This window comes from Ambystoma mexicanum, chromosome 1p (assembly GCF_040938575.1).
Source record: "Ambystoma mexicanum isolate Mex_15411 chromosome 1p, UKY_AmexF1_1, whole genome shotgun sequence".
Taxonomy (NCBI): Eukaryota; Metazoa; Chordata; class Amphibia; order Caudata; family Ambystomatidae; genus Ambystoma; species Ambystoma mexicanum.
Window position 1 is genome coordinate 1,090,497,375 of NC_090921.1, and position 144,179 is coordinate 1,090,641,553.

Genomic DNA, 144,179 nt, shown 5'->3' on the forward strand with positions numbered 1-144,179 from the left:
TTTCCATTGTTTCTTGTCTTTATGTCCTGGACATAATCATCTTCATTTGGATCAGTTACTTCATTTGCCCATTTCAGAGAGGCAACACTACCCATGAACTGGCCTCTGGTCTTGCACATTGTTACATGTGACACACAGTGTGCTGTCTGGGCATCAATTTCTACAGCTACGAAGATATTAGACTTCTCCATGCTGTATGGTAGGAGTGCACAAACAAAGCATTCTCCTTCTGAACTTCGTCTTCCAACTTTTTTCATGTCCTGGTACCAAATGTTGTGCCCAGAATGGCTATATACGGTCTGGGTGCTGTCTAGGTAGTCATTTAGTGCATTGTCATCGCCATGCATACTTCTCTTGATTCTTAATGTATTCCTGTAGTTGACTATGACTACATCCCTGAATGCATCGGTATGACTTTTTCCTGCCGGAGGATTCTCAGGTATCCTGGTCCATGGTACAGGCCTTCTCATCTGCACCATTTGAGTGGCATTCTTCATGCATTTTTCTCTGTCGGGTTATAAATGTTTGTATCCAATCTGGCATCGGTCTAGTATATGGTTGTACTGTGGAACTAGTACTTTTCCTTTGCATTGGAATGTATATGCTTGGTAATACAGTCTCTGCGATTTTGTTCTTCAGTTCCTCTTGTAGTTCCCTAGCTCGGGCTATGTGCGGAACTAATGAGTGTACTCAGGGGTGGACTGGCCTATAGGGACCTCTGGAGATTTCCCGGTGGGCCTCTGCACCCTGGGCCTCTTTTGTGTGGTATTTTTAAATGTTCTCATAGGAAAAGCATTGGGTTTGCTAAAAATGTGTCATATGGGGCCACTTTTAACATTATTTCCAGGGCCTCTTTTGGTCCCCAGTAAATATTTCCAGGGCGTTTCTCAGTGTTGGCTCTTGTTTTCTTAAGAGTTTCTGATATAACTGCTCCTGTTGGTTTTTGCTTTAATTCTTGTTTTCACACAACATCTGCCGTGGAGTTTCTTGTGGCAGGCAGTCTCTACTTTTCTGCTGCTTTGGTTTGTGGTTCTGCAGTCATTGACACTAGGCCTGTTTCGTGTGAATTCAGTGTTTGCGTGCTTGTATTTGTCAGTGATGTTACTTCATTCATTCCTTGCCGATCCTGTCTCCGGCCTTTCTTTTCGTTCATTACCACAAGTGTGTGTGTATCATTGCTAATCACATCCATTTCAAGTTCATTCACTCCACCATCAGATCTTCTAGGGACTGGAATGGCTATATACGGTCTGGGTGCTTTTGTTGTTTTTTATGCATGCATCATTAGGTGGGTGCACTGAAATTGGGACGCTTTGTGCGCTAATAAATAATGACAGTAAAACAATAATGAATATGATGCATAGGTACATTATGCCCCTGTAGGTCAGGCAACAGCATTTTCTTCCAGAGAAGCTGCATTGCCTCTCTTCTTATGGGAGGACCAGATTGCTGTTCTGGACCCCCATTTCGATCATTCAACAAATGTCAGTGTTTATTGTTTCTGTGTTTTAAGAGTGTCCGGTACTCCACAAGTGTCCCCCCTCTCGCGAGTTACAAATTGTCTCTTTTGTCAGGATACAGTTCCTTTGCTAGATTATGGAAAAAAATCAGAAATAAGATAACATTTTAGTGAGTCCCTTTACTGTGCATGTTCAGAATAGGTGAGCTCCCAATGCACTCCTCGGATTTGCTTCAGTCCTGAGGAAATAGTGTACATTGATCAGTATGAAGGATTAGGGATGAAAATAACAACAAATATGACACGTGGAGTTCTTGGCACCGCTTCTTTGATCTGTCCCTCGGTGGAAGGCTCTTAGAATCTCCTTGGATATCTCCTCTGATGGTTAGAAAGTTCCACTTAGAGTATGATTCCGTGTAAGAGCATTCCCATCTGTGCAATATTAGCTGGGTCTCTGATGAAAGTGAGGACATCAACATTGATTGGTCTCCCCACTAGCTCTGGAAAGTCAGTGACTAGGCGAAAGAGAACATTATGGGCCAATCTGGTGTCTTCTGGCGACAGGGACATCCGTCCTGTCTTGCTGAGGTTCAGGATTATATATTTTCTCCTAGATGTGAACAATGTCTGCACTGTCCGGTCACATGGAGTGCAACTAGAAAGATGATTTTATTTAAAAGATGGCTTAAATGTTCTGTATTTGCGGGGTCTCTAAGGAATGTGAGCGTATCTGTTGTTCTCCCAATAAGAGTTGGACAGTCTTCGATTATGCGAAAGAACAGTGGCCCTCATTACGAGTCGGGCAGTACGGGGTTAACGGCACCAGTAAAGGTGCCGGTGCCGTCAACCCTGTACCGCCCGATTACGGGTTCCCCTCGCGGGACCCGTTCTGCACGTCTGGTTTTACCAGACGTGCAGAGCGGGTCCCGCGAGGGGAAGAGGGAGCAAACAACGGGCCATCTCGTAATGGCCCGTTGTTTGCTCCCTCTCCCATTGCCATTCAGCCCTATGGCGGCTGAAATGGGAATGGGGAAGGACCGTGTCCGGGTCCTTGGAGGGAGGAATTACCGGGTCTTCCGAACTCGGAATGGCCCGGTAAGTCCTCATTCCGAGGACCCAGACACGGACACGATTTCGGCGGCAGCCATGCCGCCAATAGCGGCATGGCTACCGCCAAACTCGTAATGAGGCCCAGTGTGTTTATGAGCTCATCTATTTCTGCCTGTGTTGGGAACATTTGATTCCTTTTCACTGTACTCAGGGAGTAGGATAAATTGTTCGGCAATGACAGTGAGGAGTTGTCTTATTGTCTTTTCGTTTTCAGGATCTTGTAGAAAGTCAGTGACACTGGTCAGCCTCCCTACCAATGATGGGTATGATCTTAGCAATAGATCAAAATAGGTTATTATGTCCTTTGTGATGTCTCTACTGTGGGACACCATAAGTGATTCCGAATAGTGTCTCAGTATTAAATGAATCGAGAGACTGTATTTGCTTCCAATGTAAGTGTCCTCAGTCAAAATTTGGCATGCTCTTTTCTCAAGGCTTAAGTGTGCTTCACTTCAAAGTCATTACACTGTGTTGTGGCTTGTGCGTGCAATTTTCTTCTTCACCCTGCAACTAGGATGCACAGAGTGTCTGTCTTTTATGTCCTTATCCCCTTTTTTGCTTACAGGAAGTGTCCAATTTAAGCCACAATTTTCAAAAAGTTCTTTGTCTTTGTCTGGCTGGTCATGCATCCTTCTTCCGCATCATGGATCTCGTCTGCACGTGCTGTGGTTCTTCCCTGTCGCTCGTCGATTCCTCTTGTTGGAGTGCAGGCAGGGGGCCTCCTCCGATGTAGGGTTTTATATCGCAGAGAAAAATCCAAGCTCTCCTGCCTTGTAGTTTCACTGCGGACGGAGTGCAGTCCTCCACTGTAAAAGGGCAGTTGAACCTTGGCTCGTCCCACTTTTTCCTTGTGTGATTCCTCACAAGGACGGCGTCTCCAGGGAAGACGGGTGGAACACGTAAACCTTGAACTTGGTCTGCTGTAGTATCTCCTTCTGTGTTCTGTGCTGCACTGCACCCTTTTCATCGGCGCTGCTACTGGTCTTAAATTACAGTAAGGCAAGATGTCATGCAGTTCAGATCGATTTGCATTTCAGACCCTAAAACCTCTCTTGTTGACTGGGCATCACATCTAGTTCTATCTCATGGTGTCAGAGGAGTTCTCATTCTTATTCCTGTGGCTATCTCGTGTGGCGTAAGATGATGGTCGGACCCGGGTCGGTTCTGAAGTGCACACAGTGCCAGTGGAAGGCAGTGTAACCATCCCATCTTTAGAGTAAGCTTCACTTGGCTATCCTTTCCTTCTCACAGATCCCATTACCTTGTGGATGATACGCCGACGAGAACTTGTGCTTTATACCAAGCAGCAAGCTAATCTGCTCGAACACTGCATTGACAAAATGAGGGCAATTATCTGGCCTCATGACTTTGCACACCCCCGACCTAGGGAACACTTCTCTCACTAAAAATTTGGCCACACAGGTAGTCTGGGTGTGTACATGGACCTGCCTCAATCCATCTAGAGAATGGACAAACCACAACAATTAAGAATCTGTACCCATTTCATACTTGAATCATGTCGACATAATCGACATGCAAGTGTTGAAAAGGCCCATTTGGCCTTGGGATGATTCCTCTCATTACTTTTAATGTGTACCCTGCAGTAAATTGCTGGGAGATTATACAGTTTACCATAAAGAATGCAACATGCTCTGCTAAATTCGGTATGAACCAGTCTTCTGCGAGCGTTGCTGCTAGGTTCTCCTTTGTCATGTGCGCCGGGTAATGTAACTGCGCCAGCGCTATTTTTAATAGGGCTACAGGCATTACTGGTTTACCAGTGCTGTCCTGTCACCACAAGCTGTCAGAGGAGTTTAAAGAATACCCATCAACGTTTCCACAGGTTCTTCCCTTCCTGTGATGCCTCCCCTTGGAGTTCCATTAGGTGTGTTTGCCCCAAATTACTGTAACTGTCAGGTGCATTTCACGACTGCTATGCCCACTGGTAGCTGTAGTGCCTTAATCAGCTTGTCCAATAAGGCTTCGTGCTGCACTGGCCTCTCCTTTTCCAGCGTGCTAAGCCTGTGTGCACTGTTGACATCACATAGGCGGAGTCACTGTACACTGTTACTTTCTGGTCTGCGTGATTCTCAATGGTGAGTATCAATGCCAATAATTCTGCAGCCTGTGCTGAATAATGAGATGGCATTCATGCACTAAGATGAAAAAAGAGGGGCAAGAGTGCACAGCTTCTTTTCCTGGTAATTTATTATTCTTTCTGGTGGTTTAAAGATCTCGAAGTTTATCAATTAGTAGGGTGCAGCCCACTATCATGTGCCACCGTGTAGGGCACAGAAAGTGAAAATGGAGAAAAAGAGACCTAGGCAATTGTGCCTTCGGTGTGGGCCGCACACCCAAAATTCCCACTAAGGGTTAATCAATTCCTTTTAATTTATTGTTCAATTAATAAATTCAACTTCAATAGTGAATCAAAAGTATAGTCTTTTTTAATTTTTCGATTAGTGCGTTTCTAAACATATATAGTGCTTTATTGGTTAAACTTCACCAACAAAGCTATTTATCTCTGTTGAGGCAAAACAGAAAACCCATCCGGCTAATGCATTTCGGATTATATCCTTCATCAGAGCCAGGTTAATCCTGCACACATAATTATACGTTATATGTTCAATGTGCATTCCACAGATTCGCAATGTTTAAATCGTGATTTGACAGTGCAATAACGAGATTATCAATGAAAGAATAATTGTTAAACAGGGCGCCCACAAGGACAAACAAATATTTACCAGAAATGTGAGAAACGGAAGAGAAAAAAAAAAACAAATAGACATACGTCATTATACATATTCCAAATGCAGTTTTCTCCAGGTAAGTGGTTATATTCTATAGTTCATACTGTTCATAATATTTATCATCTACATTTTCTTAACAAGTTTAGCACCGTGGTCCCTCGTGTTGTCTCAACTTACAAAAGATCTGACTAGCGGTGTGAACGTACTGTGCTCGGGAGTTAGATAAATGTTATTCTTAGTGCGGATAACTGTGGCTGTTTGACACTGTGTGCCTCTTATCACTAACCTGTGAGCCAATTTTGCATCAACACATGCTGTTCGTGTGTGATATACCTCTATGAAGCGCTACCTGGTGTGGAGAAAGCAAGAATGTAAACTACTGTTAACTTTTACTCTTGCAGCTATCAGTCTATTCTCAAGCGTAATCCGCATTTCTCTGTAAAGACTGCATCTCTTACCTGGAGTGTAACGAGCAGCGACCTGCTCGGTCTCCTCCAAACAGCGTATGATGTTTGCGGTTCGTATCGTTGCCATCGGCAACATTATATAAACAATATGGCCGCTTGTGTACTAACAGGACGGCCATATTGGTTGTGGCAAAAATAGGTAATAATGTTTCCAATTAGTGTGCGTGTAGCCCAGACTGTACAGCGTCCTGTTATGTGTATTATTTTCTTGAGATTATCTATGAGTACTGCGCATGTAAAGAAATTCAAAACCTCATAGCTTCAACGCGCATGTAAAGAAATTCAAAACCTCATAGCTTCAACGTGTTGTTGATGTGATAGTTAAGCGCAAATAGTATAATGGTATTTTAAGGGTCAAGTGTCTGACTCGTGAAACTAGGTTGCATAATTGGTCGTATGTGTGGAAGTATATATGTTGTATATAGATGTACCAAAAAACGATAAATAACACATGAAACACTAAATAAAAATAAATATAAAATATAAAAATAAAAATAAAAAATAAAAAATATCCAAAGAAAACAATGTTTATATAACAAAGTTGTATGTAGTCCTTGTACATATCTCAATTTAAGTTGTCCTTTTCAGGTCTGAAACAGACTGTCCTATTCCAACAACTGCGCCGAAATGTTATGTGGTACATATATGCTTAAATTGTGAGCATACAACCTTGTGACATGGCAATTATTGGCATTGCATGGATGACAAACGGTTGCGTTATTACAGGAAGCAGTTAAGATCGAATTCCTCATTCAGTCCTCGCGGTGCCAAAGCTTCAAGACGATCTATCCAATAGGCTTCTCTTTGTTGCCTTCTTTTTTTCGAATCTGCATATGTATTACGCACTTCCAGAGTTTCCAAAATTTGGAACTTGACTTGAGAGATATTATGTTGTTTTTCATTAAAATGTCTTGCTATTGCTGAGTTCATATTTTTGTTACGTATACATGATTTATGTTCATTCATCCGGATTCTCAGTTTGCGTCCTGTTTCACCTACATAGTAAAGTCCGCATGGACAACGTATGCAGTGGGTAAAATTTTCAGCGTTGCAAGTACCATAGCTTTTTATCATGATTTTCTCTCCCGTGTATGCGTGTTGGACAAGTCCCCCTTTGATGATTATGTTGCAATTACTGCAATTCAAACATGGAAATGTTCCTGTTTTTCTAGGTTTGGTCCTTTTAGTTCCAGTATCTCTTGTGTTAACAAGAAGGTCTCTTAGGTTGCTGGATCTTTGATAAGCGAACGTTGGAGTCTCCAAGAAGAGATTTTTAGTTCTTTTGTCACTTTTTAGTATTGTCCAATGTTTGTTTATGCATCTTTTGATCTGCATACTTTGGGATGAATATTTTGACACATATACCATATGTTGGGGATTCTTTTTTATCCTTTGGTGCTAAGGTACTTGCTCTTGTTATGGCTTGTACTTTCGATTTCGCTGTCTGTAGATCTTCATTCGGGTATCCTCTTTCTTTGAGTTTTTTGCTTAGTTTTTCAAGTTCTTGTTGGCATTCTCTTTCATCACTGATAATTATTTTTAGTCGCAACATTTGTCCGTATGGTAAGTTCTTCAGGGTGTTCTGTGGATGGAAACTCATGCGATGTAATAGATTGTTTCTATCTGTAGGTTTAGTGAACAAAGAGGTAGTGATCTGTTGGCTGTGTACATTAACTTGGATGTCCAGATAATGTATTCCAGGGTTGCCAATTTCCGAGGTAAACTGAATCCGCAGATCGATGCTGTTAATGTGAATCATAAAGTCATTAAGTGCTTCTCTTGTGCCTTGCCAGATTATATCGAAAATATCGTCTATATAGCGTACCCATATTTTCAATTTGTTCTGCCATTCGGGTTTTTGCAAGATATGGGTCATCTCGAATTGGTACATGAATGCATTCGCGTAAGCTGGTGCCATTGTTGCTCCCATGGCTGTTCCGGATGTTTGAATGTAGAATTCGTTCTTATATTCAAAATATGAGTTCATTGCAATAAAGGAGAGTAGTGATAGAATATATTCTTTTACTGCTCCTATCTCTTCTTCTTGTAGCAGGAGCCACTCTACGGCTTCCTGTCCCAAATCATGTGGGATGCTTGTGTAGAGATTTACCACGTCTATGGTGAAGAGGATATCATTCTCTGTAAATCGAACTTCTTCTATAATGTTCAAGAAGTGTGTGCTGTCTTTTACATACGTAGGTGTCTTCTGTATTAAAGGCTTTAGGAAAAAATCTATGTAGGTTCCTAAGGGTTGTAAAATCCCGCCTGTGGCAGCTACAATTGGTCTTCCAGGTGGATTGATGAGACTCTTATGAATTTTGGGCAGCAAGTAAAAGTGGGGTATGTTGGGTTTCAAGTTGAGTAGAAAAGTCTTTGTTTTGTGTGCTATCATGTCTCTTTCTTCTGCTTTCGTGAGGAGTTCTTCAAGATCTTTTAGTATCCCCATGGTCGGGTCATAATCTATTTTGGCGTAAACATTGTGGTTGTCCAGTTGTCTTTTGCATTCTTTTTCATAATCTGAGGTATTTAATAACACTAATGCACCCCCTTTATCTGCTGGTCTCACAGTGATTTTTTTCATCGGAGTATAAGTTTTGCACAATTGACATCTCTCCTCTACTGAGGTTTCTGTTCTTTGTTGTTCCGTATTTGATCTTTTTTAGGTCTGCTGTGACCATTTATTTGAAAATATCAATTACTGAAACATTGATCGGGGGAGAAAAGGTACTTCTTGGTTTAAATTCCACTAATTCTGGTGGTTCTGGTGTAGGGTCGGTGTTTTCCATTTCTGCAAAAAAGACTTTGAGTTTTCTAGTCAATTTGTGTAACTCTACTTTAGTATTAAATAAATTGGTGTTCTAAGTTTGTACGAATTTCAAACCTTTCTGCAAAACTTGTTCTTCTTGTTTGGTTAATATTCTGTTCGAAATGTTCACTACTAGGTTGCTCGTGCTTGGAATCTCGTTTGTACTCCGGTGCCCTTTCCTCTTGCCCCTCCTCGTTCGTTTCTTCCTTGTTGGTTGTCTAAAAAAGACATTTGTCGTGATGATGCACTGGTACTTGGGGTGGCCCCAATGAGGCCGCTGCCTCCTTCTGCTCTATGTTGGTGGGTTTGTGAAGTTTATTTGTCTCTGTTAGAGTCTGTGTCTGAGCTACTATTTTCAGAGTTAGGGTTGGGGTTGCGTGGTCTCTGAGGTTGGTTTTGAAATTTGTCTGCCCACGTGTAGACTTCGTCTCTCAGATAATCAAACGTATCTCATCTGAATTTTCTTATCTTCGTACTAAGCACTCGAAACTCTCCATTCCTTGTGTGCTTCATCACAGCAACACCTGTGTATCTTTGCCCATCATTTTGGTCGATCCTTGAGACCTGTCAATAAAGACGATCTCTCCCTCTGCAAAGGCATTTTCTTTCACCCTGGGGATTTCATCATAGAATTCTTCATGACTTGCACAGTCATGCATGGGCTCTCCTTCAGTGACTGGCTCTGCTACGAACATAACTGGGTTCACTATCTTACATAGGACTATTTGAATCGATGGATTTGATATGATCACTTCATAAGCAGAAGCTCTCTGAGATGTCAATGTGCCCTTTGGTTTCTCTAGAATGGCAAATAGCGAGTGCTCAACGTACAACGTCATTGAGCATCCCATTACAATGGTTGTAGCCTTCTCTATGGTGAATGCTGCAGCAGCTAAACTTTGTTCGCACAGGAAATGACCCCTCATAACTGGGTCTAAGTTCCCACTGTAGTACACCAGGGGCTTGTACTCCAACGTGGTTCTTTGTGTGAGTACTGCCGTCATAACGCTGCCATTTCTGTGTGAAAATAGGTAAAATTCCTCTGCATAATTGGGGATCCCTAAAACTGGTGCTGTGCAAATGGCTCTTGAGTTCAGCAAACCCTTTTTCCATGGTCTCAAACCATTCGATCTTTTCCTTTGTCACTCTGGCCTTTTTTATGGATTGAAGTAAAGGCTTGGTGTAAGAGCTGTAGTTAAAGACCCATGCCCTGACGTAGTTGCATAGGCCTAAAAAGCTCTGCATCTGCTTTATCGTGTGTGGCTTAGCCGTGTTAAGTATGACTTCAGCCCTTTCTGGGGTCACTTTCTTTCCCTCATGTGAGATCAGCTGGCCTATGTACAGCACTTCTTGTTGACAATATTGTAACTTTTCCTTGTCAACTTTATATCCCTTCTCAGCCAGTATAATTAATAGCTGAACAGAATCGTGCCTGCATTGCTCTTCTGCGGTACTGAAGATTAAGATGTCATCCATGTATTGCAGGACAACACTTTCTAGTGCAATATTGCTCAAGTCCATCTGCAAGACTCTGTTAAAAATAGAAGGAGACTCACAGTACCCCTGTGGCAGCCTCGTGCTTTTCAGACACATTTGTCTGAACGTGAATGACGTCAGATCTTGTCAGTCACAGTGCAACGGGATTGAGAAAAAAACATTTTTCAGGTAAATCACTGTGAAATATTTTGCCTCAACAGGTATACTACATAGAATTGTAGACAGGTTCAGGACTAGAGGGAACTCGGCCTCAACACTATTGTTTATTGGCCTTAGGTCTTGAATTAGCCTCCACAACCCCCCTTCAATTTTTTTCACAGGGTACACTGACGTATTAAATGACGACTCTGACATCACTAAGATGCTTTGCTCTATCTTAGCAGAAATTGTCTTAAAAATCCCCTCATCTGCTTCTCTGGACATGGGATATTTCCAGGCTCTTGGTAGGATTGCTCCTGGTTTCAGTTTAATCTTAACTTCACCAACCCCCTTCAAGAGGGCTACTTCATAGGGGCCTGTAGTCCACACTGAGACAGGCACCTTGGCTATGTCGTCGTCAAAATATTCAGGACGATTTAGTGCCAACATCATTCTCTGAGGTACTTCTCTTTTAAACATCTTTACCCAAAAGGTGAGACTCACTTACACCATTTTCTCTCCCATATCTGCTTGTTCCTCAAATGGATCGTCATCAGTGAGGTCAGTCAATCAATATCCTTCTTCAATGGCGATTACTGCACACAATTGTCAGCCCTCGTCGTCATAACCATCAATCAAGGCCACTCTCCCTTTCACTGCAGCCGTGTGTATCATCAAGGGAAATACTTGTCCCTTCTCCTCATGCATCGGTATTCTGGGTCTGAATAAGAACTCATCAGGGGTTCTCATGATTTTGTCTGCAAGGCCAGGCAATCCTGCCATAAGCACACGCATACCATATGCAAAGATTTCTGGCTCTAATAGTATGGCCCTCATAGCTATGTGTCCTGAGTATGCTCTAATCGTTTAGCATACATTTGAGTAGTGCATTCCTGGAGTGGAACATACTATGCCCTTCTCCGTGAATAAAATTGTCATGTTTAACTTTGTCATTAAATCTCGACCCAAAATATTTACTGGGGTCTGCCGAGAATATAATAAAGGTACATTCATTTCACATTCTCGTATGGAGACTGGAAGTGCATTTGTGAAGGGAACACGACTGGAAACTCCTGTAAAACTCTGAGTATCTATGGCCTTGCCGGAAAAGGAAAACTTGCCTTCACATATGCACGGGTGTGTTGCACCCGTGTCAACTAAGAAGGAATATTCTTTATCCCCTATAACAACATCCACCCTAGGTTCCCTGTGAAGGTCTGGTGTCACTGATAGGATAGAACACATCAGGGTTCCCAGTGAGCTGTCCTAGTTTATATACAAATTTGACCCACTGTGTGCCGATGAATTTCCCCCATTCCCATTGTTACTCCCCATTCCAGGGTTCGTGGTCTGCCCTGTGCTCATCGTCTGTGATAGTTGCATCGGTGCCTGTTGGGATTGTCCTTGTGGAAAATTTCCCATGCTTTGTGGCTGCACACCTTGTTGCACTCCTGGCGCTTGTTGTTGTACCGTGTGATTCTGTGCACCACCCTGCTGTAAAACTACAGGTGGATTTGCCATGCCTGCTCCTGTCCCTTGGCCGTTCTGCATCATGCCTTGATTTCTGCATGTGCGTGCCAAATGCCCTGTCATTCCACACAGCCATCATACTGGCGGTGGTCGGATCATTTGCCCATTTGACATGTCTTGGTGACCATTTTTCATATTTTGAAAACCTCCTTGATTTACTTTGGACCCCTCCCTGATTACTCTTCCATCCTCTTCCCCTAAATGTTATGTTATTTTGCATTTGTATAGCGCCTTATGTACCATTGGTATGATCTCAAGGTGCTGGTAGGTTGAACACCCTCGGGAACCGCAGTTCAAGTCAGTTGAGAGAGAGAGAGAGTCGTAAAGTGCGTGGGCACACCAGGTATGTGTGCAGCCGGTGTGGTTGTTGCATGATAGCTACTTCTTAGCGGTAGGTGTGGTGCAGTTGAATATGTTCAGTCTAGAGGGTTGACAACCAGACTGAGTTATGGCTGCATTAGGCCTGAAGAGATGCCTAAGCTAGCCGGTGTGTGCTAGCTAGCTTTGTTTTATTGGGATGATGGGTGGTTTGATGGGTCATGTTAGTATGAGAAAAGTTTTACCAAATGGGTCATAGTACTGCTGTGTTCTAGTTGAATGGGGGTGTATAGGAGAGAGTAGGCATTGTAGTGTGATATTGTGGTAATCAGTGAAGTGTATGCAATCAGGCACAATCTACCTACTAAATTTAACTTTTAACACAGTGATGCTATTAGGGCACATTCAATGCTGTTGGTAATACTATCTTAATTCAACTCTAATACAGTGACTCTAATGGGGGATGCTTCTTGCTTGAACTTTAACACAGTGATCCTATTGGGACACATACAGTGATGTTGACAATACCGCCTAGGTTCAGCTTTAACACAATGATGCTAATAGGGCACACTTTCTAAGTTCAGCTCTAACACTGTGATGCTTTTAGGGCACACTTTTTAGATTCAGCTTTCACATGGTGACACTTTCTTGATTCAACTTTAACACATTGATGTCATTGGGCACACTCAATGATGTTGGGAATACCGTCTAGCTTCCATATTAGCACAGTGACGCTATTAATTGAAGTTTCTCAACTCAACTATACCATAGGGTCAGATTATTCAGTTTCTAAATTCAATTATACCACAGGGTCAGATTATTGTCAGTTTGTAGGTTCAAGTATGTCACAGTTTCTATTTAGACTTTCAGAAAGCAACTAGACCACAAATATGCTAATAAATCGACATTCTAAATGCAACTATAGCCCAGATATGCTATTAGGCGGACTTTCTAAAAGCTATTTCACTACGGAAGGAAGAGTTTACAACAGTTTAGCTTCCCTTCTAAATCCTCTTCCCCTGAGATAAAACCCTGTATTGCCTTGATTATTTTGCTGTGGACTAGCCACATGCTGCATGCTTGATACGCCTGTGCTAGTTATTATGGCTCCCTTAAGAGCATATTTTGACAGTTTCTTTTGTACCAGTTTCGCTTCCTCAGCCTTTCGAGTTGCTTCCTTTTTGCGATTCTTTTCCTGCAGCAATCTACAATAATGTGTGATGGTCAACTGTATTTCAGCTCAAGGCTTGTCTTCAACTCCCACCAGTTTCTTGAGTTGTTTCTGTATCAGCTCTGGCCGCCCTTGGCACAATATATGGTAAAACACAGGTATAGATTTCATCCAAGATTCATGAGTCTCGAGCACCCATGCGTCTTGAAAATTATGTTTGTAAATTAACGGATCTTCAGACTCCTTCATCTTTCGGTCATTATAGCTCGCATATCAGAAGTGACTGGGTAAAGCACTTGCAGCCCTTTCCATACGGCGGCTCTACAATTGTTGAATGGAGCTCCATCGTGTGCGGTATTAATTGTGGTTATGCCAGGGTAGCATGCTCATGCCCACACGTCATCTGCTCTCTCATCAAGTATGGCGATTAGGAGACCTTTGATGTCCCCTATGGCTAACATGTTTCCTCCTGTCATTTTTTCTAACTCATGTATCCACTTTCCGGCTCCCGATGTCAGCATTGGAAGCTTGTTTTTCAAATGTTCTCGATCCATGTGTGGCCATGGTATATATTGCGGTCTTACTCCCCCCTTCTCGAGCAATGGAAATTGGAATCTGTAGCCCTCTCTCTCTTCTCTCATTGTTCTCCTGTCTATTGCAGGGGTAATATTCCTGCATCGCCGTCTACCTGGCAATGCCCTTAGTCTGTCCACATAGGGCGGCGAAGATACTTCTCCATATCGGTCAGGTTGTGTGGCCGACTCTGATGCTCTCGGTGCAGATTCACTATTGTCTGACCACCTTATTCCCTCAGGAGTTGTCTTTTGCTCCATCCCTCTTCCTTATTTTCCTCGCGCTCCTCCCTTTCGGAGTCGGACATTGTCTGTCCCCAACTAGTGTGACTTCTCGTATCCTCTTTGTTTCTACTTATTTCTAATCTTTCCAGGGATAGCTCTCTATTCCCACTACCTCGGGAGACATCCTCAGTGTCATACAGCTGAGTGCTCTCTAGGAGCTCGTCCTCCCCCTCCCTTTGTGGTATTTGTTCTTTCCCCATTTCATCATATATTCTATCGATCATTTCTCCGATGCTTCTGGTGTCAAAGTCATCATCAATATTTGCCCTAGACGTGCCTGGTACTGAATCGTACTCAGGAAATAATTCTTCGATGTCTTCCCAGTCTACAACTGGAGCAGGTTTTTTAACCTCTTTCCCCAGATATTCAAGATCGCATGCTCTCTGTCTTCGCTTACGTTCTACGTCGTCATCAAATTCTTTGCATTTCCTCGCCTCTTCTCTGACCCTATCTTCTGCCTTTCTCTTTTCATTTCTACATTCTTCTGCCCTTCGGATTTCCTCATCTCTTCGTCTTTTTATTCTTTTCTCACCTATCCTTTGCTATCCTCTAACCTTTGCTGTTTCTGTTTGTTTTGGTCATTGGCTGCTCTTGGGTTGCAATCGAGCTGTCTCTCTTGCTCCTCACGATATAGCTGTTCTCGCCTTTGTCTGTCTTTCTTTCTTATCCTTTCGTCTCTTAACTCCTTCTCTTTCCCCTTTCTCCGTGTTCCATCTAATTGGCCTTTGCCATCGAGTTTCAATAAAATGTGTCCTCCCATCCATTCATCTTTTGCGAATGCTATCTCATCAGTTCTATCTTCGCTTCCCTTCCATCGTTTCCCTTCTCTATCTTTGTCGAGAGATGCACTTGTCTGTGCCTGATCTCTTCTTTCGTCATCACGTCTCTCCTTGTCCCTTGGGACTGCAGAGGTAATATTCTTATCCTTATCTTTCCCTTGATTTTCATCACTACTATGTGTAGGTGACACATATGCTGGGTTGCTATACCCCGTGGTTGCTTTGAGTTCTCTCAGTGGACATAATCTCTTGTTCTTACTTTCTTCAACTTTCGTTTCAGGTGTGGCAGGTGGCGCACTAGGCGTCTCACCCTCCTCTCTGCATGCATTAAGTATCCAATCTGTTGGCGGCTCTTCCTCCCTTCCTTGTTCATACATTTTACACAACTCGAGAACAGCAAGGAGTTTTTCTAACTTCTTGCCTGTATGTGGCATGCAAATATGTTGTCGTATGTTGTAAGACGGTTTTAGATAAATACCCATTTTGCGGCCACGGCATAAACATCTTGTGGGCGGTACCTTTAAGCCACTCAGTACTATATTTCTTTAGCTTGGGTGCGTGTTTTGGCAACTGCTTCCATAAGTGTGCCAATGGAGTCATGTCCTCCATGCTTAAATCTGTTCGCTTTTCTCTTATATAACACTTGTTAACGCTTTTGTGTGGTTTAAACAACTTCTAACAATATGAGCGAGCACCAAACACTGCAAGCTCCAATCCAAATGTTCACAAAATTTTATACCTTCTAATTTATTTTAAAAAATCAATTCATATGCGATTTTATCTCAGCTATTAAATCGCATAAAATTTGAATCAGCTTTTCTAAGAATTCTTTTTACAAAAACATGTAAGACAGACGCTTGACAGACTAGACAGACACCAGCTGGACACAGATATCTCTGCCTCTAATCATTACCCCTTCATGGAGTGTAAATGTACCCCTTTCATGACGTCATTAAACATTGTGGTAGTCTATCTGTTCCCCATTATGTGGGACTCTGGGTACACGTTTCTTTTAGCTGCCCCGGTAACCTCTCTCTTCTCGGGTGTCTGCCCCGGTAACCTTTTGTTTCCTTTTATTACTCTTGAGTCATTATCCCCATATATATATATATATATATATATATATATATATATATAATACAGGGCCTCAATACGACCCAGGCGGTAAGTTACCGCCTGGGTCGTACCTTTACCACCATGGCGTAAACTACATTTACGCCATGGTGGTTGGCGGACTTACCGCCCCATTCCGAGTTTGGCGGGGCGGTAAGTCCCCAATCCCCATTTACCCTTCCCCATTCCCATTTTTGCCCCATAGGGCATAATGGGAGTGGGGAAGGCGTTAATTACGCCACCGTAAATTACGGTGGCGTAATTAACAACAAGGTCCCTTAGCGCCATGGATTTTAACACCTGCTAAAAGCAGGTGTTAAATCCTCCATGGCGCTAAGGGACCTCGGAATCAGGCGGCCGTAAACCCCTTACCGCCTGGGTCCTAATGAGGCCCACAGTCTTCTCTACTTCTAACTATATTTAGTTTTTTCTCCCACCTCCCTCCATTACCTTTTCCCGTTACTTGTTCTATAGAATGCACTTTTGCCAGAACATTAGTCTTTTTCACTCACCGTTCGCATGGTTCTCTGGACCCTCGGGATCACCGCCTTTGTTACTGCCTTCTTTGGCTTTTCCGCCCGTTCAGCTGCCCGTAGCAATGGGAAGAGATGCGTGGGGAAAATGGGTCCCTTGAGGCCCTGACTGCAGTCTCTTTATGCAGCCATTGTCTACGGGGAGCTTCACGGTCTACTCAGCCGAATGGCAAAGGACTCATGAAATTGCCGAAGACCTAGAGCTACTTTATGTCGACGGTCAATAGGTGTCTTATTCAAATCAATAATCGATAACCATCAATCTCTGCTACCAAGTGTACTCAGGAGACTCCTGGCTGGCCCATATAGCTGAGGTTTGCTCCAAGAGTACTTTAAGATGAGATAGCTGCACCTTGAGATGGATGGGGGTGCAGATTTATTACTCCAACACCAATCAATAAGGACAATTCAATGGTTTGGCAAAGGGAGTCAGTTTAATAACAAAAACGGGGAGTCATGGAAATCAGCAGTGATGCGATCGTCCTTCTCGCTTTAACTCCAATGAACTTCATAAAAAAACATCATTTATACTGAAAATTCATCATAAGTGACGTGTAACACTCAAAAGTTAATAAGCATTTCTATTGGTTCGGAAAAGGTAACTTTAATATAGGTGCTATATCTGTATATGGTAACGGAGTGAGGGGATTGGGTAAATACTGTCAGGTGGGTATCTAAGCCCTTCCTTCAAAATGACTACTGTAGACGTCACCAAAAGTACGACGTCCCATTGGTTCTACTAACTATAGGACCATAGATTGTGTGGTCCATTGCGATTGGGTTGGCACCAACCCCATGCATACATTTCCACTTTACTTAGCAGCATGCAGAATGGTCAGCCAGGTGCAGGGTGCCCCCTCAGCTACCCGGCCTTCCTCCAATTAAGGTTACAATCAATCATCACTTCAACAACAATGTGTCAATTATGTTACTGTGGCTGGCCTTGAAACTGCATCTTCTGCCTGAGAAAGTTCTGCTATCTTCTCCTCGGTGGATGCCACGCATAGGTCTGAACTCGTGCTTCTCCTCGCTCGGATGGTCACGAGATGCAGACACCGTGAATTTGCCTAGTTTCTCTCGATTTGTGCATTTAATTCTTATTCGGCTTGCCACCTGCCTACACCTCCTTATCTTGACCTTTCAGAGGCAGGATATTCTGTTCTTAAGTTTCAATTAGATGTAGCTACTGTTCGTTCCTTCTATTGGTATGCCCTTGGCTCCTTTGGCATGAGTTGCATCTGTTAAGTTTTGATTCAGCCGTCTCTTCTCATTTTGCTAGAATATGAATCTTGTCTTGTTTGGCCTCTAGTAACCTGAGTTGATTCTGCTTTTCATGTAAAGTGGAATCTCCATTATAATACTGTGCTTCGTTTTGAGGTAGATTATGTACAATGGCACTTGCCGTGCTATTCTCTTAGCATAACACGCCAGACTGTTTTCTTAGCTTTCTTGTGGTTTCAAGCATATGTACAGGTGTTAGCTGGTTGAGTATCTTCATCCTGCTTACAGCTTAACTCTCTTATGCTTTGTTAGCTTCCTATCACTTTAAGCTCGCAATCTCTTTTCTCATGGCGTTTCGTCTCCTTGTGTCATTCTGGGTTTATAATTTTTTCTCTCTGTGAGTCCTCCGGGCTCTCGTGACATCACCATTCGTCATCCATTAAGACCTTTCTGGTTTCTTCCGGGACGGTACTTAGACAATCTTCATTTCGTCTCATTTGTTGGTAGGGTTTTCTCAATGGATACCTTACTGCCCATGGTTGTCTGGTTATCAGTACTTCAATAGGTTTTGCTCTTCTGATGGGTACTGGGCAGAGCCCAACTGCAGCTCTCTGCTGGTTTACTTGCTCATCATACGTCACATATTTTGGTGTGAATGTTCCTAGTACTTCAAAATGGGCGATGGGAGTGCAGGCTTTATTTGGGACCTCCTCTACAGAGTAGACTTTATTTTTCTCCTTTTTTAGCATTTCACAATGTCAGGCATCCAATCCTTTGTGCTACTTTCCAGCCCCAGCCTGGAATGTGCCAGCCCCACCCTGGAATGTGCAGTGCACCTTTGAGAATGAGATGGCATGTGCATTTCTAAAAGCAATGTACATGAAAAAAGTGCATCCTCTGTGCTTCGTTCATTTGCATTTGTCTATGAGACTCTCCCTAGGTCTTTGTAATGATAACAGTTAATCCGTTTTGTTTCTCGTGTGTTTTGGGCCACCCCTTGCCTTGTGATGAATTGTGTCTGTCTCTCGTGGATCTTCTCTAACTCACCTGCTTTAGTCTGGTTGTGTCGCATAATTGCTCCCTTTCCTTTTTTTCCTGAGAGGTGCATGTGGTCTTCCTGCCCCTGAGTGCTGCTTATGATGGACCTTAGAGGGAGGAGGAACCGTGATGTATTCTCTTTGTCATTGTGACGCATGAAAACCTCCATCTTTCCAAATCCCAAAAGCCGGGGGCATTTGTCAGGATGTCAGCCAGGTCTCGGTTTTGATCAGTGTGCTATTGTGGAGAAAAGTCTTGTTTTAGAAGGATGAGTGCATGATGTTCGTTGTTTGCATCTGATTCTGAAAAAAATAAGAAATTTGAGTAAATGTGTTATCCAGTGCTCTCAAAGTTACTAATTTGGCACACCGACTCTGGGCATGATTCTGAGGTGCATGCAAAAAGAGAAAGGTTTTGTTCCATGGAGGAGAAAAAGTTTTCTTAAAAGCACCATATTTTGTTAAACTAAGAATGTGGCGGCCTGGCATGGAAGCCTCAGATTTTTCATGTGCTTGATTTGTGGCCTGACAACGGCCCTAGTGGCCAGCAATAATTCAGGGCAAACACTGCCAGGGCATTCTTCTTTGCAGAGTTCAAATACGGCTCCTGTGAAGTGTTGTTAATATTTCTACTCAAGGTTTTCCTTTAAAAGCTATGCTTTTCCATTATGGCAACACAACTTTTCTAATGTACTGAATGCTCAACAAGACTTTAGTAAATAAGAAAAGTGTCACATTTTTTAGAAATCCTGTTGCACACATTACTCCTACAATGAACGATTTTGCAGCTGGGAAGCATAACAGCTCCTCTCCAATCCTTCCACTCACCTCAGAATGGTGGTTCTTGAAACTGGAGGGGAGAATGTCGGCTTTCCACTACCGTTTTTGCCCGAGCTCAGAATAGGACTAGAATATGTCGTTCCAAGCAGGAACATCACATTTCTTATGTCGTGTTATATTGAGACCACTGTATGGGAGGAAATGTCTTTTAGGCCCCCTCCCCTCCATTCTGACCCGCTGGTATACTATGGTCCTCCATCGGCTACCCATGCACCTGGGGCCCGAGGTACCGGATAGACTTGGGACGACCCATATGGATGTAATGCGCAACTTAAAGGCCGATTCTCGACTCCATTTTGTACCAAACACTGACTCCATTTTATAAATAGTAAAACAGGTCTATTAGCAAAAACCAGCCTGCAGGGCTGCAGCCCTCCCATTCGAGATCGCACACAGTGAGCCAGCTATTTCCCTCACCCTCCTCCCCCCTGTGTCCCCGCTGCAGTCCTGTTCTCACGGGCGACTAAGTGCGAACAAGCTGCAAGATAAACACTGTATCGTTCGCCTTCCTCCATCCATCACTGACCTGTGAATGACCTGGCAAGAGCTTGGGTCTGAGAGAAACAATTAATCTCCACAAACATGTCCCATTGCCTGCAGACCCTACCTTTATGATATACATTGTAGATAACCCCCCCAACCTCTCTTCTTTTGAAGTAACAGAGACATACCCCACGCCTGTGTGCCACCCTGTTTCACCCACATTGCTAATACCCCTGTAAAGGTTATACATCCCCCTTCTGTGGTTGTGTACTAAGGGGCTGACTCTATGAAATGCAACAAAACAATCTTTACCAATTACACTACGCATAAGGTTATGATTCATATGTCTTGGTCCCATATTGATGGTTGCACATCGTTCCTTGTCAAAGACCTACACTAATGTATGATATGCCAAGTTGCTTGCTCGATATAATACAAAATATATGACCCTTATGCTCAATGGTTTTTTAATATTATGTATGTTCGCAACCATGGTCAAATAGTATAAGCTTCTCATGTGTACAAGATAAACAGCAAGGCCACAAGACTAATGTAAATAGAGTCATGTTGCAGCACGATGATCATGGTAAACGCAAAGGTATAATCCATAATGTAATCAGAGCTTGCTTATTATTTGTTGTACATGTAGTGACAATGACCTGGTTTTACCTCATCCTAATGATTCACATATAATCCCACAAAGTGAACGGGACCAAGCTCGACAGACTTCACAGCCTTCTGTCCCCTCTCTCGCAGCACCGCACACTCAGCCCACACCATCCTCCCCCTCTTGTTGGGCTGATGGCTGAAGGTCCTTTTTCTCACTGACACTCTGATGCTACAAATGTAACCTCTCACCCTTCCGATGAGCCTGCACCAAGTATCCACCCTCCCCTCACGCCCCTGAAACACAATGTCATCATGAACTCGCCTCGCACCCCCAGACTCTGGTTAAAGAAATATGGGCACCATGCCCTTCACCCCAAAGCCTTGTGATATAACAAGTGCATGGCCCTCATCAATGTACTAGCCCAGCTCACCCAAGACCCCTTGATCCTATGTGTGGCAATATATATTCCCCTCACGATAACAAACAATAAAACACTGGGCCTCATTACGAGTTTGAAGGTAGCCATGCCGTCATTACCGGCATGGCTACCTCCAAACTCATGTCCAGGTCCAAGTCCCGAAAAAAGGGAATTACTGGGCCATTCCGACTTTTGCGGGCCCAGTAATTCCCATTTTCTGGACCCAGTACATCCCCATTCCCATTTGAGCCCCCTTAGGGCTCAGTGGGAATGGGGAGGATGCTACCAACTGGCCCGTTAATGATGGGTCCGTTGTTAGCATCCTGGTCTGCTCGCAGGTGCCGCTATGCACGTCTGGCTAGACCAGACGTGCAAACCGCCACCCGCGAGCAAACTCGTAATGTGGAGGCCCGGTATGAACAGTGCCGGTAGCTTACCGGCACCGTTCATACCGTGGCCGCCAGGGTCGTAATGAGGCCCACTGTCTCATGGGATCTAAGGGAATGTTTAAGGAATGTGACAACATAATCTTGTTAATAGGCTAGGCACCTGGACCCATGTAGTCTCACTTTTATCGTCCAGGTCAGATGTCTAGCAATATCATTCTTTAAGTCAGAATGCATGTTCAAGATATGTGTGGGCAAAAGGTTAAGTAGGTTATATCTTCACAATTTGGACATCGCCTGACCTTGCACCACACCCAGATGAGCCCAGCTGACCCACATGCTCTGTGAAGTAACCAGTTCCATGCCAGCCAATCCAGGAACACCACCCCTACAGAATGGATACAGTCCTGTCCCCTTCATCTAATGATTTCAATTTTATGTATCGACTTGGTCCTGGTCTCATTCCCTCCTGGGGTGTGTCCATTATTGACTCGCATTGAGGAGTTATTACTGCATTTTGGGGGACATTAAAACACCACCATTAACCTGGGGAGTTCTCTACCCCCCCAACCGAGGAGCCGTGCAATACTCGCTTATGTTTTTTATTTATCTGTGGCCTTACTGAAGACTCATATACAGTCACACAAATCAACCCCCATGTGCCCACAGCAAGCCAAAAAACAGGCAGAAGTATAGGAAAAACCTTTGTTTTTGTTTGAATGGGAAACAATGGAGATCACACTAAAACGACACACGCCACCTTCTTCGTGGCTCACAATCAAACTTCTGGCTACACAAATAAATCACACAAGTTGGTTGTGAAAAACACAAATCACAATACTTTACTTTATCCCAATTTCACTTCCAGAAATAATCAACAATGGTCAATGAACAAAAGCAATTTACATCTACTCTGCTGTGCACTTTTGATTTTCCTGCACGCTTAAAAGGCTAGCAGTTTGGTTTATAGATTAGTACAAATGCAGATGGCAATTATGGTTTCAACCACACCGTTGCTTTAAAATAAACAAAGGGTGAACAAAGGGTGAATTAGCAGTTTGTTTTCAGACCTCCCTCATTTAAATGTCTGTGTTGGAGAAGTTGGGCAATAGAAATTAGGATGATTTAAGAATTTTGGATTTTCTGCCCCCCTCCACTTGAAGTCCTGTCTTAGAGGAAGTTGGACAGTAAAAATTGGGATGATTTAAGAAGTTAGGATTTTCAGCCCCCCTCCACATGTGTTGGAGAAGCTGGACCCATAGGATTACCCAATTAAATTATACCCCGTAGTTCTCAGCGCACCCTGGGAAGGAGCTTTGTAAATTTGGAATTTTAACAAAAATCACCCTGTGGTGTTCTGCCAGGGGGAATTAATTAAATTCATATTTTTAATTAAACAGGCTAAGGATGTACACCGGTTTGCCCCCCATGCACTATAAAGGGAAAGGATTTAAGGCAAGCAGATTCCCCAACCTATGCATTCAATTGCCTCAATTCTACTTACATTGAAAGCCTCTGTTTAGGGTGCAGGAATGCCAGCTGCCTTTCAGTACCCTCTGGGAGGACAGAGCAGTGGTCTGGCCACTCCACTCTCAAGGATGGTCCCCAGCTCTTCACTATGGGGCCCAGTCAGCTTGTTAGGCCTCCCCAGCAAGACCGCTCCACCCAGAAGCAATTTCAATTTCCCTTTGGTGTTTTCTTGTGGCTGTCAGCTGGTAATTCTAAGCAGCTCTCCCATTCTCTCACAGTGCATCCACATTATATACCAGTGAGGACATCATCAAGATCTCAATATTGGGTAGTCCCCTGCAAGAGTTGTTGTAATCAGGATTGGACATTTAACCTTCTCGCTCCTCCCAAGTCCAGCCTCTCTCTAAGGATTGGTTTAGGATTCTGGAGCAGACATATGGCAATTTCCATTTGCAATCCCCTTTTGTTTTCTTGTCAACCTTTGGCAATAATGTAGTTATGTGTCAAAATATTTTGTGATTAACTAGTAACTGCAGTAATATATATGTATATTCGGCTTCAGCTAATCATGGGGAATTTAATAAAACAGTCAGGTCTACACCATTATTTCACAGCCGTTTGGCAATTTTCCACTATTTTTACAATAAGCATAATAGTTAGAAACATGCAATTTACTCCCCGCATTCCTAAATGTACACTCCACCAGTTTGCCAAGTCTCAACTGTGGGACATGTTCAGTGTTGCCAGGAACACCTTTTAGCTGGCCATTACAATTCCCTAAGTCACAGGTGGATGATTTTTGTTTCAACCAAATCACCCCGGAATTATCTAAAAAGAAATGACATGAAAATAAAGGTAGTACGACGTATGTTTGCTGAGAAAAATGCCTAAATGATAATAGTCCTTTTAAATTAATATGAAATCCTCATGTTATGCAAATTGTAGCTCTCTGGTCTCCCAGCTGTTTGCCTCTCTGAGCCAAAAGTCTCTTTTGGTTGTTTGAAGTTTAGGCTGAAGATCGTAAATACCTCGGATGCACTGGCCGACACAGAGATCCCCCACTGCAGACATCTGGCAACCTGTCTTCTTATCTGAAGGGGACCACCATTTCAATCTGGAAAGCTTCTATTTTCCTGTATATTTATTTCAGAGTTCAGCCTTGATTGCAGCCCCTACTTTCATACCCCCCCTTACATTCTGGTAATGCACTGGCTAGGTCATCTGCACTGCACCGAAATGAGCTTTCAGAGACTCCCAGTCTGGGGTAAGTTTGTTTTCAACACCCTAAGCGGCCACACTTTATTGCAGTTGTAAACAGCTTGGATGCAAGCCAGGCTTTCAACGGGGGGAGTCCTTTGTGACATTTGCCTCACAACAAGCAAAAGGGTCTGCCTCAAGCCTACAGGAATTGTTAATGGAAACAAAGTGGGCTTTTCTTTTCAAATGCTTGCCGGTATTTTGCAGGTGAGGCATAATATACATTATATCTTGTCAACACACACTATGGGCCCGATTCATGGAATTCTTGTATGGTTCAGAGTGACTTTGGACTGCTAAAAATTGACATGGCATTACCGACACAAACCCTGATTCATGGAACTGTGCAAAGTGTGTTTTTGCAGTGCAACCTTAGTGCAAGTTGTCATTTTTGCAGTACAAAATAATTTAGCACTGTCTTTACCCTGCACAAATACACTTTGCACAGTTCCATAAATCAAGGTTTGTATTGGCTCTGCAAAGTCATTTTTCAGCATTGCAAAGTAACTTTGAACCGTGCAAAAATTTCAAGAATCGGGCCCTATATCTTTTCCCTGACAACTTTATGTTAGCTGGGGAACATTTTTCTCATGTCTTGCTTTAAACTGCAAACACACATGCAAATCTATTTTGGTGTCAATGTTTGAAAGTCCTGTTTTTTTATCTGAAAGAGATCTTTGAATTTATTCTGCCACTTGTGAATTAAATTGCTGCTTTTCCTTTTCTAATGACAGGCAGGCCTTTTTCACATGGCTCTTTCTTGTGTTACTTGCAGAAACCCCACAGTCTGCCTTAATAGGCCCAATTTCATTGTGAAAGTTTTGTAATCAATGTTGGCATGTCATTTCAGTGGGCCCTTCAGTTCCGTTCCTTTGGGACCTTTGATTACACCACACACTTAAAAGCACCATATTCTGAAAAATAAAGATGAAAGCCTCGTCTTTTGCATGTGCCTGATTTATGTCCTGACAGGAGCCATAGCAACCACCACTAGTGAAGAGTAGGCACTATGAGAGTATTTTCGTAGTAAAGCCCACATTTTGCATGTGACAATAAAGGTGTTAAAATACAGCACCTATGAGGTTGAACATCTACTGTTTAGTTTAGTTTAGTTTAGTTTATTTATTTGTAACACGCACCGAAACCTGGGGTAACTGGGTGCCAGAACTTATGCGAATGTTACAGGCATACAAAGGAATTACATCAAACAATAAGTGCAGGTCGACCGGTGGTTAAGGGCACGTCTAGGATGATAGAATATGGAAAGAATACAAGTAGGCCAAAAGACGAATCGCCGGAGGTTACAGTTTAGGTGACAGTACCAGACTGACAATGTTACATATAGACATGCAGAAGGATTGTGCAGGCGCAGAAGTTTTTGAAAAGCAAGTTAGCCGTCCGTTAGTGTTTCTTATCAAAGAGCCAGCTCTTTACTTTGGCTCTGAAGGTCCAGAGCAAGGGTTCTGTTCTGATGGTGAGGGGGAGGGCATTCCAATGTTTGGCGGCTAGTACAGGGAAGCTAGCTCCTCCAGGTCTTTTTAGTTTGAACCTCGGGATAGTAAGGCAATGTGAATACAAAGCTCTAGTGGGTCTGGCTGATTGGTGTTTGTTGAATTTGTCTGACAGATACTTGGGGGCAGAATTTGTCAGACATTTGTGGGTAATGACTAGTGTAAGGAAGGAAATTCTATCACGTACCGGGAGCCAGTGAGCATTCTGTCTGAGCTGTTGATGTGGTTGGATCTGGGGATGTTCAATGCAGATCTCAGGGTGTTATTTTGTAAGACCTGGAGTTTGCTAAAGTTCCGTTCAGAGGTGCCTAGAGAGAGGGTATTGCAATAGGCGATATTGGAAAGTACTAGTGCCTTGGCTAACTTAATGCAACTGCAACGTAATGCAACTGTTAGGTGACAGAAATGATTTGCAAGCGTTAATCAGCTTGTTGGTGTAGGCAGTAGTGGAGGCAGTGGCGTTCACTTGCTTCTTGAGTGAGAGGGTGGAGTCTATGTAGACCCCCAGAGTTTTGATTTCCTTGGCAACTTTAATCAAATTTCAATAGATGTTGAAGGATGTATGTCGTGGGTCTAATTTGCTTAAGCAAATTTGGGAACCGACGATCAGGAGCTCAGTCTTCTCATAATTGAGGCATAGGCTATGGTCTGCCATCCATGCCTGAATCTCCAAATATATCTCGTTAATCAGTTTGGAGCCATCTTCATAGCACCACATCAGCTTAATTAGAACTTTGGGTGTCATCAGCGTAATTCGTATATATATGTGACACCCAAGTTGTCAAGTCGAAGAGGAGCTTAGTGAAGATGTTGTAAAGCGTCGGCGAGACACAAGAGACTTGCGGCCCGCTGCAATAGATGGCAATTGGGTCATCTGAGGGTGCAAAGACCCTAGTGGTTCGATTCGACAGGAATGATTGTATCCAGGTAGAGAGGTTGCTAGAGAAGGCAGCTGCTGTGGACAGGTGATCAGTGATCAGTGATCAGTGAGGATCTTGTGATCGACAAGATCAAATGCTACTGATGGGTCTAACAGCAGGAGCATAGCGAGCTTACCATTGTCCTTGGCCTCATCCATTTGGATTCTGAGGTCCAAGAGGGCTGTTTCTGTGCCATGTCTTGGCCTAAAGCATGATTGTTTGAAGCCAAGCAAGTTGCTGTCCTCCAGATGTTTGTGGATTTGTAGATAGGCCACTCTATCTAGAATCTTAAAGAGGTAGGGGACATTGGTGATGGGCCTACAGATAGTAGGTATATTCGGGTCCAGGTTTTTTTAAGAGAGGCATAAACAAGGATTCCTTGAGGTTGTTCGGGACAGAGCTAGTCTCGAAAGAGGAGTTGATCAGGGTAGTAATGAAGGGGGCCACGTCCTTGGTGCCTTCCTGAATGATTGTGGCAGGACAGAGATCTCCTTGGCATCTTGAAGGTTTGAGGGCTTTGATAATGTTTTCGAATTCTTTGGGTGAGACAGGTGAGAAGGAGAAAGGTGGGCAAGGGGGGGTGATGAGGTTAGGTGGGGAGTAGTGTTGGCGTTCTTAACCAGACTGTTCTTTTGTAGCTCAATTTTAGATTGAAGCAGTGTAATTTTATCAGAGCGAGCTTTCTGTATTTTAGCACACCAGTCTGCGTCTTTCACACAGGCTTCAGAGGGTGGGGCTGGAGACTCAAGTTCCCTTAGGATTATGAAGAGCTGCTTGGTCCTAGATTTTGGTGTTTACGATTCTATTGTCATAGGTCTCTTTCTTAGTGTTATGGATAGCAGATTTGTAAGTGGAGGCAGCAGAGGTGAATAACGCCTTGTTGATAGTGGTAGTTGATTTCCTCCATGTAGATTCAGCTGCTCTTTTAGCATTCCGCAGGATCTTTAGTTCAGGGGTGAACCATTTGTTAAGATGGGCTATTGGTTTGGCTTTATTTAGTTTAATGGGGCAATGATATTTATGGCAGAGTCAAGTGTGTTATTGTAGAGGTCAACTAGCTTGTTTGAGTCTAGGTATTTGTAGTTAGATAGGTCTAGGATGTTATGGATCAGGGGGCGTAAGCTTTGGAGCGCTATGTTCCGTTTATTTCTAGAGAGGATTTGCGGGGCGATGATTGGATTTAGGTCAGGGCGTGCATTCCACTGGATGGCAAAGGAGATGCAGTGATGGTCAGACCAAGCAGTAGGCTCATTCTGGAGGATGGTGGTAGAGCAATTGATATCTGCCAAACAATCCAGAGTTCGAACTTTATTATGCGTGAGTGCCATGATGCGGTGGTTAAAGCCGAGCTGGGAAATGGAGTTTTCCATTGCTGTGGCATTAGGGTAATTGGGATCGTGGAGACCTAAATTGAAGTCTCCAAGCAAAATGATTTGGGACCCTAGTTTGGTGTTATTTGTTAGAAGGTCAGTGATGTCTTCCTCAAAGGAGGAGATGTGACCTGGAGGCCTGTAAATGAGATGCATGAGGATAATTTGGGTAGCTGAGAGGGGGAGTTTAACTGACAATAGTTCCACCGCGGGGAGGCTAGTATGGGAGGTGACTGTAAGGCTCAGGAGCGTTTTAGCTATGACTGCTACTCCGCCTCCTTTGCTGGTGTCTCTGTCTGTCCTTAGTATTGAGTAGCCCTTTGGGATGACTAAGGATAGTGCTGGGCCTGCTGCCTGGTGTAACCAAGTTTCAGTAATGGCAAGGAAGTCCAAGCCGTTGGAAATGATAAGGTCAACAATGTCGAGCGCATGGGCGACCATGGACCGAGCATTGATGAGTGCTCCTCTGATGGTCGGGCAAGACAGATGAGGATACAGCAGTGGCTGAGAGGAGGGTGATGATGGGCTAGGTATTTCAGGGGTTTCCGTGGTCTTAGCTAGGCAGGTAGTTGGGTGGGCAGGTGTGAGTTTAGGTGGCAGGCGTTGTAAGCCCGGTCTGGTGGGTGTCTTACGATGTGAGATTCGAGAAGCTAGTTTCAAGTTTCTGAAATTCACTGGACAAGGAATCCATGGTGTAGGAGGTGAGGCGAAGAGTTGGATCCATTCTGTGGGGCTGATTGGGTTGAATGGGGTGCCTATTGTGTGGTTGCTGAGGTCAGGGGACCCTGTGTGTGAGGACGGTGATTGCAGAGGAGGTAGAAAGTAAGTTGGGGCAATTGTGTTGAACAAATGGAGGATGGCTGCCATGTGGTTCTGCGGAGGGCGGCCATGAGTAGGCTAGTTCAAAATTCAAACAGTAGGCCCGTGTATAAAGTGCACAGGAGTAGACCCGATCAGCTTGTAAATGTTGGGACAAAACCCCCCTTTCTCTGCTGTGAGAAACTGAGCGGCGAAGGGGCCGTGAGCTGCGGAAGAGTGTTCCGGGCAAGTGCGGGATATAGATGGATTATGGCGAGATATGGGGTAAATGTGCTTACCCAGGCAGGGACAGGCCGTAGCTCGCCGTCGCAAATAAGGGCAAACAGTGCCTTTTTCTGTGCACTTTTTTTTAACTTAAAGGGTTTTCCCAGATAGCCTGGCACATGCAAAAGCCGAGGCTTTAATGCCAGGCAACCACATACTTACTTGAACACAATATGGTGCTTTTAAGAAAAGTGTTCTTTCTTCAAAAAAGAACACCTTTCTATTCTATTGCATGCACCTCAAAATCGTCTCCATTGGGTGTCTTTTTCAATTTGTATCTAAAAGCATCAATAGTTACCAGTTAGTTTTTCATATATTTGTCCACAAGGACACTTTAGATGTTGGGACGTGCATGTGGTATATGCATTACAAAAAATTGCACACACCACAACGTGCTAAGGAACTCTGCTTTTTTTTAAGCAATGCTAGCTTGTGGTAGAACAGCTATCACCAAGCAGACCCTCATTTGCATACTAACTCTTCCTCGTGTGTGTTTGTAAAAGTTGGATGTTGCGTCTTACAGGAAGAAGGCCCATGCACTGTACTGATACATTTTCACTGAACTGTCTTTATTTAATGAAAATGGAGGTGATGGAGGTGAACATACACATGTTCAGTAAACTGTATTTATTTACCGAAAATGTACGAGCTCGGGACTGCAAAGCACAAATCTCTATGACCAGAATCACACAAATGTGTCAGTTGCTACTTTGAACAACACAGATCACAAGCACTTTCCAGCAACATCAAAATTTGGTGCTACAAAATCAAGACATCTGACATAAAAAATGTTTTTGTTTCATTGGTTTCTTGACCTTGTGAACACCACTCCACTAAAGTCGGTGCGTCAGGATAAAATGAGTGTAAAAAGGCAACATTCTCCCCTCCAGTTTTCAGCACCACCATTCTGCAGTGAGTGGAAATATTGGAGGGAAGATGGTTTGCTTTTCAGTTGCAAAAACTGATATAATCTGACTTTATGGGGCCAACGTGTGCACCAGTTATATTGCCAGTATTTCTAAAAAGTCTGTCACTTTTCTTATCTGATCCTCCAGTAAATAAGAAAAGTGGTGCGGCAAACTGAGAAATGCCTTCATTATAAAGGAACAAGTGTGCAATATATGTTAACGACAAGTCAGCGGTGCCATTTGTTAACTTCCTTTTTTACAGGCGAAACCAGGTCTTTTGGAAGGAGAATCCCCTTGCAGGGATGTAGTCAAGCCGTAAATCAGGCACATGGAAAAAGTCAAACCTTTGATGCCAGGCTGCCACATACTCACTTTGACAGAATATGGTGCTTTCAAGAAAAGTGTTCTACCTTCATGGAAGAACACTTTTCTATTTGTGCTTTCACCTCAGAATAAGGCTCTCAGTCTCCAAATGGTATCTCCAGTTCTTGCTTCACAGTTCAGTACTAATGACACTGGGAGATGTCGGACAGATCATCTATGAAAGGGCATCTTCTCACATCTTCTTGATTTTATGGAGAAGGTTGATTACTCCATAAAATAGGTAGTCCAGTTGACTAGAGGAACTACCTGGGGGCAATTAGTGGACATAATCTCTTGTGTGTGAGTGAGGGGCTCCCATCAAGCTCTAATTCGTCTACGATGGCACTAAGGGCCCCTGAAGCTGTCTGCACAGAGAGCCTTCCCATCACCTGTAGAATTAACTATGCAGCGTTAAGATCCAGTTCCAAGGGCTGGAACGGGTGGTAATTGCTTGGCAGCCCGAGTTATAGACCTGAGGGAAATGAGGGCCTATAATGATGGCAACGGGACATTACCAACCATTCCAGCCCTTGGAACATGTGGTTGACGCCATTAGCAAACGTCCCAAGGCCTGGGACAGGGCTAACTAATTAAAAGTATTTTGTTCTGTGAACGAAACGCCTCGCGACGTCCTGTTCACGGAAGTAAAATACTACTCAAAGATGGCTGCCATGGAATGGGAAGGCGGGGCTCCAAACAGAGCCCCTCTTCCCTTTCCATGGCAGCCTTCGGGAGCCGAGAGGAAGGAGCGGTTGCCTGCTGCCGAAATAAGGTAAGGTGGGGTGTGGGAATGATTTTTTTAAAAAAGGGCACAGTGGATGAGGAGAAAATGGCGGCGGGGGGAACCAGCCATCAGGCAACTTGCAACGTGGGCTGAGATCGCCGGTTTCAGCCCGCGTTCCTAGCCAGCTGATTGGCTGGCTCCCTCCATCAGGATGCTGATGGCTGATAATACCATCTCACAGCTGAAATTGCACATTCTTGTCTAGAACTCTAGCCACTCAAAGTGATTACTACTCCCCACCTGTTTGATATGCTTTTCAGACCCTAGACTACACCAGTCTGACATAGTATAACTCAGAAAAGTGTGTCTCTTGCATTTGTGCCATGTCACGCACCTTAGTTTGACCCCATTGTCAAACATGTATTCGTCGGGATGCATGTCAGTCATTTTTTAAGGTTACCTGAGCTCTTCCTCTGGTGTCTCTCTGGGACTGTCAGGAACTGAGATCCACTTAGATTAGAGTACCTCCGTCCCGAAGCACCAGTCAGAGAGAGAGAACAACAAACTCGCTGACCGGTTATTGAGGCCACAGGTTGCAGGAACAGCAAGCTCCAGGTCCCGGGTGACTGTAAGGATAAAACAGGCAAATTAAGGTTAAACAAACAATAGCAGTCTGTTGCAAACCCCAAAAGTAGGAATCATAGAGGCACCTTCCAATAAATGTCAGTTGTTCCCTCATGGTGTCTAATAGATGTCGGGATGAAGACAAAACAAAAGTGTAAAGACTGGAGGGGGGTGTCTGTACTTCTGCTCTCTATATGGCAGAGTAGAGGCACAGAGGACCCGAGCCAAGATTCTCTATAGGGTAGCGCTGGTCGAGCAATCAAGACCTAGCTTCTCAGGAGGTGATGCAGGCTGGTTCTTAAGTACAGTGTAGTCCCCAAACCCCACAAAGGAATGTCCACACACTGTATTAGTTAAAACAATCTTTATATAATTAATTTTCCCAGGTTATGTACACTATCACAATAACTCACTTTGTAATCAGAAAATCAACAATGGTAAATATAAACAGTTCTAAGTGGTACCACGATTATTAATAGATCTCATTAAAGTGCATCAAATGAACTCTGGTTAAATGTCACACAGATCAAATTAATAAAGGAAACCAACAATAGAAAATAGGAGGAAAGTAGTTGGTTGGAACAATTGGCAGAATACTGGCCCCGATTCCTAGACACAGTTCTGTGTGGAGATCCCCCCCACCTGGGCAACCTGTAAAGCAAAGATGTATCACAAGCCCAGTCCATATATTGTTCTAATTGTCTTATTTCCCTTTACAATAGTTCTACAGCCCCAATGTACCTGGAATTGTAGGGTTCGTCAACGGGAAATCGACAGCCCTTCTTGAGTGCCCTCCCTTTATGGCAGGAGTCACAGGTCGTCGAACGTCCGATAGAGAACAGGGTGAACTACAGCAGTGAAGTGGCAGCTTCTTTCCTAGCAGTGCTCATCAACAACAGAGCGTTGGCGTCCTGCAAGGAGGGGGCGTGCGGGGCACCTTGGTGATGATAGTTCTGGACCGCAAAGAGATGACGAAGAACTGTGGACCCGCAAGGGCGTCGAGTTGTCGGCATCTCTGTGGTCTTTAGGTGATGGGAAACCCACCGGCGGATGCTCCTCGGCGCATCAACGGTCGTGCCTTTTCCAGTAGGATAAAGCGGGCGGTGATGCAGATGAGAGCGTCCTTGAATCAATGAAGTTCTTAGGCAAACGGGAGCACGGCGGCTCCAGTCGGCGACAGTGGTCATCGACAGAGGCGGCAGAGGCGGACAACAGTCCGGGCACTTCTCTTTGGGATTCCACGGCAGTCCCCGTCTTCGGTCGGCAGCCTGTCGTAGGTCTATCTACCAGGGAGCTTTGGCAAAGATCAGCTGGTGCACGATGGTCCCTCGTAGCTCGGGAAGAGGGCGCCTTACCAGGTCCTCTCTGGGTCAGTCCTAGGAGACACAGCAGCTTTCAGATTGTGAAGGAGAGCAACAGCAATTCTTCTCGTCCAGCAGGGCTTCAAGGTTAAGCTTCGGTTTTACTCCAGTTACTCTTCGGAGTGGACTTCAGCTTCTGAACACAAATTCTAGCAGTGAGAGGCCCCCAGATATACTAGTTGATCTCCCGTTCATTCTTCTGGTTCACACTCAGGCAACCAATCGGTCAGAAGGGCATTCATGCAGGCAGGCAGCCAATCAGGTGCATAGTGCATTCAGGCCATTCACTTCTCTCCAGACACTCACAACAAGTTATGTGTATTGGGACAAGTACCCAGCCATTCAACACTCCACACTGCATTCATACCAGTTTCAAGCAGGGCTGTCTCAGTCATTGTGTCAAACACCAGATACTAGACACCCACACCACAGAATGCATATTCGTCACACACTCCATTCACCCAGGTCCCACCCACAGGCGTACCCACAACATACGGTCGTTGAGAAGGCTCCAGCCAGTCTGGTCAACACTTCACAACAACACCATATAAGGAACTTCCACCCAACGGCCAGTCAGGAGGAAGGGACAGAGTCAGGGCTTCCCGGGACTTTGGGAAGAGCAAGATAACAGGTGATGGAAGGCAAGAGGCCATGGGGGCCATCTTGTCTCCATCAGGAGTCTACCGATTCCAATGACAGGGCCTGGGTATCCCAAAATGGAGGATGCTCAGGGCACCAGTCAATTCAGCACGTAGCTGCCACCAGCCCGTACCCTGCTCTGTGGGCCACCCACAGGTGCCCAAAAACATACACTAGGGGCACAGGGTTGTACCCCCACCCATGGGTGCCATAAGGGTATCCCATGGGTCTGTACACCAAACCAAAAGAAAGAGCTGCACCGCCAGGACTCCCACATGAACTCCTGCGCGGAAAACACAACAGAACACGCGATAAAAAGAAGTAAAGGACAAGGATACGGAGGCCCTGTCCCTCTGATGCATTTCCAGCATCACAAAAAGTAACAGGGTTGTTACTTAAACTAGACAGCCATGGGACGCCACCATAGGGTAGAGGGGAATGGAGGGTATCCTGAAGGGGAGTGGGTAGTTCAGAAGTAGGGCCAGAGCAGGGGTAAATGTCCAGGTACCAAAATCCAAGATGCAAGTATCAAAGCAATCCAATGGCCAAAATCCAGGGTCAAGGCAGTTCAGTGAATCAATCCAAATATAGACGCCAAATCCAAGGGACAAAATCACGTAACAAATCCAAGAGAACAAAGCCAAGTGTGAAATCCAGGAAACAAACCAGAAGCAAGAGCGAACGCCACACGCTACAGAAACAACAGCTGAGAAGCGTATAATGGCGTGCTTGTCGTCCTTTTGTACTTCCGGCTAAATGTCACATGAGCGTGTGATTAGCGCGTGAGGAGGATCATGTGACAGCCCTGTGTGGCAGAGATTGCGTGTAGAGGATTCACACGACATGGAAGGGGGAAGGCTCCGCCCTGTACATGTGACTGCCCTCTCCGTTCGACGTAAACCATGGGGACCTGCCGCCGAGACTCCCGCAACCACCATGGCAATTGCCAGAGCCAACGCGGCCAGCGCCACCAACCAGGACCTCCTGGGGTGCGCCCGCAGCGTGGCCGTACCCCAGCGCCGGAGCAGGATGGGAGGGCGTGCGGGCAGCCCAGGCAGCGAAAGAGATAAGTGCATGACAGGGACACTCATGGCTTCTGTATCTTTTACTTAAACAGGTGTGCTCATGAAGAAGATAGCCTGAATAACTTGACCATATAGCTAAATACTGAAATAACACTGATAAAACAATTTAAGAAACAGCAGGTTTGGTACCAAGACATCAACTCTCTCCACCAGAAGGGCAGGTAGCGAGACTGGACGAATTCTAATTAGTGAGACACCCGTATGAGACAAGACTAGATACTTGTGTTTGGTGTCTGCCTTCTTGATACAAACCTAAAATATGAAGAATGTGCAGTTGGAACAATAAGCTTTGCCAACCCTCTCATTGTCAGACTCCGGATGCCACCTGGAACCACCTCGAACAAGAACATGTACGTCCAGAAAGGGATAAGGAGGTCAAGCAGTCACCCCAGTTGGATTGGGTTTACTGATGATATATGTTAAAGTGGTGGGGGTCTACCATTAGATAGGTAGGCTTAGTGGCACCATCTTCCCACATGTTCATGGCTGTGTTTTGGTATCCTCTGTACAAACCTAGCATGATGAGAGTTTGACATTTTCCATAAGTGATGGGCCCCACCTGCAGTTCCCCCTGCTTTCTTAAGTGTCCCCAAGTAACGTTTGTGAAAGATGTCATAATCTTTAACTTTGGGTTATCATGTAGTCTGAACGTCTTTGGTGACCTCTTATGTCTGTATTTGGGCCTGTGAGTTGTGCTTGGGCTCTGTGAATATCTAGCTTGTTGATACTTAAGGGACCGGGTATTTACCCGCTGCTTCTCATGCATAAAGTGTACATTTTCTTTACTCCACTTTCAGGGTATGGCCGGATAAATCATTGAATTAAAAATGTGCTTTTTCTGTGAAGTCTTCTTCTTTAAAATGAATGCCCTTCTTGGCAATCTGCACCATTGTTTGGAAGTGCGGGTACATAAAGATCTAATCCCTGGGGTAGCTCAGGCTTGCTTTCTCAAACACTCCTCTCAGGGCCTTCTTTCTGCCACAGTGTTTCAGAAGGTTTGCAAATAAAGGCAATAGCAGTGCACAGAAAGCTGGCTATAGTGCAAAGGGTCTGGCTGCAGTCTTCACTGTGACGTGTACTGATAAGCACGGACTGCCTATGTAGTCTGTAGAAGTAGTCCCATGTAGGGGCACTGTACGTAGCTGAGCCACTTCTCATAAGAAGTGATAAGTCATAAGAAGTTCATATATAACTCCTGTGTGATCTCCCTATTCTCAGCAGCAGGGGCATAGACAGAGGGGACTTGAGTGGTAAGGCACACCCACAATCTGTAAATGCCCAATCAGCAGTAGTGAGAGGGCATTTACACAACTCACCGGCAACAGCTGAGCAGCAGGGGCAGCTCTCCGGCTCCACTGCCCATGTCCAGAACCAGGAATCTCTCCCTGCTTCCTGGTTCCTGTCTGCATGGAGCATGTGAGTATGGGGACCTTGAGCAGCTGAGAAGGTGGCATCATGTTGAGGCTGGAGAGAGTACGCATGTGTGTGAAGATTATGTGTAGGTATGTATGCATTTATGTATGTATGTATGTATGTGTCTATTCAAGGGGGTGTCTTTTAAGTGCAAACTTATGAATGATGGTGTGCATGGGTGTGAGGTTGTGAGTGTGTGTTGGAATGAGAGTGCAGTGCAGTGTGAATGTACTGCATGCTCATGCGAATGGCATAGAAGCCATGTGGGTGCATGACTGGTGGGTGAATGTGTGCGCAAATCTGGGCATGGATGATTTATTACGGGGCATGGCTTTTTTTAGTGCCATATTTGGGGAAAGAAAAGCCAACTTGATGACTGTTATTACATGGCGGAGGTGTTTGGGTAGGGGGATGGTACAGCAGTGAGGCTGGCAGCCTGGAGCTTTACTTACTGTGACATGACCTTTTCTTACTGGCCTTAAGGGCAAAGCCAACTTGATGAGTGTTTGTACATGGGGAGGGCAGGGCAGGGCAGGGCAAGGACATTGTTTTTTAAAGAGGAATTACATGTTTTATTGGCATTAAGGACAAAGCTAACATGAGGATTGTACTTACGTGTGAGGGCATTTGTGCAGCCTGCAAGAAAGTGTTTTATTAAGGTGGCATGGCATTTGCTACTGGTGTTGGAGGGTGAATACAACATGATGAGTTTACTTATATCGGGGGCATTTATGTAGCCACCAGGGTAGGCTTTCTCATTGTGGCACAGGTTTTTCTTTTCTTATTAGCACTAAGGGCAAAGCCAACAGGAGTGTGTTCTTAGGTGGGGATATAGCAGGTAGAGACAGAGCCAGCATGAACATGTTTTCTTATGGTATCATTTCTGACATTAAGGGCAAAGAAAATATTAGTCTGTTCTTATGTAGGAATATTAGCATATATAGATATACCAGCATGGGCACAATCAGTATGACATCGTTTTTGACACTCGCAGTTTTGCATACAGTGGGCAAAGACATCATGCAGATCTATTGGAAAATGCTTCCGTGCATTTTTGGTGACATGGCATATCATGGATTTTTCTTCATGACTTACCCTACAGAACCGACTGTAAACTGTGTGGCTTCTTACCTAATTTTTCATAGAAAGAGTGCAGTCAAATGCACCATTTTGATCCATTATTTAAACAATAATTCTAGGGGGAAGTTCCTCCCGAACCCCGCTAAATTGGTTTGTGCTACTCTTCTACGCTCGGTCACTTCTGCACATATGGCCAGGAGAAGAAACAAACCCCCCTCTCTCTCTGCTGGCCCCGCTTGTGGTGGGCCCAACTACAGTTGCTTTGTGTTCCTCTTGTGTGTAGATTTTTCTAGGTAATTATTTCCCTTATTTGAGATTTCTACTGTTTCCTGGTGCATTATTGTTCACCTTAGAGGGTTTAGAGCGCTCAGTGGTGGAATTTTCCTTAGTGTCCTGTCTGGCCTACTTCCAATTTGCCTTGCCTATTCTCTTTATATATTTTAGTAGTACGTTGCTCTGATACTCTTAGTTCCGGGGCGTGAGAAAAGAACGCTAAAAATGCTGGTAATTCCAGCACCAGCATTTTTTCCAGACCGGGGAAACACAAGTTTGCTGGTGAAGACACAGATGTACTGGTCGGCCTGACCTGCTGGCAGATCTGGCCCCTACTGGCAAATAAATACCAGAATTACCAGCACCAGTAGTATTGATGCCGGTAGTTCTGGGACTCACATCCCATGGAGTTGTATTGTACTCCTTGGAATGGGAACTTACCGGCGACTCTGCCGCCCGTAATATCCTGGTAATATCGGGATATCGGGTGCCACTGGCATCCCGCTGGAATTACCAGCAGAATACCGGCAAAACTATAATGAGGGGCATAGCGGTTCTTTATTTTTTTTAGTTTGCTTCATTATTTCCTTTTTTGATTGTATTTTTTTAATTGGTCTCATGAATGCATTTATCAACATACGAGGCTGCATATGTGGTGTGCCATGTCTAAAGAGATTACCTATCTTGTGAGCGTGAAAAGTTACTGAGTCTCGAGACCCATCCCCGTTGCTGTGATCTAGCCAAGATGCCACTTTTCCTGCATCCCCTCCAGTAATTTCAAACACTGTGAAGGCTGGGACTGCAGCCACTGGTGGCAGAGCTCCTACGGCTAGCAAATGTTCTATTTTGGGCCGTGCGAGCAGCCACCATGGGATCTGAGGCTCCCAGTTGGGATAGCATGCGCATTGCTTGTTATTAGCTCAGTTCCCTAGTTACCAAACCGGCATGCTAATTCCGGGGAACAGCAGCCCCTCATCTTACAGTGTCCTTTGTTGCTACGTCTTTCCGGCTGCATAGCATCCACATGCTCTGTCACTTGACCGTGCCCAACCTCAGTGATGTGTCCAGTCATTTGCTAGTTACCAAGCTAGTGATGTTAATTCAGGGAAACTGCAGCATTTCATCTTCCATACCGAGTGCTTGGGCTGCTTTGCTGGTTCGTGTCTTTAGTGACGTTTTGTCATAACATCAACATGCTCTGTGACATGACTGCTTAAAGCATTAGTGATGACTTCAGTCATATGGCTGCTGTTAGTCACTCCCTCTGTATGAGTCTCACCCTGCTTCCATGCTCCTCCACACAATCTACAGGCACCTCTTTTTGGTTTGGTCTATAAGCCGAAACAATTGTTTCAGAGCACAGATATAGAGAAATGTTGCATGATGAGGCCGCAGTGATCAACGTGCACGAAAATAAGTGTTTGTTTGTTTTGTTTGTTTGTTTCTTATTTATAGGGTGCCCGAAACCCTTAGGTAGCTGGGCGCACAGCATATCAAGAATTAAAGCATGGTTACAGTTTGCTTAGTTACGGTAGCTTAGTAGCATACATTATATACAGTATATACATTATGTACATTCGTTTACAGGTAGGTATGGACAGGTGCATAGGATCCCAGTGGACACAGTTACACAGTGACAAGAGTTGCTAGATAAGAGGGGGACAGGGCATAAGGGAGGCCTCCTGGGTCTAGAGGTCATTGAGTCGTAGCCAGGTGCGGGTATTATGTCTAAAGCTGTTGTGCGGCTGGTCTCTTCTTAGCTCAACTGGTAATGCATTCCAATGCTGGCCTGCTTGTACAGGAAAGCTATTGCCTCCTGTTTTTTTAGGCAGATTCTGGGTATTTGGAGACAAAAGGAGTTGGCTTTCCTGGTTGGCCGCACAGAGGATTTTCCTTAAGGTATGGAGGGGCAGCATTATTGAGGCATTTGAAAGTAAATGTAACGATTTTAAGGAGGATCCTATCGCTGATTTTTAGCCAGTTGTAGTTTCTCCTGACATTCGAGATGTGCTCTCTGGTTGGGAGGTTCAGGGCCGTTCTGAGCGCATTATTTTTCAGAGTTTGTAATTTATTGATGATGTATTTACACACATTGCATTGCAGTAGTCCAATTTTGATAGGATGAGGGCGTTGGCTAGAATAATGCAGCTTGCTAGTGAAAGGAGGGGTCTGCAAGCTTTAATAAGTTTGCCAGTGTAGGCGGTGGATGAGGCTAGGGAGTTAACTTGTTTTTTTAGGGATAGCGTGGAAACCAGATAGAAGCCAAGGGTCTTTACTTCTTTGGCGACTGAGATTATATTGCCGTCGATATTGAAGGTGCTATAGTTAGTATCAAGTTTCTTTAGGTTGTTGGGCGAGCCTAGAATAAGGCTCTCTGTTTTTTCGTCGTTCAGGCAGAGGACATGGGTTGCCATCCATGCCTGAATGAGGATGTAAATCTCGTTTACTAAGGCTGTATCCGCGTAGAACCCATTATTGGATGCTCCATCAGTATTAAAGGGAGCAACCTTTTGGAATAATGTTTAATCCAACATTACTGAACGTATATGACAAAGAGTTCTCCCATACAGGTAAGCCTATAGCTACCTAGATTCATTGAGCAACTTTGAATGGATTAAGTGAGGACATACATTTGAGTATGACTCTAAATACCATCCTGACCCCAAATAGATGTCTTCATATATTTATATATTTATTTCAGAAGAGATTTGAAACCTATGAGGAATACCAGATTGATTCCGGAGTATTGCAAGCAGCATCTTATAGAGTCTCACCATGCAAACATGGTTAGAGTTTTTTGACAATGTGCGGTACTTTACCACACAGTGATCTCTTGTTTTGAATGGGTGCATTGATTTTTTGTATTGATATTATACAAGAATAGCTACAGAAGTTTCTTTTCCCATCTACAGATTAATGCACGCTGATAAATGCGCCTTGATGGCTACTTACAGGATGACAGACCGTATATAGCTACCGTCACCATAGAAGTTAAACTCTATATTTATTTTGCATCATTAAGGATACATCTAACCTGGTTTTCAGGTAACTATTGGCACCTTCTTTCTATTAAAATAATTGAGGCGACAGAGTAGGTTGTTTGTTTTTAATAAAAGCACTTCATCTACGACTGGGACTTACATATAGTCTCTCTTATCCTTTTTAGAATTGGCATTACAGTACTAACCAAGAAAGCACTAGAGTCCTAAACAAAGAACAGCCAAAGGCATGATCAGGTGATTATGGGTGAAGAGCCATTCAGTTATGAGAGACAGATACTACTATGTGTTAAGATTACTAAAATGGTAATGTTTTATCTATTTACTATATTATGTTGATATACAGAGAAAAGAAGAATTCTGCTAGACACCTTCTGAAGAAGGGGATATACTTTCCCTGAAACGCGTAAACAGAATTGCACTTTAAATCAGTTGGATCATCACACACCACTGTGAAAGTTGGACTATGAGATTGTGTAAAGTGCAAATGTCTACCTGTGATATACTAGTTGAATCTTGATGGATTGGTTTGTTTAGACTATGAAGTAATAGCCACTACTTCAACTAATTACTACAAAGAGAAATTTGTTTGGTGTTTAATTATATGGATACAGATGTATTGAACTGTTATGTTGAACTGTTTCTTTTCTTAAAAAACCCTTTTCTTTGATGAAAATATTTATTGATGACAAGATCATCAATGCATAAAGTTTTAACTCACAAAAGCATTTGAGTATTTGGTTGTTATTACAACACTAGGGTGTGCAGGGGACGGGAGTGTCCCACAAGTTTGTGGACACCTGCTGTTTTTACATTGTTTGATACAACCCAGTGTAAGGGTTGATGTTCTCCCCCGCACCCCACTAATTATCTTAAGATATCTACTTATCAAAAATAGGTGTGCTCTAGGCCAATTAGATTTTTAGCTTTCCGCTGAGAAATTGCCAGAGAGAGGAATGAAGATCTGGGTGTCGTCTGCATAATTAGTGTAGGTGACACCCAGTCTGTCCAATTTGTCGAATAAAGGCTTAGTAAAGATATTGTACATAGTTGGCGAGACACATGAGCCCTGGGGAACTCCACATGTTGTCTGAATTGGGTCTGCAGAGTCTAGGGTAGAGAAAACTTGCATCCTTCTATTGTCAAGAAAGGATTGGACCCAGGCTATGGCTTCACTTGAGAAGTGGGCGGCCAAAGCTAGGTGTTTGCAAAGTACTGCGTGGTTCCCTAAGTCGAATGCCACCGACAGATCAAGGAGGAGTAGCATAGCTGTGTTTCCTTTCTCATTGAGCTCGTCAATTTGGGCTTTGAGATCTATGAGAGCAGTTTCTGTGCCGTGCTGAGGTCTGAATCCAGATTGTCGAATGCCTAAAAGTTGGTTGGTCTCAGGTATTTTTGGATTTGAAGACAGGCCACCCTGTCAATTATCTTCAGGAGGAATGGGACAGTTGTAATAGGCCTATAGTTAGTGGGGATGGAGGGATCTAGTGTTTGTTTTTTGAGCAGTGGTAGAACCCAGGATTCTTTTAAACTACTTGGGATGGTATTATATGAAAAGGAGGCGTTGATGAGTTTAGTGACAAAGGGAGCTAGGTCTCTAGATGCATCCTTGATTATTTGAGCCGGGCAGTAGTCGCCTTTGCAGTTAGATGGTTTTAGTGAGGCAATGATTTTTTCAGTTTAGTAAATGGAGACTTTGGAGAATTTGAAAGGGGCTTGGTTGGGTTTGTTCATGGGGGTGGAGATGATGGGAGTTTCACTGAGTGAAAGCGAGGCTTTTTTTGTTGCAATTTTAGTTTGTAATGTCTTTATTTTGTTTGCAAGGGCATTTTGGATATTGCTACACCATTGCTTATTTTTGGGTACTTTATCCGGTGGGGATATGGGAGATTCTAGTTCTCGCAGGATTACAAATAGTTCCTTTGTGTTGGAGCATGCTTTGGAAATTCTTTCATTATAAACTTCTTTTTTAGTTTGGATGATTGCTTTCTTATAGTTGGTAGCACAGAGTTTGAGTTTGAGTTTATTTTCTATCGTAGTGCAATGTTGCCATATAGTTTCTAACTTCCTTTTTTGCATTATCAGTTCTTTTAGGTAGGGGGTGCACCAGGTGTTGAGGTGGGTTTGTTGTTTGCTTTTGCAGTTCTTGAGTGGGGCAATGGTGTCTATGCTTTGGTCATAGTGTCATTGTATAAGTCCACCATTGTATCAGGGTCAGTGTTATTTGGTAAGGCATTAATTGTTGGAAGTAGAAGGGGTAGGATGTTGTCGGGGTGATGTTTTTCCTTGATCTGGTAGGGATAGATGGTACTATAGTTTTTTCTTTATTGGCTTTCTTGCTGAGTATTAGACTGAAGTCAATAAGGAAGTGGTCAGTCCAAGGTTGGGGTGTCATTTTGGTGATCGTGGTGGGGCAGTTAGAGGTAGCGACCCAGTCCAGTGTCCTCCCTTTGTCATGGGTAGGGGTGAGAACTTTTTGGGTGAGGCCGTGTTCGTGGAGTAGTGGAACTATGTTCCTTGCTGGCCTCCCCCGCTCCATGCCCCTCCCACACACAATACAAACCCCCAAACAAATGCTCCTGCTGTTTAAGGAAACGTTCAGGGCAGTTCACTGAACAGCAAGCCTCAGCTGCTTCCTACACTTATATTTTAGAACAAACCCATTCCTGAACGGTTACTTTTAAAAATCAAAGTATAGGAACAGTAGAACTTAATTTAAAAAAGTAGAGGAGCACTTCTCCCAACCGCTCTCGCCCACTTCGACAATTGAAGGAATGACACAACACTTGTAGGCTTTGTTTCGTTATATGCCCACCCATTGACTGCCTACGGCCATTCTAATCCCTATGGCCATTTCCACCCAGCTCCTACCGCTCCCCTCCCAAAACACTTCCTCATAGTAACCCTTTGAGCTCACTTAAATTACCATCGAACATTGCACTTCTTGCCAGTGTTTTTTCAAAGCAGTCTTCTGAGAGTTGAACGAATGAAAGAATGCTTTATTTCAGTTCAAAAAACCATAAATTCAAAAAACCATAAAAGCAGATTACAAAACAAGAAGCGTAAAAAGACAATATTAAAATGCATCAATGAAATAAAGCAATACATGACAAAGGTTATAAGTACAATCTATGTAAAAAGAATCCAGCCATTACTTATAGAATATGCATACAAAAAAATAACATTAATAAGCAGATCACCAGGAGATTCAAGTAAAATGTATAATTTGCAGAATTTTGTGCGACAATTCCTGGCCCTTAGTAAAAAGCTGGTGATAGCAAACAATCTAGACATACATTGAGGCATTGTATAGAACTCAAAAGCCTCAGCCAGAGTCTTAATATTGTTTGCCTTTGGGGTGTGAACAAGCCACCTTCTTCTCAATTGCATCAAAACCGGGCCCAAAAAAAGAAAGTGGTATTCACCTACCTTTTCAGACCCACACATTGGGCAGCTTGAATTAACATGTGTGGACCAGTTCCTAGTGTTAAAATGTAATGGTAAAATGCCCAACCGAAAATGTGCATAAATAGTTTGGGTGCCTATCAGACTGATCCAGGAGAGATATTTCTCCCAGCCCACTCTCAGTTTAGTTCCGATGTATTTGCAAAATGTACTTTTTGTCTCCTTATAACTGATTCCTTTGGTTAACACCCAATCCCAGTGAAATACCTTTAGCTTTCCTATGTCAGCCAGAAACAGCAGTTTTAGATTAAACCGAAAGGAATTTTAAACCGAAAGGAATCTAAACCAATTTTTAACAATGCATTCTTAACATGATCGAACCCAGGCCAGGATTTCACGTGATTGTTCTTAAGGACATTCGCCATTGCCCCCTTATATTCCTTTAGTTCGTTGTTAGTCCATAGCTTAACCCAGACAATCAATTCCAGACTGTCCTAGTTCCAAATTTCGGCCACACTCAAAGTGCTCATAGATCCCCCAAATAACTTCTTGAAGAACATGTTCTCACTCACTTTTTCTTTAGGACTTCAACTATATACAAGAGAGTAGGTTCCATTATCGAGCTCCCAAATTTCTTTGAAAAGCTCAACAGTGCTCCTGTACGCCTGTTCATGGTTAATGAACATTTCTCTATATGGGAGCTCCAGTCACCAAATGTATTAAAACATCCGCCCAGGTAGTCATAAAAATCTACATGCTCTATGTTTACACTATTCAGCTCAATGTCAATGTCAGATTACGTCTTTTTGTTCTTTCTATAGCATGTCGTCTTAGTTTTTGATGCATTAATAACTAGGTTCATGTTCTTACTTAGAGATGCAATTCGGCAAAAGCATTATTTATGCCGTACAGTGTCATAGACATAGCCATATTTACAACAAGGCCGACAGATTGTCAGAGGAGCAGAATTTTATTGCAGTTTATTTTCAATTTACTGGTTGTCATTTTTTAAATATAAAACCAGTTTTGTTTCTCCAAGTCTGGCTGATCCACGACATTGGAGGACATTTTGAGTTGTTAGCAGTCATTACACTCTGACAGCTAAAGTCATTGATGGCAAAACTTGTATATATGCTTGATATTTGCAAAAGCGTTATTGTTCGGGTGACTTTTGTGTGTGCATGCTTTCCCCAATATAGCAACATTTGTGTCCAATTTACAGTTTCACCTTAAAACGCTGCCATTTCCCACCTTCTAGCCCCATTTTTAACACTTCTATACCCTTTTTGCGACTTTTCGCACTGTTTTTGTGTCCGTCAATGTTTCACGAATGTCTGACATCATCGCGGACCTTCCGAACAGTTTCACGTGACCACATTTAGCGATCGGGTTCGTACTTCACTGACAGTTTGGAACTGCATTTTCTACTGATTAGGAACTTTCAAGCTCAAAATGTACCCCTTGCACAGCTCCTATGCCTATTCTTACTCATTATCCATTAACAATCTAGTACAGAGCACTTACTTGGAAGAATATTAGCAAAACTGCTACTTATCTTAAAAATGTCATTAGCTATTGCCATCCCTCCTCCCCAAGAGCTGCCACCACTACCACCACCAGCTGGAGGGCCTACACAACAAAAAAAGCACAGTACTTCCAGATACAATGTATCGGACCAAGAAGATGAGGTAGAGGAAGTGCCAACCTCTAGCACCAATAGAGAATCACGGGTGTGGTAGTTCTTTACCAATGTTGGGAATGTTCCAAAGGCTAAAGCTACCAAATTGAAATGCACTGAGTCAGTCGCGAACTACCTGGGCAGTACTCCTGCAGAACCACCTCCATTCGCCGCCACATCCAATCCACCCACCCTCATTTCCCTCCCCACCTTACCTTCTAACCTCTCCTGCTAAAAACAAAAAAAAGGTTCCTTTAGGTACCACCTTTCACAATAAAAAAATAGAACTAAAAAATATAGACTCCATCTACTTTAAATTTCTCAGTAAAGTACATATACTCAAAACGATTTTCCAACATTTCCATTAGCATTTTGTCTCATGCTAATGGGAATAATGTAGCATTCATCCCCCATCCCACGGACAGGAACAGGGTATAACGGCCCACAAGCCCAAATTATTGGCACAAGCAAATCGAAGGTGGATAACGAGGGCTCTGGACCGTTATCCCGCATTCCAGCCCCTGCAATGAGGGATGAAGGACATTAGCACCCCAGGTTGCCAAAGCGGTAACCCGGCGTGCTAAAACAAAGGATTTTTCTTCCTACAGCAGGACGCACGCGGCATCCCGCTGTAGGACAGAAAATCCTTTTCCAAGATGGCCACCATGGAAAGGGAAGGTCGGGCTCCGTACAGAGCCCTGCTTCCCTTTCGATGGTGGTCTGCAGAAGGCGAAGAGAGAACCCTATGACCATATTAGCACAAATACATTTTTTTCCCCTTTCAAACCTAACCCAATTTTGAAAAACTTTACCGCATAGCCAGTCCTTGGTGGACATGGCCACTTTATCCCCATTGGTCGTCCCTCGTGGTCATGGCCAGTAGCCAGATTGTCCGGGTCATGATCTTATGCCATGACATGTGCAGTCTGGCCACTACCCATGGCTACAGGCTATACCTCAGTAACCAAGGTATTTCACTATTTTGTGTTCCTACATTATGACATTTATCAAAAAATAAAACGCAAGTACATTTGAAAAACCATGCTTTAAGGTCCTTTCCAACGCGCCATACATGAGTTTGCTGGAAATCCGCCCATCTTTTATTTTTTCAAAAGTGTCAAAATGTACTTGCACAGGGTCCAGCACCTTTGCTTGGGTTTGCCAGACTTCAGGATGTTTCTGAGCGCTAGGGGCTATATGATTTTTTTAAGCAGATGGCCTCGGTGGTACCCCTGACCAATAGTCTTCTGGCCACAATGTCTACCCCCATCCTTGTTTAGAGTTTTAGGCTCCGGCACTCTATTACAAACTGGGGAGTTATTTCCTTTGCACAGCCCTCGATTATCGCTAAGTAAATCCAATGCTTCAATAGATCTGTTGATATCTGACACCACTTTTTGTATAGATGAGAATTCTGCCTTGAGTCCTCGTTCGAGGAAAAGCAATCTGGACACTCCTTATGGCCCAATACTGTTAGTGTAGGTTTCCTCACTGTGTTTGCACAGTTGAATCCATCATCACTCAAAGAAGTTTACTTGGCAGTTCCCAGGTGATATTATGCTGCATCTTTAGGGTTGCCCTGGCTATCCATGAGGGGATCAAACTCTTTGAGCATGGAATAGAGGGCACATAAGTTGTATCTTCATATTACCTATTGTCTTGTTTTGATCGTCAGTTCTATTTTCCCTAAGTGCACTGGTTTTGGGCTCCAAGTATCTCCCCACTCTGATCAGGTTGGGATTGCAGAAGGGGCAAAGAATCACTAGCAGTTAGTCCACGACAGTCAACCGGGGTGGCATAGCATTTGCCACCTTCCTGGGATGGTGGTCGGGCAACACCACACAGGTTAGGCTGAGGAACTAAAGAATTGAAGGAATCCATTGTTTTGAGGGGTTTGAAGGGAAGGGTAATTTGAGAGCCTGCACGTTTAATTTCATTCCTAGTACTGCATGTAGGAGGATTTCTGGGATTTTGGAGATTTGCATTCTTCTTGCCCCTTTTACTGTGAGAGAAAGAGGGACTATCTTCATTAGTCTCTGTGGAGGTCAAATCTTCCAGAAGAACTTGCGTCATCAATTGGCGCCCTTCATTTCATGTTTTTTCAAGCCATCCCTTCTGGTGAAGACAGAGTGATTACGTTCTTTTTCGACATGGCTACTCCTGTGTTGAGAAGAAAAGTGCAAACTGCAAATACGAGGTGTAAGGACAAATCTCAATAATAGTTGAGTCCCCAAAAAATTCCAACAATAAATAATATGTTAAAATACAAAACGTGACTGGTGGAAATCAAATTGCAAGCATTCTGTCAAACACATCAACAGTAGGTAGCATTAAATATAAAGTGCATCGAAAAAGTCAACCGAGGCCCTCCCGATTGGCTCAGAGGTCCGGCACAGTTTGATTCCCTCAGCTCAGGTTCGACTCACAAGATAAGAACATATAGAGACAAAGGAGGTTTTAGTGAAATGACTTGTTTCGGTCGAAGCCTTTTACAAAAATTGTTATCAGTTATTCAAGATGCTAGTGCAAAAAATAAATCCTACAAGCAAAATGCAGTTTATGTATGTTCAGTCAACCAATCAGTAAATCAGCTAAGACCAGTCCGGGGAGCGGCCGCCTGGCTTGGGGGGCTACCACATTCCATCTCTCCTTTTCTAGACTCACTCCTTTTATATGTCTTAAGATTCAGGTGGGAGCTATTAACTCTCTTCTCACTTGGTGTAATAATACTGGCTTAACCAACTCTGGCTTCAGCCACTATAAGCGATCTATTGCATCCGTTACTGCAAATGCGAAAATTGAGATCAGGGATGTCATTTCACCAAAATGCCAGGGGTAGCGGAAGTGACATCACACGACCCTTGACCCCCTGGTGACATCACAGGACGTGATGTCATTTGATATCACCCCAAAGTGATATCGCGGGATGCGATGGAAGGCAACCTTTCACCCGTTGACCAAACAGGAAGTGCTATCGCATAGCATTGTACACTACAAAAAATATGGTTACGCTATCACTATAAGGTGATGTACATTTCATACAAGAATGGATCGCCATATGTATCGTTAAGATCAGTGTGTATAGGTCCATATTACCAAATTACTGTGAATGCAAGCACCATGACCAAATGATGATGTGTTGTTATGTAGCACTTACGCTTAAGCGCTTTATATAGAAAAAATATACACCCAATATCACCCAACCTGTGTTGGTACTCATGTATCGACCTCAGAAGAATGAAAGGCTGATTTGAGGCATTTAAGGACAGACTAAATCAGTGACTCACCCCCTGAAGTGTGCCTGAAATAAACCTTTAATGAGTATCAATTATTGTATAGAATTCCAGAAAGACACTTTATTTGGTATTCCTAATCTTTCTTATTTAGGGTCAGTGCTGAAAGTGTTAGACTTGTGTCACTCCTTTTCTTCTTTTTTTAAGGGGCTTTAACAAGAAAGCCAGCCACTCCAGAAGTACAGTGCCACATGGTGCTGGCCACAGCCCATGAGCTTGCATTACAACAAAAAAAAATTTAAAAAAAAAAATTAAAAAAAATCTTTTTTTTTCCATTTTTTTTCTAGAGGTCGCAAGGGTGACCACAGAGGTCGCAAGGGAGACCTCAGAGGTCGCAGTTGCGACCTCTGGCGACCCCCAAATGACGTCCCTGATTGAGATTTTGTTTCTTTTACCCAATTTCACTGCATATATATACGGGGGAGAGCCCCCGCAGCCCACCCATTACCCCCACCTTTATTATTAACTTAACCCATCCCCCCACAAATATATGCAGTGAAATGGGGCTTTTAAAATTTTGCATTTTTGAATTTGCAATGATGGTCTGCAATATTTTGTAGTAATGCCTTTACAAGCACTATGCATGTTCTTCACTGAAGTCCTGTTAAAAATAGGCACTGGCAAAGCCAACAGTTTGGGCTTGTGCATAAGTATTAGGCATGAGGGCGCAAGAGAGCCACCCAAGATGGCGGCTCCTCTGTGAGCTCCTGTGAGGCTCCTGAATGAATCCTGAACAATCACTGCATCCCCGGGAAGAAGGTGACCCACACTAACGAGAAAAGTGCTGTGCAAGAGCAGTACCTGCTACACGCTCAAAATTGTGGCGGACGAGGTCCCCTGAGCTCGAGGGGTAACACCATCGCAGCAACAAGAAAGGCCGGGATGGGCCTGCATCTCTGCGGCCCTGGTGCATCCGAATATGGGCAGAATGGGACAGCACCGTGGTTCCCGCACTACCCCCCAACAGGGCCGAAATAACTGCTGCAGATGGCGGCAGGGACCCATCCAGTGCTCTTGGCCGTGGTTTGGGGCACTGTGGATCGCCGGACGACCATCCGTCTGAAGTGAGTCGGGCAGAGCCATCCTGGGGTAGGGCGCATCCCAACAAACACTGTGAAAGGCAGACAACCGACCTGTCCCGAGCCCGTGGCTCCCCAAAATCATACCAATGAGGTAGGCGAAAATGCGGCCATATCCCCGGGAGCCGGGACCCGAAGAACGGGGTACTAGCGTACCAACCAAAGGGGCCAGCGGATAGCGGCACTTCGAAGTTGAGGCCGCCTCTGCTTCCCTCCCCGCATTGGCCCTGGTGCAGGCCAACGGCGGTGTGCCCGCAAACTTTCCATCTGCACATCTACAGTTATCTGTGGAGGTAACGGGAGCCGAAGGGACATAACGGATAACGGCCCCCCCGCAGGAGAGCAACACTGAGCATCCGGTGCCGCAACCGCAGCCACCGGCGGGCACCGTCCCAAGAGTCCGGCGTACTAACCTTGCAGCCTCAATACCCTAATGGCCGCCCCAACACAGGGAGATGCGACTCTCCACACCAAGGAACCACAACAAAATGGACTCCCACCCCAGATTGACGAATAACCTGCCCTATTGGAGGGACAAAAGGCGAGTCAATTCGATCCACTGGTGGCGCCGGCACCGGCCCAATGTAATCCTGCAGTACATGCGGAGGTATGGAAAATCCACAGAAATGATTTAAACGAACAGTTAAAAGCATTCCTGTTGCTGGGAACGGAGAACTGTATCAGAGACTTTTGAACGCAGACAAAACAGGCACCAATCAAGGGAGGCCCGATCTTGTCCTCACGAGTGGGGAAGACCCCCTGACTACTGAGAATATAAACAAGCACACAAGCACAACATCCGCTATACTCCAGAGGGACAACACTCCGGCATCTAATGGATAGAACACTCCTCTCCCCCCCCCCCCCATAACATCTTGCCAACAACGCTCCGAGATTGTTCAGAAGGGCTGAAGCCGAGCTCACAAACACTACCCCAATCCTCGGGCTACATGGAAGACACTGACTGCCCAGAATAATCCAAGCACACCGAAGGAGAACTCTGGTAGCCCAAGGCTCCCCACACTATAGAAGGACGGGGGGCAAGATCCACTATTGGAGAGACCAATCAGTCAACTGTCCACACTTCAGCAGTTGACGGGCCTTCAACAGGCAGCCAACTAGCTCAGTGAGGAAAGATCTTCAGCACCACCCATCACACCAATTACAGTATCTCTGTTCCCACTAAAGATCTGGCGCAGGCCTGCATCGTTTAATCGGGCACCATATCTCCGTTCCTGACCTACCCGCAGCAGAGTACCTGCTTAGAACTAGATCAATTCACACAGCAACCTGCATCATCCCGCCTCACAGGTCTCCCAGAGTCGAGATCCCGGTCGGTGCCTCACCATGGGAAAATCTGACAAATCCCAAAGGAAACTAAACTTAGAACCTGGAACCTCAACTAAAACTGTGAGATCCAGCAGCCGGCCGGCATCACCATTGGGAGACACAACTCAGGAGGAAGAACCTCCTCAACCAATGGACATCAGAGAGGTCCTCATGGACCTGAAGGCTGGGATTGGCAACCTTGACAGCAAACTCAATGCCCTTTCTTCCAAGGTCGATCAACTGCAACATCGCCTCGACAAACACAGAGACAGTCTCGACGGTTAAATGTGTTAATATCCCTGCAAAAATATTGCGATACAAAAAATCACCATATTTTTGCGGCGATATTGACCCATGGACCCTGCGGGAGACACTCCCGCAAACCCCGCTCCCACAAATTATCCCCCCAAAAATATCACCCATGGCGAGACAAACGGCCAAATGTACGGAGATATTTTTGGTGGGGATATTTTGTAGGGATACCGGCTCGACTCGGTAGAACAAAGGGTGTCAGACCTTGACGACAACACGGCAGCGTTAAAAACAACAAGAGTATCATCATTGGAAGGTCAGATGAAAGTGGTCAATGCGAAGAGCGAAGACCTGGAGGGCCGCTCTCGTCATAATAACATAAGATTGGTGGGGGTCAGAGAACAGCAACTCCAGACAAAAATTGAACACCACGTAGAAAAGATATGCAAAGAACTTTTTCGGGCTACAACACTATCGCAACTATAAGTCGTGGAGAGAGTCCCCTCAGTCAGGCCGGTTCTAGGAGCCACCCCACGACCAATCATTGCTAACCTGCTCAACTACAAAGATCGGGACGCGATCTTGAGGCACGCCTGAGAAATGGGAGAGCTTCAATATGATGGTGATGTCATTCAATTCTACCCAGACTTCTCCCTTACTGTCCAGGCACAAAGGAGGTCCTTCACAGGTGTCAAGCGCCGCTTACAAGACAACCAGCTGACCTACTCAATGCTCTTTCCAGCAAAAGTACGTGTCCAGCTCAACGGGAGGGTCCACTTCTTAATTTTGCCTGAGGAAGCCAACTCCTTCCTGTAGAGAGCCGGGTGTAAACCCTCCAACAACAACCCAGGGCCACCGCAAAGAGACCGTGCGAGAAGAAAGCCACCATGAGACAAAAAGAAGCCCACGGCCGAACATAATTACGGTCATTGTCACCTCCAGGGAGACACAAATCCTCAAGGGTAAAGGAGCCTCAACTCTTGGGGGGACACTAGCACCCCAGGCCTAGCACTGTTAATGTCACTACACAGGGGGGGTCAAAACAGTGGGCATGTTGGGGGTTGCCCGCGCAGGGGAGGGTTTGTTCAGAATGTTACGGAAATGCGCCTTCCGAGACCCCACCCCACGCCACCCTCTCCACAAGATCAAACTCCTCGTCACTCCACAATGTAAGAATTTTCTGCTTATCTCAGACCGTCTCGAATCCATCACCGTACCCTGCAGAACAGACTATCCAAATGGGTTTGAACAAGAAGGCAACGCGTCAAGTTCAAGGTAGCTACATGGAACATCTCCCATCTAAGACATGGAAGATCCTGCAATACCTCAAGAGGCACAAAGTGGATGTAGCCTTGATCCAATAAACACACCTCCTTCGAGAAACCGAACACCGCTGGGCCCGGTCATGGGGCTGTCACAGGTACTTCTCATCGTATTCAGGATGGCCACCCCCCTGGCGTATGATGAATACGACAAGATGTACCTGTGACAGCCCCATGACTGGGCCCAGCTGTGTTCAGCCTCATAAAGCCAGTTTCAGCCTCATAAAGTCGGAAAAAGGATACCGAAGGCAAGACGCTACTCGTCAGGGGGATCATTGTAGGGAAAGAGGTTGTCTTTGTGAACTCATATGCCCCAAATGTAGACGGGGCAAACAACTTAAACTGGGTTCTGTCGCACCTTGAAGGAGCAGGTCCTGCGACGATTGTCTGGGGAGGCGACCTGAATACCCTGTTAGACCCTCAGAAATATAAATCGCACACCTTGTCCACTCAACCGTCCAAGGCTAGCCTCCAAGTCCAAGAAATCTGCAGGGCCTACGACTTGGTAGACATCTGGAGACATAAGGACTGGGATATACAAGAATTCACCTTTCATTCAACGGTCCACAACACAAGCTCGCGTATTGACTACCTACTGGTCGCCTCCTACAGCCCATTCCAATGGGGAGCGTGCCAAATCCTTCCTAAAACTTTCTCCGATCACTCCACAATCACACTCGATTGCAATCTCCCCAATGTAAAATATGGCACCCCGCACTGGCGATTCAAACCAGGATCATCACTGGACCAGCTGTTTGCAACGGAGCTACGAGACGAGATCACTACATTGCTAGAAATCAATCAAGATACCGTCTCGTCGGCAGGCATACTCTGGGAAACACTAAAATGTTACGTCAGAGGAGTGTGCATAGCAAAAGAGAATGGAATCCTTAAGCTGATCAGAAGGGAACTAGCCGCTAGTGAAGAACGCCTGAAAAGTCTAGCACTTAGGTGCGCCACAGCAGAGGACTCACATTCCCAGGTGGAGCTAAAGGAAGAACTGCTGAAGTTCATAGCCACAGCAGAGAGAGAGCTGAAATATCTTGGGCATGGACACCAAATCCGCCAATACGGTGTGGGTCAAAAACCTGGCACCCTCCTAGCCCGCCTGATAGCTGTGGATAGAAAACCTACACTAGTGGAGAGAGTGAGCACCGTGCAGGGCACTATGCCATACACGGAGGAGGAGATTGTTTATGAATTTCACGCATTCTATCAGAAACTATACAGCTCCAGTCATAATACAGACCCTGAGATTCTACGCAGTTACCTGAACGGCACTGAGCTCCACTGGGTGGAAGAGGAGCTCCATTAATCCCTGAAGGAACCCATCACAACGGAAGACATTTTGCAAGCTATAAAAAGTCTACCCAACACCAAAGCCCCAGACCCGGACGGCCTAATTGGGGAATTTTACAAAGCCTTCGCAGTCACATTAGCCTCTCTCCTATTACGCGTATATGAAGAGGCACTAGAGTGCGGAATCCTCCTGCAGACTCTCCGAGAGGCAAACATGATCCTTCTACATAACGGTAAACCCCCTGAGGATTGTTCTTCGTACAGGCCAATTTCACTAATCAACCTGGATAACCAGATCCTAGCGAAAATCCTTTCTACCAGGCTACTGCCCTTGATGCCAGGCCTGGTACTCGCTGACAAGGTGGTATTTGTCCCCAGCGCAGTATTCAGAGACTGTTCTGAGCTATGGAATCACTAGATCCTACCCAGCAGGCGATCGCAGTCCTTCTCAACGCAGATAAGGCCTTCGACTCTGTCGAATGGCCTTTTCTCTTCGCAGTCCTCAGACAAATGGGCTTGGGAAACCAATACATCAAACTGGTATCCCTGTTATACAACAGCCCTCAGTCTTCCATTATCCTAGGTACGTCGAAGTCGGCCCATATAGATCTACAACGAGGGACCAGGCAGGGCTGCCCTCTCTCAGCCCTAATATTTGGACTAATAATGAAACCCTTGGCATCAGGGCTATGCACTCGACATCGCCAGAGACGCCTCTGCCTAGGTCCCCACACGCTAGTGATTTCCCTCTACGCCGACAATGTGGTGCTCTTAGTTCAAGATCCAATTGAAAACCTGAACCCTATAATGAGCGAAGGGATTAAGTTTGGTAATGTCTCTGGCTTAAAAATCAATCACACTAAATCGGTAATATTCCCCTTAACTCAAAACACCAGAAAATTCACAGATGACCATGGGTTTGAATGGGAAAGCTCCCACATACGTTATTTAGGGATCCTAATATCTCAAAACTACCAAGACATATTCAGAGATAACTATAAAAAAGTGTTGGCATCAATCCAAGAAAGAGTGAACAGATGGAAATCACTCCCGCTAACGCTATGGGGGAGGGCCTCAAAAGTTAAAATGGTGATTCTCCCCAAATTCCTGTACCTGTTTGTTAATATTCCTCTTGTATTTCCGCAATCCTTCCTTAAAACAGTTAGGAGCTTACTTTTGGAGCTGCTGTGGTCTGGCAAACCCGCCAGAGTGGCTTACACAACACTCATCCTCCCATTATCTAAGGGTGGCCTGGCACTCCCGGAATTGGAGCGTTACTATTGGGACGCCCAAGCTCAATTTCTTAGCTACTGGTACTCCGCACATTTTATTAGGCCACACATCCAGGTTGAACGAGCCCTCGTATCACCCATCTTACTGAGAGCAGTCATCATAGGTCAGCTCCCGGTGCCCCATAACACGCTGAATGTAGTCCTCTCCACATAGCAAGTTGGAAGATAATAGCCCAGAAACACCGCATCCAGACTAGATTCACTCCTCTCCTACCTGTGAAGTTCATACCAGGACTACTCCTAACAGCAGAAAAAGTCTTTCATCAATGGGTTGACATACTACAGATATAAACACTGGGAGACCTGTTCACCGATGGAGTTTTTATTACACCTCAACAGCTAGAGAAGGGGGCAGTGTCACATCCCTAGATACATTTGTATATTTCAGACTTCGTTACACTCTTCAAGTGTTCCTTTCTACGTTTCGGCCGCAACCACCCACGTGGCAACTACTACACAATGTGATTCAGGCACAAGGCGAGGGAAGGCTAGTATCCATGATATATAAAACCCTCCTGATGGACAGCATTCCAGCATGTACACGTGCAAAAGCAAGATGGGAAGAATCCCTTCAAGCCTCGATACCAGAGGATGACTGGGCATTTATCCTTCAGCAAAGGCAGAAGGTAGCATTAAACACTTGGTTTAAACAAATTCACTTTAACTACCTCCATCAAACGTACTACATTCCAGCCAAACACTCTATACAACGACCAGAGTCGATGGATTTGTGCGAGAGATGTGGTGTCCTAGCTGCAAACTTCCTCCACCTGGCCTGGGACTGTCCAGCTATCACCCAATTCTGAACTCAGGTTTTAAAGACAACAGCTGCAATAATCGGAGAGGAACCAGTGCCCACCCCCACAGTTGCACTACTTGGGATGACAAGACTCCTAAAAGCCACAACGAGAAAGCTGGCAGGCGTCCTGCTGGTACTAGCACACAGGAGTCTCGCCATGTCATGGGGGCGTGGACCGGTTCCTACCTTAGCAAACTGGCTAAAAGACGTACTTTATTGCCAAGGTGTAGAAACTCAGTTTATCAGGACATTACCTCTACATGCACGTCCCCCAGACATTTGGGGCCCGTTTCGCTGACTTACTTTCAACTCCTGATGACTCAGTCCCAGCAGCCGAACGCTACAATCCGCTCAGGGAGATATCCACGTTAATCCGGTCACAGATGGCGAGATCTGAATTAAAGGCCTAGACGAAGAGACAATATCCTTTACACGTTAATGTTGTGGACGGTGAGGGGTTGGGGGGAACTTGGGGGCGCAATGGTTGACACGGCCAATTTAGGGCTGTCTTGTTTGTAGTTGTTTGAAATACCAAAAATAGCCAGTTAATACCAATACGGCAGTGCCTTTGCCATGCCTAAATAAAAGCCTAAACTGTTGGCATTGCCAATGCATGTTTACTGTCTGCTCCCTCTACATTTCACAGTAGATGTCGGGTGACCCCATCACTCATTTGCCCTCTCTAGCAAGGGCTCAAGGATTACCCAGTGGCCACCGGGTCCAGGCTTGTGCTGCTCACCTCTATTTTTCCTTTCCTTGATAGGGCCCCGGCTGCAGGCTCACCAGGGACAGAATATCTCTTGTTTGCATCATTACTAAAAATGAGCATATTGACTTAGCACCAGTTTTTCTGTTTACATGATATGGAATGGATAAAACAGTTATTTCCCAATCCGTATTCACCCTAAAGATTTACATTAGGGAGAAAATGAGCAGTTTGGTTGCAGTATGTATGCTATGTGGCATAACAACAAAGAGCTTTTGACTATATGTTCCAACTTTCATTGGGTAAAAGTTGAGCAACATCAGTTTTTGTTCTTTATTGCATAAACAGAAAAAAATGGAAAATCAATGTGTGTGCTCAGTGTTCTTGCATTGGTTAATAATGCTATGTAAAAGCCTGCCCTACTTGCTAAATTCCCCATCAAAACCATTTCACTCCATTGCAAAAATCTTTATACAATATATGGCTAGGGATGAATAAAACTCTTAGCTCCAGTCTGTATTACACAAGCAACAACACTGGTGCTAAGGGAACCTGCTCAATTTGTGCCATCAGTGCAAACATTAGCAAATCGGGCCCCAGGTGACTGCAGTCATCCAGCCCTGGACACAAATGTGTGGTTTTAAAAGCACCTTAAAAGCTGTGTGAGGTCCAGAAGAAGGTAAGTAAATAGTTGCTTCTGAAGGTATTTTTAAAAGGATTCCTATAAATGTCCCCCTCCACTGCCAGGATGGAACTGACTGAGCTTCACAGTAGAGCCCACCTGCTATGCAAGCTGTACATCCCATTACATCATAAAGCACCTGGCTGAGCAGGCAGCACAGGCTGAAAGTAAATAAACAACTGTGAAAGATAAGCATATTCAAAACACAACATGACACTGGAAATACTGGGCACAGCATGTACATTATATCAATATAACACAGCTCCCTCTTTTCCTTAAAGCCCCTTTTTTACCAGGGAAACCCTCTAAACAGCAGGGAAAGGCACCCATCATTTCCTACCTGCAACCCTTTGTTAAATTTCCTTCCATCCTCCAACATCACAGCATCACTTGTATCTTTTCTTTAAATGAATGGACCTTCAAATCTATTGTCTTTCTTTGGTTCTAAACAAGGCTTCTGTATTGTGAGAAACCTGAAGGTACTCTCACATCTACTCCCCAGAGATATTCTGTTCAGGTGGCCAGGGAAGGGCCATCGCTTTTTCATCCTGACCATGGGGGTGGACAAGTGAGGGAGAATCACCTGGGTGGAGGGTCCATGGGAATTGGAGAGAGGGTACCTGAAGACGAGACATGGTATCCCCTCTTCACTAACACTGACCTACCTGACCCTCCCTCAGTCTTCATGGGATATTGTCAATCTTATCCCATTTTTCCCTGTAGTTTCCTACCAAATAAAGAGAAGAGAAAGAGGCAGCTTCCTATTGCAAACACTACTCTAGTACTGAGACGAAGAAGAGGAGCCTGGAGGCACCCAGTAATGAAATTCAGGCATGTCACACTAGCAGGCTTATACAAAGTCAGGCAATTGAGTTTAACTCACCTCACCTGCAGGCTGTTAAGAATGGAAAAGAGCATAAAAGGTGGAGCCCAAAAGCATACAAGCAGCAGCAGAAAACGAGAAAGGAGAGAATCCACCATGCTGGAGGACCAGGAAGCAGAGACGCCGGCAACGATCTGGGGACACCTTCCAGGGGGGATGAGCAGGGCCGGAACCCTCGTATGGGAACACGGGACGCAGGCACTGCCATATAGCAGAGGTGGAGCAGAGCACAGAAGCCGGTGTGTGTGTGTGTGCGAAGTGCCTGGCGAACTGGCGGCTTCGTTTCCCGGTCAGTGAACCACCGGGAGGAGCTGCAAATAATCGGTAAGTGCCAGAAGTGGGGAGCACTGAAAAGGGACTGAAAATAAATAACGGTCCATGAACACAAGTAAACCCTGAATCTATTGTATGCCCATCTGAAAGAAAGTCGTTTTTTTGGGTGCGCACAAGTAAATGCTGCATCTATTCAATACCAAACTGAAAGAAAGGTGCTACTGGAGTGAGAACAAGTCAATGCTGCATATATTGAAATAAAGGTGCTATTTGAGTGAGCACAAGTCGATACTGCATATATTGAATAACAAACTGAAAGAAAGCTGCTATTAGAGTAAACTACGATGTGCTAAATGGTGAATGAACACTTTGGGCCTCATTACATGGACGGCAGTAAGGGTTTACCGGTAGCGGTAAGGGCACCGGTAAACCCTTACCGCCTTACTACGAGGTCCCTTTGCGGGTTGGTACTTTAACGCCTGCTGTTTAGCAGGCGTTAAAAACCAACCCGCAAAGGGACCAGGGTGCTAATTACGGTACCGCAATTTGCGGCACCGTAATTAGCGCCTTCCCCATTCCCATAGAGCCCTATGGGGCAAAAATGGGAATGGGAAAGGGCAATGGGGGAAGGGGGAATTACCGCCCCGCCAACCTTGGAATAGGGCGGTAATTCCCCTTTCCTCCAAGGCGGTGCCAGTATTTTACCGGCATGGACCACGGTGCTAACAGCACCTTGGTCCTCAGCCTACCGTGTAATGAGGCCCTTTAAGTCAAATAGACAAATCAAGTGTCAAACTGTCAGTAAAAAGCAATATGAGCAGAATTAAAGACGTGATGAAAATGAAGAATGTTTTGAGCATTACAAGGGCAACGAATAATAATAAAGAAGATCATTTATAATTGCAAAGGTGAGAAAGAGTCAGAAGTATATGACAAGCCAAGAAGTAGTATAAAAGAGTGTTACAAGGAATACAAGTGTGGAAAGTGAAAAACCAAGAGCCTATAAGGTGCCCAGCAGCTTTGGGGAGATTTATGGTTGTGTGACCTGTGATGGGTGGACCATGTGGTCTGACAACTGCACCCAGACCAGAAAGTCTCCTAATGTGACAGTTACCAAGATCAAGAATCAAGCCAAAGACAATGTGTAAGGTTACTGGTTGCGTGACCTCTGATGGGTGGACCGTGTGGTCTCATAACTGTGCCGAGACCAGGAAACCCTGAATGATGAACAAGCTGCAAAGAAATGTGAATCCATTGGTTAAGCAAACCTGAAGGTGGGTCAAGCGAACCCAGTGTTTTTTTGTGAACTTTGAACAGATGAAACAATGTGAATGCTCATTTAAACTCTTGGGGAAGGGAACCTTGAGAGCCAAACAACCAGATAATGTTATCTTGGTGAAGGGAGTCCCAGGAGTTCAGTTTTGTGTGAACTGTGCTACATTTGAACTTGGGGAGGGGAAGTCCTGGACCTTCGTTTGGCGTGAATTGTGATGCACTCGAACTTAAAGAAGCTAATTGCAGAACTTGGCCAAATTCTTTTGAAGTGAATATATATTGGAACTGGATTGAACTTGAGATAGGGAACTCAAGAATAACTCAAGCTGAAAGTATCCTAACCTTTACTTTTGAACACTTATATTTTGCTGGGAAGATTCCCCCACCATGTTTAGTTATAGTTGTGAGGACAAGCATAGGTTTTTACATATACACATCCTCTTATTCTGGAATTGTAGACCCAGACATTCCTTAGTTTCTTTAGGTATGGAAAAGCCCACCTTAACATAGGGCAAGTTAGGTGTTACAGCATCCTGATCATTAATAAACTTTTGTTTGGAACTGTAAATGTGTTGTCTGTGTCATCTCTCTTGATACCATGACTGTCTCACAGTATCCACACTCTGTCCCCTTCAGACACCGAGTGAGCCTGGCTCTCTTCTCTCCTCTTCATACAGTTCCTTTTGCAATTCACCCTGTCTCTCAAAGCACTACATCCCATGCCACAAATGTCGACCGTCCAAGCCACACTGGACACTCAGCAGTAAAAGGCTTCCTCCTGCTGACGACCTCAAATGGTACTCGTACTGTGGTGGTATGTGGAGACAATCTATACTCATACACTCTTTTCTCCACCCATTCCTCCCAGACTTTACCCTCCCTAACTGCCATGCATATACCTTGCATGATCGTACCATTAAATTGTTCAACCATACCATGGGTCTCAGGATGGAAGAGCGATGACCTGTGAAATTGGACACCGATCCCTGTCAAAAACTGTTTCATAATGTGAGATGTAAATTGTACCCCATTATCCATACACATTGTGCTAGGAAAATCCTCCCTATGGAAAACGTGGTCCACAAATGATAGAACTGCCCTCAAGTCAGCTTCCTGAACAACATTGATCTCAACCCATTTAGAGTACATGTCCATCAAGACAATGATATATTTCCTAACACCCTCAGCTCCTACCACAAGCCCCAATATATCCATAGCCACATATTCCCAAGGTACCTCAGGAAACTCCAAGGGCCTCAATGGCTGCATGCTACACCTACGTACTTTGTCAGCATCTACACACGAGGAACACTCCTTCACTACCATTTCCACTTGGCTGCACTAAGTAGGCCACCAATAGTCGGCTCTTAACTGCCCTTGTCTTTGACATTCCTAGGCGACCTTCATGTCCAAGCTCCACAAGCTTATCTCTGACATCCTGCAGTGGAACAATCCGACCGGACCTTAAAAGGTAACCCCCCTCTACACTGAGCTCATTCTTAACTGTATGAAAAGCTCCAAGATCATCCTCACACTTCCACCCAGTCCAGCCATTAAGAACGAAGCTCTTCACTTTGCTCAACTGTGATTCAGCTGCCTTCCAATTACTCTCAGAACTGGGAAACGCAAGGTCCAGAATATGTCTCCATCCAACTCACCCTCAACATCTGTTTCACCCTCTACAAAGCAGCTTTTATTTCAGGACAGGAAATTCGCAAAAACAACATTCTCTTTGCCACGAATATGCTCCACAACAAACTGATATCCCTGTAACAGAGTGACCCACCTAAGGATCTTTCGTGACACTCCTTCCAAACCTTTAGAGTTGATACTCACCAGGGGTTTGTGATCAGTAATTATTGTGATGCACCTACCCCAAAAAAACCACTTTGAATTATTTTATAGACCAAAGAACACACAAAGCCTCTTTCCCTATATCTGAGTATTTCTCTTCTGCACCCTTCAAACACCTGGAAGCAAAAGCTATGACTCTCAATACCATTTTGCTTCTGAAGCAGCACAGCGCTAAGGCCGGTATTGCTGGCATCCGTCCTCACAAATGTCTCACAGGCAGTGTCAAAGTTGCTTAAAACAGGAGTATTTACAATACGCTACTTGATAAGTGCAAACGCCTCTTGACAGTCCTCTGACCAGACAAAAGGAACATCTTTTTAACAAAGTTGTCTAATGTGCCTACACAGCTAAACCTTCCACAGATTTTGCATAATACTCCACTAGTCATAGGAAGGACAACAGACCCTATTTGTCTTCGAGTGCTTGAACACCAACAATAGCATCAACCAGCCTGTCCTTTGGTGACATTCCCTGTGCATTCAGTTTATGTCCTAGAGACTCGTTTTCAGGTAACCTAGACTTGCATTTGTTTCTTTGTAATGTCAGTGCAAATGCACTTCCTCAGAGATATTCTTCCTTTCCTCTCCTTCCCACAGAAGCTCACTGTCTCTAGAGCTCTGGTTCTCTCTAAGCTGGACTACAGCAACATCCTCTTTCTAAATCGGCCTGCTTCTACTCTCCACCCTCTGCAACTCATCCACAACAGGACTGCAAGACTTGCCCTTGGCCTCAAGCCCAGTGATCGTATCTCTCCAGCACTGAAATCTCTGTATTGTCTCTCAGTGGCTGCAAGGATTAATTTTTTAGACCCTCTGCATTGTCCACAAGGCCTTCTGGGGCCTGGGTCCTCAATACCTCCAACTCTCTCTTTGTAAATATCTTCCTACTCAAGCTCTTCGCTCCTCCACCTCCAACTCCCTCAGGGTCAGTTGCTTCTCCAAGCAACGAGTTGGTGGTAGATCTCTTTCTTCGGCTGGGGCCTCCCTCTGGAACAGCCTCCCTGCTACTCTGAAACTTGAGGAGAACCATCTCTGGCTCTGGAAGCACCTCAAGACCTTCCTCTTTGCTTCTGCCTTCTCTCTTCCTCTCCCCTGCTGATTTCCTCTCTCATACTGCACTGGTCACCTGGCTACCCTCTGATCTCGGGCCCAGGTCCGTGCCCTCGCAGTTGCACAACCCACACTACCTCCCGGCAGCCCTTGCACTTGGGTCTGTATCTGTAGCCCTACAGTCCTCCTACATACACTTTTGGACACCTGCTGTCTGCAGGTACACTTGCACCTGCCGCCTGCTGGCCGCACTTCTTGTTATTGTTTTGATCCAATGTACAGCACTGCCCCCTCCCCTTTCCCCTGGCACTTTTCACCTCCCCGTCCTCCTGCCCTGAATTTGCACGATCTCAATGTCACTTGGCCTAGTAAGATTGTTTTCTCTGTCCTCCCTCTGTTCCCCCTTCCTTGCCTCTTCGCGCCTTGAAACACTGGTGTATAGGCACGTTACAAATGCCATATCACATATCATATCATATCACTTCATATTTTTAACACATCCACTAGCCTTTCATCATGTTCAGTCTCTGGTCTGCCTGTAATCAAAATATTGGCTTAGAAAAACTACCTACCTTTCTATGGCTCAGCAATGGGTGCATCATACGCTGAAAGAACGCCACAGCTGATACCAAACCAAAGGGCATCCGCTTGTACCTAAACATTCCCTCCTGTGTAATGAACATGGTATAATCCCTGGATGCCAGATGGAAGTAAATATGGTGCCCCTGGGGGGTCAAGGGCATGGGTGGTTCTGCCCACAGGGAGAAGACATGCTACTGTTACTCACCTCCATACCTCCCCAGCGTTGCTGTTGCTGCCAGAGTTTGCAAAGACCAACCCGCCATTCCATAAAACACCCACCCTCCCCCATGAGGGTGAAGGCTGCAGGGTGTTAAGGGCATGGGTGTTTCTGCCCATAGGGTGTTTGGTGTCTGCAGGGGGGATGCTACTGGGACCAGAGTTTCTCAGTTGCTTATAGCAGAACCAACTGTACATCTTTGAGGCATTTCAATACATAAGCCAATTATCCCATTAGAGAGACGACAGAGAGGACGCCGAGTGCAGGGAGAGCATTGCACGCCTTAATGGGTGAGCTGAATGCGAGGGGGGAAGCCACATCACTGTATTCCTTTTGAGATCTTCACGTCTACTTGTTGGGAGCTGAACGTTGGACACTTGGCGTATAATCTTTCATGACTGAAACGAGATTTCTAAAGACTGTGAAAACTGTGAAAACTCAAAGACTCTATTTCAAATGTCCTCTAATTTTTCCATCGATTCCACTCACCCTTGTGCCCATCATGCCCAATTGGAAAATCTTAACTGAGGCAGAAAATGCTTACTGCCTCCCCCCACCTACCATTAGACGCTGAAAGGAATGGGCCTAATAATTGTGCAAGATCAGTAGGGGAGGCCCATAACCTCATTTGTGAAATCCATCAGTTTCTGGGCAATACTAACATCCCGGTAAGCCTGGACCCATGCGGGGGTCAATGTTGCTAAGGAAGACACGTACGCTTCCAAAGCCAAGGCCATTAAGGAAACCAGCTATGAGCAAGGCTTAAGCAGTAAAGACATGGATGATCATGGCAGACTTGTGCATTGGGACAACAAGGACCTAGTAAAGACAGTGTTTGGGGATCAGCTCTGTATAATGCCCAACCCACTGGGAAATGTTGTTCACCTGCAGCCATGGACAGCTTAAAACCCCAGGTCAATGGCAATCAAGCTACCCCCACGACTACTCTGAGTATCATATCACCCACCAGTCTGATTACCAGTAAGCCTCCATCTGCTAAAACAGACACCACTAGTCCCTCAACCACCCTGGGACCTGCTTCAATTGGATTGGGAGGGGTGCGAAATCACTTTGATGGCACACAGGAAGTGTAAACCTAGCCCGATTTTAATGCCAACTAAAGAATCCCAGGGATGGGTGGTGTGTGAAACCTGAAGGTTTCTCACCCACTAGTCCCCGGGGTTCTGTCATCCAGTGCCCAGGACACATCCATCACTTTTGGATCCACTTCCTGGGGGTGGACCAGTGGGGGAGGATGACCTGGATGAGGGCTGTTCGGGAAGTGGAAGTGGGACACCGGAGGGTGAGATGCAGTATCACCTTTGCTGTAACACCTTTTTCCCTGTCTTACAAGGTAGGATACCTAGGAACTCAGCCCCCCTCCCTTTCCAGACATAAACACTTTCTCACGGACAGCTCACCATGAGCGACAACGGACCCGTATACTGACATGTCCCAATACAATGGTCAGGCAAGGTCAGGCAATTACTAATCATTACACATGCCTGACTTCCATCACACTTCTCCACACATATAAAAGGTGGAGCACGAAAGCACACTCTGAAAGCAGGCAAAGCACATGAGGAGACAGCAGTTCCAAGATGGCAGTTTAATACAAGGAGAAGGACAGCAAGACCAGAGAGGGGTGCAAGGAGGGAAGTGCCCTTGACCTTTAAAGACCATTACTTTCATCAGTCTTGGAAAGTAAGAAACCTAAGACCCGCAATGAAAGCTGATCAAACCTGCACAGTACGTTGGAGGTCCTGGGGCTCTCCTGTGTTGTCATCCAAGGCTGGGAGGAGCAATTGCCGCCATGGCACTGTCCTTGGATCCTAGAACAAAGCAGCATCAGTAAAGACAGCACAGCCGGTGAGTCGGAGAGACTGATACCAAACCAGCCTGTGTTTTGAACCAAGGTTGCAAGCAGCAACACTGTATGAAAATAAAGAGACAGAACAGTGTGTGAGACATATAATTGATAACCAAAGAAGTGACTGAACTTTGGGAGGTCAAGCAAAGATACCGTAGACAGAGTGGTCTGGCACCACGTGGGTGCTCATTTGAAAGTCTATGTTAGGTATCCAATGGATGTTAAGCATTAGAAAAGAGAATCTTGAGATCGGAGTGGTCCTGCAACAAGTCATGCTAAACCCTGTGCACATTCGAAAGTCTTTGATGGTTTAATGTATACTGCATTTGGTCCGAGCCCAGCTGAGGCAGACTAATTGGGCGAAAGAAAGGGATGTGAGACCGGCTGAGGGGCATCCGGGGTGGACCGTGAGTCACCTGAGAAAGTATATTCTCTGAACATTGTAAAAAGTGGATCTGAGCCCAGTAGAGGGAGATCTAATGTTGCACTTTTGTAATTAAAGAGATCTGAGCCCAGCTGAGGGGATCCAGGGTGAACACCCAAAATTGAATACTGGAAAAAGGAAAGGAACCTTTGCATCTTGTTGTTCTTTTGTACATCAGGCCCACTGAATAAGAAGTAAAGAGACTTGGACACAGAAAGTCCTGATTCTGTTAATGTAACTTTATCTTCGTGCCACAGAAGCCAAAGTGTTGCTTTGCTTGAGTGAACCACCTTTCCTGTGCTGAAAACCTGGGGCAGGGAGGCTAACAGCCAGAACATCCTGACATATCATTTTGTGAACACTTCTTTCTTTTTCATGAACACTACCCCACATTATTTGTAAATTAGTGGTAACGATTGGCAATCTTTTTTTTAGAATAGGCCCATTTATCTTGACAAGACTCCACTAGGACTGCATTATTTTTATTTGATGGTCGTACCTTGCTCCCATCTGTAGATTTAGCTTTATATAGGCATTTATCACACCCTACCCAAAGTTCACTAAACACCCCTGAACTGTGGTCACTTGTATCTTTCTTACTGTTGATATCATGCCTTCCTTACAGTGGGTGTGGGGGAGGGACTCTTCAAGATGACCGACAGGGGTTCTGTGAATACCCTGTCAATGGTAGATGAAAGGGGAGGTCAATGGTGGTCCTCCATTCTGGTATGGACCTCCTCTACTGTTCCTCCCTCCCACCCCTGCACCTTCACAGTGGGTCAGTACTAAGGGCCAACAGGCACCTGGGCAGGGTTGAGGCTACTGGGGCTCATGTATGTAAGTGCACTCTGGTTCTGTCTGAACTAGTGACAATTAAAAATCTTTAACTGCTGCTTCAGGAGCGGGGAAAAGCAATGTCCATGGGAGTGATCCCTACAGCCCCGGAGGAAAAAAAGGGGACCGACATTTCACCCAACTGTATTGCTTGAACATTTTGTGGCCCCACTCAAGAACGTAAACCCCAACCCTGTTAGCCCAGGATCAATTTAGAGGCCACAGTATTAGTCGCAGTGAAAACCATAGAACTAAAAGCGTGTCACGTGACAAGGTGCCCCGGTCCCCTTAGTGCAATGCAAGCAAGACCACTTCCTAAGAATAAGGTGGCTTTCCCGCCCACCCTATTCACATCCCCGCAGACTTCGACAATGAGGGGACAGTGCCTGGAAGGGGAAGGTCAATATACCTGCTTAGGGTCCCAAAATTGCTGCAATATTGTAAAGAATCTAGGGAAGCACTTGTGAACAAGTGTACTCATCATTTGATTTGGGCCAAAGGGTACCAGGCTGCCCTACCAGGGGGAAAGACTGTATGATGCTGTCCAAATTGATTTCTGGGAACCATTTATGGGAAAAAGTAAACTGGGCTTTCTCGAGGGATGCATTACCCCAGGTAACTCATTGATTGAAACCTCATTACATAATGGGGGATATCCAGTTGACTGCTTTGAAAAATCCTCTGATTGACCCACGCTCTCTGGTGCTAACACAGTTCCACTGTGGAAAAGGAACACAGGAATTTCTTCATTGGACTAATCCACCTGATGAGCAAGGAGTTGGCTGGCCTGTTCCATACCGATCCAGATATTCTTAGGGAGCCGCACCCCCGGGATCATATGCAGGACTATAGGGAATTACATAGGAGTTATTTTGTTTTATGGATGAAATGCTTAATATGCAACTGCTGTCAATGTATTGATTTATTTGTGTCATGCTCATGATGTACTTTTATAACCTCATGGACAAAATAAAGTTAGAAAGAATGAATGAATAACCCCGGGATGCCGGATGGAAGTAAATCTGGTGGTACGCTGAAGCAAGATCCAAGGTGCAAAAGCACTTACCCCCAGCCATCGTACATACCATCTCCCCAATATTAGGTAAAGGAAATGTATCTACTACAATGCATTAGTTCTATACTTGTAAATTGACACATAATCTAACATTGCCATTTCCCTTGTGTACTACAACAACTGGGAAAACCTTCTCTATTATGTTCTGAACTAGGAATTTCTTGATCTCTTTGGAGACCTCCTCCCTTAATGCTAAGGGAACACAACAAGTCTTAGAGGCCACAGGAACAGTGCCCTGTTTCAAAGCAATCTTGTGGGAAAACCCCTTTAAGCATCCAATCTCAGTACCAAACAGACAACCAAAATCATCTTCTGGTTTGAGTGAACCTTGAATAACTGTTGCAGCGTGACCTGGAACTTTAGGATTGGTAATACTCCCCAGGGATGATTTTTCAAACCACCCCAGAAGACTGTCACCTCTCGTGGACACATACACATACACTTCAGTATTACCACTGAGGCACTTAATGTTTGCCCCAAAGGAACCAAGAAACTTTATTCTTGACCGCCACCCCCCATAAACTCGCTTTGATTCTGGGGTTGCAAAGTGTTTCTCCCTTGAAATGCCTCTTCCTCACATTGTAATCTATAATGGTATAATCTGATCCAGAGACTATGACATATTAACTGTTTTGCCATTAAAGCAAATATCTGCATGTGGCTTCTTCCCTTGCTTTGTTTTGGCTCCTACTTTCCTCACAGACCATTCAACAACCTCATCATCTTCTTCTACAATATCATCTTCACATTCACCGCCCTTGCTTAATGATTGTTCTTTGACCATCCCTTTAGCAAATCTCTGATAATATCATGCAAAATGACCTTCTTATTGCACCTTAGACATACCACAGCTAGCGCTGGGCAATCAACAGAAGTGGCATAGTGAGAGAAACAATCACATCTATACACTCCTTAGTCTTAGATGACGTAGACACCCCTCTGCTGCTTTTGCATGTTCAGCGTTCTTGCTGCTCCATTATTAATTGTGCTCGGTATGTGAGTCCTAGCAACCTTCAATTGTAGCTCCTTTACAAAAGCCATTGTATGTTCCATCCTTTTTGCAATGTCAAGAACTTCTTCTAATGAAGGATCACTCTTGTTCCATATTTCTACCAATATTTTATCCTCCTTCATGGTCCCCTTGCCGTTCATTATATGTTTGCCCCAAAATTGCATTTATTTGCAAGTTCACAAAGCTCTGTTATGAAGACATCTGCAGTCCCACCTTTAACCTGGTCTCTGGTGCTAAAATAGTACCGTTCCAATATAATGCTCAATATCTTCTCATAGTACATATCCAATTTTGTAAGTATGGTCTCAAAAACATTAGGAGCCTCAGTAGACTCCACATCACCAGCATCTTGGAACAACAAATTGGGCAAACCTTTGAGGATCTGCCTGCCCTCAAAACCTATACTGTGCATAAGCAGGGCCCTGCAACTCTCTATACTAAAGGTAGGGCCAGTGACTGCCATTATGTAGTCAAGAAAGTCCTCTTTCCACATTTCCCATTTGGTCACTGACTCACCTGGCCTGGGAAGAAACACTGGAAGTGCATTCATGGTGAGAGAGGGTGGAGGTCTTCAGAGGAACTCAGACATCACAAATTAACCAAACCCCGGAAATTAATGAGGCAGAGCCCAAGGCTTAATAGAGGTTGCATTGTACAACAAAGAGAAAATAATCAAAAATAAATGCATGATGCCTGCTTGCACCAGCATTAATCACAAGAAGCACTTAGTGGTGCCTGCTGAAGTACTCCCTCCTATATGTAATGAGAGTGCACAGAGATCAAGCATATCACAAAGCATGAAGGGGACACTGTATAAACTGTTGTCAATCCGGGGCTGCTGTCAATCTTCAAGAAGTCAAAGCGTGGAAGGCAGAAACAAACAGTGGGTTCTCTCGATATACATGTTGCTGTGTAATGTGAAGTAATGGGGGTTCTTCTGCTGGCACACCACACTGGAGTCAGGAGGTAAGTTGATGGTAAGTTTATTCCATGGCTGTGACCACACACGTTGATCTAGGGACATATACTGGGATATCCATCGAGCCAGCTAACAGACTCTGACTGTCACTCGTAGACTCCACGTGCCATCACGCCATTCCGCACTCACACACACATGCCAATTACAACACTTCCCCCTCCCTAACAATCACAAGAGGGAAGGATGCACTACTCAATCCAACCGAACTCTCGCACAATCCATGTGTGGCCAGCACACAGACCAATTAAGACCATCAACAAAACCTCCCCAACATGTATGTATCAAGCAGCAGAAAGGCGGAGACCATATCAATGAGCCCCACACAATGCAGAAACACAAGGAACTAAGCGCCCCAGGAAGGTAGACACTAACTAAGAGGCAACAATAAACCAAACACCAACTCCAAGGGCAGAACATGCCTTGATGAAAATCCAAACATGCTACGCCTGAGCATGCTGTGGAAAAGCCTAAACCTGCAACAAGGAAACGCAGACCCAAAAGAGCTGTACCTGGAACTGCAGTGACCTGGGATGTAGCCAGAGAACAGCTCAACTTTTTTTACAGCCTACTGAGTTTGGGCCTCCATATACGTCCCCTACCTGTCAGACTGATCCTGAATTGGGGTGGTGACAGATGGATTCATTCCATTTCTCTGTCGCAGTTTAGTTCTTCTAAACAGCACGATGGCCAGGCATGAATGGTTCTAGATGTCTCGCTGAGCATTATCAGCTTGTCTGTAATACATTGTCCCTTTCACTGGTTGATGCATGCTCTCTGACAAATCCATAGTGTCATTGCTATCAGAACATATAGGCTTTGTGTATACTGCCAAACTCATTTATTTTGTTTTTTGTTGAGCATGAATGTAACAAATACTGTTTCTTGTTTAATGTATTTTTGAATTTTAACTGTATTTGGTGAAAATGAAATTACCCAAATGCTTCGTAGGAACCATTGGTCTACAAATAAAAAAGGTGTAAATAGAAGATGTCTGCTCACTCTGTATTAGAGTAATTTGATTGGTCTTTACTCAGTCCACTATATCCACACGTTTTCAGTGAGTGTGTGGTTTACAATATTAGATTTCTAAATGGTTCATTTGGGGACTACCCCCTTTGTTTAGATGTGATAGAAATGAGGGCATGCAAACCACGCTAAAATGCAAATGCTAAACACAGTACAAGCTCTTTCCAAGACATGCCGAAGGCAACCGCACGCAAACACATCTTTCCGTAACGCAGGTTACTATGACGCATTAAAGCTCCACTCAAGAGAACTGATACATCAAAACACGCACATGAAGTAGTACGCCTAGACATAAAATGGAAAAACCGAACTCTTATCTGGTACGCCTAGACATGCACATGCAGCAGTGAAAAATGGAAAACTCCAAAATGGAAAACGCTACACCAAATGGAAAACATTGAAAACTCCAACTCCAAATGGAAACCTCCACGCCAAATGGAAACCTCCAACACCCCCCTTAACAGTTTTTTTAGGTACCACGCACTTAACGTCAACCAGCAGCACTGTAACCAACAGTGGCACCAAAATGGCTGTAACCAACCGCCATCACGACATACAGAAACCACCCGGAATTCTGCAAACCACATAGCCGTTACCAACAGCCATCACCATATTACAGAACCCACCCGTCATTCAGTAATACACCCTAGACCATTCACACCATCAACAAATGGATAAGACACAGAATGCAGGCAAATGCAAACCAAACGAAAACCCAAACTATGTGGAATTAACGTTCTAAATGGAATGCATATTGTCTCATTACAGCTCCAACACCCAGATGCGGAATACACTGGTTAAACATCACCAGCTCCCCGCACCCACTTGTCCTAAGGAATGTTCACTCCCAAATAAATAAAAACCTGCAGCAAAAATGTCAATCCATATCCCCAAATGCAAAAGAAACACCCATTGTCGATGCTTCCCACCTGAAAAGGAAACATGTTAAAAATGATACAATTGGCATAAACGGTTAAACCTGTCGGGATAGCCAGGGGCCACAACATAAACACTCACAACTTCTTCCAGCAGGCCCCAGACAAAACACGCATCCAACGACTAACCCCTTGGCTGCAGCGCTCTCACATTGCCTCAAACAGCGCAGGGGAGCCGCTTCCCCAAGCGCGTGCCAGCAACAAGGCTTGCTTGAGATGCCCCCAGCATGGCGGATAAGGGCGCCCTAATGACAATCCGCCAAGCAGCAGAGGCCTCCACGCTGCACCAGAACACGCAGGACCGGCACACTCAGAGCTGCCAAGGTGAGGCACCCAGGACACGGAGGACCTGTCTGGAAAGGCAGACAGGTGGAATGAGGACCTGTCTGGAAAGGCAGACAGGTGGAATCCGGCACACTCAGAGCTGCCAACGGTCAGGCCCCCAGGACACGGAGGACCTGTCTGGAAAGGCAGACAGGTGGAATCCGGCACACTCACAGCTGCCAACGGTCAGGCCCCCAGGACACGGAGGACCTGTCTGGAAAGGCAGACAGGTGGAATCCGGCACACTCAGAGCTGCCAACGGTGAGGCCCCCAGGACACGGAGGACCTGTCTGGAAAGGCAGACAGGTGGAATCCGGCACACTCAGAGCTGCCAACGGTGAGGCCCCCAGGACACGGAGGACCTGTCTGGAAAGGCAGACAGGTGAAATCCGGCACACTCAGAGCTGCCAACGGTGAGGCACCCAGGACACGGAGGACCTGTCTGGAAAGGCAGACAGGTGAAATCCGGCACACTCAGAGCTGCCAACGGTGAGGCACCCAGGACACGGACGACCTGTCTGGAAAGGCAGACAGGTGAAATCCGGCACACTCATAGCTGCCAAGGTGAGGCACCCAGGACACGGACGACCTGTCTGGAAAGGCAGACAGGTGAAATCCGGCACACTCAGAGCTGCCAACGGTGAGGCACCCAGGACACGGAGGACCTGTCTGGAAAGGCAGACAGGTGGAATCCGGCACACTCAGAGCTGCCAACGGTGAGGCACCCAGGACACGGAGGAACTGTCTGGAAAGGCAGACAGGTGAAATCCGGCACACTCAGAGCTGCCAACGGTGAGGCACCCAGGACACGGAGGACCTGTCTGGAAAGGCAGACAGGTGAAATCCGGCACACTCAGAGCTGCCAACGGTGAGGCACCCAGGACACGGACGACCTGTCTGGAAAGGCAGACAGGTGAAATCCGGCACACTCAGAGCTGCCAAGGTGAGGCACCCAGGACACGGAGGACCTGTCTGGAAAGGCAGACAGGTGGAATCCGGCACACTCAGAGCTGCCAACAGTGAGGCACCCAGGGCACGGAGGACCCACCCAGGACACGGAGGACCTGTCTGGAAAGGCAGACAGGTGGAATCCGGCACACTCAGAGCTGCCAACGTTGAGGCACCCTTTGCAAACCCCTGAACGTTTAAGATAAACAAGGACACACACGGGGAGGGCTAGACCCTCAATCCAGGTCCCGCAGATGACAGCGGACAGCCAGAACAGTACACGCAGGGAGAGGGGCAAACTCCAGCTCGACGCCAAATGTGAGATCCAGAAGACGGCAAGTAAACAGCTGCTTCTTTCCAACTGAATTTATTAAATAGATTCCTATAAATGCCCCCCCCCCACTGCCAGGGTGGAAGTGCCTGAGCTTCACAGTGGAGCCCACCTATACGCAAGCTATACATTCTTTTACATCATAATGCACGGGGCTGAGCAGGCGGCACAGACTGAAAGTAAATAAACAACTTTGAAAGATAAACATATTCAAGAGAAAAGATGACACTGGAAATACTGGGCAAAGCATGTAAATTACATACGACAATATAACAAGCTGTTAATATCTAAGTGGAGTTTACGCGCACACGAGCAAAATGTGCTCGACTGCGTTGTACGATGATATTTGGCAGGGACTGGCACAATGACAGATGAAGCACCTGGCAGCAGGCCTCCTGACGGCAGGGATCATTATGACTGTGTGGTAGAGAACTGGGCCCATTTCTCAACACAGAGCCAGAGAACATCTAATAACTGGAAAACAAATGGGGTTTGGTTCTGCATCATTAGGGCGCCATCATGGAGATTTATCCATGTCCTGCAAGAAATACTATTGGAATGTTTCAAAAACCCTGTCATTAGAAAAAGCTGGCGTCCTACAATTGCGGATGTAAATAAATGTATTGTTTATTTTCCTTATAAAAGCAAATTCTTTGTTTCAATTACTGTACGGGGCTTTGAATTTCTCTCGATTTTACAGTTTGAAGCTGAAAAACGCCAGAAATGTCCTTAAATTAACACAACAGTATACAATAGCTAAATGAAGATGGACTCTCAAATGTCAGTGTTTTTTAAATATAATGTGTTTTGATGCACAAATTAAATGGAAGCTAAGGTTAGCTCATGAAAACACATATCCTATGTATGTAGTTGTCTATGGATGTCTCTGTGCTGCTTTCCTTCTCAGCCCATAGTCTTCCAGAATTCCTTAAAGTTCGTTTTGGCTAGAGGAAACAGCACAGAAGACAAGAAGCGAGTTGTCACAGCTATTTTATTCTCACATGCTTCTTATGAGCATGTCCAAATTAGTAAGTATGGTTTATGTTTACAAACACTTTAATTTTGAAGGGGTTTGTGAACTATGAAATGAGCACCAAGCCTGGCGTGAACTATGTACACAAAGATTCAAGCACATAACCCTTTTATCACAGATATATTTGTCAAATATAGAGTGCTACGATCCTTAATATATTCCAAAAAGGCTCTTTGATTTTAATATAAACAGCCAAGCTTCCTCATTGGTGCTATTTGCCCCTTACACTTTCAAATAGGGAAATTTTCAAAGAGCACACAAGGAGTGCACCAGACTGTTCATCTTCGAAGGGCAACCCTCTATCAAAAAATTATGTATATGGATATTCTAGGTTTTGATAATGTGTTTTCTAATATTCATATTATGACTACAATATATCTTGGAAGTGACCATTAGAAATAAGCACTGTACATTTTTTTTTTTTTTAAAGTCAATTTACAATGTTAGTTTAATTTAAAATAATCCGTTTTTGCTGATAACACATAGTAGATGCCAGGGAAGATTGAAGGGAAGTGGGGCCCTCATTCTTCATTCTGCTCGTTGCAGAAGCTTCCAATGTATGTCTTAAAAATGTACAAGCGTACTTCTCGGCCAACAGAGAGGGACTCCACTCACTGGAATTTGAGTGAAACAGCAAGTCTTGCCAAAACTTTGGATTCTCTAATGTATCCTGAAGACCAGAAGGACCCTCAATCTGGCAGAAGGTGCCAATAGAAATTAGCGGCCGGGCTCAGCGAGTAGTGTATTTCCTGGGGCCCACCATCCTTTAGGTGAGGAGGAAAGGTGTATTACTCAAAATCAGGTCCAAACTGGGTGGCCCGGCAGAAATAAAGGGCGCTGAGCCCTTAGGGTCAGCTTCTATTTGGATACGACTTTGTGAAAGAGCGCGGGCGCTATGTCCTAACCTCCATGTCCTTATAAAAAGCTTAGGTTTCCTTGAAGAATATTTTCTCCCAGGGCTGGTCGCAGGGGTTGTGCGGCTGGCCATGGCTCCTTCCCTTCAGGCCCTTCTGGATCCAGACAACCTGAGTGGTTCCCGGTCCCACAGAGAATTAGACATGCCTTCTAACACAAGTGGGGCCACGGAGGCCGATGTTGAGGAATCAGAGCTGGAAAAAGCAGTGCCGCATTTAACCAGGGGAGCTATGGCAGACCTGCAGGGATTCAACAGCCCAGCAGAGGGGAGAGTGAGTTTCTTTGACAAGAAATTGGATACTAGTTTCTCAAGACCCAGGGGTGCTGCAGACTGGAAGGGGTTTATATTTATAATGTGTTTCCCCTCAGCTGCAACATTGCCCTAAAGGGACCTGTCGGTTGGCACAGGAGATAACTCTCTGAAAAGCCAGGAGATCAGGGGCCTGTTGACCGAAAAGGCAGTAGAGAGAACTCCTATTCACCTGGGGGTGTGGGTTCTCTGCACATTTTGTCTGTTCATAAACTAAGACAATGGATTCAGACCAGTGAGGCCAGGAAACTTAAAGGGAAAGTCACAGCAATTATAAATACTACACCTCCCGCTGATTGCTGCGGCCAGCATAGTATTTATAATTGCTGGTACTTTCGTTGTAAGTTTCCTGGGCTCCCGTAGGAGCCCAGGACTCTTAAATCGAAAGTCACAGCAATTATAAATACTAAGCCTCATGCCGATCGCGGCGGAATATTCATAATTGCTTGTACTTTCATTTAAAGATTCCAGGGGAGCCCAGGAAAATTAAAACAAATGTACAGGCAATTATGAATACTCCGCCTCATGCCACAATTTTATATTCATGGACTCGCAGAACCCAAGTTCATGAATATAGGATTGCGGAGGACGGAGGAATTAAAAATAAAAATAAAGGGGTGGGGGCAGTACTCACCAGGAGCACAGGGACAAGAGAGGCAGGCAGGCGGTGTAGCCTCCAGCTGGTTCCTGACAGCATTCTCTGTTCTCTCGATAGCAATAAGCAAAAGCTCCCAGTAGGGGGCTTTTGGTTGATTACTTCCCGCGAGAGCAGAGACACTGGAGGCTTGTTAATTTCACAAAATAGATTCCTCCTAGTATTTCAAAAGCCTGACTTTGAGGCTCATTTGCCAAATATTTTACATAGGAACTTTTTGTAAAGATATTTTTTATATATATTTGTTATCATGGGCAATGTTTTTAAACAATAACATTTTTGAGGGAACTACCGCTTTAAGTGTCCTGGGCTCCACCGCACCGGGGGAGCCCTGGAAACTTAAAACCAAATTACCACCAATTATAAATACTACACTTCAATTGGCGGGAAGCAAAACGAAAGTACCGGCAAATAATTGCAGTGACTTTTGCTTGAAGTTTCCTCAGCTCCAAGAAAACCTCAAGCGAAAGTAACTGCAATTATGGATACAACGCTGGCAGGCTATAGCCTGCCTGCATTCTTTGCTCTCTGGCAGCAATAAGCAAAAGCTCCCAGTAGGGGCCTTTTGCTTGATTACTGCCGCAAGAGCCTGGTTCATTTGCACTTACACAAGTGCAAAGTAAGTTTATTGTGGTAAGTCAGAAGAAGGACCCAGACCAGAAGACATGGTTAAACGTATCTTTATTTAAATGAAAACAAAACACTTAACTGACCCTGTTGCTAAAAAAGAGTTCTCTGCCTAACAAGCTAAACTAAGGTGCTTGTTGATAGTCCAAAATAAAATAGTCCCCTGTCCAAACTTGTTCACTAAACTGACTTAGAAAAATGTAAAAGAAAAATAGGTTGAGTGCTTTGCACTTTGGGTTTTCCACCACAGTCTCTCTCGGACATCCCAGGAATCCCTACTGGATCTGGATCTAATAATAATTATCAATTAATAACAGTTCCCCTCAAAGAACAGTTATTAGCAGTCTATAAAGATTTCTCCAAAGTTTCCCCAAAGCTCGAACTAAGGTCTTAAGTCCTTGAAAACACAAAACGTCCACATTTCTTGAGGTGAAGGGATATTTCCCTGATCCCTCTCCTCCACTTTGGGGGATCTCCCCCCACTTTCATCAACTGTTGGGTGTCTCGGTCACCCCTTTGTATCTGTTCTTCCTTTGCTTATTAGGCCTTTTTGGCTCATTTGGGTTCCTCTGATCCAATGTCTCACATTTCTCTCTGGGTTTCAGCTATCACTCTGTCGGTCTGGCTCTCTTAACCATCATGGGTCCCTGCAACCCTTCTGGAGGTACCTGAACCCGTAGTTCCTTTAAGACGAGGAAACAGTATCTGAGAGGGATGGGGATGCAGACCTTACTCTAACATCAATAATCATACCGACTCAGGAAGTTGCCAAAAACACAACTGTTTAATTACAATTGTCTAAAACAGGAAGTACAACATACATCAACAGACGCCCCACAAGCATTCTCAAACATGTTACATAAAATACACACCTTTACACTAAAAATACATCATCACTAACGTCATACTACGTGGCAAAATAAGCAAAACCTATGGGGTTTGGGATAGGCTTAAAGGGAACATCTAAGTATACTTTATATGGGGCACTGGACTGTCATTGGGTCTATAAGGTCAGGTGGACAGCTATGCCCACCTCTAGTGCAAGTCCTCTTCCGTGTCATGAAAATACACAATGTTTCATAGGCTTTCAAACTATAGGGCTCTCTGCAACATGGCCCTCTACAATTGGTTGGCATGCTTGTACCCTTCTGGAATATTCCACTCGCAGCACGTAGGCTGGTACTCCAGGTGCTGGAGGGTTGGCTTGGTCATGCCTCCCCACCCAATTAGCCCAACATCCATCATCACTCCTGCTGTCTGCCATTCAATTAGTTCTTTGAACTCTGCCTTGCAAAGGATCACTGTGCCTGAGGATAAAAAGGAGTGTGAGCATGGCCTTATCTTCTGGTCTCTCTGTAGCTCACCCCAAGTCTGTTTCCAACTTGACCATGTGATAGGACACCGTGTTTTGAGCTCCTTTGTTGTATTTAATACTATTAAATGAATAAAGCCTGTCACTTCTAGTGTTTTTTCATTACACCTCAAACAGGAGCTAGGCTGACTTCTCACGTTCATTTTATCGTCCTGAATAGATAACCAGGTTCCTGGCGGCCCCAACTCTAGACACTGGGCCAGACAAGCCTTCTTGAATCTTCCTTCGCCATCAGCTGTTTTATTCTACTGCGCCACAATTTCAGCCCTTCTATTCATGGGGTCCAAGTTTACTAAAATGTGTTGTGGAGCATCCAGAGTCTATACACACACACATATATAAATATTGGCGGCACCACCTGCAGTCTATTCACTATGTATAGCCAGCCTTATAATTACTTGGTCTACTTGCGTTACTGCATCTGTACAATTATAAAACGGCCTTACATTTTCTTCAGTGCTTTCCCGCATGTGCAATCTTCATTTTGCTCCCAAAATGTTGCTCAATTCTTTACTTCGCCATCAGATTCTATAAGGTCTATGTATTCTCTTCCTTGGCATCTCTTCTGGGTGTGTAATTTCTGCTTCATGTGACGTCACCAGTATTCTCTTTCATTCATCTTCACACTTCTTCCACAACTTCCTTCAGAATACTGTAATCTCTTTGTGGGTACATCATATAGGGTTTTCTTAAAGGACACCTTGTTTCAAGGACTCTTCGCGGTACAGGCACCATTACTGGCATTGCGCATATTGCAATTTCAGGTTGCTAACATATGGGCAGAATGGGGGCTGGACTTCCGGTAGAGGCACTTGGCTCCTCCTCTACACTCCCCCCACTGGTTGATTCATTGACCACTCTCCCATCAGTCTTCACATCGAGACATCCTTGTCTGAAAAAGTGTTTCTTTGGAGTCCATATCTTTATCACTCCTTTCAGATATCCTGCTGATTTAACATGTTCATCAATACTCCAGGTCATAAGACTACATTGTCCATTCGGACTGCAGTAGATCCATCGTCCCACATACTTCTTGTTGTTTCTCGGATATAGGAACTTTGTTCCCTCAGGTGCAGAAATACTGGCCTTTATATAGTCTCTAATTTCTTCAACTGTCAGCTCTTCGGGTCCAAACCCTGACTCTGCATCGGTCATGATCTTCATTCCTTTTGCTTTCTTTGCTGTCTTCTTGCACTGTGAGATTTTTATTCTGATCACACAGAATCCAAACATGATCATAACCAACACGGCTTGAATTTGAAGGTATTCGCCATCCATTTTGCAACCCATGAGAAGATTGATGCAAACAAGCTGCCATCTGAAATGTCTTCTAGTTCATCTTCCATCTTGAAGTGCAGTTTTGTCAGCATCGTTATAGCCTCTGTCAGGGTCCGACCCTCCCCCCCCTCCAGCCTACCTCTGCAGGAGTCTGTCCTGATACATTCTGGTTTCACCATCACCGTCTTGTGGCCAATGCTGGATTTGACTTTTATGGACTTCATTGATTCACGGTGTGTCACACATTCTCAACTCTCATGCTGGACTTCCTTTGCATCTTGTACTCATGGTGGACCCTGAATCATGCTGTTCCCATCTTCATCTTGTATCCTGGCTTGCAACATTATTTGTTACTACTGACTTCTGCAGTTGTATTAGCTCTCCCCTCTTGCTTCTCCACTCTTTTTGACTGCTTACTCTCTGTTCTCTCCTTCTCGCCCTTTCTCCCTTTTCCTATCTCCTCCCCTCCTCCCCTTACTTTCTTCTATGCACTTACTCTATCAGAATTGTCCCTGGAACTAGAATGATAGCAATCTTGTCTGTCTCCTCCCTCCTCCCCTTACCTGTTAACCCCCCCCCCCTCCCACCGAGCCCTATCTGAAATGTTGTCAGGCCTAGTACGATAGTCACTTGTTTTGTTCCTCCCCTCCCTTTCTGCACCCCTCTCCCTCACCCTTTTTTTTTCCGGCTCTACCAGAAATGTCGTCAGGCCTAGTACGGTGATTGCCTGTCTGTTTCCATTTCCTTCCCACTCTCCCCCTCCCTTCCTTATCTATGGGCCTCATTACACGGAAGGCGGTGAGCCATGGCGCTATCAGCGCCATGGCTCATGCCGGTAAAATACCGGCACCGCCTTGGCAGAAAGGGGATTTACCGCCCCATTCCAAGGTTGGAGGGGCGGTAAATCCCCCTTCCGCCATTGCCCTTCCCCATTCCCATTTCTGCCCCATAGGGCTCTATGGGAATGGGGAAGGCGCTAATTACGGCACCGCAATTTTGCGGTGCCGTAATTAGCTCCGAGGTCCCTTAGCGGGTTGGTTTTTAACGCCTGCAAAAAGCAGGCGTTAAAGCACCAACCCACTAAGGGACCTCGTGGTAAGGCGGTAATGGTTAACGGTCACCGTTACCATTAACGGTGGCCGTTAACCATTACCGCCTTCCGTGTAATGAGGCTCTATGTCTTAGCTTTTGCACTATCTGAAATGTCATCAGGCCAAGTGCGATAGTTAATTTCACATCCTTACTGTTCATGGCCTGTAAGAATGTCATTATATTTTCCCTTGTTCCCTCCCTTGCCTTGAAGCGCTATGAAACCCATTGTGTATAGGCGCTATATAAATAGACTATCATATCATACCATGGATGCATCCCTCCCAAGGCCTACACTAGGCCTGCCTGTGGACAGATATTCAGGAGCAAAAGGCAATGGGTTGGTGCCTGCTTCGGCTGCACTATGGTGAATTGGAAGCGGCCTCTACAGTGATGAGAAGGTTCACACAAGGAGAGTCATTTATGGTGAAAACTACATACTTTAAACAGCACATGACTTTTCAGTCTGTCAAATATGGCTGGAACCCCATGGCCAGAACTCTGCTCACTTCTCCTGCTGCGCTCACAGGGGGTGGGGAATCCTGCTGCCTGGCCTCTGTGCTGGGCTTGCAGCACCCGTAGTCAAACAAAAACATCAAGGAAGCGCGAGAAAGTCTGACGTGCAGGTGTTGGTGTGTTGTGCAGGCTTGCTTGGTACGAGAGTCGAGCACAGAGGAAATGAAGCGCCATTGGCCCTATAGCACTACTCTGTGGAAATGAGGCTGTGATATTGCCCTGAGAACTGCCGATTTGAAATAAACTAGGCACTTTAAATATTTCTGCTGTTATTTCCACAAAACAAAGTATATAATCTGTATTTTTTGCTTATGTCGCTGGTGAAAGCCGCGTAAATCAGAAATGTAAAAGTTTGAGGACATTTGTGAAGTATGCCTGTAGGCGTTGGAGGGAGGCTAACACGCAGCACGCGCTCACGCTGTGACGTGAGAATGCGGAGCGCTCATTTGTTGACTGAACATCAGAGAAATGATCGTTTGCCATTGTCAAGGAAAACATGTCCTACACAGTTTGTTCTGTGTTCTGATACTTTCCCTATGACAAAGGGCCGGGTTATGGAGTGGGATGGCCCCATTGCCAGGGGCGACGAGTACGCGGGTGCTCCTGGGCTCGGGCACCTCCGGGAAAGGGCATTAGCTGACTAGGCAGGGCACACTGCAAGGTGCTGTGTAGTAGCTCATGCAAAAGGAGGATTTGGTGGGCCGTGAGGGACTCTGGGGGATTCCCCGTACACCCCTGGGTAGCACATGACTTAGCTTGTGGGCCCCCGGAGCCCATTGAGGTCCTGGTGTTCCTATAGTACACCCAATGCGACCTTATCACAACGGCCCATTAAATGTAAATAAACCAGGTATGCCCCTTCATTCCCCGCCTTTTTTTTTTTTTAGCAGAAATGGTTTCTTACCTCATATTTTGGAGGAATCCTGGCGCCGAATCCTAAAGCTGAGAATGTCTTGTTACTGAAGGGAAAGAAAAACGTAAGCAAAACACAGAACATGGGCATCAGGGTTCGAGGGAGGTCACACTTTGACCAGTGCTAAGGCTAAGGGTCAGGTCTTGACACGTTCCTACACCAGGGCCGGCAGGGCTAGGCACCAGATCCCAATCCCCTATTCTAGGCTACTAGAAGCACTGCTGGACAGAGGGCATGGGCTAAACAGGGACGGGGTCGCGTTTGGGAGTGTTAGGGATAGGAGGGGAACACAGCCATTTTGCTTCAGAATTACGTCGTTGCCGTGCAGGGGATAGGCAGCAAATGGAGGGAATAAGTGAGGATGTAATTTGTAAATGGAGGGCAGGGCAACACAGTGTTTAGCAGTAGACGAAGAGGGGTGTCTGGGTTTAGCAGAGGAAACCTGAATACAACCATACAAACAATGAAGTCATGATTGGCCCTCGTTTGCAGGGCTCAGGCACAAATTAACACTCATTTTCTGTCTAAAAAGGACAATTTGAAGATAAAGTTGGAGCAGCATTTAAGGTAATTAATTGTGGCCGCACCGCTGCAGCATTAAAAGTTGTGGTCAGCTGATGGCATCGATATACCGACTTCAGATGAGGCCAAGTAGCTCTGACAAGAACGGGACGAGCAGATTGTACTTCCATTATGATGGCGAGAGGTTTCCTGGGTGCCACTTTTGAAAAAGCCAGTGGGGCTCATTACGAGTTTGGAGGTAGCCATGCTACCCACTGACCGGGCCATTCTGACCTTGGAGGGCCCGGTAATTCCCTTTCGCGGGACCCGGTACGTCCCCATTCCCATTTGAGCCCCCATAGGGCTCAATGGGAATGGGAGGATGGCAACAACGGTCCCGTTAATAACGGGCCCTTTGCTGCCATCCGGTACTGCTCGTGGGTGCCGCTCTGCACGCTTGGTCTGACCAGGTGTTCCAGAGCTTGCACCCGCAAGCATACTCGCAATGTTGCGGCAAGGTAACAACGGTGCCGGTAGCACTACCAGCGCCGTTGTTGCCTTACCGCAACACTTCTAATGAGGCCCAGTGTTTCAACTAGGATGGTGGGGTGGTTTTGTGTCAATGTCGCTAAGATAGCTGGGCCTCACAGGCAATCGCCCCCCTCACCCGCTATGTATTTACCATAGCATCCTTGCTGTTATGTTAACTGGGAGTTCAAACAGGTGAATTCAACAGCAGGGGCTTTTCGCCACCAATTCGTATCTCCCTCGAATTTCCAAAAATGAGTTATGTTCACGGCTACTTTTTATAGAGTAGCTGATCATTTGTAGAGTTCCAATCTTGATATCCAACTCTATGTAATGCATCTATATAATCTATATAATCTTTACTGCATGTGGCATTCACCGAAATATTGCATAAGTGAAATACCTGTGGTGCAGACCCGAGTGAGATTTTTCAGACAAAAATAACTCAAAAACTAAAATCCAAATGAATAGAATAAAACCTGCTTTAAAGTGCCACTGTAGTCCTTAGTTTATTCGTCCTCTAAGAACAGATCATTGAGTGTTATATTTATACATAACGTGTTCCCTTTCAAAGGAAATACACCCTTTCCAAGATGGCCGTTGCGCATGCGACCTAGAATGGCAGTGCAGAAGCCCTCCATAGGTGGAATAACAGGTTTTCAATGTTGGGTATCAGATTTTGTAACACACTAAAGTTCTACAGACCTTGCATGGTAGGATGTGAACATGAAACAAAATAATTATAATTGTTAGAAACTGTGAGAGCGCGATACTAGTAATATGTAGAAATAAGAACTTGAAATGTTTTGTTCCTCTTGAGTTATGCAAGCACTTTGAAGAGATGCAGGAAGATTATCAGGCAGCAGTATTTACAAAGCACTACTCAAACCCATGTTAAACCCAACTGTAGGTTAGGAAGGAGATGAATATCGGAGATGTCTGGCTGTTTTTTGCAGGAATAATGAAGGCCTTGAAACAACCGCAAACGGTACAACACATCCTACTGAGAGGTAACCCTAAGGTAACTTGTCAAATCAGATAAAAAGCTGATGGTAAATTCCCAAATCATTAAAGACTGTGGATGCCATCGACCATAAGAGCACATGTTCTGTGGTGAAATATTCTCTCTCGCCCCTTCTATCCTAGCTTTTCCCTATCCCTATAACTTCCTGTGATGTCACTTGGTGTGGGGTCAAATGAAACCACTTCCTGTGATGTCATCTCATCTGGGAGGTGAAGGGTTGTGTAATGTAACTTCCGCTACCCCCGGCATTTTGTTGAAATGACGTCCCTGGGTCCCATAGGCCAGAAAGCGGTGGACATGCAGGGTAAAGGCCCTATAAAAGGAGACAGAAGGGGTTGGGAGTCCAGAGAAGGAGCTCATTGGAGGCCAGCTAGCAAAGAGTGCGGAAGGAGATGGAGCAGGAGACAGGAGGAACAGATGAGAGATCCAAGAGTCTTGGGAGAGAAGCACTCACGAGGCTGAGGTAAGGAGGAGTTAACGGGCTGAAGGGGAAACCACAGGCTTGTGGAGAGAAAAATCTAGGCAGCTGCAGAGAGAAATATCTAGAGCAATGGGAAGAGAAAGATCCAGAAGGCTAGATAGAGGAAGACCCAGAGGACCGGGGGGGGAAAGACCCAGAAGGATGGGAAAGAGAGACTCAGTAGGCTGAGGAGATAAAATCCTAGGAGGATGTAAGGCGGAGACCCAGGAGGCTGGGGGACAAAAGACCCATGAGTCTGGGGAAAGTGATAGAGACATAGGGATTACAGGCACAAGAGGATGGGGAGAAAGAGACCTAGGAAGCTGGGAAGAGAGACGGAAGGAGAGGGGGAGGCTAAGGAGGCTGGGGAGAGGGCAAACAAGAAGGCTGAGGAGAGAAAGAAAGAGAGAAACGGGAAGCTGCGGAAAGAGACCCTAAAGGTTGGGAAGAGAAGTCAAGAAGACTGACATAAGAGAGACCTGGCGAGATATAGACCCAAGAACCAGGGAAGAGAGACCCAAGAGATTGAGGGTAGAGAGACCCGGCAGTCTGGGGAGAACGAAATCCTACAGGTTGCGGAAAGAGTGAGACTCAGGAGGCTGAAGGGATAGAGACCCATGAGTCTGTGAAGAGGAAGACCCAGAGTATGTGAGAGTTAATTGGAGGGTCTGTGAGGCCAGAGTCAACTGAGGAGCCATAGCCAGTTGACAATGCAGAGCCAGCTGAGGATCAAGAGCCAGCAAGGGGCATAGAATAATTTGTAGAGTCTGTGAGTGGTACAAGGCCAGGAAGATACAGAAGTCTAGGAGAGCAGAGAAACCCAAACGGGCCCAAGCGCCTGGAGAAGATGCTTGAGCAGGGCACTTGCAATATCTATAGATCCCTGGCAGAGAGTGCAAAGGTCACTATATGACATCCCTGTCAGTGAGAGTGAACCCGGGGCACCCCAGAACTGGATCAAGAAGCAATGCCAGACACTATCCTTCTAATGTGGATTAAAAATAGCAATCAGGGGGCTCGACCCTGGCGAAGAGGATTCGTGAGCAGAAGATACTGGGTGCTGTATCACTGAGACTGTGAACTGAATCAAGAAGCGGCTGGGAGCTGTATCCCTGAGACAGTGTTGTTCTTTACAGAACCTTTGGTGGTCCAATATCCCAATGAAAGGAGTGAGACTGACACTTTAATGTTTATCACATACTGATACTGTTCAGTTAGACTAGTCTCAAGAAGGGCATCCTAGTTTTCTTGTAGATGGACCTCTGGCCACACAGGCATTTCTCCAAACAGTTTCCTATGTGAGGAGTGGAGCCAGTAACCTAAGGGAGAATAATATCCCCATTACATTAGGAATCCAGACACCTTATTGTTTACTCTATCCTAGCACCATGTGTTTAGATTGTTCCAGGGACTTCATTTCATCAAAATGCCAGGGGTAGCGGAAGTGACATCACATGACCCGTGGCATCCCTGATGACACAGGAAGTGATGTAATTTGACCCTGCCCCAAGTGACATCACAGGAAGTGGTGTAATGTCATTTGACCATGCCCCAAAATGACATCACAGGAAGCGATGACACACAACCTTTCACCCTTGACATCACAGGAAGCGGCATCACATAGCATTGTCCTTCAGTACCCTAAAAATACTTGGTTACGATATCACTGTAACATTTCATACAAGGATAGATCATCATAAGTAGCATTGTTATCAGTGTGTCAAGGCCCATATTTCCATGGGAAGTGTATGAACCTAAATCCCCTCTTTATGTGGATCCGCCCTGCTATTTCTACAGGACAACAGAACAAAATCACATTTTGGCAGACGAGTGTAGGGATTTGGGGAAAGCCAGGATAGAAGCAGAGAGGGAGAATATCTCACCACAGGGCATTATGGTCGATGGCATGCACAGTCTTTAATGATTTTGGAATTTATCTTAGGCATTTTTTTGTGATTCAACAAGTTACCTTCAGCGTTACCTGTGAGTAGGATGTATTGTGTTGTGTTGTACTGTTTGCGGTTGCTACATGGACTACATTATTCCTGCAAAAAACAGCCAAACGTCTCTGATATTCCTCGCCTTCAGAACCTAGAGCTAAGTCAAAATGGGTTTGATTAGTGTCTGAAACAATTGCATTACAGTACAGACAGGGAGAATGAGTGACACAAAGCTTGTAGGTGTTTGGTTATTTGCCCATACTTTAATTTACCATGGCCATTCTAATCCCTGTTGCCATTCCCACCCCGTCCTACCCTTCCCTGCCCAAAACACCTCCTCCTGGGAACTCTTTGAGCTTATTTTAATCAAGCTTTACCATCAAACATTGCACTCAAGTGCCTGCCAGTGTTCTTTCAAAGCACTCTGCTGAAAGTTAATGACTTAAATGGAGTTGTAAACCCACTTCTAGTCTAATAAAAATGTCAACCAGGTCTGCCTTCAGCCACTGGATTAATCAGCCCTGCGCCTGTCCCTCACTGAGGTTATGTTAAACACATGCATTGGCGAAGCCCATAGTTTTGGCTTGTGTACGTATTAGGCATTTGCCAGGCACTACTATTAGATGCCCAGGTACTCATACCATTTTGCACCTGCTACCACCAATGGCCAGTTAATACCACTACGGTTGTGCCTGGCAAGTGCCTTTCCCAAGCCTGCACAGAAACCCATACTGTCGGCACAAAGCTCCACAGTATAAGCACAGTTTTTGCAATTTGAAATGATGTATATATTTGCATCAATGATTACTGAAATAGTCAAAGAAAACTGCACAGGCAACTCATTTTGCAGGATGCTCTCTCACACCTTTAAGGGATTATGGGGTTAAAGTAAAGCTCTACAGAAACCCAGCAAACGACTATGCTGAGTACAGAAAGGTAACATGCAACACAACGATACTCCAAAATCGACAATGTGGAACAGCAGTCGGGTTGGTATATACAAGAAAGATGGTGTAGAGAAACCAACAGCCCAGAAAAGCAGATTGCACAGACACCATGCATTTCCACATTATTATTTGTGTCCTAGATCAGGCTACACCTCTGGCAAAGAGCAGGGAGGGGAATTAACAGGGGGGGTTGCAGTCAGCCAGCAAACCTGCAAGTCGAACCTCTCAATTGCTCTCAATCTTACATGTTATGACTAAATCATGTTTCCTAATCCCCTGTGTCTGGCAGGGTGAAGAGCAGGCGCTTGCTGCTGGGGTATGCCGAAGCCCACCCATGCCTAGGGGCTCCAGCCTCGGCATGTGGCACGGGTATCAGAAGTGGGGCCACGTCTGGGGGAAGCGCCGGGAGGAAGCATGGAGTGCACTGGGCACACTGGGATATGGTTGGATGCACGGGCCTCTTCAGGGTGCTGTCCCCCATTGCATGCTGGAGCGTGGGGTTGCTAGGCAGCCCTTGCCCTCAGAAATGAGTGTGGCAGTCATTTGAGTGAGGTAAATAGTAGAGAGAAGAGGTGTAATGGGCAGTATGAACGACAAGATTGGGACCTCGCTTTTTGCAACACTTTAGTAGAGTGAGCAGGAAAAGAATGAGACAGGCATAGTATGAAACATTGGGAAACGTGCAGAAACAAAGAAGAACGTATTTTAAAGTATGAAGTGGGCAGCGTCGCTGCGCGGACAAACATACCATGTTGCCTCGGCTGACCTCTTTGGACCATGTGAGGGCCATTAGTGAGGCTCAGGCTCAGCAGGACCTTGGGCAGCTTTGGATCAATTGGATGCTCTAAATGATCTCTGAGTCACTAAGGTTCGGAAGAGGGCCGGGCCTCAACCCACTGATTTAGAGTAATTAAAGACAGTCCTCCTTAAAACTGAGGATGACTTTAAAGGAGGAAGAAGAAGGACTTGGCAAAGGGATGAGGGAGGAAGAGGAGGGGCTACTAGAGCCTGGGACAGAGTGTATAGGGGCAATAAAGACGGTCGCATTGTAAGCTGGCTCCACTCCCACTATTTACTGCGGTGTGCTCCTGCTCACAAAGGGTTGGTTTACCCCTAAAAACGGCACTTTTAAATGCTTTTCGGAGCGTTCGTTTTTACCGCGATTTTCGGGAGCCGCGACCGAAGAAACAGAAGAAGGACTACCGTGACATCGAGATGGCTGGACACCCGACCCCCGGGATAAGAACATCATCCGGATGAAAAGGAAAGCAGAGGCGGACGGCAGCATAGCCCAGCTGAGCAGGGAGACCTTCTACAGGCTGATGCTCACAGGCCTGGTGTAGAGAAGTCGCGAGAGCCCCGCTCTCGCGAGATCTCGCCGAAACCGGAAGTCCCGCCCCCGCGCGCTCCGCGCGCATTTCGAGCCGGGCCGAGGACGCAGATAGGAGCGCCCTGCCGGCTCCTCTGAGAACGGGGCCCGCGGCTCAATTAAGGACGTGAGCTGCACTCAGCACCTCCCAGCCACTTCAGGCCCGTTGGCCTCAGTTCATAGAGACACGCAGTTTGCGTGTATTTGGGCCGGCTGGGAATTCATAAATAAAGCCCTTCCAGCAAACCAGCAAGTCTCCTGTCTTCCATTAATGCAGTATACTACATAAATTGGCGACGAGGATCACCACAACCCACGAAGAAGCATGCAAGGAGCAACGCCACCGCCACCCTTCCTCCAAACTCCAGGTAGGCCTGCCATTCCGTGGCCACAATGGCAGCCCCTATTCATGACCTACGTGGAAGCACTGGGTGGAGCAGGGTTCTCGGCGGCAAGGCGCAGGGCCATGTTACTCAATGCCCTGGGGGTAGAGGGACAAAGAATTTTCGAAAGTCTGACCCCGATTCCGGTTGTTGGCGACAACGACGACGTGTTCAAGGAGGCGGTGAGGAGAATCATTAAGAGGTTTGCCAGCAAAGAGAACACAGTGCTTCATAGAATACGGTTCTACGGTCGGAAGCAGGAAATATCGGAACCAGTGGATGATTACGTCACTAAGCTGAGGGAACTAGCGGCGTTATGTAGCTTTGGCAACAATGCGGAAAACCTCATTTGTGACATGTTGACCGTTCACACGAACAGCAGGAAAGTCCAAGATAAATTTATCATTGAAAAGGAACTGCAGTTGGAGAAAGCAATCGAAATTGCCAGAGCAGTCGAAGAAACGGCGGGAAGACGGAAGGAGCTCACAGGAGCCCAGAGCTCCGCTGAAATACAGGCAGTGGGCTTCCATACAAAAAAAGAAAAGCCGACATCAGACATGAGAGATGTGAAAGGAAACAGGAAAGAACCCCTCAAGTGCCACAGGTGCACTAGCACGAAGCATCTAGCGTTTGACAGAGAGTGCCCAGCCAGAGATAAGGAGTGCTCAGTCTGTAAACGCATTGGTCACTTCTCAATCGTGTGTCGATGGAGAAACAAGAAAGTCACCAGTCTCAACGCAGAGCGCATCATGGAGAGAGATTCATCCTCAGAAGATGAAGGTAGGCCCACAGTTATAATGGTGAACAGCACAAGAGCCAGGAGAGAGAAGCCCCATTGCACGATTAAAATAGACGGCAAGGAAACTAGGGTAATGGCAGACTCAGGTTCGGATCTAACCATCATTCCCCTGAGGACTTACAAAGAAATGGTGGGAAAAGAAAAAGTACAAGTGCTGACTACGCGGCACAAGCCCACAGTTTTTGGGGGGGCGTCGGTTGAACTCTTGGGGTACATCAAGGGTAAAGTCGAATTCAAAGGGAGAGTGACAACCACTAGAGTTTACTTCAGCCATGAAGGTCCAGCAGTGTTAGGTTGGGACGACCAAGACAAACTGAAAATTAGACTGGATCCCAGCACAGTGGACCAGGTACTGTCAGTCAGTGCAAAGGACGGACCTGTGGTCAAAAACGATTATCCAACACTATTCTCAGAGGAGCCGGGGCACATTAAGGGTTTTCTCCACAAAATTGTGCTCAAAAGAAATGCCGTCCCAGTCAAGCACCGGGTGAGGCCGGTACCTGCCACAGCCAGAGATACCCTCAGAGGACAGTTAGACAAGATGAAGAGGGAGGGGGTCATAGAAGAAATCGAAGCATCCGAGTGGTTGAGCCCGGTGGTTCTCATAAAGAAGCCCCAATCACAGGAATTGAGGGTGTGCATAGACCTGCGCAGCCTAAACTTGGAAGTCATCACGGACAATTACCCTCTCCCAAGCATCAACAAACTCATTCTACTAATGAAAGAGGCCAAGATATTTTCAAAACTCGACATGAGAAATGCATACCACCAAATACAGCTCCATGAAGAGTCAAAACCCCTCACGGCATTCATCACTCCGTTTGGGACATACCAATTCACCAAAATGCCTTTTGGGTTGTCATCAGCAGCATCAGCCTTCCAAAGGATGATGGATGTCCTGCTACGCAATGTTAAAAACGTAGTATACTTCCAGGACGACATCCTGGTGTATGCAGGGGATGAGCAGACCCACGACTCCACGTTGAGAAAAGTCCTCAACAAGCTACAAGAAGCAGGCATACGCTTACGCCATGAAAAATGCTTGTTCAAGGTGAAAGAGGTCGAATACTTAGGGTACCTGATCTCGGAAAAAGGCATCAGTCCAAAACGGAACCTCATGCAGGCCATCAGTAAAGCTCCGGAACCCACCTGCAAAGAAGAAGTGAGGTCATTTCTTGGACTCGCTGAGTACTATGCCAAATTCATACCAAAGTTTTCAGAAACCACGGCACCCCTCCGCGACTTACTCAAAAAAGGGTCGGAGTTTACGTGGCAAGAACCGCAAAAGATTGCGATGGGAAGCATAAAACAACACATCATGGATGCCCCATGTCTTCAACCATTTAATCCAACGTGGGAGACAGTCATCACCACAGACGCCAGTGCGTATGGACTGGGAGCAGTATTAACTCAAAAGAAAGGTGACACGGAACATGTGGTAGCCTTTGCGTCGAAGGCGTTATCGGAAGCGGAACAGAATTACTCCACCATTGAAAAGGAAATGCTGGCGTGTGCATGGGCAGTGGAACATTTCAGAACATACGTGTGGGGCACAAAGTTCAAGCTGCTAACGGACCATAAACCGCTCATCCACATGCTCAGCCCTGGAGGGACCAAAACATCCACACCCAGATTAGCACGCATTGCAGCCAAACTGCAGGAGTACACTTTCGAAGTCCAGCACATTTCAGGTTGGAAAAATACACAGGCCGACTGCATGTCGCGGCTGCCGGAAGATAAGGATAAAGCAACCACATTCCTACATGGGGAATGCATCGTGGCATCCGTCACGGACTTAAGAGCACCCGACTACCTAGAACTCAGTGAAAGGCACTGGGAGGAAGAGGATGGGAAAGACCCCACCATGACCAGGATTCGAGAATGCATCAAAGAAGGTTGGCCCAGTGAAAAAGCGCTGCCCGAAGGCATGAGACCATATTGGAAAGTGTCGGATGAGCTGTCCGAAATCGAAGGGATCGTCATGAAAACTGATCAAATCATTCCCCCAATAGGTATGAGAAAAACCATTCTCTCCAGGGCTCACGCGGGACACCTCGGCAACACGATGACTCGCCGCAGAGTGAGAGAGGCCTACTGGTGGCCGTCCATGGACCAAGAAATTCGCACCATGATAGAACGGTGTCATGAATGCTTAAACAGCGACAAAAGACTTAAGGTCCGCCAGGCACCCCTGATACCCACAGAAATACCCGAAGCAGTATGGTCCAAAATAGGCATCGACTTCATAGGACCCCTGGAGGCTATGTCGCCTGAACATAGGTATGGCATAGTGCTGGTGGACTACTTATCGAAATGGGTGGAGGCAGAGTTTGTCCCGAATATAACCACCAAGACGGTCATAGAAGTACTCACAGACATTTTTCAAAGGGAAGGCCTCCCCAAAGAGGTGGTTACGGACAATGGGGTGCAACTGGTCTCTAAAGACATGGAAGATTTTCTAAAAAGAAATCATATCAAACAAAAGAAAGCTGCCCTGTATCACCCTCAGGCCAAGAACTTGTAGAAAGGGCAAACAGGTTCATAAAGGGCGCCATCCAATTGGCAACAGCTTCAGGAATGGACCCGCTTAAAACCACCAAAGAAGCCATAGCGGCCCACAGACTCACTCCAAATGGCATCACGCAGGTTTCCCCGTTCAAAATGTTGAGAGGGAGGAGTGCGGCGTCCACGCTGAGTCCACCATGGCTATCGAAAGTACGAGAAGATGAGGCTGTGGACATGTCAGAAGTAGTGTGGCGAATCCAAAGCAGCAAGGCACGTATGAAGTCATGGAGTGATGAGAGAAGGAAGGCCAAACAAGCGCCAGACATAAGAAAGGGAGACCTGGTTAAGATCAGACTACCAAAGAAAGATCAAATCACAGGGTCCCGATACAGTCGACCTTGCCAGGTAATTCACAAAGGAACAAACTACATTCGCACGGAAGACGGGCGCACATGGAACGTTGAAAGAGTAGCACTGTACCAGAGGAGGCAAGAAAGAGAGAGGTCTCCGGAGAGATCACTAGTAGAGACTGAGAAGAACTATGGGAGAAGCGAGGAACGTGAACATGAAGGAGACGACAGAGAAAGGTTAGAACCCGAGATCGAACCGGAAGAACCCGATGCAGACCCGGAACCAGAGCAGCAAGAAGAGTGCGCTGGAACCAGGGAGCGGCCCAGAAGAGAGCACAGAAGACCGGTGAGATACAATGACTATGTTGTACAGTGACCCTATCATCCGTTGGAAAAAGGGAGGTGTGTAGAGAAGTCGCGAGAGCCCCGCTCTCGCGAGATCTCGCCGAAACCGGAAGTCCCGCCCCCGCGCGCTCCGCGCGCATTACGAGCCGGGCCGAGGACGCAGATAGGAGCGCCCTGCCGGCTCCTCTGAGAACGGGGCCCGCGGCTCAATTAAGGACGTGAGCTGCACTCAGCACCTCCCAGCCACTTCAGGCCCGTTGGCCTCAGTTCATAGAAACACGCAGTTTGCGTGTATTTGGGCCGGCTGGGAATTCATAAATAAAGCCCTTCCAGCAAACCAGCAAGTCTCCTGTCTTCCATTAATGCAGTATACTACACCTGGGCTTTGCCCCCTCAGAGGTCTGGTGTCTGCAGGTGTTCCCAGCATCAGGGACATACCTGGTCACCATGGCCTCAGGGGACAGCTGCCGCCGCTACTGGACCATGTGCTGGAGCAGAAGGGAAGAGAAGCCCTTTGCAGACTTTCATATGGAATGCCAGCAGCAGATGGGAGTGAAGAGGATGACAGTGCACGTGTACAACCCCCACGTACATGTGCAATATGTCACCACCTTCCTCCGCAGGCATTGCACACTGCTGAAGGACCCCGTGAGGTCATTAGACAGCAACGGTATCTGGGATGGAAAGTGGCACGTCACTGCCAAGCTGCCGGAAGACCCGGGAGAAACAGACGGGACCCACCACCCCCCATCCATCTTCGCCATTGTCAGGGACGCTGGATACCTGTATTACGCTGGGCAGCCCAGGCTCTGCAACAGGTGTGGCAAGCCGGGCCACACGGGCAAGGACTGTGCCGCCCTAACATGCAGGAATTGTAAGCAAGAGGGCCACATAGCCAAGGAGTGCACGGTGGAGGTGGCTTGCAACCTCTGCGGGCAGGAAGGCCATCGCTTCAGGGACTGCCCCAGCAGGGCCCGTTCCTATGCGGAGGCAACCGCCCCCCAACGAGAAGAGGCGCCACAGGAGGCACCTCCTACTGCGGCCCAGAGGAAGGGCAAAAAAGAGGGCAAACCTAAGGTGACCAAGACCAAGCCTGCTGCCATACCAGAGGAGGCCCAGGACGGTGAAGCGGACCCCGCACTCAGCACCCAACCGGAGACCAGCGAGACACAACAGCTGTGTCTCCAGCCCAACGCCAAGGACGCAGAGGGGGTCCCTGGACCAAAGTGGATTCAAACAGCAGAAAGAGGAGGCAAAAGGAGTCCTCCGACACCACGCAGGGAGCGTCCAAAAAAACCCTCAGCACCAGCAACAGCTTCGACCCACTGGGGATTGAGGCAGAGCAAGAGGAAATGGAGATGAGAGGAGACCAAGTCACTCTGGTCCTGCAGGAAATGAGGTTCATGGCCGATCAAATGGCCTCATCCCCCCTCCCGCAGGAAGCAGAAGAAGAAGCAGAGGACATGGAGAGCGAGGTCGAAGAACAAAATGGAGGCACCCAGGCAGAGATGACCACAGCCCAGCCGGGCACCAAGGCAGAGAGCGCCGGAGCAACGGAGACAGGCGTAGCAGCACCAAAGCAGCACAACGCAGCAACCGCAGAGGGTCTGGAGCCGCAGCGAGAGGGTGGCCAGCCTGGTATGTAGCTCTGCCCTGTGAGTAAAACCAATATGCCATGAACTGACTTTTATTAGTTTAAGCTAAACCTTTAAACATTATTATGGCTATTTCATTATTTTCCATAAATGTGAGAAGCTTTAAGGACAAGAGCAGATGTGCTAGCACCCTGAGTTTTTTGGCTAGCCAGAATAGTGAGGTTTATTTTCTATCGGAATGTGCCATCCCTTATTCCCAGTCCTACAGACACCTGGAGGACCAGTGGACTCTAGGCCCCTCATATTGGTCAGAAGGGAACAGCACTAGGCCTACAGGTGTAGCTATCTTAGTCAGAGGGAAGCATTTCACAACCGACTCCGTCACCGAGCTTCAATGCAGCAGGTCTTGTCGTTGATGGCTCGTGGGCGGGGGAGCCGGTGAGGCTCATAGCTGTGTACGCCCCCTCTGACATAGGTGAGCGGATGGAAATTCTCCAGCGCCTGAGGCCATTGCTGGTCACCACCGAAACATTATTGATGGGTGGGGATTTTAACTGTATCTTGGAAGAGGGAGGACGCATAGGCCTGAGGGCGGGTTCTGGGTGGATGGATGCCGCAGCAACGCTCCTGGCGGAGATGGTGCGCGAGGCATCCATGAACGATGTAATCGGTTCAATGGGGCCTAACGGCAGGAACTTCTCCTGGAGCTCCCAGATGGCTCTCTGCACTCTAGGATAGACTTTGTCTTCACCTCCCAAACAGTGAAGGGGGGACAGAGTACTATGATACCTGTTCACTTCTCTGACCATCGAGCTATCCACTTCCAGGCAGGCCTGGACTGGCCCACCGGGACACCGGGAGTTTCCCCGGTAGGCCTCGGTCATAGGGCCTCTTTGCTTGCTTGTTGTGACGGCCCCGGGTCTTGGTGGAACGATACATAAAAACGTGCCATTGACAAACAAACACACAGGCCAGCCTGGGTAGTTTGCTTGGCTCTGGCTGATGCATTTCTTTTCTTCTGTCCTGTCTGGGCTCGCAGCGCAACTGCGCATTAATGATGGGCAACGCCAGGGGAACGTACCGCACGTGGCCCTGCAGCAAGTGATGTGCATTGTTTGTGCAGGTGCAGCAGAAATCAGCCAGTGACCTGTGCTGACTGACTCGGGAGCAGCATGCTCAGGCCAGCAGCGGTGCAGGCACTGTCTGGCAGCCATTTGATTTTCAGGTGAGGTGCGCGAGCGAATCTGTGCGAATTGCGATTGCTAAATAGAATAGGATTTATTTTTATTTTGAACTGTGCAGTCGAGTTCCCGTCCCATTTTCCCCCCATCGCAATTTCCAGTCCAGCACCCACTGATAGCGCAGGGGTTCCCGTGGGCCGTCAAATGAAGCACACCACTGGGTTTCATCGAGTACATTCAAGGGGGAGTGTTTTTCCTCCTGAAAACTGTTTTTAACGCAAAATCAACGTGCCGCGCGCCGTTCGGTAAAGAGGTATGCTGATGCTTCTCAGTATGTAGGGTTAATGGGCCGACCCAGGAACGTTTGTTTATATAACACTGTGGCATTATGGGGACTTGGGCGCCTTGACATGATGAATTTTAGGATTAGTTCCACACTACTTGACAGCTAAAGCCATTAAACACGCACCTGCCAGGAATAGCAAAACCAGCTACCACGACCCGCTTCTGCCTTTCGCACCCGGTATTTTAGCCTCTAAAGGTGAGAGAAGCGCCGATTTCCAGGCATCCAAAAAATGAACCACTTGACCTGCATATGCCAACATCTGTGCTGTGTTTCTAAAGCCAACTGCAGGACTACCTTTTCCAAACATCCGCCCAGCGGTTGTGTCCACGGTGCCTCATAAGATGGCAGTGCATCGCCTAATGAGGTTACACCTAGTATATGATGGCAGCACTTTTAGGTCTTTGGGATTGTGCTGTTGACTTTGATATTGAAGATTGTTCTTCGGACATGCCATCCCCTTGAAAAAAACGAATACCACTGACCATTCTTAAACTGACAACAACAAATGAATGAATGGATCCTTATCCCTTAAATACATTACGTTAACACTTAAATGATGTGTCCATATTGGAAAAGGCAAAGGCAAATATTGTTGCTCGCATTTGCAGAATGACATGATGACAGAGCACTGCAGCCGAGCAGCGGGGTAGCCTGCAGGTTGCTGGAAAGGTAGAAAGGGAGACTCTGATGGAGAAATGAACGTTCGGCATGCACAGCAAACACAGCAAACAGGTACTGCAGGCAGTTCCTGTTAGTTTAGTAGGCAGTCCCTAATTCTCATTATCCTGTTATCCCTTTCCCTCTTTCCTGTTCTCCCTCCCTCACACTATGTTTTGATCTTCCACCTGCTCTCTTTCCTCTCTCTAGCATTCTCTTACTCCACTTATGCTCACTCCTCTCTCTAAACATGTATCGATTGCCCCCTCCTAATCCCTGACAATGTTTTACTCTGCTCTCTGATTTTATCTCTCCAATGTACCATTCTATCATTATACTTCTCCTCTCTGCTAGAATCTGTCTCATCCCCCTTGATCCCCTTTGTCACACTTTCTCCTCTTTTTTGTTCCTTTATGTGTTTTGGCTCTCTTCCCCATATATTTTGAATGTTGTCACTGTTTATTTCCCTACCTCCATTTTGAAAAATTCCATCACCAAAGCAGGGAAGGGTGGTGCTTGCCAGGAATTTCCATAAGTAAATCTTCAAATGTAGACCTCCCAGCCACTCATGGGGTCAGCAATCTGGGCAAAAGCAGTGGGATCATGGAGGAAGGGGAGCTGCAGAGAGTAATGCTACAGATATTTGTTATTGTGATTTACTTTGTGGATTGCATGGTTGCCCATTGTATACATCTACAGATGTGCAGTGTATGGACCATAGCATCTCTCGTATATTTCACATTACTTTACTCACCTCTAAGTTTTATTCAAAGATCTTGTCTGACCGATCTTCTCGCCCCACAACATCAACTCCCTGAATCCTACTATCCACTTTCTGACGATATGTGCCTTTTGGGATACCACGCTTGTAGATGTTGGTTATTGACCCACCCATTGGCTGCCCATGTCCATGCTAATCCCTACGGCCATTTCCACCCACTTTCTGCCCCTCCCCACCCAAAACACACCCTCTTGGGAGGTTATTTGAGCTAGCTTTTTCGAGTCTTACCATCAAACTTTGCACTTAAAGTTCCTGCCAGTTTTTTCTCAAAGCAGTCTTCTGAGAGTTAATAACTTGATTAGAACTGTAAAAGCGCTACTGTTGACATAAAAATGTCAACCAGGTATGACTTCAGCCACTCGATTTATAAGCACTATACCTGTCCTTCACTGAAGTCCTGTTAAAAACAAGCATTGGCAAATCCAACGGTTTAAGCTTGTGAATCAATATTAGGCATTCAGCAGGCACTGCTATTGTATACCCCTGTACTCTCAACACTTTGCAGCTACCACTATGGCAGTGCCTGGCAAAATGCCTTTCCCATGCCTACACAAAAGCCAAACATGTCGGCATTGCCAATGCTCATTTAAGAATGCTTTTTATCTGTGTGCCCTTCCCAGCATGGGAATAGGATGAAATAGTTTAGGGAATGGATTAAAGATGCAGGTTTTCTGGGCATCTTTAATACCGGATGCATTTGGTTTTCTCATCTGCAAGATGTGTAATGTCACAGGTCCCTCTATCATTGAATCCATATATGTTTTAAACATGCTTTAAATGCACTCATGTTGACTAATTTGATCAACAATTTCTTGGGGTATACTCCCAATCACCTCATAGAAGGGTTGGACTCACGCACTGTGTTCGCTCGTTCGGCGAACTATGAGGCCACTTTCAAAAACATTTCCTGGGCCTCTTTTGGTTCCCAGTCCGGCCCTGCTTCCAGGGTGAACTGACGGGCAAGTTCCTAGCAGGATCGGGATCCTGGAAGTTGAACTGCTCCCTGCTGAGAGAAGAGAGACTGAAGGCTGACCTAAGGGAGATGTTCAGGTTGTGGCAGGAAATGAAGGACGGCTTCCAGTCAACAGGGGAGTGGTGGGAATGGGTCAAGGGAAGAGTTCAAGACTTTTTTAAGAATGCTGGGAGGAGGAAAGCCCAGGGGAGGAAGATGGAGTGTAAAAAACTGCAGCGAGAGCTGCAGGAGCTGCACGACCTCCATCTCAAGGGATGGGAGGCAAGGGGTCCCCTGGAGAAAGTCAAGAAGGAGCTGAGCCAGCACTTTCGGGATGAATCCAGGGGCATCATCTTCCGTTCCAAAGTGGAGAACATGGAGAAGGGGGAGAAATGCAACTCCTTCTTCTTCAGGAAACTCTACGCTGCGCACACCCCTCTGGTTGAACTGCGCGACAAGGAGGGGAAACTCTGTAACTCAAGGGATGGCATAATGAAGGTGACAACCGACTTTTATGGGGACCTCTATGCGGAGAAGAGGTCAGTGGGACACCAGGCAGAAAAGTTTCTGTCGGGCATCCCAAGAACGGTCTCCCCAGCAGCGCAAGCGGCACTGAACGCTCCCCTCACACTGCAGGAGCTGCACCTTGTGACCAAATCTTTCAAGACAGGCAAAACACCGGGAAGTGACGGTCTCCCAGCCGAATTTTACGTCACTATGTGGGATATAGTAGGACCAGACCTACTTGAGGTGTACAAAGAGATGGTCGCAGGTGGTAGCATGCCTCAGTCTATGAGAGAAAGTATTATCACGCTCTTGTACAAACGGAAGGGAGAGAGGTGTGACCTCAAGAACTGGAGGCCCATCTCTCTCCTAAACGTGGACTATAAGATTCTGGCAAAGACAATGGCGGCTAGACTCAGGGGTGCTATCGGTGAGATTGTCCACCCCAACCAGACCTGTGGTGTCCCTGGACGTAGGGTCGCTGACAGCCTCGCCCTGATCAGGGATACAATCCAGTATGTCACGGACCGCAAGGTTCGGGCAGCGCTTGTGTGCCTTGACCAGGAGAAGGTCTTCGACCGCGTCTCCCATGAGTTCATGGACAGGCTCCTCAAAGGGTTTGGGCTGGGGGAATTCTTCTGCAGTTATGTTAAAGTAATATATAAAGACATATTCAGTTCAGTCACGGTGAATGGTTGGAAAACAGACCCCTTTCCAGTAAAGTCTGGGGTTAGGCAGGGCTGTCCTCTCTCGCCCCCTCTGTTTGTTTGCATCATAGAGCTCTTGGCGGAGTACATCCGGAATAACCCAGACATCAGAGCCATCCCGGCACCAGGAGACGCGAGACGAGAGGTGAAGTGTTCGCTCTACATGGATGACGTCACCCTCTTCTGTGCAGACAGTCAATCAGTGTCAGAGCTTCTGAGGTCCTGCAAAGACTTTGGCCAGGCATCGGGCGCAAAGATAAATGCAGCAAAATCCCAGACCATGCTGTTTGGACACTGGGATACCAACCAGGAGCCCCTTCCCTTCCCAATCGAGAAAGATTTAATCAAGATCCTTGGGGTATGGTATGGGAGGGAGGGGGCAGCGCTGAAAAGCTGGAAGGAACGCCTGGCCAAGGTCAAACAGAAACTGGGTCTCTGGAGTCTCCGCAAACTGAGCATGGAAGGGAAAGCTCTGGTGCTGAGAAATGATGCGCTGCCTGTCCTGCAGTATGTGGCTCAAGCGTGGCCTCTCCCAGCAAGTGAGGAGCGGGCCATCAACGCCATGGTCTTCCACTTTGTCTGGGGCTCAAAGATGGACAGAGTTAAGAGATCGTCCATTTACAAGGAGCCTCGCAAAGGGGGGAAAGGAATCCCGGACCTCCCTACGATACTGCGGGCCTGCTTCGCCTGCACCTGCGTCAGAATTTCCCTGGGCAACGCCAAGAAGACCCACTCAGCCTACCTCCTCTTCTGCTTCTTCCTCACACCAACATGGAAGAGGCTGGGCTGGGACAAGTGGGAAAACTCTGGCCCATACAACTGGACACTCCCTTGGTACTACAGGGAGATGGAAAAGTTCATAGCGGATTTTGGCCTTCAGGGGGTGGTGCCTGCATTGTGGAACCCGAGGTCGATCCACAACCTGATCAGGACACAGGACACTACAGACCCCATTGAGGACCTGCCAGCGGCCACAGTTACCCAGGTGTGGGAAAATGTGGCATCGAACAAACTCCTGAACATACATAAGGACATTGCCTGGCTGACGGTGAGGGGGGCACTATCTGTGCGAGCATTCATGAACAGGAGGGGCCTCTTCCCACACAGGAGCTGCCCAAGGGGGTGCCCGGCAGAGGAAACAGCGTACCACCTCTTCTGGGCATGCCCCTTTGCAAGGATACTGTGAAGGGCCCTGAACACTGAGCTGAATGCTCACATCCCGCCCCAAGACATTATACACCAGTCTGTGCTGTATGCACTCTTTGCACATACCCACACAGTAGAGGCAATCCCGGACTGCCTCTGAGTTTCTACCCAAAAGCTCTACCAGATGGAAGACACTGGTATTCGTCACATATTTTATCAAGTGTTATATTTATAATGCACTTAATACCCCGAGGTTTCTAAGCCCGGACCCAGGGATCAAACCTGTGTAGCTTCACGTCATCTTGTTTCCAAGGCGAGCGCGTTGTCCCTGAGCTATCCTATCCATATCCGGGAAGTAAGCAGGGTCTGTCCTGTCTTACCTCATTGGTTTGCTGCGATAAATTTACTGCCAGTCACTCACACCGCACTGCACTTACCACCCACAGCACCATGAGGAGAAGCGCCATCTCCGTGTGCTTCCACTTTGACATTAAAGGATAGTTCCGGGACTTTTTTTTTATTGTCCCTACGGTTCGGCCATGTGTTTTTAAGCATAAATCGGTAGATCGTAGAAAACTTTCCTATGGACCTTACCCGACTTTTCGTCCATTAACGCACTCGAAATCAGCCGCCATTTTCTGATAATCCTATCATTTCCCCCCATCGCCCTGGCTCACCTGCTTTTGCGGCACTAAATCAAATCCCCCGCCCCTGAGCCTGACATCAGCAGACGCGTACCGCCCATTTCCCAACGCCAAAGCACGTTTCGTGTCAACAATCGCTGCGCCTCAGCTAATGAAGTGTCGCCATGGAAATGGCAGGACGCCTCTTTCCTCAATAAGTATAAACACACCGTTTCACAACACACAGCAGCAGATTTTCGATTCCATTACTCTATCTGTGTTACTTTGAGTATTCTGTGACTCCTTTCTGTGCTCTGGTCAGCTACCTTCGCCGCTTCTAGGCCTTGTGAACACCTGTACCATCTCTGTAAATTATTTTACTTTCTTTACCACACAATGGCTACAATAATGCCGTATATGTACGAGCCCGAGTACACCGAGGAAGAACTACTGGAAAGGCAAGCACGCGAAAACGATGGGGATTCGGACGGCAGTTGGGAGGACCAGTCAACGGATGAAGAGCCTGGACCATGTCGCATGGACGGCGTCTCCACCTGGTGCACGTGCAACCGGTGCGAGCTAATGCCAACTGAGGAGGAGAACTGCTGCTGCCGTGAAAATTCCGGGTGCTTGTCCTACATTTCGGAAGGCGAGCCAAGTCCGCAATGCATCACCGAGCTGCCAGAGTTCAGGGAAGCCTGCCTCTCACGGACCGTGTTGAGGATGATGATGGTGCTTATGCACGAACTTCGCGGCACTGTTCGTCCGCGTAATCCGAGTAAAGAGTAAGTATACTCTAGTTGTGATGTCAGTGATGCCACTACTATTTCATGGTCGTCTCCCACATATAAAATTACATCTACATATCATTCGAACGCATGTAAATTGGTTCCATATTGTGCATTTTCTAATTTTTTTCAAAGCAGAATGACATTTTTTACCTGAATCGACAGTGATTAGAAATTTTTGTCATTTTAATACAGTTTGCATCTTTCATTTTCACAGGTGGTACAGGCTGGTGGCCTATCGTTGCTTCACTTGGTGGCTTCACGGGAGGCTCGGACACCACGTTCGGAGAGTAATACCTGCCTGTGCGGTACTTGCCATTAGACAACATTTCCCCAGCGACAGTGGACAATACCGCGGATTTTCCCTGGATGTGCTGCAACCGGAACTTTACAATGTGTAATGTTTATTATTTATGTTCAATTGAAATTAAGATCTAAAATAAAACCCAACATATATTTTAACAATGGTTGTTTGGATTTTTTAAATGAATCTAGTGTGTCTCCATTGAATAGTCTTCCTGTGCCTTGTCTTGTCACACCACATGTCTCCGGCCAGCATCCTCCCTCACGCTGGCCGCCCACCTTCAATCCACATAACCGTTGAACCCATATGCAGCAGACATACATATGTTATTTTGCGGGTTGGCATCAAGCCTCCCGGCCTTGCCTCCTCCCCCAAAAATACTTACCACACCACTTTGTTCAAGCGTTGGCAATAAAAGGCCGTTGGATTTTATTGATACAAAACATGGTTATAGGTAAATAATCAATATGGTTGATCATAATAAATCATCCTTTTGGGCACCGGGTACAGAGATGACCCCCTCTGGCCCGTGCCGCCTTGCCACCACAGGCCAGCCTGCTGCTGACTAACTGCCTAGGCATCCAGGGTCTCCAGGGTGAACTGCACCCATTTATTCTCCTGGGAGGGTGAGGTATTTATAAACTCACCCCCCTGCCTTCCATGTACTAGATCCTGCAGCCTGCCTCTTACATGCAGTTAGATGGCCTCTCCTTGGTGAGGCCCTGCGGCAAACGAGTCTTGTCTGCACGACCACCGCCCCAATCCACCCCCCGCCTTATCAAAGGCAGTTCGCACCGGGGTACTTGTGCTGGCAAGTGGAGCTGTCAGGGAGCGATAAAGGCCAAGAGGTGCCAAAGACCATGTACACTTCAAAGTGGTCTATAGAGCATGGGTGTTTGTTCCCATGTCTACCTCCAGACCCCGTGTCTCCTGCCAAGCATCCCCCCTCACGCTGGACGGCCCCCTGCAATCCACATAAGTGTGTCTCCATTCACGAGTCTTCCTGTGTCTTGTCTGCACGACCACCGCCCCAATCCACCCCCCGCCCTATCAAAGGCAGTTCGCACCGGGGTACTTGTGCTGGCAAGTGGAGCTGTCAGGGAGCGATAAAGGCCAAGAGGTGCCAAAGACAATGTACACTTCAAAGTGGTCTATAGAGCATGGGTGTTTGTTCCCATGTCTACCTCCAGACCCGGTGTCTCCTGCCAAGAATCCCCCCTCACGCTGGACGGCCCCCTGCAATCCACATAAGTGTGTCTCCATTCACGAGTCTTCCTGTGTCTTGTCTGCACGACCACCGCCCCAATCCACCCCCCGCCCTATCAAAGGCAGTTCGCACCGGGGTACTTGTGCTGGCAAGTGGAGCTGTCAGGGAGCGATAAAGGCCAAGAGGTGCCAAAGACCATGTACACTTCAAAGTGGTCTATAGAGCATGGGTGTTTGTTCCCATGTCTAACTCCAGACCCCGTGTCTCCTGCCAAGCATCCCCCCTCACGCTGGACGGCCCCCTGCAAACCGCATAATGCCACGACATATACACGTCATTCATTCACAAACACACCCCTGTTTCGAATTCTTTATAACCCACTTCATATTTCTAATGAGAACTTCTTTGCGCTTTGCTAGTCAACCCGTGAAGGTGCTGGTTATCTGCTCTTCGTCTCTGTGAACTTCCGTGACCACTTCGAGGAAACTCGTCAGTTTGCAACCTGTGAACTGCTCCCTGTTCTACGACAAGAAACTACTCTGATCCCTGCATCTAACTGTTTGTTCGTCAAGGTAAGGCCATGTACCATAATCATTTTGCGTCCAATTTCTTTTCGTTCAAGACAGTACATGCAAGGAACTAGTCACATGTTCTGAGTTTAGTGAAATTATTTTTCTATTTTTTTAAAGTTATTCAAATACTTATCCGCATGTGAATAACGTGTATAGTTCCAAGAACCAAAAAGAACCTTGCATTGAACCTTTTATGTGTCATTTAATTTTTTAACACATTGGTATTCATAGAGAATTGTTGATCTTTACTTTTCAGAACTTTCCACAATGCCTGCCTGTTCCATTGGCGGTTGCCCTTCGAAGACTCATAGTAAATCTGAAGGTACTATAATGCATGTTTTCCCTAAGACAATAGATCAGATAAGAGAATGGGTCCGATATTGCGGATATCCACCGTCTGAGCTTGAAAGTAGAGTCCTAGAAGTCTTTGCGGACAAGAGGGGTGATCGATACCGCATCTGCAGCAGGCACTTTACCTCTGACATGTACTCCACATCATTGCTAATAAAGAAGAACACACCGCGAGCGAAGCGAAAATTGCTCTCAACCGCTATTCCCACTCTATTCGTCCACATCCCTCCACTGGTGAGTCAAGTTTACGTATTTATCTCTCGGCCTTGCGGTAGTGTGTAGCATTAGCTAACAATAATTTCCCCATTTATGTATCCACTCAATATGAAGGCGGAAGATTCTCCATCCGTGTCGTTATTGCAGTCATCAGCCACTTCAAGTGCCTATCGGGTAATCTTACTTAGCTATTCTGCCACTGACTTGTTTTAGGCATGTAAATCAATAGTTTTAATTTATCGTGTGATTATTTTACCTAATGGTACACCCTTGTACTCGTCCTCTAGTCTTTGTTTTCAGTTATAATTATTGTTATCCAAAATAATGCAAGTACTGTCTTTCAGGGAGATGCTGAGGAGTCCAACGCATTGACGACAACCGTTGATGTCACTCAGATGCTCGAGGTACGTTTCCGGATAGTTCCATCGATGGAGATCATCAGATCTTGCATTCTTGTAGCGTGATTGTTACACACAATGTTTCTTTCGTTTTTAGCCATTGATATGTCCTTCTGTCGTCGCCCTCCTATGTGTCTTCTTTTTTCAATATTGTGTTCATTACTGATGAAAGTCCTATGTTTCAGGGAGTCGATGGAGCATTAGTCCAAGAAGAAGGGGGAGCATGCAGTTACGGGTCGGCGCAACAGCTTGCAGAAGTGTGCACCGCAGTTACATCGTCCCTTGATGTTCTTATGCATTTCGAGGTATGGATACTGACATTTCGATCAAGCGAAATCATATGACGTGATTACATCCGCTATACTTCCTTCTTTATTAACGCAAGTACTATGTTTCAGGGAGATGACGGAGCTTCTTCTACAAGAACATCACCCCTAGTAGTTGATGCAGATCTCTGGGTGGTGACACTTCCAACGATCGAGCAAATCGAATCATATTTAGATATCCATTATTTAACTGATCATTTGTGCAGGTCTATTTAGATGAGCCGTTGACGCCTGCACAAAGTGTATGTTCTTTTTAACAAAATAGAAAACCATACTAATGCAATTACTGTGTTTCAGGGAGTTACTGAAGCATCATCTTCAATAATATCATCAATGGAAGTCTATGAGGAGCCCGAGGTATGGATCTTGACAGTTCCATCTAACTAGATCAACAATGCGTGAATAATTGTCGTTTGAATGTTCTACACAAAGCGTTCATTCGTGTTTTGCTATTGAGATGTACGTGGGTATTGGTCCCCAAGTACATTTTGTGTTTTCAATATTATTATACATACTAATGAAAGTTCTCTGTTTCAGGGAGTCGATGGAGCGTCAGTGCGTGATGGATGTGCTTATCATGAAAATATAGTCGTTGCAGCGCAAGAGGAAGTGGAGACATGCACACACGAGTCGGAGCAACAGCGTCCCGATGTTGAAGTTCGAGGCAAGAAAGTTTCAAAGAAAAGAAAGCAAAAGAAGGTTAGTGTCCTGGTCACTATATTATGTTGTTTTTCACTGTTAATAGTTCAATACTGTAAGTTGTGTTTAAACTGAACATCCCTTTTCCAATCTGTCCTCTAGTTGCGAGTGGGTGTACGAACTAGATCTACACAGACAGTGAAGCGAACGAGAGATGTTGCTTGTCAAACCTTTTGGCAGGGACTTGAGACTGGAGATGCATCGTGCCAATGGGAAGAATATGAAGTGATTGACAACGGAGCTATACCACATCCAGCCATTGATAGTGAATGTCCTCGTGGTAGTTCGGATGCAGTCGGAGATCAATTCACAGAATCCACACCCGCAAAAACTAAGACCGCGAGAAAGTTGAAGAAATTGTTTTATTCACCCATCGCCGGAGAAGGAACAGATGTTGCAATGGAAGAGAATGAAGTGGACGACAATGAAACACCATCAATATCACTGAACATAGCGGAAGACGATATCAGAGATTCTACCTTTCATGTGAGTGACATGTCCTCAACGTTACAGGCCGAACCAGCTGGGATGCAGAGTAACAGTATAAGGAAAGAGGCCAAATTCATTGTATTCGATAGTTGTTTGAATGATATTATTATTCGGATGAAATGTGGGCATTCGGTTGGTGGGGAAGTATGTGGGGAGCCATTGATTAATGTGACTCGTGCAATTTGAGGCACTAACCTTAAAATACATGCCACCTGTACAAAATATCATCCTTTCTCATGGTCTGCACAACCCATGCTGGGGCAACTGCCAGCAGGCAATCTACTTTGTGCAGCGGCTGCACTTTTTAGTGGTTCAAGTTTTAAAAAGTTAGAGTCTTTCTTTCAGTTTGTGGGAATCCATTTCATTGCGAAAACTCAGTTCTACAAATACCAAACCGATTATCTATTTCCAGCCATTAGCGAAGCTTGGAGAATGGAAAAAATGTCTATTGATAGTACATTTGCGGGCAAACGGTTCAGGCTAGCCGGTGATGGACAGTGCGACAGCCCAGGATTTTCAGCCAAGTACTGCACCTACCACTTTCAGGACATGGAAAGTAAGAAAATTGTGAGTTCGGTGGTCGTGCAGGTGTCACAAAGCACATCCTCAGTGGCCATGGAGAAAGTTGGCTTTGTAGCATCATTGCAAGAACTACAATCGCGGGGAATGGTGATCGACCTGATAGCCACGGACAGACACGTTTCAATTGCCAAGACAATGAGAGAAGAGTACAAAAATATAAATCACCAATTTGACCTTTGGCATCTTGCAAAAACAATCAATAAAAAAATGTCGGCTGCAGGTAAAAAAAAAGATATGCAAGGTATTTCACAGTGGTCCAAGTCAATCAGCAACCATCTTTGGTGGAGCTCAAAAACATGTGGAGGGTCGTTGGAAATTCTACTGGAAAAATGGCAGTCAGTAATGCTACACTGTAGCAACGTTCACCGCTGGACCACAAACCAACATTTCCACAATTGTGAACATGGCCATTTGTCCACAGAGGAGGCACGGAAGAAGAAGTGGTTGATTCCTTCATCACCCACTCACAAAGCCATTGAAAAGATTGTATTTGATAAAACTATAACAAGAGATTTGAGGGGACTCACGGAATTCTGCCACACAGGAGATTTGGAGGTGTTCCACAATATGTGCCTAAAGTACAGGCCAAAACGATTGCATGTTGGCATGGAGGGCATGATAAATCGGACTCTTCTAGCTGTCTTGGCACATAACCATAATGTTGGCCGTCAACAAAGTAGGACGACCGGAACTTTAGGGACGCTTCGCTACAATAAGGCCTTCACTAAAAGAAGTAAACAATGGGTTATCAAACCAGTGTTTGAGGATATGCAATATGACTTTATTGAGAGACTTATTGTTGATGTCCTAGATAGGCACATACATGGAGTTGTGAACGAACCTGTGCAGGGGACAACTGCATTGCCACCCAACATTGCCTCTGTTCCATGTCCACCTAAAGAAGAGCTCATTGAGAAATACACATCACGGTTTAAATGATTGTAATTTGATTGTCTGTTCTCTCGAGTCTCCTCATGTCGCAGGCCCATTGAATATGTGTAGCTATGTATTGTGTAAATAAAAGTGATTGCTCTGTGAGTCCTGTGAGATGGCCTTACACTGAATGTTGCTAACTAGGAATGTGTGCTCGTTCAAAGTGAAGGTCAGCTGCTTTGATTTTTTTCTCGGGTGCCGGAATGGCCCACGACTCAGTATAAGGTTCTATTGTTATTTGACCTTGACAGGCCGGGACCATCCCGAAAGACTTCTTTTTGGGGGTATGGGGCAATAACGTAAGAAACGATAATGAATATAATTTCAGAAACGAAAGCCATTTAATGTTCGTTCATTAGAAGAAATAACGTCGGCATAGAAGGAGTGGTATTTCGGGGCTGCCCTACGCACAGACACAATGGAAAATGCAAATATAATGTAAGTAACTCTTTAGATGAGTTTATACCGCAATTTAATTACTATACAGTAGCTTTAAAGACGGGTTAAGTTGTACTTGTTCGTTCTATGTGGCATATTGTTTTGTACCGCGCACTATCTTGAGGAGAACCATCTCCTTTTACGGAAGCACCTCAAAACCTTCCTCTTTGCTTCTGCTTTCTCTCTCCCTCTCCCCTGCTACAACTGGTCCACTGTCTGCGACCTCGGTCCTGGGCCCTTCCACTCTCCACCTGCACTGCCTCCCTGTCAACCCCTGCACTGGGGGACTGTCTCAGTATCCTACAGCCCCCCCATTGACGTATAATACCCAGTTGCACTGTCCTAGCTATGAAATAATTTCCCGACTTAATATATAAAATGAATAATTTTAATAAAGATCTGATGGTGAGACTAATTTCATTTTTTATGTTTTTAAAACAGGTACATCCTTCATTATTGTATGTGTCACGAGTACCAGACACCGGCGGATGGCTTTTATAACCGCCAGTTGCTTCTCCGCGTGAACAACGTTACCACCCTGACCATTTTATGGGACGATCGCCAAGTACAAGTATGCCCTTACGCGGTACTAACGGCTAGATGCAACATACAGACCATTGTGGTGGCCTAGTGCCTCGTTGTTGGAACAGCCATGCGATTATCAGTGCGACCGAAGAGCTTATTTTATCGTAAACCAACACCCTGTGTACTGCACACGAACATCGCTTGCCTCAAGACGAACTATTTTGGATCGAGAGCAAAGAAAAATGCAAATCGCTGAATATTCTCGAAACATTTGATGTCCAATAAATGTACTTTGCCAAATGTACAATCTTGCCGTTTGCTTTTAAACCACAGTTTCATATTCCGAATTGTGGCGCTGCATTGTGAGATGATCTAAGACCCTGTGTACAGCAAAGGAACATCGCGTGCCTCAAAACAAACTTTTTGGAACGTGAGCAAATAAAAATGCAAATCGCTGAATATTCTCTAAACATTTGATGTCAAATAAATGTACTTTACCAAATTTACAATCTTGCGGTTTGATTTAAAAGTACAGTTTCATATTCCGAATTGTGGCGCGCTGTGTTGTGAGCTAATCTGTGTTGGTTTCCGGGTTCTGTGTGGAGTCGCGTAGAAGACGCCTGGGCGCGTTTGCCTACGCAGCACAGTCACGTCACGGATAGAGGCGGGGAATATGAATGTTTTGATAAAGTCTGTTTCAGGGGCGGGGGATTTGATTTAGTGCCGCAAAAGCAGGTGAGCCAGGGCGATGGGGGGAAATGATAGGATTATCAGAAAATGGCGGCTGATTTCGAGTGCGTTAATGGACGAAAAGTCGGGTAAGGTCCATAGGAAAGTTTTCTACGATCTACCGATTTATGCTTAAAAACACATGGCCGAACCGTAGGGACAATAAAAAAAAACTCCCGGAACTATCCTTTAACATTGCCAACTATGCCTGTATTGTGCTTGTCTACAGGCCTGATGTAGCCCTATTTTGTCATGTATGCTTGTCTGTGGGTCTGATGTAGCCCCCGCACCATGAGGTGAGCCTTTGCCAGTCTGCAATCACACACCTATTTTGACTGTAAACCATATGTGTGTTCCTGCACTTTACATACTGTACTATGTTCTTTCTTGTAACTAGTGCCTAGATGCCTCAGGGTTTGGTGTGCTGATATAAATGCGAAAATAAGATAAATAAAATAGAGGCATTATTAACTAAGATTAGATTTTTAAAAAAGGCAATAGTCCCATACCAGTTCCAAGTCCTCCTTAGACATTGTGGCATTCCGGTAAACTGCCCACACCCCAGGGAGTGTTCTTCTTGATCCCATGCCACAACGCTCACGTGTTCTATTTTCCATGCATTCCTCATTTGACTAAGGACAATACTCAACCATGAGGAATGTTATTCTTCCAAATCTGTGCCTTTTTTTCAACTGCAAGTCCAGTCTTCATCCATAGTTGTGATATTACCTGATTTTCTGCATGTTTTTAGATTGTTAACCAGGACTGTCCAGTGGCTGTGATGGGCACTGAAGCCCATCGAAGTGCTTAGTCTCTCAGCAATCCTCCCGGCGTGGCTCTGTCTTCTGGAAGACCCATCATTGGTGGCTGGGCATAACCTCCTTTCCAGGCACCAGATTTCCAACATATATCAGAGGTCCTCAGTTTGGACTTGAAGATGCGTAAGGAATCCACTGCGTTCTGAACCATATTTGCTATCGTCACAATGAAGCAATCTGTTTGACACGGCCATGCTAAGTTTCGCAGATGTCCCTTGAAACATATGCACACTCATCTTCCAGTGGTGGTAAGGCCAAGCCCCAAATAGATTTTTGAGAGAGAAGAACAACCACTTTGATTGTATCGACACCCCTGGGACCTCCAGATGGGCATCCTACTACCTATGCTGACACGTGTAACACCTTTTTGAAACAGATCATCTGTCTTGTGTTCTGCTGACCTGATATAGGCCTACATATTAGCATGGATTAGAGCATATTGCCGGCTGTGCAGGAGAACGAACAGGAAGAATAGTGGCTAGATTCCAAGCTCCGTGGCGAGACTGAGCATCCAGAAGAGCGGGATATGTTAGCTCATGGTAAAGAAGAGGGCAAGTACTACTGACCTATGGAGCTGTATGGGGAATCACTTATGACCCTATTAGACTCAAGAAGCTTATAGACAGTGCTATGGGCAGACTATGTCTACCCGGAACAACTGCTACTGGAAAAACGAGCGCCAGTAAAGTACGCCCACAGATATCAGCAGGTTCATCCCAAGGTCTGGCTTCCCAGCCGTACTGATACTCAACACTCCGTTATGGCGGGCCTGTCTAAGAAAGTCAATATAGGAACATATCTTCCACAGTTTGAGAGGTTCTGGCAAAGTCAACAGAGGAACCTGGAGTCTCAAAGAGGTGGAAAACATTTATTTACTGATCCTCTGAGAAGGAAATGTGGATGTATGGACAGGCAGACCTGTGGGGACATTGGAATGGCCACAGGAATTTGGGGGGGGGGCATGTCTTCAGCACCTCGAACCCTCATCCTAAGCAACAACGCTGCAAAAGCAGTTTTTCCCCACACCAGGGGAGACCTCAGAGGAAAGGGCCGGAGCATATGTGACAAAGTCCCTGTTTGGCTTTTGGGGAGAGGGTGGGGAAAACATTGAGGAGGGAGCTGCCAGCTTCTAATTGATGCTTTGCCTGGGGGCGGTGTGTGGAGAATCCCCTGGCTTGCTTGCTCCATCACACACCCTCCAGTTGCATGGTAGTGGGTTATTAGCAGGAGAAAATCCTTAACTCACATTAAGAACATAACCTTTGATCGTGCAACCCTCCCTGTAATAAACAACAAGTCAGGTCTTGTTCCAATTTGAATACGTAATATGCAGTCCTAGTATTTTACACTGTGAAAGTCCAACATTTTCTGTAATCTTTTTAACAATTAAGCTGGACAACAGTGACCAAAGTTACGGGTAGGGACGGGTTGGTAGTTGTAGCTTTATTTAAAATGCAAAACAGACTTTATACCAATTAAATAATTGGGAATAGTAGTAAACGAATAAAAGAAACAAAATGTCAAGCAGTTTGTTAAACAGAGGAGGTAATATAAAAAGAACAATTAATGGGGGAGAAATTCATAAGTACATTGTTAGTAAAACCACTCTGTAGGAGGTACGTCATGCATGTAAATAGTCACATTAATGGTGCTCCGGGGGTTACGTGGGTGGGTTGCTGCACAAAAATGAACTTGCAAGTTAGTAATTTTAAACTCTTGATGCTCGTTGGGATTCCAGTCTTGATAGGCCACATGGAGTGTGCTGAAACTTGTGATATGATAAGCACAGGTTGGGTGGGATATCCTTGATTTGTGAAAGGGGAGTGGGTTATTATAGCATAGGGTATAGGGTTGCAGTGAGAGCTAATGCCGGCTATCTGTTTAGGAAATTAGATTAACTGTGGGGGAATAAAAAACTACCAGTGGCCGAAAAACAAGTGCTAAGGTGTAGGCCACGCTTAGAGAAGTACCTTTAGTGTAATGCTGCAGGGCACTGCATGTGCATTGTTCCAAACTCCATATCTTGCCACTTACGATTGCGCCGGAGTTCTATGTGCTTTAGTTGTCTCTGTTTAGGAAAAAAATATTATCATTGTTTAAAACTCCATGGCCAGTGGCACTTACTAGGATGTCAAGTGGTAAAGGTGGATTGTTAGATGAATTATTTAGTCAGCTATAGCTATCTGCAGGTATGCTAGTAATGATCCTGATAAGTATCATTTCAAAATGTTCAATACCTTGTGGTAGCAGAAAATGTAGCGCCCCAGATTGGTGCTGGTCCTTGGGTGCAAAATGCATTCAAGCGAATATTGGTTTGTGTTCCATGAACTTCAGAGTGTTTTCTGCAGAGCGAAAAATATATATATATATATATATATATATATATATATATATATATATATATATATATATATATATATATATGTTCCAAATGTAAGGCAGTCAAGCCCTCATTATGTAGAGCTGCACTCCCATCAGACTTGGATTTCACCAAACAACGGCTCCAATTGCAGCAAACATCAAAGGTTTCAGGAACACCAAACACTGTCCAACAAAGTTGTATGAAAGTAGAAAAGGAGTTTTATTAAATCGTAGCAGTTTTAAAAAAAGGCTTCCCAATGTCAGAGAGGCTGACTGACGCGTTTCGCCACACTCCTGTGGCTTGTTCACAGTAACTCCTCCCTGTAGTGGGAGCCCACTTAAAAACACTCAAAATCAATTGATCAACAGTAAAGAGGTGACTTACTGGCTGTTGCAGTTGCAGTTGCAGTCAGCCATTTTGGAAAGGGTTTGTGAAACTTTCAACATATATTTGCATATTATTCACCGGATAAAGATAGTAAGTTCAGCTTTCACATTCAGAAATCCATGCATTTGATATATATACACTTAACGGCGATGTATAAGGCTACCCCAACAATAATGGGAAAATTCCCAAATTGTTTCTGTTTATATACGTAGTGAATTCTAAATATTCAAAATATTAAGAAACATTACTGTTAATGAACCACATCATTTGAGCAGTCAAGTAGTGTCAATGCATAGTGCAAAAGAGAAAAAAAACAATATTAATCATTTTGCTAAAAGCATATGCCTATAACATATAATAAAATGCAAGTGCCTAATATCACAATGATGGTCATCTGCATGATATAAACAACCGATGATAAAATACTTATATAATCCCTCCAATGAATCAATAACAATGACAACGATATTCATTGTATATGGATTGAATAGCACAATCTGTTGATAAAATAACGACGCATAATTCAATGCGAAGCATCATGGTTGTACAGCGGAATACAAGCATATTCATTAAGAAATGTGGCACTGGCACGCTATGGACTAAAAATAGTCTTATACCAGATACCCATAGCCCATGTTCAAATATTAATACTGTTTGTGCAAGAGATCAAACATCGCCATATTTAAAAGAATTGATACTGATGTGTCCATCGAAGAATAAAGTGCATGTGCATGATACAACAATAATACAACAATAATGGGCTTAAGCTGTTGAATGCAGCTCAGTCTACCAAACTGTGACTTAATGCACACATGATGGTAGCAATTCTGTCATCATCTCTTGGTATATACCATGTATTCAACCCCATATCCAAAATGATAATATCAATGTAAGTCACCAAAATGAAAATAAAGAAAAAATGTGTGAAAGATCATGAACCCTCGAAAGGAAATGAAACGAAAGAGATGGGAAACAGAGGTGAACCGAATTGGAAAAATAAGTTAGGTAATCAACAAACAGATTCACATACAATTACTGAAAGAAACAAGCTAAAGGTGTCACAAAGTCAGGAATAGAGAAAGGTGGTGGAAGGTGAGATAGTATACATTGCCTAAATTCCTAGAAAAGTATACAATTCCTCATCTATATTATGCCCAGTCGGGTATTTACTTTCAAAGTCGATTATGTATTTCGTTTCTTCTTGTCTAAGTAGTTTTTCACTGTCACCTCCTCTTGGGCCAATTACGACTTTATAGATACCAAAGAATGTAAGAGTCTTTGGGTCGCCATCGTGAAACTCAAAGAAATGTTTGGCCATCGGATATGCATGGTCCTTGTTGATAATAGCTCTGATGTGTTGTAAAATGCACACTTTTAGTTTGCATTTAGTGCTGCCTACATACCACTTAAGGCATGGGGATGTCAGGAAATATACAACTGACTCAGACTCACAAGTGATTTATCCTTGATTTTCATAGGCATCTTGAGAATTGAGTGAGTACAGCTATTACAATTAAAAGCATATTTACAAACAATGCATTTACTGCACTATATAAGTAGTATAAGTATGCATGCCTGATAATATGATAGCATTCTTTTAAGTTACTTTAGGATTAAGAACATCTCTCTCGAATTCATCAAAATACTAGTACTATGCCTATGGAGTTAAGATTAATCTTTGGTATCTTACAGTTGTATATCCAGTCCTCAGTCACAAGGTAAAACATAAGAAATTGGCTCGGCAGCGCCAAGTGATTTTAAATAGTATTGGCTAGAACAGATCCATTTTCTTGGTCTATGTCAAGAATACGTTCCCAGTTAAGAAGCTCCTACATCAGACATAGTTAGCAATACCCAAAAGTGGGTATCTATTTGGTTATGAGCTTACCTCATAGTCCGGGGTTCCGTTCCCCTTTCTGTGTTTCCTTCTTAGTGTCCGGACTCCCATACTGCTTAAATTTAATTTAGCAATAAAATCTCTGTCATTTTAGATCTTCGCTGTGGTATTTTACGTGCATATGACCCGCACACGCATCCCCAAACCTAAATGTTAGATTGTGAAATTTGTCATAGGAAGTATTGCATCTCTGTGTCTGTATTAAGACATGGGGGTAATTCATAGAATTCAGCACACAAGTGGCACACGCGGCTGGCGCACAGCGTGCGCGTGCGACAGTCTGCGCCAGCCGCGAGCGCCAAAATCCATTTCCGTGCACAGCGTATTCATGGTTTTTAACATCCAAAACCAGCCGTGGCGCAGAGTGGCGCAGCGACCCTGCAGCAGCGCCAGTTACGCCCCCAACCCCTCCCCGTGCGCCATGCACAGCGCACAAATCCCGTACATGGCGCACAGGCCATTGGACCAGCATACAGCCCCCCAACCACGAAAACGCCTGTAAAACTCCCCGCGCACCCCTCCGTATACATGTACACCCCTGCGCAGGGTGTTTCACATGCGATTGGGCCTGTGCGAGCGGGGTACATGTATTACTGGGGTTCGCAGGGAGTTTCACACGCGATTGGGCCTGTGCGAGCGGGGACGTGTATTACTGGGGTTCACAGGGAGTTTCATACGCGATTGGGCCTGTGCGAGCGGGGTACGTGTATTACTGGGGTTTGCGGGGAGTTTCGCACGCGATTTGGCCTGTGCAAGTGGGGTACGTGTATTACTGGGGTTCGCAGGGAGTTTCACACGTGATAGGGCCTGTGCGAGCGGGGTACGTGTATTACTGGTGTTCGCAGGGAGTTTCACATGCGATTGGGCCTGTGCAAGTGGGGTACGTGTATTACTGGGGTTCGCAGGGAGTTTCACACGCGATAGGGCCTGTGCGAGCGGGGTACGTGTATTACTGGTGTTCGCGGGGAGTTTCACACGCGATTGGGCCTGTGCGAGTGGGGTACGTGTATTACTGGGGTTCGTGGGGAGTTTCACACGCGATTGGGCCTGTGTGAGCGGGGTACGTGTATTACTGGGGTTCGCGGGGAGTTTCACACGCGATTGGGCCTGTGCGAGCAGGGTACATGTATTACTGTGGTTCGCGGGGAGTTTCACATGCGATTGGGCCTGTGCGAGCGGGGTACGTGTATTTCGGGGGTTCGCAGGAAGTTTCACACGCGATTGGCCCTGTGCGAGCGGGGTACGTGTATTTCGGGGGTTCGCGGGAAGTTTCACACGCGATTGGGCCTGTGTGAGCGGGGTACGTGTATTACTGGGGTTTGCAGGGAGTTTCACATGCGATAGGGCCTGTGAGAGTGAGGTACATGTATTACTGGTGTTCACAAGGAGTTTCACGCGCGATTGGGCCCTTGCGAGCGGAGTACGTGTATTACTGGGGATCCCGGGGAGTTTCACACGCGATTGGCCCTGTGCGAGCGGGGTACGTGTATTTCGGGGGTTCGTGGGAAGTTTCACACGCGATTGGCACTGTGCAAGCGGGGTACGTGTATTACTGGAGTTCGTGGGGAGTTTCACACGCGATTTTGCTGTCAGAGCGGGGTACGTGTATCCAGTGGGGTGCGCAGGGAGTCCCACACGTGAATTGGCAGTGTGGGTCCTCCCAGGTGTGCCCTATACCCCCTCCACGGCCCCTACAGGAAGCCCACACCACACCCAGCACCCCTGGTCATGTCCCGCACGCAGCCCATCCACCATGAGCATGCCCCCCAGCCAGCCCACATGCCACCTTGCACTAGTGATCACCAACTCATGTCCCCCAGCACCCGCACCAGTGAGGCTCAGGCCCCGACTCATGTCCCCCAGCACCCCCACCCACCCAGCATTGACGGGCACCTGCCAGCAGGCCCCGACGCATGTCCCCCAGCACCCCCACCCACCCAGCATTGACGGGCACCTGCCAGCAGGCCCTGACTCATGTCCCCCAGCTCCCCCACGCCCCAGCAGTGAGGCTCAGGCCCCGACTCATGTCCCCCAGCACCCCCACCCACCCAGCATTGATGGGCACCTGCCAGCAGGCCCCGACCCATGTCCCCCAGCACCCCCACCCACCCAGCATTGACGGGCACCTGCCAGCAGGCCCCGACTCATGTCCCCCAGCACCCCCACCCCCAGCATTGAGGCTCAGGCCCCGACTCATGTCCCCCATCACCCCCACCCACCCAGCATTGACGGGCACCTGCCAGCAGGCCCCGACTCATGTCCCCCCAACACATCATCAGGATCCACAATCATGGGCCTCATGGCCTCCCAAATCCCACCGCACTCCACCCCTGTGCAAAGACCCAACCAAGTATCCCATCCACCCAACATTGAAATGCCCATTACATGATACAACCCAAATGGCAAGAATGTACATCAACACATGTCTGTCACACACACACAATGGGTGCTGGTGATTGTGAAAACCTACACTGTGACATGCATGAAACCAATGAGAGAATACCACACATCAAAGTAATAAACCAAAATTTATTGAACTCAAAAAGAATGTAATCAAATGAAAACATGAAAAACATGTTTGAAATAAAGATGAAATGCAGCATGTCCAAAACACAAAAAGAAAAACATGAAGTCTGAATCCAAATAAATTGAAATGAAAATGTGTCCAAAGTCTCCGGCCACTAAATCAAATCCAAAGCAAACGGAAACAGTAAAATCCATTGCTCCATGGTGAGAAAAAAAATAATAGATAAAACCACTGTTCAACTATGTACAAAGAAGTAATCCTGGGTCCATGAGCCCAACGAATGAAATGAAACCTAGCAAAAAAACGACCTAATAAAGAACTATATTCAAAAAGGCGGGGCATAGTCCAAGCGCCCCAAATGAATGAAAAAGATAAAGGAAACCTAAAACTACAAACTATATACAATGGCGGTGGGCTAGTCCGACGGCTCACTTCCCGATTTCGCGGGCCAGGGCATCATCGACCTCCTGCTCGTTGTCCCGGAGGCGGTCCTCTTCCATGGCCCAGAGGGTTCGCAGGGACGATGACATGTTGACCTCCAACTCCCTGCGAATTGCCTCGAGGGGTGCAGTTGTTGAGGTGGCCACCCCTGCTGGACGTCCGACTCCCGACTGTGGCAGGGATGTGTCCTCCACCAGCCTTGCCACAGGGTCAGAGGCAGCTGCACAGGGTACCCAGGTGATACATGGGTGGGAAGATGGCATGGAGGACGACTGGCACATAGGGGGTTCAGGTGAGGAGGGGGTCGGAACAAGGTCCAGCATACGGAGGAAAACAACCCTGGTGACCCGTCCCAGTAGGTCAACGCGGTCAATGAGGCATCCGAGATGACGTGCAGTGTCTTCACGAAAACACTGCAGGTCACCTCGCATGCCCCGTTGACGCAACGCCATCCCAGGCAGGACAGGCTCAACCTGGTCATGGATTGCCACGTCCGCAGGGAGAGGAAGGCCAGTTGTTGTGCGCTCATCCCCATCCCGAAAAAGGGTCTGGACGCAGGCATCCCTGCTGGTGCAGGATGATGCAGTCACATGATCGGGGACAGGATTACACACAGGCACCTCCGCGGCGGCCTGTGCTGCCTCCTGTCCCTGCCCCTGCACTACACCACTAGCACCAGTGAAAACCCCACTTCCAGACCCCGTGTGTGTCCCTTCCACAGCCTCCTCCTCCACCAAACCCCCCACCAACCTGGATGACTCCATGCCATCTTTCTCCATCGGACCCTGTGGGGTCTTAGCTGCCCCTTCTGCTGCCGAGGAGTCCACCTCCGACCTCCGCCTCTTGGACATACCTTCGGCAGCTGCGGCCTGGGACGCTGCACCAGACTCCTCACTCACCGTCGAGATGACAACCTGTGAGGGGAGCCGGCCCTTGCGTCTCCGGCTGGTGGTGCAATCCCTGCCGCTTTGCTCCACAGCACCCTCTCACCCCCTTCATCAGTTGACGCTGCAGACAGGGAGAGATAGAACACAGGCATCAGGGCACTGTACAATGGACTGACACACACATGACAGTTGCACATGAGTGGCAGTGTAAAACTATAGACATGGCATCACACTCCCCAACACAAATGTCATTTCAACACACACACATGAGCAAATCCACAGGAATATTGCACCAGGCAGCACCGTCCATGCAAAAACAACAGCACGAGCAGCCAAAGGTGAGCCTGACGTCACATGAAACACAGGGAGTGCACAACACATGCACACATGCCACCAGACTGACATGCATCTGTTAAAATCCAGCACCGCAGTGATAATGTCACCATCCATGTCACATCTGGCAATCAGCCTCCTACATGTCAGTGTCACATGCATCCATGTTGCATCACATTTTCACACTTGTCAAATACACACACATACACATGTACACAGTGCAGATACATGCAGCAGGAACCGCCATCCATGTGTGACACCACAACCATACCAAAGTACATACACAGAAATTCAAACGTGTGCTCCCACACCTGCATTTGGCCAGATGCTTAGCAACCCATACACCATCGATGTGTCTCACACATGAGAGGGCTCACATGTGGCAGCCTCACGCCCCTGTACATACACATCCATACATGCCCTACAAAAACACATGTGGAACCTGCACACTACTGACACACAGCAACACGCGCAGCATCCAATCAGCATGCATGTACACTTACCGCTCGACTCCAGAGGGTCTGCCGCTCAAGGACCTGGACGTGGAGCGCTGGGTGTATGCGTTCCAGGACCCTCATTTGGTGGTCGGACAGGTGGCCCCGGCGCCCCTCCGCATCCTCTGCCTTCAAAAGGCGCCGAGCCTTGTCGAGGGTCCTGGACCTGAAGTCCTCCCATCACTTCCGGACATGTTTGATGTCGCGGACTGCCACCCCCTCCTCGTTGATGGCAGTCACGATGTCCATCCAGATCCTGGTCCGTCCTTCATTGTCGGTGCGCAAACTTCCAAAGAGGGCATCATACTGCCCCAGGACTTGCTCCACCAGGACACCAACTTCCCTGGCACTGAAGCTGGTGGCCCTCTGCCTCTCTGGCTGGGGGTTGCCAGTGGTGCCAGATGGTGTTGTGCCCAACATGGCAACCTCAGAGGCAGGTGTGGGTGGGCAACTGGGTCCTGGGTCTGGGCTGTGGAGCGATGGTATCCCAGTCGGGAGTCTTCAGTTCCAGCAGGGGTGGTCACAGCAACTGCACCCCCTGGCTGACGTGCAGGCACCAAATAGCAGGGCACATGGGCAGCAGGCAGCGGCAGATGGCAGGTGGGAGCGTGCTTTGGGCTTTGGGGGGCAGTAATTCGGCCTTCTGGGCAGGAGCATGGTCTTCCGTGTGTTGTTGCGTGGCCAGCTTGATACGGAGTGATTTGGCACGTGAAAAAATTGCACGCCAGCATGTAATTCGAGGAAAGGCCCTTATCGCGTAAGTGCGTCTGTGACGCGACGCACGGGCGTTTTCCTCGTAACGTGGGCATAGTGGTTCAGCGCGTGCGTCAAAAAACTGCACGTCTGCGTGTGAATGCGTGTAATCTGAGGAAAGGGCCTACTTGCGTAAGTGATGCGATGCGTGCAGGCGTTTCTCTCCGCACGGGTTAAAGGTGAGCGGGGCCAGCATTTCGCTGTACATGCCTTTCGTGGAGACCGACGTGTGTTGCTACTTCGTGTTGTATCACGTGCCATCACAACTTCACAGCGAATCAAGGATGTATCTCTTCTTTTGGCGGGGGTATTGGCTACGTGTGTTTTTCATTATCACGCTAGTCAGACGGTGAGTCGCGCATGCTATTTTTCCCACTGCGGGTGCCCCTGTGTATCGCACCCGTTTTTCGAGGTCATAGTAGCCTGCGTGTCCCACGCGTACATGTTTTTCGTGTTACTGGGTGCCACTGCCTACTGCGGGAGGTTGATTCCACGCAAGTAGGCTGCAGGGTTGCGTGCACGGTTTTACTTCAGTTTTGGGGTGCCTGAGCATTGCATGACCCGTCACTACAACACCGGGGTCAAATACAGCCTTGCAGGTGCAGGGGGGCTGTTAACATCTTGCATCCCACCCTCTTCACCCCAATTTCCCAGGACAATTGTGGTGTACACCTCCCATTGGCACTCCTCCTTCTGTGCCGGCACTACTCCACCTGTGCCATGGTTGGGAGGCCACCAAAGGTGAGGGGCGCCTCAGCTGGGTGTCCTCCTCGTGGCGGGCGAGGTCAGGGACGTGGCAGGGGTGACCAGGGAGTAGGGGGACTCCAGGGTGTCCTGTGTGGCCGCAGAGGGGGAAGAGGCAGGGGTGCGCCACTTGAGCACAATGTTGTGCCATGTGTCGGTGCAGTCATGCCACCACCCTCTGTGGTTCCAGGAGATGCAGCTTCTGCATCTGGCACTGGCGCCCGTGTGACGCAGCAGTCTGTTTCATCGACTGCCACGGGCTCAAGGGTAGTGGTAGCTGCAGGTGCAGCTGTGGACACCACCACCCAGGCTCAGGGTCTGCCAGCGCAGGCTGCGTTGGCACTCGAAGAGCCCTTGGAAGAATTCCAACAGGCCAGGAGGGAAACCGTAGGTGCATGCAGGGCTGCCCTGACCAAGACACGTGTCCCTGGGGCAGTAATGTCATCTGCTGCCCCGAACAGCCGGGTGTTGGCAAGTGCAGGGGCAGATGCAGCCAACAACACCCCGGTTGTGAGTCTGCCAACCAGGACAGTCGCGGTCAATGACCCTGCCACAGCGGATGTTGCTGCGCAGGGTCCATCAGAGGGCAGCCAGCTGCCACTGGCGCAAGTCAGGCCTTTGTTCGTCCCTCCACCTGCCACTCCCTTGGCTCAATCCACCGGTGCTACTGGCCATAGTGATCAGGGCGGCATTTGCCAGCCAGGGTCTGCGTCACAATCCAAGAGGAGGAAGGTTGCACCTGCAGCACAGGCTGGGACCCCACACACAGCCACAACCTCCAGCATGTCGAGGAGGAAGCCTTTCTGCAACCAGGAACTGGACTACCTCGTGGACTACGTGCTGGCCCACAGCTGTGACATGCTAGTGGGTCCTAATTGTCAGACTACGACTGCCCACCATGATATCCACTGGAAGCAAGTTGCGGAACATGTGAGTGCATTCGGCCATGAGGTGCGCATGGTGCAAAAAATGTTGGAATGACCTCAAACGCAGCGCTAAGGCTAAGCATGCCTCAAATTACAACTTGACTCTGGTGACTGGCAGTGGACCTGCACCTGAGGAGGAAGACCTCACTCCGCATGAGTCACTTGTTGCGGAGTTCATACCATCTGAATCGGTCGAAGGAGTGGGAGAGATGCCGGACTTTGATGCCCAGTCCAGTGAGTGTTGCTGCGTGTTTGTTGTGGACATGTGTGTTTTACTTGTGTGATGTGTTGTGCATGACTGCCACTACATGTCACATGTACATGGTTCTGATGTGCAAGTAATGCAATGCTTCCCTGATGCATGTCTGCTCTGCTGGATGGTGGACATGTGGAGCGGACGGGGACTGTCCGCATCACCACTATTGCACCTTACTCACATGCTGGTCACCAGGATGCCCCTCAAGTCCATGTTCCAGCTCACTGACCCTTCTGCAAGTAGCGTGGGGTGACCTTCCCCTCAGCCCAGGGACTATGTCATAGCATGACTGGCGTGCATGTGTCCTCTGCCTGCATGTAGGTACTCCATGTAGGCATGCTCCCTTGCCCCTCCACCCCCCCTCTGCACCCCAATTCCACCTTAGCACTGGTATGCTTCAATTTTGCCATTAAGTACTTCCCTGTTCATGCGTCCTGTGTACATGCTAACTTCCAGCAGCCAATCTGCCAGACATATGCTGTGTGGTACACCCATTGTACTTGATGAAGGGTGTCTCACTTGGACTGTGCAGAGGTCAGATGCCCTGCAGGGACATGAGTGCCCATTCATGCTCCATGTATATTCCACTCATGCCCCTATGTGTCCTTGACTGGATGATCATTGTAGTAGGAGTCCAGGGGGACCTACATTGCATGGCATTTCATCAGCCTTCCCATTTCCACTGTGGCTCAGTCTGCGTCACACACATGTTTAGGGTGTAACAGGCTGTGTGGGTCACAGGCCTCAGCCTGTTTAATGGCCAATGACTCTGTCCAACTGGTGTAGTGTCTTCTTCACACGTGGGTGTACTCCGGAAGTTTCACCATGTGTCCTGCTTACTGTCCCATCATCATTTGCTGTGTCTTCACTTTACTCACATGATGCAGCTGATGCTAGTCTACACTGTCTGTCAATACACAGGTCTATGGTTAGCCTTTTGATACCATGCTAGGCATCCCTGCATTTGCACCTGGGGGGAGGGGTGGTTTGCTTGTAGCCATGCTAGCCATTGAATGCACATTGCACGTGATGGCTGAAGTTGACCTTGCACTGCCTTCACATTTTCAGATACACATCATGAAGTACGTGTACATGTAGACAGTGAGTAACGTACAAAACTGCTGCACTGCATCGACCCACTTCTGTGCAAAATGACACCATACTACATGCCTAATCACATAAGCAGTGTCAAGTTGACCCAGCATGCATGGCAGGTTCTCTTTTGTGTGTGACATGTCTGCTTGATGTGTTTGGTGTCTGTGTGATGTCTGTGTGTGTGTGTGTGTGTGTGTTGTGTACTTCTAACATGTGTAGTGACCTTTTTTCTCTCTACCTTTCAGATGATGACGCAATGGAGCCAGAGGATGGTGTTGTCATGCCAGGCACAGGGTTGTTATCACTACAGCAACCCGGTTTGCGCAGCTTGAGCGTACCATCTCGGCTGAGCTACATGCTTGCCGGGAGGTGCAACAGTTGTCCAGCCAGGCCTTGCAGGAGGAACTCCGTGTTACACGTGTTACCTTGCAAGAGGAAGCACGCATATCACGTGAGGTCCTGCATGCAGAGCTACGTGTGATCGCCGCACAGAACCAGGCTCATCCATCCGGCAGACTTGCTGCCGACGAGGGGCAAGCTGCGGCTAGGTGTGGTCAGGCTCCTGTGCCACATCCTCCTTTCCAGGAAGAGCCAGACTCGGACGACAATCTGTCTCCCACATAGGTTGGGCTGTGTAGGCGTTGAGCCCATGGAGGTATTTATTTTCCTCAACATCATTGCATGTGGGTGTTGAGCGGCACCATGTACCTCCCCCTCCTTGGTGCCCCCCCCGGGTCGTATGTGGCCATTTCTGATTTTTCTTTTAGTTTAGTTATTTAAGTTTCTATTTGATGGTTAGTTTAATTAGGTAATGTAGGTTTTTCATAGTTAGTGTAATTAGTTAATATAGTTTAAAATTGCTTGTCTATTGTGCTTTCATGTGACGGTGTGGTGCTTTGTGACTTTTGAAAGCATCCACTGTCTGTTCCAGCTGGGCCCTTCAAGCTTGTCTTATGTATGTGTTTTGCAGCTTGGGGTCCTTGACTAACATATTCCACTCCTGCTTCCCTTATCCATGGGCTCACAAGGATGGTTCGGTGTAACAGCCTATTACACAAGGGCTTTGGACTGTCATATCTGGGGCATGTCTGCTGCTGTCGAACTTGTGTTAACACCCCTAGTGGGGATGATAGGGGTGTTATTGACCACTGTTCTTCTTTCGCTAGATGGGGGGGGTTTCATGATTCATGTGTACATTAATTGCTATGTATTGTGTAGTATGTTTCTTATCTTTACTGTACATGTGCTTGTTGCAATTCATGCCGTAGATAGTGTGTTCCACACTTTGCCTGTGAAAGAAGGACTGATGGTGTGATTTCTGATGTACGTCTCTGACATGGTACAGTCATGAAATGCCTGAAGAGACACACACAGATGAATTTAAAGCATTAATCATGTGTTTCATGCCCTTTCTGCAGGGGGATGAGCCTCCAGACCACCTTTGCCAGCAGGCATAGGCCATTGGACGTCTGCAAGCTGGACACGTTTGGTGGTGCCGACATGCGCATGTGTGCACAAGCAGAGGCACAGGGATTGTGCTCATAGATCCCAAAACAGCTGACGTGTTTCAAGGGACTCCAGGCAAGGTGAGCAGCACAGGGGGGCCACAACACAGCAAACCTTCCACCAGGCCAGTTGCACATGCATGCTCAGTAGCAGCACTGACGGTGAGCTTGGACAAATATTGGTGTTGAAGCACACAATACAGCTAAGATGTGTTGATGGACTAATGGCTAGTTGATGGGAACGTTGTCTTGGGCAACTGCAGGGGCAGTGGCCCATACCCTGCGGTCCACCATGGTCCATTGAGGCACTTGTATTAGCCATGTAGCGTTGCGAGACATGGAAAGAAGCAGCTCACAGGGACAGATCGCAAGGGACAGACTTGTGTGCAGTGCATTTCATTTCCATGTAGAATTTGACACATGCACTACCTACTTTATTTCGGTCATGGTGGAACACAACTTGTTCTGAAGGCATACCTTGCTATGTGCGTCTGGCTGCTTACCCAGGGAACATTGCATGTTGTGTAAATCGTGACACATTGGCCTTCCATTTGCCATGCATCCACCGGCGCCTGACTTACTGCATTGACTGTGTATGAACCATCACAGGGGTAATGTTACGTATGGGTATGAAGCATCCACACCAGATTGTTTGTAGAGTAGTTTGTTACTTTGGGGCATATATGGTGGTGTGTTTGTGTGTTATGGGCACGCACAGATTGGTAACTGTGGCTCTCTTTGCAGCATTGAACTGCTCCTGTTACTGGACCTGAGAGTGTGCAGGCAGGAGGCCAGCACTCGCCCCAGAGATAAGTTTCTCTTTGTCTTCCATTTGAGTAATTTGTTACTATGTGCATGATGATCAAGTTTGGTGTACTTGTGTATGTGTTAATGTGAGTAGTACAGTTTAGTGCATTTCCTACTTTCCCGTGTCAATCCTACTCCGCTCTCCTGCCCCGCATTCCGGTTATCCAGTATAGCAATGCCTGTCCCGACTGCATATCCCTGACCCTCCTTCCCCAGCAGGGTCTCAGAGGCCTGTGTGAGTTTGACCTTGCAGGCACCCAGACCACGGTGGGGGTGGTTGGTTCGTGCCACTCCTGCGCCTGTACACGGGAGCTGTGACAGTACACATCAGTTCGTGGTGCATCATTCTGTGTTATGTACCACACATGGTACACATCCTGTTGTGACATTGTTTTACTGTGCTACCTTGGTTGTTACGTCATTGTGGTAGTACTTGGGCTTTGTGACATACTGCTACTTCACAAGCCATCTACTGGAGGCTCTTCTGGTTTGTTTTGCTGCCTGCAGGCTTTATGCTTGGCTTCTGTGTTGGCCTGCTTTGAGTTCTCTTTGATGTGGTGTTTCGCAAGTCAAGGTGGCCTATGATGGTGGTGGATGCTTTTTGCACGGTGGGAAATGGTGACAAAGGGGAAGGGTGATCCTGTGGCCTGGTGAAAATCAAGGATGAAGGCTACATAACCCAGGTGCAGTTGTTGTGGGTCATGGTGATTTGTGAGGGAGGGGGGGTGTTTTGTTGTTGACAGTTGCCTTGCCCTACAGTGTGATGCGCACCCTGAAATTGTAATTGCAGTATCCTATGTACATACTGATCAATGCCTGTTCATGTGTTGTGTTTACCTTTCAGGTGTGAGGGAATAGTTGTGGCTTGACATGCTGGGGTGTACACATGGTGAATGTTCACATGTGATGTGTAGAGGAAACTGATGGTCACTTGATTGCGCATGCATATATTGAGTGCATTTCCCTACTGACCCACACACTCGCACTATGATCCACTACATGTACAACCACCCTTCCATGTCCACATGTACACTCTGTTTGCCTTCTGGTGCCCACTGTGTCATTCAGCACATGATCTATAACCAATTGTGGATCCTGTACATGCGTAATTTGCTTTTTGATGTAGTTTGTCACTTAGATGTGATGCTCAGGGTGTGCGTCACACACAATGGCTGTTCACTATGCTGTGCGCTGAGCAGTGTGTTGCAGGAGGTGGGCACGGCACACAGAAGCTGCAGTGTTGATTTTGCATCCCCAAAGCTAAATGTTACATTGTGAAATTTGTCATAGAAAGTATTGCATCTCTGTGTCTGTATTAAGACTAAGGGGGTAATTCATAGAATTCAGCACACAAGTGGCGCACGCGGCTGGCGCACAGCGTGCGCGTGCGACAGTCTGCGCCAGCCGCATGCGCCAAAATCCATTTCCGCGCACAGCGTATTCATGGATTTTAACATCCAAAACCAGCCGTGGCACAGAGTGGCGCAGCGACCCTGCAGCAGCGCCAGTTACGCCCCCAACCCCTCCCCGTGCACCATGCACAGCGCACAAATCCCGTACATGGCGCACAGGCCATTGGACCAGCATACAGCCCCCCAACCACGAAAACGCCTGTAAAACTCCCCGCGCACCCCTCCGAATACATGTACACCCCTGCGCAGGGAGTTTCACATGCGATTGGGCCTGTGCGAGCGGGGTACATGTATTACTGGGGTTCGCAGGGAGTTTCACACCCGATTGGGCCTGTGCGAGCGGGGTACGTGTATTACTGTAGTTCACGGGGAGTTTCACGCGCGATTGGGCCTGTGCGAGCGGGGTATGTGTATTACTGGGGTTCGCGGGGAGTTTCACGCGCGATAGGGCCTGTGCGAGCGGGGTACGTGTATTACTGCTTTTCGCGGGGAGTTTCACACGGGATTGGGCCTGTGCGAGCGGGGTACGTGTATTTCGGGGGTTCGCGGGAAGTTTCACACGCGATTTGCCCTGTGCAAGCGGGGTACGTGTTTTTCGGGGGTTTGCGGGAAGTTTCACACGTGATTGGGCCTGTGCGAGCAGGGTACGTGTATTACTGGTGTTCGCGGGGAGTTTCACACGCGATTGGGCCTGTGCGAGTGGGGTATGTGTATTACTGGGGTTTGTGGAGAGTTTCACACGCGATTGGGCCTGTGTGAGCGGGTACGTGTATTACTGGGGTTATTGGGGAGTTTCACATGCAATTGGGTCTGTGCGAGCGGGGTACCTGTATTATTGGGGTTCGCGGGGAGTTTCACATGCGATTGGGCCTGTGTGAGCGGGTACGTGTATTTCGGGGGTTTGTGGGAAGTTTCACACGCGATTGGGCCTGTGTGAGCGGGTACGTGTATTTCGGGGGTTTGTGGGAAGTTTCACACGCGATTGGCCCTGTGCAAGCGGGGTATGTGTATTTCGGGGGTTCGCGGGAAGTTTCACACGCGATTGGGCCTGTGTGAGCGTGGTACGTGTATTACTGGGGTTCGCGGGGAGTTTCTCGTGCGATAGGGCTTGTGAGAGCGGGGTACATGTATTACTGGTGTTCACGGGGAGTTTCACACGAGATTGGGCCTGTGCGAGCGGGGTACGTGTATTACTGGTGTTCATACGGAGTTTCACACGCGATTGGCCCTGTGCGAGTGGGGTACGTGTATTTCGGGGGTTTGTGGGAAGTTTCACACGCGATTGGCACTGTGCAAGCGGGGTACGTGTATTTCGGGGTTCCCGGGAAGTTTCACACGCGATTGGCCCTGTGCGATCAGGGTACGTGTATTACTGGAGTTCGCAGGGAGTTTCACACGCGATTTCGCTGTCAGAGAACGGGGTACGTGTATCCAGTGGGGTGCGCAGGGAGTCCCACACGTGAATTGGCAGTGTGGGTCCTCCCAGGTGTGCCCTCTACCCCCTCCACGGCCCCTGCAGGCAGCCCACACCACAGGGCACTACCCAGCATCCCTGGTCATGTCCCGCATGCAGCCCATCCACCATGAGCATGCCCCCTAGCCAGCCCACATGCCACCTTGCACTAGTGATCACCAACTAATGTCCCCCAGCACCCCCACCGCCCACCAGTGAGGCTCAGGCCCCGACTCATGTCCCCCAGCATCCCCACCCATCCAGCATTGACGGGCACCTGCCAGCAGGCCCCGACTCATGTCCCCCAGCACCCCCACCCACCCAGCATTGACGGGCACCTGCCAGCAGCCCCCACTCATGTCCCCCAGCACCCCCCACCCACCCAGCATTGACGGGCACCTGCCAGCAGGCCCCGACTCATGTCCCCCAGCACCCCACCCTCAGCAGTGAGGCTCAAGCCCCGACTCATGTCCTCCAGCACCCCCACCCACCCAGCATTGACGGGCACCTGCCAGCAGGCCCCGACTCATGTCCCCCAGCACCCCCACCCACCCAGCATTGACAGGCACCTGCCAGCAGGCCCCGAGTCATGTCCCCCATCACCCCCACCCCCCAGAAGTGAGGCTCAGGCCCGACTCATGTCCCCCAGCACCCCCACCCACCCAGCATTGACAGGCACCTGCCAGCAGGCCCCGACTCATGTCCCCCAGCACCCCCACCCACCCAGCATTGACGGGCACCTGCCAGCAGGCCCACGACTCGTGTCCCCCCAACATGTCATCAGGATCCACAATCATGGGCCTCATGGCCTCCCAAATCCCACCGCACGCCACCCCTGTGCAAAGACCCAACCAAGTATCCCATCCACCCCACATTGAAATGCCCATTACATGATACAACCTAAATGGCAAGAATGTACATCAACACATGTCTGTCACACACACACAATGGGTGCTGGTGATTGTGAAAACCTACACTGTGACATGCATGAAACCAATGAGAAAATACCACACATCAAAGTAATAAACCAAAATGTATTGAACTCAAAAAGAATGTAATCAAATGAAAACATGAAAAACATGTTTGAAATAAAGATGAAATGCAGCATGTCCAAAACACAAAAAGAAAAACATGAAGTCTGAATCCAAATAAATCGAAATGAAAATGTGTCCAAAGTCTCCAGCCACCAAATCAAATCCAAAGGAAACGGAAATAGTAAAATCCATTGCTCCATGGTGAGAAAAACAAATAATAGATAAAACCACTGTTCAACTATGTACAAAGAAGTAATCCTGGGTCCATGAGCCCAACGAATGATTTGAAACCTAGCAAAAAAACGACCTAATAAAGAACTATATACATAGTCCAAGCGCCCCAAATGAATGAAAAAGATAAAGCAAACCTAAAACTACAAACTATATACAATGGTGGCAGGCTAGTCCGATGGCTCACTTCCCGATTTCCCGGGCCAGGGAATCATCGAACTCCTGCTCGTTGACCCGTCCCAGTAGGTCAACGTGGTCAATGAGGAATCCGAGATGACGTGCAGTGTCTTCACGAAAACACTGCAGGTCACCTTGCATGCCCCGTTGACGCAACGCCATCCCAGGCAGGACAGGCTCAACCTGGTCATGGATTGCCACGTCCGCAGGGAGAGGAAGGCCAGTTGTTGTGCGCTCATCCCCTCCCCGAAAACGGGTCTGGACGTAGGCATCCCTGCTGGTGCAGGATGATGCAGTCACAGGATCAGGGACAGGATTACACACAGGCACCTCCGCGGCGGCCTGTGCTGCCTCCTGTCCTTGCCCCTGCACTGCACCACTAGCACCAGTGGAATCCCCACCTTCAGACCCAGTATGTGTCCCTTCCACGGCCTCCTCCTCCACCAAACCCCCCACCAACCTGGATGACTCCATGCCATCTTCCTCCATCGAACCCTGTGGGGTCTCAACTGCCCCTTCTGCTGACGAGGAGTCCACCTCCGACCTCTGCCTCTTGGACATACCCTCGGTGCTGCGGCCTGGGACGCTGCACCAGACTCCTCACTCCCCGACGAGATGACAACCTGGGAGGGGAGCCGGCCCTTGTGTCTCCAGCTGGTGGTGCGATCCCTGACGCTTTGCTCCACAGCACCCTCTCCGCCCCCTTCATCAGTTGACGCTGCAGACAGGGAGAGATAGAACACAGGCATCAGGGCACTGTACAATGGACTGACACACACATGACAGTTGCACATGAGTGGCAGTGTAAAACTACAGACATGGCATCACACTCCCCAACACAAATGTCATTTCAACACACACACATGAGCAAATCCACAGGAATATTGCACCAGGCAGCACCGTCCATACAAAAACAACAGCACGAGCAGCCAAAGGTGAGCCTGACATCACATGAAACACAGGGAGTGCACAACACATGCACACATGCCACCAGACTGACATGCATCTGTAAATCTCCAGCACTGCAGTGATAATGTCACCATCCATGTCACATCTGGCAATCAGCCTCCTACATGTCAGTGTCACATGCATCCATGTTGCATCACATTTGCACACTTGTCAAATACACACACACATACATACACATGTACACAGTGCAGATACATGCAGCAGGAACCACCATCCATGTGTGACACCACAACCATGCCAACGTACATACACAGAAATTCAAACATGTGTGCTCCCACACCTGCATTTGGCCAGCATGCTTAGCAACACATACACCATCGATGTGTCTCACACATGAGAGGACTCACATGTGGCAGCCTCACGCCCCTGTACATACACATCCATACATTGCCCTACAAAAACACATGTGCAACCTGCACACAACTGGCACACCACAACACGCACAGCATCCAATCAGCATGCATGTACACTTACCGCTCGACTCCAGAGGGTCTGCCTCTCAAGGACCTGTACGTGGAGCGCTGGGCGTATGTGTTCCAGGACCCTCATTTGGTGGTCGGACAGGTGGCCCTGGCGCCCCTACGCATCCGCTGCCTTCAAGAGGCGCCGGGCCTTGTTGAGGGCCCTCCTCGTTGACGGCAGTCACGATGTCCATCCAGATCCTGGTCCGTCCTTCATTGTCGGTGCGCAAACTTCCAAAGCGAGAATCATATTGCCCCAGGACTTGCTCCACCAGGACACTAAATTCTCTGGCACTGAAACTGGTGGCCCTCTGCCTCTCTGGCTGGGGGTTGCCAGTGGTGCCAGATGGTGTTGTGCCCAACATGGCAACCCCAGAGGCAGGTGTGGGTGGGCAACTGGATCCTGGGTCTGGGCTGTGGAGCGATGGTATCCCAGTCGGGAGTCTTCAGTTCCAGCAGGGGTGGTCACAGCAACTGCACCCCCTGGCTGACGTGCAGGCACCAAATAGCAGGGCACATGACCAGCAGGCAGGCAGGCAGCAGCAAATGGCAGGTCTCTGGGGGCAGTAATTCGGCCTTCTGGGCAGGAGCGTGGTCTTCCGTGTGTTGTTTTGCGTGGCCAGCTTGATACGGAGTGATTTGGCACGTGAAGAAATTGCACATCAGCGTGTAACGCGAGGAAAGGCCCTTATCGCGTAAGCGCGTCTGTGACGCGACGCGCAGGCATTTCCCTCGTAATGTGGGCATAGTGGTTCAGCGCGCGCGTGAAAAAACTGCAGGTCCGCGTGTGAATGTGTGTAATCCGAGGAAAGGGCCTACTCGCGTAAGTGACGCGATGCGCGCGGGCGTTTCTCTCAGCACGGGTTAAAGGTGAGCGGGGCCAGCATTTCGCTGTACATGCCTTTCGTGGAGACCGACGTGTGTTGCTACTTCGTGTTGTTTCACACGCCTTCACAACTTCACAGTGGATCAAGGACGTATCTCTTCTTTTGGCGGGGGTATTGGCTACGCATGCTTTTCATTCTCACGCTAGTCAGACGGTGAGTCGCGCTCGCTATTTTTCCCACTGCGGGTGCCCCTGTGTATCGCACCCGTTTTCGAGGTCATAGTAGCCTGTGTTACTGGGTGCCACCGCGTACTGCGGGAGGTTGATTCCACGCGCGTAGGCTGCAGGGTTGCGTGTACGGTTTTACTGCAGTTTTGGGGTGCCTGAGCATTGCGTGACCCGTCACTACATCACCGGGGTCACATACAGCCTTGCAGGTGCAGGGGGGCTGTTAACATCTTGCATCCCACCCCCTTCACCCCAATTTCCCAGGACAATTGTGGTGTACACCTCTCATTGGTACTCCTCCATCTGTGCCGGCACTACTCCATCTGTGCCATGGTTGGGAGGCCACCAAAGGTGAGGGGCGCCTCAGCTGGGCATCCTCCTTGTGGTAAGCGTGGTCAGGGATGTGGCCGGGTGACCAGGGAGTTGGGGGACTCCAGGGTGTCCAGGGTGGCCACAGAGGGGGAAGAGGCAGTGGTGCGCCACTTGAGCACAATGTTGTGCCATGTGTCGGTGCAGTCATGCCACCACCCTCTGTGGTTCCGGGAGATGCAGCTTCTGCATCTGGCACTGGCGCCCGTGTGACACGGCAGTCTGTTTGATCGACTACCACGGGCTCAAGGGTAGTGGTAGCTGAAGGTGCAGCTGTGGACACCACCGCCCAGGCTCAGGGTCTGCCAGCGCAGGCTGCGTTGGCACTTGAAGAGCCCTTGGAAGATTTCCAACAGGCCAGGAGACAAACCGTAGGTGCATGCAGGGCTGCCCTGACCAGGACACGTGTCCCTGGGGCAGTAATGTCATCTGCTGCCCCGAAAAGCCAGGTGTTGGCAAGTGCAGGGGCAGATGCAGCCAACAACACCCCGGTTGTGAGTCTGCCAACCAGGACAGTCGCGGTCAATGACCCTGCCACAGCGGATGTTGCTGCGCAGGGTCCATTAGAGGGCACCCAGCTGCCACTGGCGCAATGCCTCAAGTTACAACTTGACTCTGGTGACTGGCAGTGGACCTGCACCTGAGGAGGAAGACCTCACTCCGCATGAGTCACTTGTTGCAGAGTTCATACCATCTGAATCGGTCGAAGGAGTGGGAGAGATGCCATACTTTGATGCCCAGTCCAGTGAGTGTTGCTGCGTGTTTGTTGTGGACATGTGTGTTTTACTTGTGTGATGTGTTGTGCATGACTGCCACTACATATCACATGTACATGGTTCTGATGTGCAAGTAATGCAATGCTTCCCTGATGCATGTCTGCTCTGCTGGATGGTGGACATGTGGAGCGGACGGGGACTGTCCGCATCACCACTATTGCACCTTACTCACATGCTGGTCACCAGGATGCCCCTCAAGTCCATGTTCCAGCTCACTGGCCCTTCTGCATGTAGCGTGGGGTGACCTTCCTCTCAGCCCAGGGACTATGTTATAGCATGACTGACGTGCATGTGTCCTCTGCCTGCATGTGGGTACTCCATGTAGGCATGCTCCCTTGCCCCTCCACCCCCCCTCTGCACCCCAATTCCACCTTAGCACTGGTATGCTTCAATTTTGCCATTGAGTACTTCCCTGTTCATGCGCCCTGTGTACATGCTAACTTCCAGCAGCCAATCTGCCAGACATACGCTGTGTGGTACATCCTTTGTACTTGATGAAGGGTGTCTCACTTGGACTGTGCAGAGGTCAGATGCCCCGCAGGGACATGAGTGCCCATTCATGCTCCATGTGTATTCCACTCATGCCCCTACGTGTCCTTGACTGGATGATCATTGTAGTAGGAGTCCAGGGGGACCTACATTGCATGGCATTTCATCAGCCTTCCCATTTCCACTGTGGCTCAGTCTGCGTCACACACATGTTTAGGGTGTAACAGTCTGTGTGGGTCACAGGCCTCAGCCTGTTTAATGGCCAATGACTCTGTCCAACTGGTGTAGTGTCTTCTTCACACGTGGGTGTACTCCGGAAGTTTCACCATGTGTCCTGCTTACTGTCCCATCATCATTTGCTGTGTCTTCACTTTACTCACATGATGCAGCTGATGCTAGTCTACACTGTCTGTCAATACACAGGTCTATGGTTAGCCTTTTGATACCATGCTAGGCATCCCTGCATTTGCACCTGGGGGGAGCGGTGGTTTGCTTGTAGCCATGCTAGCCATTGAATGCACATTGCACGTGATGGCTGAAGTTGACCTTGCACTGCCTTCACATTTTCAGATACACATCATGAAGTACTTGTACATGTAGACAGTGAGTAACGTACAAAACTGCTGCACTGCATCGACCCACTTCTGTGCAAAATGCACCATACTACATGCCTAATCACATAAGCAGTGTCAAGTTGACCCACCATGCATGGCAGGTTCTCTTTTGTGTGTGACATGTCTGCTTGATGCGTTTGGTGTCTGTGTGATGTCTATGTGTGTGTGTGTGTGTGTGTGTTGTGTGTTGTGTACTTCTAACATGTGTAGTGACCTTTTTTCTCTCTACTTTTCAGATGATGATGCAATGGAGCCAGAGGATTGTGTTGTCATGCCAGGCACAGGGTTGTTATCACTACAGCAACCCGGCACAAGTGGGGGTCGTGGGGTGGTAGGCCATGAAAACCCACATGTGCTACAGTCCATCTTGTCTCTGGCTGGCAATGAGTCCAGCCCTGATGACCACTCTGACGTCCATGTCGAGTTGGATGAGCATCAAGTCCATATGTCAGGGGTGAGTGATTCTGATATGGGCACTCCTCTGTCCGCGACACCTGCACTGAGGGGTCAGACAGTCTTGGAACCTCTGCCTGTGGTGGATCGGGACGCAGGGTCACCCTCCACACTAGTCACTGATGTGCCTGGGCCATCACGTCAACTGGGGCATGTAGTCATGCAGCCGAGGGCGGTGCCAACACAACGAGGACACCCAGTCCTTGGGTCCCACAGGGGTCAAGCCCAGCAACGTGGTCGCCGCATGCAACCGCTGTATACTGAGTGAGAGCAAGACATGACTGCCAATTCTGAACACCAGGGGGCAGCAATGAAGAACATCGCTGTGAGCATGGAGCGTGTGGCCCATTCCGTGCTCCCCCGGCTAGGCAGGTGCTTCTCCAGCAGCAGGCGGCACAGTCAACAGCACGCTCGCTCAGGCTGGGCATGGCAGCCTCAGACAGGGCACGCCAGGCTGAGATGGTGTGTTTGCGTCGAGCAATTGCTGCTCACGCAGAGGCACACATGGAGGCCTTGAGGGAGGAGTATGCTTCCCTCAGATCCACTCTGGGTGTCCTTATGATGTCCCAGAGTGAGCGGGCAGAGGAGAGGTTTGCGCAGCTTGAGCGTACCATCTCGGCTGAGCTACATGCTTGCCGGGAGGTGCAACAGTTGTCCAGCCAAGCCTTGCAGGAGGAACTCTGTGTTACACGTGTTACCTTGCAAGAGGAAGCACGCTAATCATGTGAGGTCCTGCATGCAGACCTACGTGTGATCGCCGCACAGAACCAGGCTCACCCGTCCGGCAGACTTGCTGCCGATGAGGGGCAAGCTGCGGCTAGGCGTGGTCAGGCTCCTGTGCCACGTCCTCCTTTCCAGGAAGAGCCAGACTCGGACGACAATCTATCTCCCACATAGTGAAGAAACCGAGAAGTAAGGCCCTTATGTGGGTAGTTGCGCACACATTATTATTAGTTCACTCAGAGAGTTATTATGATGTGAGGGGGGGTCCTTAGCAGCGGTAGCAGAGCGTAGAAGGGTAACTTCTCGGCACCCCTTCTATACAATAAACAAAAGGTAAGGTAATGCCTGCCAATCTGCGCTACCCCAACCAAACAGTAATCTAGGTTAGTTTGGTACCAAAAAGTTTTCACAATGCCACACTCTCGTGGGTTATACAGTAAGTATTTTTAATTGATAAAAGCAAAGAAACACTACACGCCAACACGTGTTTCAGCCCTCTCTGGGCTGTCCTCAGGGCGTATGCACATAACAAATTAAGTGTAGCTTAATATGGTTCGCATTGCCCGATAAGTCACCTCTGTAGGGTCGGTTAGTTCGAGTCGGGAGATGGCACTGGTAACAGTGCTGGAGAGCGTAAATGCGGAACAGGCAGTGTGCTACTGCAAGTCTAAAGTCCGTAAAATACGTGCGTCATCATAACACTGCCACACCCTTACTTTGCTCAGAGAACCACTGCCTGCCGGCAGAAACTACCGTGCAGGAACGCATTCAGGCGTGTTATGATGACGCACGTATTTTACGGACTTTAGACTTGCAGTAGCACACTGCCTGTTCCGCATTTACGCTCTCCAGCACTGTTACCAGTGCCATCTCCCGACTCGAACTAACCGACCCTACAGAGGTGACTTATCGGGCAATGCGAACCATATTAAGCTACACTTAATTTGTTATGTGCATACGCCCTGAGGACGGCCCAGAGAGGGCTGAAACACGTGTTGGCGTGTAGTGTTTCTTTGCTTTTATCAATTAAAAATACTTACTGTATAACCCACGAGAGTGTGGCATTGTGAAAACTTTTTGGTACCAAACTAACCTAGATTACTGTTTGGTTGGGGTAGCGCAGATTGGCAGGCATTACCTTACCTTTTATCTCCCACATAGGTTGGGCTGTGTAGGCGTTGAGCCCATGGAGGTATTTTATTTCCTCAACATCATTGCATGTGGGTGTTGAGCAGCACCCTGTACCTCCCCCTCCGGGTCGTTTGCGGCCATTTCTGATTTTTCTTTTAGTTTAGTTAGTTAAGTTTCTATTTGATAGTTTAATTAGGTAATGTAGGTTTTTCATAGTTAGTGTAATTAGTTAATATAGTTTAAAATTGCTTGTCTATTGTGCTTTCATGTGACGGTGTGGTGCTTTGTGGCTTTTGAAAGCATCCACTGTCTGTTCCAGCTGGGCCCTTGAAGCTTGTCTTGTGTATGTGTTTGCAGCTTGGGGTCCTTGACTCACATATGCCACTCCTGCTTCCCTTATCCATGGTCTCACAAGGATGGTTCGGTGTAACAGCCTATTACACAAGGGCTTTGGACTGTCATATCTGGGGCATGTCTGCTGCTGTTGAACTTGTGTTAACACCCCTAGTGGGGATGACAGGGGTGTTATTGACCACTATTCTTCTTTCGCTAGATGGGTGGTTTCATGAATCATGTGTACATTAATTGCTATACATTCTGTAGTATGTTTCTTATGTTTACTGTACATGTGCTTGTTGCAATTAATGCCGTAGATAGTGTGTTCCACGCTTTGCCTGTGAAAGACGGACTGATGGTGTGATTTCTGATGTACGTCTCTGACATTGTACAGTCATGAAATGCCTGAAGAGACACACACAGATGAATTTAAAGCATTAATCATGTGTTTCATGCCCTTTCTGCAGGGGGATGAGCCTCCAGACCACCTTTGCCAGCAGACACAGGCCATTGGACGTCTGTAAGCTGGACACGTTTGGTGGTGCCGACATGCGCATGTGTGCGCAAGCAGAGGCACAGGGATTGCGCTCATACATCCGAAAACAGCTGACGTGTTTCAAGGGACTCCAGGCAAGGTGAGCAGCACAGGGGGGCCACAACACAGCAAACCTTCCACCAGGCCAGTTGCACATGCATGCTTAGTAGCAGCATTGACGGTGAGCTTGGACAAATATTGGTGTTGAAGCACACAATACAGCTGAGATGTGTTGGTGGACTAATGGCTAGTTGATGGGAAAGTTGTCTGGGGCAACTGCAGGGGCAGTGGCACATGCCCTGCGGTCCACCATGGTCCATTGAGGCACTTGTATTAGCCATGTAGCGTTGCGAGACATGGAAAGAAGCAGGTCATAGGGACAGATAGCAAGGGACAGACTCGTGTGTAGTGCATTTCATTTCCATGTAGAATTCGACACATGCACTACCTACTTTATTTCGGTCATGGTGGAACACAACTTGTTCTGAAGTCATACATTGCTATATGCGTCTGGCTGCTTACCCAGGGAACATTGCATGTTGTGTAAATCGTGACATATTGGTCTGTCTTCCATTTGCCACGCACCCACCAGCGCCTGACTTACTGCATTGACTCTGTATGAACCATCACAGAGGTAATGTTACGTATGGGTACGAAGCATCCACACCAGATTGTTTGTTTGTAGAGTAGTTTGTTACTTTGGGGCATATATGGTGGTGTGTTTGTGTGTTATGGGCATGCACAGATTAGTAACTGTGGCTCTCTTTGCAGCATTGAACTGCTCCTGTTACCGGACCTGAGAGTGCGCAGGCAGGAGGCCAGCACTCACCCCAGAGATAAGTTTCTCTTTGTCTTCCATTTGAGTAATTTGTTACTATGTGCATGATGATCAAGTTTGGTGTACTTGTGTATGTGTTAATGTGAGTAGTACAGTTTAGTGCATTTCCTACTTTCCCGTGTCAATCCTACTCTGCTCTCCTGCCCCGCATTCCGGTTATCCAGTATAGCAATGCCTGTCCCGACTGCATATCCCTGACCCTCCTTTCCCACCAGGGTCTCAGAGGCCTGTGTGAGTTTGACCTTGCAGGCACCCAGACCACAGTGGGGGTGGTTGGTTCATGCCACTCCTGCGCCTGTACACGAGAGCTGTGACAATACACATTAGTTCGTGGTGCATCATTCTGTGTTATGTACCACACATGGTACACATCCTGTTGTGACATTGTTTTACTGTGCTACCTTGGTTGTTACGTCATTGTGGTAGTACTTGGGCTTTGTGACGTACTGGTACTTCAAGTCATCTACTGGAGGCTCTTCTGGTTTGTTTCGCTGCCTGCAGGCTTTTTGCTTGTCTTCTGTGTTGGCCTGCTTGGAGTTCTCTTTGATGTGGTGTTTTCGCAAGTCAAGGTGGCCTATGAGGGTGCTGGATGCTTTTTGCACACAAGGTGGGAGATGGTGACAAAGGGGAAGGGTGATCCTGTGGCCAGGTGAAAATCAAGGATGAAGGCTACATAACCCAGGTGCAGTTGTTGTGGGTCATGGTGATTTGTGATGGAGGGGGGGGGTGTTTTGTTGTTGACAGTTGCCTTGCCCTACAGTGTGATGCGCACCCTGAAATTGTAATTGTGGTATCCTATGTACATGTTGGGTTCTGCTGATCAATGCCTGTCCATGTGTTGTGTTTACCTTTCAGGTGTGAGGGAATAGTTGTGGCTTGACATGCTGGGGTGTACACATGGTGAATGTTCACATGTGATGTGTAGAGGAAACTGATGGTCACTTCATTGCACATGCATATATTGAGTGCATGTCCCTACTGACCCACACACTCGCACTATGATCCACTACATGTACAACCACCCTTCCATGTCCACATGTACACTCTGTTTGCCTTCTGGTGCCCACTGTGTCCCTGCAGCACATGATCTATGACCAATTGTGGATCCTGTACATGCATAATTTGCTTTTTGATGTAGTTTGTCGCTTAGATGTGATGCCCAGGGTGTGTGTCACACACAATGGCTGTTCACTATGCTGTGCGCTGAGCAGTGTGTTGCAGGAGGTGGGCACTGCACACAGAAGCTGCAGTGTTGATTTTTTAATGCACAATGTGCATGTACACAGGCATTCATTGTTATGTTACAACTACAACTGTTGGAATGCATTTGGGTATGACTTCTTTTGGGTGGGAGGTTGTTGGTCAGTAATTTCATCTGATTCCATGTCAGGCATCATTGTCTAATGCCACTTTACATATTTCACATGTCAATGTGTACCTTATTGGTACTGTGTTGGTGTATAGCTATTGCTTGCCATGTCATGTTGTGGTTTGGGAGGGCTTGGGTAACATAACAGTGATAGCCATGGCCTGTTTTGCAGGTCTGTGTGATTCACACCTTGCATGTGTGCCTTTTGGTCACACAGGATTGCTTATGTTTAAGTAGCTAGGGATGCACACAATGTGGCACTTCCATGGCAACATTCTCACAGTGGTAAGGTTGTGACAGTTGACTGTCTCTTTGTCATCATCGATTGTCACCTGGTATGTGCCAGGCCTGTGTGCACTCCACAGGGGTGGGAGTTTAGGTGAAAAATGTGGCCACAAGCTGGGTCCGGGCTTCCTCGCGACGTGCTCTGTCCCCTCCCATGGGCAGCGCCTGTGCCTGTGGTTGGGGATGTGGGGGCACCACCATGTCCACCGGTACGCCCTGCCGTGTTGCAACATTGTGCACGACACATGCTGCCACAATGATCCTGCACACTACTGGGGGTGATAGAGTAGCTGCCCGCCAGAGCGGTCAAGGGAGCGGAAGCTTGACTTGAGCACTCTGAATGTGGGCTCCACTATGGCCCTGGTTGCAATATGGGCAGCGTTGTATCTTACCTGGGGTGGTGTGGTGGGGTTCCGGATTGGCATCATCATATGGTTGCTCAGAGGGTAGGCACTGTCCCCTGGAGAGGTGATGATGGTTGTGATTATTGGGGTTTGTGTATTTGTGTGTGTGTGTGACATGCATGCATGTGCGCAGGCATTTGTACTCACCTAGGAGCCAGGTGTCGCCATGCTGCCCAGCTTCCAGGGCCCGGTTCAGGGCGGACATTCTGTATATGAAACTGTGATGGGTGGAGCCAGGGTAGTTTGCATAGACAGAGGTGATGATTCCTTTTGCATCGCATACCACCTGCACGTTGATGGAATGCCAGTGCTTGCGGTTTCGGTAGATGTGCTCAGTGGCCTTAGGTGGACGTAGGGCCACATGGGTGCAATCTATGGCACCAAGCACTTTGGGAAAGTGTGCCACCCTGTAAAAGTCCTGGACAACGGCCTGCCTTTCTGCGGGTGTTCTGGGCATGTATATGTGCCTGCGGACTGAGGGGCGCACTTTCATGATTGCCAAGACCTGGTGTAGGCAGCGTGACTGTGTGGCCTGTGAGACCCCCCACTATGGCAGTAGTCCGCTGAAATGACCCAGTGGCCAAAAAATGCAGGACATTGAGCACCTTCTCCAAGGGGCTCAATGCTTGGGAGCAGAGGGTGGGGGATGTAAGGTCATCTTCCCACTCCCTGACCAGGTCTAGGATGATACGAGGTGGAAACCTATACTGGCCGTAGACCTGGTCGTCAGGCATCCCAAAAAGGCTTGTCCGGGGTGAAAAAATGCATGCCCTGGCTATTCTCCTCCTCCTGCGGTGTCCCACGATCAGTGCTGCGACAAATGGGGCATTCATCGTAGCTGTATATACGTGTTTGTTGTTTGCGCGCACTTTTATACTGTGCGCGGGGATGCTTCTGCCTGCCTTCCTATGGCGGACGCATTGACGCCTATGCGCGTCTTTTGCCGTGCGCAGGTTTTCCATATTAAAATCCATGAAAACGGGTTGTTCGCGTGCGTGTGGGCATTCCGTGTAGTTCCCTGCAGTACTTCCCCAGTTACCCCTTCTTTTTAATACGTTAGTCCCCATTCCGTGTGTTACACCCACTGTTCCGCCCACTTTGGTTGTGTGCGCCGCGCTATGTGCGCTTTTGCTGTGCGCGTAGCGCACGCCGTTTGATGACGTGTGCGCCTGCGTGCGCCACGCATGGATTTGGCGCACAACCAGTGGTATACATGCACATCGCCTTCCTTGAATCGCACGCTTGCGCGTGTGTTTGCTTTCTCACACTTGCGCCACCTTGCGCCTGTTTGCGCTGGGATTTTCGGCGCACGTTTGTTCCATGAATCGGCCCCCATGTATCTTTGCTCTGAATTTGCATATGTACTTTGCTTCCATTTTTCTTTTCCAGTTTCTCAGTGTCATCATTGTTGTGCATGTCCAAACAATGTTGTGCAAGTGGTGAACGTTGGTCTTGTTTGATGACATTCAAGTGTTCCCTTATCCTAAAACAGACCTGTCTGCTGGTGTTACCAACGTGTATCATACTGCAAATGTATTCAATTACATGTACAATGTAAGTACTGTGACAGTTTAGAAAGTTGCTGATATATATTGTGTGCCATTTGTTGGCAAACGTGATAGTTTTGTTCAGTGAGTACATACAAAAAGAGCAAAAACCAAATTTGTGAAATGCCTTTATTTTTGTATGCTGTTCCTGTTAACCAATTTGTTTTTTTTCCAGGATACTCTTGTGACTAGGACACAATTTGTTTCTCATATTGGTACTTTGGTGAAGGTGATCAAAGGCTTTTCCCCAATATATTATTTTAGTTGTTCATCTGTCATGAGTATATACCAGTGTTTCATGAGGGTTTTAGAAATCCTATTACTGTTGGCACTATATTGTGCAATTAATCTAACTTGGTTGTTGGTGGTGTTTGTTTGTGACATTGCCCTTGTGTCTGCTGTAAGTCCCTTTCTTGTTCTCCTGCAGATCCTTTGCTCTGCTATATTGATGCCAGCTTGGTCATATGCTCTATTTCTAAATCTGTGTTTGACCAAGTCTTAGGGCCTCATTACACGGTAGGCGGTAGGGATTTAACGTTACCGGTAATGGAATACCGGTAACGCTAAATCCCCATCCAAATTATGACCTTGCTCACCGCTATTTGCGGCACCGCTAAGTACGGTGCCATTAATAGCAGCCACTCCGCGGGCGCGCGACCCTCGCGTCCGTAATTTACGCCATGCCGCTATTAGCACATCATCACAAGCCAGGCGGACGTGCCAATAGCGGCATGGAAAAGCACCCAAAA